Source organism: Microcebus murinus, chromosome 1 (genome assembly GCF_040939455.1).
Source record: "Microcebus murinus isolate Inina chromosome 1, M.murinus_Inina_mat1.0, whole genome shotgun sequence".
Lineage (NCBI taxonomy): Eukaryota > Metazoa > Chordata > Mammalia > Primates > Cheirogaleidae > Microcebus > Microcebus murinus.
The window spans coordinates 2968788-3108932 of record NC_134104.1 but is presented as its reverse complement, the minus strand read 5'-3'; the positions used below and the strand labels follow the sequence as shown (position 1 = coordinate 3108932).

Here is a 140145-nt window from a genome sequence, read left to right as displayed (position 1 = left end):
AGCCGGTGAGCGGAGGGAGGGCCGCCACAGTCCTCGGACGCGGCCCTGCGTGCAGCGTCGCGGGGCCAGCGCAGGGCAGGGCCGTGGAGCAGGTTGCTCCTCCCTCCTGACCAGCCTGCATGTCCACTCTGGCCTCAGCTCCGTGTGACAGCCAAGCAGGCCTGTCCCCTCCAGTCCCCTAAATTTCCCCCATCCCCGTAGTCCTCAGTCATTGGGGTTTTCTGCCAGCGCCTCCATTCTCGGCCCGTCTGAGCACCTGCAGCAAGCCCACGCCCAGCCCCACCTTGCTGGCCAGCACTCTGTGAGCGGGGAGCAGGTGTCCCTCCTGGCTGGGCAGGGTCACAAGGCAGGGCCCTTTCTCCCCCGCCACAGTGACTGTGCGTCCACGCGGTCGGCTGCTCTGTGAGCCTGGCCCGAGGGCGGCGCCGGGAGGCAGAGGCCCGGGCCCCACCCGCAACCATCGGGACAGGACTGCCTCGAGGAAGCCAGGGCAGCGCTCAAGGCAGCAGCGGCTGGCGTGGGGCCTGTCCCCTGCGGATCCGTGCGAGGCAGGACTCTCACCAGTGACAGCGCAGCTCTCGAGGATGTGGCTGGAAACCGGGTTTCGTGCACTGCGTGGGTCGCTGCTGGATTCGGTTAGACAGATATTATAGGAAAACGATGAGCTCAGGGGATAATTATGTGGTTTGTAAGCCGAGATGGAAGGGAAGAGACAGCTAACAGATTCGGGAACTTGCAGGCCGCGGCAGAAGCTTCGCTCCTCAAACACGAGCCGAGGAACCACCGTGGGAGACGCTGGCGCAGCCGCGGCCGGGAAAGCTCAGCCGCTTGGAGACCAAGGTCAGGGCAAGGCCACCCCCCTGCCCAGCCCGTCCAAATGGGCCGAGGGGACCCCGAGCATTTCGGGGGAACACGATGGCTCTGGGAAAGAGGGTGAAGGGCGTGGTTCTCCACGCGAGCGTTGGAGCCGCGGGGAACAGCAGCCATCGCTCTGCACAACCGCGGTGACAAGCCACCGCGTCCTTGAGAGGAGGTGCCGCCCGGGAAGCCATCAGCCTGGCGACGGCAGTCAACCGCCAGGTGTGCGCTCTGCGGCGGTCTGTTCCGCAAGGCCCCGTGAACGCGGAATCGCCGAGAATGAGCCGGAGCTCCGAGAGGAAGCACCACGGGGCTAGGCCTCAAATTTTCATCACTCGATAGGTGACCTTGTTTTGTCATGTATGTGTGTCATGACATGACAATAACGTGGCCCATTTCTATGAGAGACACCTTCTGCAATCTGCATGGCCGACCCACAACCGGGACGGTGCCTCTGGCAGGTGCGTGTTCTCCGTCAGGCACCCCATGGCCAGCACAGCAGCAAGGCCACCAAAAACACGTGGGAGCGTGTGGCACTGTGCAGACCACGGAGAGGACATCTGCTCACAGGACGAAGCCGGAACGAGAAGGCCGTCACCTGGCTCCCCTCAGCTGGGAACGAGCATGACTCCAGCTTCCGCCTCCCGGCACCTGTCTGAGAGTGACCCAACGCACCGCGACTATTGATTTGAGGGTCAGGGATGAATTGTCCCCAGTAGGTGAACCCGCCACACGGAATCTTCAGACGAGGAGAGACCGTCGTGAGCCAGAACCTCCATGACCCGGGCCCATCCTTCCGGGAGCGCAGGCAGGCAGGCCAAGAGCGGCGTGGCCGAGGGAGGGCGGACCTCAGGAGCCCGCACAGCCGCGGCCGAGGGGAGCACAGCAAGGGAGGGGAGCACACTGCGGGGCCCACGGGAGCAGATCGGGGCCATGTCGAGGCGGCCCCTCCGCCCCGCAGGGACCCCAGGACGGCCGCAGGCGCTGCCACACGGCCCTTTGCAACTGGGTTTGCGGGTGTCACTGTCCCACCCATATTAAAGGGGGTGGCTTGCGTGTTCATTTCGCAGGTCTCCAGGTCAAGAAAAGGCCTGTTCACACCTGCTGAGGACCACCAGACAGCTAACAGATTCGGGGACTTGCAGGCCTCGACAGAAGCTTCGCTCCTCAAACATGAGCAGCGGAACTAATGTGGGAGACGTTGGCGCAACCGCGGCCGGGAAAGCTCAGTGGCTTTTGAGACCGAGGACAGGGCGCGGCCACGCCCATGTCCAGACCGTCCGAATGGGCCGAGGGGACCCTGAACTAACCCTAACCCTAACCGAAACTGGGGAGAGCCCTGCCCCGCCCAGAGAGGCTGGAGCTTGTGCGGGACTGACAGGAACCTCCAGGTGGAGGGAGAGAACTTACTTCCCAAATGGAGAGAGACGAGGACCAGTGGGTGCTGTGCGGACGCCAGCGCTGCTCACAGCTGCTCTGGTCCCCCGCCTGGGAGCAGGGCAGGTGTCTGTCACGGGAGGGTTCCCAGGAAGAGCCTCTGGACAGAGCTGGACACAGGAAGCAGCAGGAAGCTGGCACAGCGAGAGACCGCAGCGTGGACCCCAGGGACAGAGGGAGCAGGACCGGTCACGGGTTCAGCCCATGTTGGGCCAAACAGCTGAGCCCAATCCTCCCTCCAGGGCTGTTCAGGCCTCGTCTGCAGCGGGAGCTCTCTGGGAGCGGTCACCTGTCCCATGCAGATGGCCATACCTCCTGCCTGGCCCCCTGGCCACCGATGCCCAGCCCTGGGCTCTGTCCCTGCTCTTCCCCTCCCTCCCACCCCAGGACTGTTCAGCCGGCCAAGTCGGCCACCATCGCCATGGGTGCAGATATCTTCCAGCCTGGCGGCCGCTCCCCCTCCCACACACAATGGCACAGTGGACCGCCAGGTGGGCCCCGAGCTCTGCCCGTGGGGAGGGTTTCCCTCCTCGAAGGGCCGCCCAGTGAGCTGTGGCCTGGCGTCCAGGCAGTCGGGCGGGGCCCGCAGATTCCATGGACCATTGGTGGACCAGGGCCGGGCTGCTCCCTCCCCCGAGAGCTCCCTGCCAGCCCCTCTGCTGGGCCACCATGTGTGTGAGGGCGCAGGAGCCCCGTGGAGGTGGCGGAGGTGCTGGGCGGCACAAAGCTCGCTGGGCCTCTACTCCGGCTCTGACGGACGCCTCCATCTGTGAGGGCTTATTTCTGCGCCCCCAGCCTCGCGACTTGTGGGTGTGGCAGACTCAGCGCATCCCGAGCAGGTCCAGACGCCGGCGCAGGTGTCCCTCGTCCTGGAGCCCAGGACCAGGTGCGCAGCGGTTTCACAGGAGGCACGGGACTCAGTGGCCTTGTCCCTGAGTCCCAGGGCCCACACGGGGGTTCTGACACAGGGGCTGCCACACACACGGCATTTCCTGCCACCCCCGGCACCTGATAGCACAGCCTGGCTGGTTGCACGGCCTGAGTCGCAGGGCTGCCGGCCGCTGCCTGGGCCGCTGCAGAGCCGGCTCTCACCCTGGGCTCAGGCGGAGCTGTGGCGTCTCATGTCACCAGCACAGGCTGGAGCCGGTCTCGCCCTGGGCTCAGGTGGAGCTGTGGCGTCTCATGTCACCAGCACAGGCTGGAGCCTCCTCTCGCCCTGGGCTCAGGCGGAGCTGTGGCGTCTCATGTCACCAGCACAGGCTGGAGCCGGTCTCGCCCTGGGCTCAGGCGGAGCTGTGGCGTCTCATGTCACCAGCACAGGCTGGAGCCGGTCTCGCCCTGGGCTCAGGCGGAGCTGTGGCGTCTCATGTCACCAGCACAGGCTGGAGCCGGTCTCGCCCTGGGCTCAGGCGGAGCTGTGGCGTCTCATGTCACCAGCACAGGCTGGAGCCGGCTCTCGCCCTGGGCTCAGGCGGAGCTGTGGCGTCTCATGTCACCAGCACAGGCTGGAGCCTCCTCTCGCCCTGGGCTCAGGCGGAGCTGTGGCGTCTCATGTCACCAGCACAGGCTGGAGCCGGTCTCGCCCTGGGCTCAGGCGGAGCTGTGGCGTCTCATGTCACCAGCACAGGCTGGAGCCGGTCTCGCCCTGGGCTCAGGCGGAGCTGTGGCATCTCATGTCACCAGCACAGGCTGGAGCCGGCTCCCCGGTGTGGACGCGCTGGAGGCCTGCCCGGCATTGTCCGTCTGTCTGCGTGGTGGGAGACGCGAGATGCGGCGGTTTGTCCTTTACTCCGGATGGGAGGTCCCAGAGTGCTCCGGCTCGTGGGACACCCCCAAGAATGTTATCAATGGCGATTCTCTGAATCTTCCTAGCTATAATTTGGGAACCAGGGACATGGTCACCGGGGGTCCTGGACCCACCGGGCCCACTGGGAGCCAGTCCTTGCCGCGGCTGCTGCGTGGCCCTGTGTCCCCGCCTTCAGCAGGGGGCTATGGCGACACTTGGGGTCTATAGATAATCAGTGTCAACTCTCATCTTGTGTCTCCCACCCTTAAAGTGCTCGGGTGGTTCCCTGCCCCCAGTACACAGTTACCCAGACGATTGTGGGCCTCTGTGGGGAAGGAACCGGAACAGAGTCACCAAGGTCACCGGCCACAGCGTCACGTGGTCGTTCCTCGCGAGGACCCAGCCTTCTCCTTAGCAGACAGATGCAGTCTGCAAACTGGCTCGGGTCCCAAAACTGAGCAAAGGTTGTCACTTTTTAATAGGGCACCTGCCCTCACCCCTCACATCAGCCATCCTGTTTTCTTCTGATGGCTGGCGATGAGCGGTGCCCGCGCTGCCGCCACCTGTGCTTTGTCTCCAGGACGCTGTGTTCTATCAACCATCTTCACAAACTGCCGGCGGGCCCCCCGCAGCCACTCCGACCTTTCTGCTCGCCACGCTAATTACATCTGTCGGTCTTCTGGCAGTTGAGCCCTGACACCGGCTGTCCTAGTCCATTTGGGCTGCTGTAACAAAATGCCACAGCCTGGGTGGCTCATAAACAACAGAAATTTACGCCCTGCAGTTCTGGAGGCTGGAAAGCCCAAGGCCACGGCAGAGCTGGTGAGGGCCACCGTCTGGCTCAAGGTGGTGCCTTCCTGCTGGGTCCTCAGGTGGCGGGAGGGGTGTGGGGTCTCTCTGGGGCCTCCCTATAAGGCTGAGATCCCATCCATGGGGCTGCACCCCATGGCCTAATCACCTCTCAAAGGCCCACCTCCTGGTACCGTGGAAGTTGAGATTTCAACATAGGGATTTGGGGTAGGCGGAAGAAATTACTTCCTCCCTCCACAATTCTGTGCATACAGGACTGGATTCTGAAAATGCTTACCCCAAGGGGACTGAGACACAGATAGGACAAAGGCAGATATTTAATTTATGGAACACTTAATTCCAGGCGCAAGACCCTCCCGAGCCCCCTGGCATGTGAAAATAAAGACGTATTTCTCATCTGTGGCCCTTGTCCGCTGCCGCGGTTTGGGAGCTGTTCTTCAGCTCTGAGGTCCAAGCTGACGAAACGGCCACCACTGGAAGGCTGACGGTGCCATGCGCAGGGAACAAGAGCGCTGACACACGCTGCGTGCACTCACAGCTCACGGCCACGGCAGTCACGTGGCCGCAAGGAGGCCTGGGCGCTGCGCGTGGGGGAGGGGCGCGGCCAGGGTCCGAGTCAGTCACTCAAAGGGGTTTCCTCGGAAAGAGTCAACCCAGCGTTGGTGTCACTTCTCAGGAAAAGCCGGTTCCACGTGGGACCTCAATACAATGTCATAATAGTGAGGGCAGCCGTCAGTGCCTTGTTCCCAGTCCCTAGGGGACAGCTTTCAACATTTCATGCTTAATTATGGTGTTGTCTGTAGGTGCGGGGCATGTGCTTAGTCAGATTAAGGAAGTTCCCTTATAGTCTAGTTAGCTAAGAGTCCTTTTGTGTGTTTTTTCCAAAACTTGTTTTTGGAGTTAGTGTTCTATTAAACCCGTCCATTGAGTTCCTAATTTCAAAATTATATATTGTAATTATCAAATTTGGATGTAAATTTTTTCAAACCTATATGCCTTTTTAAAATAATTTTCAATTCTCACTTGAAGGTTTACCTGGTTAATGTTGCTACCTGGAGCCCATGAAGTTCTACTTTTATTGTCCTTAGTTTCCACCGGTTCTCGTCCACGTTGTCTTTTCTCTTCCTGTGTTTGCTTATTTTAGGTTGTATACTAGACATGGCATTTGGAAAAAATGTTTCATAGAAATAATTTGGTGCTAAAATCTTTCTCTGAGAACTTTTCATGACTGACAAGCACCTGAGCGAATCAGCAACCTGGAAATCACCCTACCCTAATTTAGGAATTGAGATTGTTCTGGAACATCCAGCTATCTGAAAATTGAGCTCAAGTTCTTATAAGGGCTTATTTACTTCCCATTCATCTTTTTTCCCATAGGTGTCATTCGTAGAGGCCCTCGCCCAGAGAAGAAGGGTCGCTGAGACCCCCACACCTGGAGGGTCTTGGGCTCTCCGTTTTGCCTCTGTCCCTACAGGACGGCACAAAAGTGCCACTCCGCCTCTGAGCGTCTGCTCCGGGACTGACAGACACCCCCCAGGGAAAACCTGCCCAAATGCCGGATTGACCTTCAGCACCTGTCTTCCTGGTGTTGGCACCGTGGGTGTTTTGTTTGTTTCGTTTTGCTTTGTTTTGCTTTTGCTCTCTTACCAGCCCCTCTGGCCGGGTGCCTCCCTGGGTCCTGCTCTCCCGCCCCCTCCCTCCCTCCCTCCAACCTGAATCCTGAGCCTTTTGGTGCAGCAGCTCTGGCATCTGTCCATGGGGGGTGATGGAGCCACAGGTGACAGGGGAGGCGGGTGGGAGAGCCGGGGGCTGCCCAGGCGTCTGGGGCTGCCTGTGTCTCCCAGTGTCTATAACCAGGCATCCAGAAGCCTGGCGCTCTCTGGAGCCACATTTTTAAGATTTTTGCCTCAGATAAATCAAATGTTTAATATGCTACAATGTTGCTGCTTTTATTTTCTTTCTTTTCTTTTCTTTTCTTTTCATTTCATTTTCAAGTCATCAGTTTAAAAATAAGTCAAATTTCGTCCCTGGCAGGTGTCAGCCGCCTGCATTTGCTCCGACAGGTGGTTCCCCTGCACGGCCTCTGCAGTGACGCAGGCAGCCTTCCGGTCCCGATGCGGCCACAAGGAAAGAGGAGCAAGCGCACCTGGGAAGGTAGAGGGCGATTAAATATCCCGGGTGGTACAGTCTCGGCTGCTAGTTAAGCCCGACCTTCAAAACCGCCCGGTACAGCTGTGGCTTCCCCAGTTCACGGGTGCAGAACAGCAGGCTCGAAGCCACGCACGGCGGCCCGGCGGCTGGTCTCAAGCAGCTGGCCTGCGGCGTGACTCGCATTTCTCCGTGAGACCTGTCCGCACGGCTTGAGTCCTCTCGGCCTACAGGGCTGTCTGACCAAAGTGTCTTTGGTAGAGAGTCACACTCACCCAGGGGCTGGTTTAGGACACTCAGACTTTGGAATTCTTTTTTTCCAGAAAGGACTTCTCCGGGCTTCACAGGGACGAAGTGGCAGTGGGCGCGTCTGGCCCACTGCGGTGTGGGCAGAGTCACTCCCAGGCGTCTGGGCTGCTCAGCCCCCTTGGCGAACGCAAGAGGCGCGGCGGAGAGGACGGCGTGCACACAGGGAGCCCCTCCGGGCGGGACAAGCCTTCCCGGCCTCCCGGGGGGTCGTCCCTGAATCGGGTCCACCTGGGGAAGGCTCCAGGTGTTGAGCCCTAACAGGGGGAGGCCCTCAGGACCACGGCCTGGCGGGCTTCCAGCAAGCACCTCTCGCTATTATCGAGAAGGACAGTATTTCCCAGGAATGCTCCGGTGACCTCTCCACGTGTCTCGCTGACCAGCACTGGGTCCCCTGCTGACTTCCAGGCCGCTCTCTGGGACAGGTGGACGGGACAGGTGGACGGGACAGGTGGACGGGACAGGTGGACGGGACAGGTGGACGGGACAGGTGGACGGGACAGGTGGACGGGACAGGTGGACGGGACAGGTGGACGGGACAGGTGGACCAGACAGGTGGATGGGACAGGTGGACGGGACAGGTGGACAGGACAGGTGGACAGGACGGCCACCATTGGCTTAGACCAGAAAGCGTTCCTCCTGGGACTGGAAACATTGCTGCTGAAATGCAAGGGGGCTCGTCAGCAAGAGCACGGGTCCGGACGCCAGCAACACCTTGAGCGTCTCCAGGGGGAGGACCTGTGACGGGGCTGCGTGCACGGTCTACGTTCGAAGGCGGTAGCTTCAGTCTCTATAATAATTAATTGTTTGTTCGCTGCCCAACGTTCTAATCCACTCATTCCTTGAGCCTCTGCTAAGTGCTTGCCATGGGTTCCTCGGGCAGGACTAGAGGCACTGGTCTTTCCCCCCTCCCGACTAGAGCGGCATCACCCGTAAGAAAACTGAGGCTCAAAGGGAAGAAGCAAGCTTCAAAAGAAATGAAAACCCGAAGTGTGATTTAACACTGCTCGCTGACGGGGGTCCCTTCACCGGGTCACTCTGCGGCCCTTACGAAGAGCGCGGCGGACCGGCGGGCGGCCTCGGTTGTTTCCAAGGTTCTGTTCATTGCTCCAATGCCCGTCCTCAGGGTGGATCCCCAAAGCCCGACAGCGAGACCCGCCGGCCGCCGCACAAGCTGAAGGGGAAAGGTCAAGTTCCCTTACAGGCGGGAGCCGAGGCGAGGGGCTGTCTGGAGTGCGCACCGCAGAGAAGTGGCAAGAGGGGCGGGGGGTCCCGGAGGTGGCCAGCCCCGACGGCGGGGTTCTGCCGGCACGGACACCTGCCGCGGAGATGGGACCTGCTCATAGCAGCGAGGCTGCTGGGGGTCCCTGCCCTTCCCGCAGCCCCTCCCCCACCCGCCTGGGCGTGTGCGTGTGATGTGGGGGGCGGCGGTGTCCTACACGTGGCCGATGCCCTGCCTGGTGCTCGCTCTCCACGGCACAGCCTTGTTGCCGCGCCAGAATAATGGGCCAGCTTTCAGTTCTGGGGTTCAGACCAACCTTGAGGCCACGGTCAATTCCTGTGACCCTCACTGTTCACAGTCCAGAGAGATTCTTGTCACACGAGGACATTCGTTTGACAGATCATCGTTTCATCTGCAACCAGCAGTCTGCGTGGCTGTTAGAAAGGGGGGCCAACCAGCCTGGGCAAGAGTGAGATCCCGTCTCTACTACATACAGAAAGAAATTAGCTGGACAACTAAAAAAAAAAAATATATATATATATATATATATATATACATATATATATATACATATATATAAAAAATTAGCTGGGCATGGTGGCGCATGCCTGTAGTCCCAGCTACTCGGGAGGCTGAGGCAGGAGGATTGCTCAAGCCCAGGAGTGTGAGGTTGCTGTGAGCTAGGCTGACGCCACGGCACTCACTCTAGCCTGGGCAAGAGAGTGAGACTCTGTCTCAAAAAGAAAAAGAAAAGAAAGGGGGACGGGCTGTGTCCTGAGTGCTTTCCGCACTTCACTCCTCGCCGTTGCATAAGACGCGTTCCTCTCTAACGACTCCCTGGGAGAGAATAACGGGCACAGCGTGGCATCATGCAAAGCTCTCGTCTCTCCACAAACCAGGGAATCTTGAGAAACCTTCGCTGAGCAGACTTAAGGACTTAAGTGGCGATTTGAAGTGGGTTTCACCGCAAGAGTCCGTTTGAAAAGATCTTCAGGGGCTTCCAAACCCCTCCCTCGGGGAGCCACTCACACCCGACACCTGTGGTCCCCAGTCCCTGCTGCGGCCAGGGCCGTCTGTGGCCTGTTAGCAGACGGCCCCTTGTCACCGCCTGGGCCACGCCCCACCTCCCCCGCCCGCGACACCCCACCCCCGCTCTCAGTCCTTGGAAAAACTGTCCTCCGTGAAGCCAGCCCCTGGCGCCGGAAGGCTTGGGGCCCGCTGCTGTGTGCCAGTCACGGACAGCAGCTCTCTCTCGGTTAATTCCATCCTTGTCGTGGTGTATCCAGACAAAACAAACCTTTTCGTATTGTCAAACTGTCAGCGACTCACAAAGCTGACTGTAAACAAGAAACGGCACAGACGGGTCCTGAAGCGCCTGGTCCCTGTTACTGCGAGGTATTGCAGGTTGCTGTCTTCAAAATGACGCGCCTCACGCCCAGACAGGACCTCACGGAGGACCCGCAAGCGTGCACGTCACCAGAAATCCCAGCAGCCCTGTGCGGGCACTCCGGCCTCGGCAACAGGGAGCGTCTACTCGGCAACCCTCTGGGGGCCACCGCCCCTCTGTCCCCGTGGCCGCAGGGCACACGGTCTCTTGTCCTCTCAGGCCAGTGCTCAGACTCGACCTGCGGACACCGTGGGTGGCCTGCAGCAGAGACGCCCCGCCTGACAGTGATTCACTCAAAGTGGAAAGTCTAGAAAGCCGCCGCCTCTGTGCAGGCGGCCCCGCGGTGACGGTGGATCCCTCCGAGGCTCGCAGGAATCACCGTCCGTTTGAGCTGACATAAGATGACTCGCGGCTTCCCGGAACCGCGCCGTCACGCCCAGCTCGAGCCAGACAACCTTTTCACCCCCGGCACTTTACGCTGTGCGTAAAGCTAGTGAAAAATGTGATATTCATTCCTGCCTGAAAAAAACTGTAAGGCACCGGCTCCGGCAGCGGAAAACCGGCAGAAATAACAGATTTCAGGAATGAGCGTAAACATCCGCTCCAAGGCGTGCGGTCTTCCAGACGGAGGGGCCAGAGCATCTCCAAACACTCTCGCCATCTTCCTCTGTATCAGCAGTCTAATGCAAAGCGATTAAACGCTAAAAATAAGCAAACGTCTCCTGTTAAAACACAAAGACGTTTCCAAAGCCAGCTGTGCCTGCCTCCGCGCAGGGCGGCGTGCGCTTGGGCATTCGGCTCAGCTCTCGACTCTCAGCGACTCGCAGAGCTGACTGTAAACAAGAAATGGCACACGTTGGTCGTGCAGTGCCTGGTCTCTGTCCTGGGGCAGCAGCTCGCGCGGAAGCTGGCTGGCAGGGAGCAAGGCGAGCGCCCTGTCCCGCTACCCAGACCGGCGCCGTGGCAGCACTCTGCGTGGTTGGTGGCGGGTGGGTGTTTTACTCCCCTTCGTCCTGAACGGGGAGTCCGCACTCTCACTGGACAAAGCCGCTTGGCTCTGCACAGACGCTCCGAGAGCGTCCACTCGCCACCCCCGGCCGCCTCCCGCTTCTCCTCTGCAACCGGCACCGCGGGGCCGGCACGCCGAGTGGCCGGACGCCAGAGAGCAGGAAGGACACCCCCAGCCTCACCCCTCTGGATTGGTGGTGCCGCCACCGTCCATCTGCAGGTCTCCCCGAGTCCCGGCGCCCCTCGTGCGCCGCCCCAGGTGGAGCTGGGATCCCCGTCTCCACGCTAGACCCCGAGCTCTGCGAGGACAAGCCACAGTCACTCCAACCCAGAACAACGCTGCGACCGAGTGGGTGAGCGAGCAGACGCCGAGGCGACCCGTTTGCTGTCGTTCTACACTAGGGGGCCGCACAGAGGTCTCGGGTTCAAGACTCGGCCGTCGTAACACACCCCTCCCCGTGGAACGTGGAGACTGGACTGCCGCCACTCCGGGGCTCCTGTCTGCCTTGACAGAACTCGGGAGGGACAGGCCACCACCGTGCTGGGAAAGCTCCTCTCTCCCTGTCGGCTCGTGGGGCAGGAGGGGTCTTTCTGACTCTGGTGACAGGTGCCTCTCACGGGGGGCTGGTGTCGCCTCTGCCCCCAAGACACTGCTGACTCTATTCCCTCATTCCTTAAACAAAAATGGAATTCCTGCCATGTGTCTGGCATCAGGCGAATAGGACAGAGTCCCCGCCCTCGAGCAGTTTAGAGCCCAGTGAGGGATAAAGGACGCCGGCCTCTGCTGTACCCGCAAGGAGGGACGCGCCCAGAGGGCAGCAGAGTGACGAGTACTGCGGGTAGCCTGCTGAGCTCCGCCCATCTTCCACTCGAGGCCACTCGGCTCTTGTCCCGCACGAGCTGTCTTCAAGGCCTGGGGTCTTCTACTCTGATTGAGATTCTGTCATCTGCATTGCCATTCGGGACAAGCTGTCAGTCACCGCTTCCCGGGATGCACGTGGACATGCACAGGCTACCGCAGGGACAGCTGGGTGCATGACGAACGTCACAGCAGAACTGACGTGGCTCGTCTGCTAGGTGCCGTAGCGACGGCACCGGCCCAGTCCGGTTCTTCACTTCCTAGCCTCCCCTTACAGCAACCTCCCACCTTTCACGTGGCCGGCAAGTGGCCTGGATCTTCCTGGTCAAAGGGCAGGGGGCGTGGGGCTCCCACTGAGCCTTGCTGGGGGGCCCAGGCTGCAGGGAGCCCCTCACCAGCAGCCTGCCCCAGCCCTGCCACACTCTTGGTGCCCAGCTGTGTCCTGAAGCCAGGAGGTTCCATGCAAGCGTGAGAGCCCCGGTGGCTCTTCCACCTGCGGGCTCCAGGCCCGGCCCAGAGACGCCGGTTCACTCGCTCTGGGTGGGGTTCAGGCAGCAGCGCTTTCTAAAGCTCCCAGCAGACACCCACGGGTACCCCGAGTTGAGAACCCCTCGGTGCAAGAAGGGCTTTTCCAAGCTAAGGACGAGGAACCCTCAACAGTCTCCTTCTCCTGGGCCCAGCTTCCCTCCAGGGCCGGAGCACATTCCTAAAATCACCTTTGTTCAAATTAAAACCCTGACTGTTTCTGAAATTCTTGAAATAATTTGGCTTATTTTGCATGAGAAGCTATTATTCCTTTTCCAAAGCAATGTAGTAAAATGGCTGTTTCTCATCCCTGCCAATTTATTGAAGCAGACACTCAAGCCAGTCATCGTCATAGCAGCAACGGACGTGGGCCGCCCCTGCCCGGACGTGGGTGACAGTGACATGGAAGGGGGCGCTCCACGCTGTGCAGGGCAGGGGAGCCTGGCTGGGCACCGGCAGTCTGAGCCCCCTCAGACCCTGCAAACCTGGTTCTGGGGTTGTCCTCCCAAGTCTACAGCGAGACAAGACACAGAGCAGCTCAGCCCCGGTCACAAGGCAGGGACATGGATATGCCGTCCGTGACGGAAGCTTCCGGAACACGGAAAACACCATCATACCCTGCTGTGGGCAGGAGTGCATCCCCCAGATTCTTACGCTGCAGCCCCGAGCCCCAGAGCGGCTGTGCTTGGAGCAAGGACGTCCTCGGGTTAAACGAGGTCACACAGGTGTAGCCTCGGGGACGGGATTAACGCCCGGACGAGAGGAGACACGAGAGCTCTCTCTGTCTCTCTGCCGTGAGGGCACCTTGGAAGGTGGCATCTGGGGGGACAGGCCCTCCCAGGGACGCAAGCTGCCGACACCTTCCTCTGACGCTTCCGGACTCCGGAACCGAGAGAAGACACGCACCTGCTGTTCCAGCCGCCGGCACGCGTGCTCGTCTTAGGACACGGCTTGGCCCCCGTCCTCCCTTCCGGCCAGCGGTTCTCTCTCCGCCGCAGGGTCAGAATCGGCGGGCAGGACGTCCAGGCTTTCCCGGGCCTGGCTCCACCGCCTTTCCGGTATTATCACCCCTTCACCCATTATAGCCCGCCGTCGAAACCCAACGGGCCGGCTAACTCGTGCCGGACCGGCTCACGGATGATGGACTCACAGAGGGACCGAGGCACGTGGGGTCCTGAGCCCGGTGCGTGCACAGTGCCTTTTCCTGCGACGCTGACAGGGCCAGAGGATGGAGTGACGAGCCCGGCGAGCATCAGCCTCGGCAGTGCCCGGCCCGGCCCGGCCCGGCAGCCCTGGAGAAGAGCTGTCTGCTTCCTCGCCTAGGGCAGAGTAAGGTGAGGGTGTCAAGGGTCACCCTCTGCCCTGTGGAGCTCAGGTCTCCATCAGAGCTGCACTCTGCCTTCTCGGTCCCTGAACCATTTATTCGTTTATTCATTTTTTGTTTTATGCATTTAGTTTCCCGGCCAGCACTGGCTGAGGGGACACCGAGCGGGGTGCAGGGTACAGCCGCGAGCCGGGCAGGGCGAGCGCCGTCCCGGGCCACGAGGCCGCGCGGCAGGTGCGTGCGGCTGTGGAATGAGCAGGAGAAGGAGCCGCGAACACCCTTCGGGAGGCAGCCTCTGCCGTCGTTGTAACGCTCCGGCCAGAGCAAGCCCGGAAGTCGGCTTTGTCCCCACACCGGCGGCAGCCCTGGAGCACAGAGCTCGGGTCCGTCTGGCCTTCCCAGGGCTGCCCCCCAAGGGCCGGCAGAGCCACCTGCCCACTTAGGTCAAAGCTCCCCTCTGAGACCCGCGCTGCAGACGCCATGCTGTGGAGCCAGTGTGGCGAGCGTCGTTCAGAAAGCAAGCGTCCCAGTTCCACCTCTGCGCGCGTGACCCGGGTTTAAGGAGGACGCCGGCCGGGCCCGGGTGAGGGCATCGGCAAGGAGGTGCCACCGGGCAGGGACGTCTCCGTCTTTTCCATCTGAAAATGGTCCCTGGATGTGAGCGTTGCTTCTCTCAGCTCTGAACTCCGCTTCCCCTGCCTTTACTTCCTGGGCGCGGTGCTGTTCGACAGGTGCAGGCGGGAAGAACAGACACCTCTGCACTTCACACGGGCGCGACCCGCTTTGCCCCCGGGCCCGCTGTTCCCGGCAGCGGCGCCTGGCTCGGCACTCCCATCTGCTGCACGGCTGCGACTGGGCGCTCTCGGCTCGAGTCGGACCCCACCTGGAGCGAGGGGTGGGCACGGCCCCGCTCACCCTCTTCCCTGTCCCTGGGCCCAGGCTGGGCCAGCCAGAGGCCCCCAAAGGTTCCAGTCCACGCATCTAACTACGGGCTCTCGCCTTGGCTGTCCCTACAGCCACCTGAGGAATGTCTGCAAGCCCCAGTGCCCCAGCCCCGCCCCAGACAAGTGGATCGAAACCTCCAGGGTGGATTCAGGCATCAGGAACTTATCCCGCTCTGCAGGGACCTCCCATGACAGAGAAGGCCCAGCCCCGCATCACAGCCGGGTCCCCGCAGCTTTGCCACATTGGAGGATGTGGCCCTGTCCAGCCTGGCATCCCCTCTCACCACTAGGCCCCCTCACACGTGCACCCCTGGGGTTCCTGCTGACGCACCTGCCAGGGTCTTGCCGCCTCCTCCCACTTCCGAGGGTCTGTCCCTCCCTGTCCCTCGGGGCCCTGGCGAAGCCTAAGCCCAGCTCCTCCCGTCTCGACCTCAGCACCACTCCCCGTGCCAAGTGCCCATCAGCCGGGTCCCAGCAGGATGCAGGGCTAGAATTAGGGTCACTGGGGGGAACCCTAGAATTAGGGTCACTGGGAAGGACCGCTGCAGAGGAGTGGGCGGTGACCTGGGCTAGTCACGGGGGAGCTGTCACCACCCTGGGGTGTAGGCTACGAGGACCTGAATGAAGGGTTGTGCTGGGAGGCGGCAGAGCCAGCCAGAGGCAACCACGCAGAGAGTGGGTACCCGCTGCTGCCCACCCTCCAGCTCCCACCAGGGACCCCCTTGCTGAGCCAACCAGAAGCTACAGACCAGGTGCCCGTGGCTGTGTCCACACGGCCAGCCAGGGCAGGTGAGCTGGGGAGAGTGGACCTGCAGGGGTTCGCCACTGCTGCAGCCCCGCAGCCCCCGTGGGGTCCACCCATCACCAGCTGCTCCCGCCTCACTCTCCCCCTGCTCAGGGCTGGCTTCTTCTCACTTAGGCCCAGGCAGAGGCCACCTCCCTGGAGGCCTTCCTGGCCCTTTACCAACAGTAGTGACCTCCAACCCCTAGAGGTAAGCCTCATGCCTGCAGGGACCTCATGCTCCTAACACCTGAAACAGTGCCTGTCACAAAGTAAGTACTCGGCAAATGTGTGTCCACCACCTACTGGGCTTCTGTGATTAAATGTACTGACATTTACCTGACCCAAACCAAGCATCTTTACTTATTAATCATCCATCCACACATTTATGCATACATGTATCCATCCAAGCATGCACTGATACATACATATATACATAGATCTCAGCATTCATGAATCTATCTATCCATCTATCCATCCATCGCCCATCTATTCATCTATCATCCATCTATCCATCCATCATCCATCTATCCATCCATCACCCATCTATCCATCCATCTATACATCCATCATCCATCCATCTATACATCCATCATCCATTTATCAATCCATCCATCACCCATCTATCCATCCATCCATCACCCATCTATCCATCCATCATCCATCTATCCATCCATCCATCACCCATCTATCCATCCATCATCCATCCATCTATCCATCCATCCATCTGTCATCCATCTATCTATCCATCCATCTATCCATCCATCTATCCCATCCATCATCCATCCATCTATCAATCCATCCATCTATCTATCCATCATCCACCTATCCATCCGTCCATCCATCCATCATCCATCATCCACCCATCCATCATCCATCCATCATCCACCCATCCATCATCCATCCATCATTCATCTATCCATCCATCTATACATCCATCATCCATCTATCTATCCATCCATCATCCATCAATCTGTCAATCATTCATCTATCCATCCATCTATCCATCCATCCATCCATCTATCCATCCATCCGTCATCCATCCATCATTCATCTATCCATCCATCTATATATCCATCACCTACCTATCTATCCATCCATCCCATCCATCATCCATCTATCTATCAATCCATCCATCTATCTATCCACCAATCCATCCATCCATCCATCATCCATCCATCATCCATCATCCACCTATCCATCATCCATCCATCATTCATCTATCCATCCATCTATACATCCATCATCCATCTATCCATCCATCCATCATCCATCCACCCTTCATCCATCCATCTGTCATCCATCCATCATTCATCTATCCATCCATCTATATATCCATCACCTATCTATCCATCCATCCATCCATCATCCATCCATCATCCATCCATCCATCCATCCATCATTCATCCATCATCCATCCATCATCCATCCATCCATCCATCCATCCATCCATCATTCATCCATCATCCATCCATCATCCATCATCCATCTATCCATCCACTTAAGACAGCTTCTCCTGTTCCTTTCATGACCAACAGGATCCCATCGGGTGCCCATGGCTTATAACATTAACCTCATTTTTAACTCCTCCCCTGGCTGCTTCTCTCGGAGACTGCACGGAGAAACACTCAGAGTGACACGGGAAGAAGACACTGAGCCGGAGCCAGTCTTGTCTGTCATTAAGCTCTGCACAGACCATCCCCTCACCCGTGCAGGGGCCTCGGTGAACAGAGAAGCCCTAACTCGTTGTAGCAGTTGTCCTTATTCGACCCTCGGTTAAAGCAAAAAATAGAATGCAGAGACGGTTAGAGAACCAGTTCCTGGTTTTTGTTTTGTGTGTCTAAAGACAATTTTTTCCTTTCTCTTAGGAAGCAAAGTAGATTTAACAATGATTCATTAAAGCTCTGTCTGCAGAACATCAAATCAGTCAGTGGAAAGGTTTAAAATCAGCCAAATAACTAGGCATTTGCTCCACAGAGCAATAAATCACCACCGCGGCCGGCTTTTCCACTGAAGCGAGTGGCTGTTTCGTGTTCTGCCACTTGGTGCTGCGGCGTGCCCTACTGTGCCATGTGTCAGCTGCACTGGAACACGCCACAGCCCAGGGCAGGGGTTTCCCACAGGAGCCTTGCGTAATCTCCAAAGAGGTTTGTCTCTTGCACTTCATGCCATTTCATACGGCACTGTCTTTTCTTTTCCTTTTTTTTTTTTTTTTTTTGAGGCAGAGTCTCACTGTGCTGACCAGGCTAGAGTGCCGTGGCGTCAGTCTTGCCCACAGCAACGTCAGTCTTGCTCACAGCAACGTCTAACTCCTGGGCTCAAGCGATCCTCCTGACTCAGCCTCCCAAGTAGCTGGGACTACAGGCATGCACCACCATGCCCAGCTAATTTTTTCTATGTATTTTTAGTTGGCCAATTAATTTCTTTCTATTTTAGTAGAGACGGGGTCTCACTCTTGTTCAGGCTGGACAAGAGCTGGACAGGAGTTCAGTTTTGAACTCCTGACCTTGAGCGATCCTCCTGCCTTGGCCTCCCAGAGTGCTGGGATTACAGGCATGAGCCACCGCGCCCAGCCAGCATTGTCTTTTCTCTGTTAAACCCGGAACGTGAGCGCAGGCCAGCGTACCAAGCCTGGCAGTCAAGCAGGACAAATAACTGCACTGGCAGCGCCGGTTGGTGCCATTTTTTACCATGCACATAATCACATCAGGCCCATGTGCTGATAACCACATCTCTTAAAAGAATTGATGTGAGTTGCAAAATAAGAAAAATGAATATTTCTAAAATACTAAAGGACTGTGCATTTTCTTAAGCCACTGTTAGGAGGCTGTTAGGGAGTGGGCCTCGGAGGCCGCGTGTGCTTTGCAGGTGGGATCATGTCAGTCAGCCTGTGCCTGGAGGGATCCATGCCCATTCCCTTGGGCGCTAACTGGGCCGTGAATAGGATTTGACAGCACACACGTATGCGCGCGCACACACACACGCACACACACACGTACCAGGCCCGTGTGCCTGATAACGGCATCTCTTAAAAGAATCAATCTGAGTTGCAAAATAAGAAAAGCGAGTATCTGTAAAATATCGAAGGGCGGCGTATTTTCTTAGCTGCCTCTGCCGGGCCGCGCCCCCTTCCCAGAGCTGGCGCCGTGCTGAGCCCTGATCCCACCTGCGCGTGCAGAGGAGAAGCGACATCTCCCAGCCGGGAAAGGGCACGTGGCCCCGGGGCGGGGCTGCGTTCGCTGCACACAGGTTCTCTTCACTCTGCAGGGGACCGCTCGCGTGCCAGCAGAGAGACGCCGCCGCGGGCCGGGGGGCACGAGAGCCTCACACCCTCCCTGCCGTGTGGCCCGGGCTGCCTTTGAGCAAAGCGCTCGGCGGCTCTGCTGACCCGCAAGCCACCGGCGGCAGGCTCCTGGCCAAACAACCTCAGGCTCACACGCACAGCCCCGTCCCGAGGACAAAGTGGGCAGGGTTAGGGTGTCGGCGCCGCCCTGGTGGGGAGCCCTGTTCCAGGGCTTCCCTGGACCCACATCCAGGGCTGTAGAAACGCCATCAACGTCACCAGGTGGGCCCAGCCCTTGTGCCCCAGTCTGGCTTGGGGACTTTCGCTTGGGTTGAGGGGCAGGACCAGGGCCGCCTCGCAGCGTCTCGTGCCAAAACACCGTCTTAACCTTGGGCATCTCGTCAAGGACGGTCACTGCTTAATTCACAATTAAGTCAAGTTCTTCCCGCCCAGGGCTGGGGCGGTCTGTGTTCTTTCAGGCCGTCTCTGGGTTACGATTTCCCCCCGCTGGTCTTTACTTCTGCTCTCACGCCCGCGCTGGCCTGTCGGGCTCTTCCTGCCTGTGACAGGTGGCAATGTCCTTGGCTTATCCCCACACTGCAGCATTGGCGCCGCCCCGTGGCCTGCGCTGGGAGGGACGGGCGATCGCCGTGGGTTTCACGGGGAAGGTTCACTCTGGCCCCGTCACAGCTGGGACGCGGCCCTGCGTCAGGCAGCCACAGCCCCGGCCGGAGCAGGCCCACCCGGACTCCCCAGGGGGAACCGCCATGGCAGACGCCCCCACCCCGGACTGCTCCCCACACAGCAGCACGCACGGCGCCAGGACCCAGCCACCCCGGAGGACGGCGGAGGGTGGCGCAGGTCCTCCCCGCTGCAGTGGGAGGTGACGGGTACTCGCGGAGGGGCCAGGCGGATCCACGTGGCAATGCAGGAGGAGTAAAGGTGCCAGTAAGAACGCACGTCTGACCTGCCACGCACACAGAGGCCACGTGCGGAAACACCTGCGGGAATGTGTACACGCACACCCGCCAGAACACACGCGTGTTTTCTGCTCTGTCGGCTGAGAGGGCCAGAGGCCACGACGGCCAGTAGGCAAGCACAGCTGGCGTCCGGATCTCAGTCTCTAACACCCTCTCCAGGAAAAGGAGCCGGGGTGCTCGGGGAAGGGGCCGATGGGAGGCCGGCAGGACATCCACAGGTGAGCGGGGGCACCTGGGGGCCGGGAGTGAGGAAGTGCTCAAGGAAACAGAAACAAAAGCTGCAACGACGTGACGGGGGAGGGGTGCGTCACGGAGGCGCAGGGGCCAACTGCGGGAGCCCCCGCCGCCGAAGCTTGAGCAGTTGGAGCAGCAAAATAAACACGGTGGCGTCCAGCTATAACCCAAAGTGCCACAGAAGTACCCTGAGTCTGTTCAGATGTAAGTAAGTGACAGAAGAGACAAACCCAGCAAGAGGAATGGCAGCTCTCGGAGCAGCAGAATTCTAGGTGACTGATACGGACATGCTGCCATCGGGAAGGTGGGTGCAACCCCCCCAAGTTTGAGCTGTGCACAGAGTCTGCCTTCCACAGAGCATGGTATGGCGCCGGGCGCAGTGGCTCATGCCTGTAATCCCAGCACTGTGGAAGGCCGTGGCGGGAAGACCACTCAGGGTCAGGAGTTCGAGACCAGCCTGAGCAAGAGTGAGACCCCGTCTCTACTAAAAATAGAAAGAGATTAGCTGGACAACTAAAAATATATAGAAAAAATTAGCCAGGCATGGTGGCTCATGCCTGTAGGCCCAGCTACTCCAGAGGCTGAGGCAGGGGGATCACTTGAAGCCAGGAGTTTGAGACCAGCCTGGGCAATAATGAGACTGCATTTCTACAAAAAATGTTTAAAAAAAATTAGCCGAGCATGGTGGCGCACACCTGTATTCCCAGCTACTCGGGAGGCTGAGGCGGGAGGATCACTTGAGCCCAGGACCTTGAGGTTGTTGGGAGCTACAATGATGCCACGGCACTCTAGCCTGGGTGACAGAGCGAGACCCTGTCTCAAACAAACAAACAAACAAAGAGGGTAGTACGGAGAGAGGAAGAAAAAGAGTAACTTTCCAGTGGAGAAAGCTGGCAAACACCTCAGCCAGGTGACCAAGGTCAACACCGATGGTGACAACTGTCCCATTGATAGCATGTGCCTTTATATGACACGACTACAGTGGCACTTAGTCTCTGTGGTCTTCCTCCCTAGCACCCATCCCCCAGTCTAATCTCAAGGAAAACATCAGACAAATCCCAGTTAAGGGACATCTCACAAAACAGCCGACCAGCACTCCTCAAAACTGTGCAGTTCATCACATACAAGGAAGGACTGAGAAACTGTCACAGCCAAGCGGGGCCTCAGGATGACCAAATGCCACGTGGGATCCCGAGACAGAAAGAAAGAAATTAGGAAAAACTAAGGAAATCTGAAAAGCACACGGACTTCAGTTAATCGCAACGTACGGATACTGCCTTGTGACTTTTAGCGAGTGTACCCACTAGGGTCGGGTGGCAGTAACAGGGGAGACGGGCGTGGCGTCTGTGGGTGTACCATGTACCATCTTCTCAATTTCTCTGCGGATCTAACACAGTTCTAAAATAAAATTTTATTTTAAAAATGTGATTAGCTTATCAAACCTGGGACTCGGGGACACTCTTGCTCCGGCCGTGCCCCGGGCGGGCGGCCAGAGCACCCAGCCGCTGGGGAAGTGACTCACTCGGGGCCCAGTCCGACCCCCGGCTTCTCTCCAGAACACTCTCATCAAGTTCTCAGGAAATTATTCTTGCTGCCAGGGCTGCAGGCTGGTAGGACGTGAGCTCCGAGCAGCCAGCCGGTGGGGAAGCCCACCGGGATGACAGAAGAGAGAGAGAGTGAGCCCGAGTCCCCAGATCCACTCACACCTAGAGCCAGGTCAGCCCCGGACTTCGCAGTTATGAGTCAAAACGTTGCCTCGCCTGGGTTTATGTGAGTCGAGATCCCATCACTCGCAGCTGAGAACTTTCCGACACGCCCCACCCGAATCTAAGCGACGCCGCGGTGGTCCCGTGTTTGGGAAAGGAGGGAAATCTGGAGACCCGTGTGCTGTGTCTTCAGACAAGTCACTGAACCCTCTACTGGGAGCCTCGCAGATGAAAAGCCCGAATCTACTAGTGTCTGCTTCCAAAGCACCGGTCCCTCGGTGGGCAGCGGCCGAGCGTCCTTGCTCTGGGCGCCTTGCGTGCCGCCGCCGTGGCTGAGCAACGGCTGGCCTCGGAGGGGGAGCTTGGGGCATCTGCTCCTGCCACTGTGCCTAAAGCGGGGAGCGGTGAATTTATATCAAGACGGCAATGACAGCGCCCCGGGTGTGTTTCAGAGTTGCAGTCAGGGAGCCAGCCCCGCACGGATGTCAAGCGGGCGCGGGCTCAGGTCACCAGGAAGACAGCCTTGGGCACGCCGGGCTGCCGACTCGGCACGACCTTCTTATTCCTGGAGGTGGCAAGGAGTGGCCCGGGGGCGGGGGAGGCCACTCTGCACCGGAGCGAGTCTCCTGGAGGATTTCAGCGGCGTGGGGCCTCCCCCTCCCGACGGCCGGGCGCGGCGACTCGGAAGTGTCTCGGGGAAACCACCGCTGGTCCGCCGGCCCCCTGGCGTGGGAGCAGAATTTTCTCCACAGTGTTCGGCGTGCTCTAAAGGGGCGTCTTCGGCGATCTGTAAACCTACGCTCCCCCTGGGGGGAGGGATTGCAACTGCCATGGCAACAGGACCGGCGCTTGTTAAACAGAGAGGGAAGCTCCCAGGGCCTCCGTGTGCGATGACAGAAAGCAGGACAGAGGGGCAAGGGGCAAGCAAAGCCAGGACGGGCTAGCAGCTTCCACGCCACGTGCCAGCTCATCCCTGCAAAGGCCCTATTACCCCTTTTCCAGAGAAGAAAACTGAGGCTTAGGAAGACTGAGCAATTTACCCGGTGCGGCCCCGCAGGTAAGAGCCGGATTCAGGCCCCAGCAGGCCAGGCCCCAGGCCCCGGCCCAGCCACCGCACAGGCCTCCTTGCGCAGGGGCCACCTGCGTCTGAGCCAGCCCGCCCACTCCCCAGCCTCCTGTCCTCCGGTCACACCTGGAGCAGAACCCCGAGACCTGCAAAAGCCGGCCCACTCTGGTCCGCAGCGGCTTCGGCCTCCTCCCCACCGTCTCCCCCCGCGCCCTCCACCTCGACCGCTCTCCTTTCAGCGTCTCCTCCTTCAGTCGCTTCCCGGCTCTGCTCAGGTGTCGCCTCCTGCCCCGCCACAATATCAAAAACAGCAGCCCCAGGAAATCTCTTGCCCCTCTCTCTGCTTGGTTTTCCCCTTTATAGCTCTTATCTCTGCCCTGGCATTATATTAGACATCTGTCTTTTTTATTGTCTATCCCCTCACCAAAATATAAGCCCCCAGGTAGGCGTTTGTTGCCTGTCTCTCCACCAGAATATAAGTCCCAGGTTGGTAGAACTCTGCCTGTATTAAAAAGGCAAAGCTTTTTGCAAACCTCTGCTAGACATAGCATTTGCTACGTGGGGAGTGGGGAGCGGGAGGAAATGCTCGTTTACTTATCTCCCTCCTCCGTCTGCTCGTTCACTACTCAGGGCCAGGCCCAGATGCATATATCTTTGCCCCAACTCCTGTTCCTGACTCTCAGCTTCTGAGCCAGCACCTGCTCCTGATTCGTGTTCCACGCTCCGTGTTTTTGCCATCTTCTGAATTTGGGCCCGGCCCCGAGATCCGGCCAGACCTCCTCCTTCACGCTTGGCCTGTGTGAAGTTCCCATCAGACAGCAGCCATCATGAGCTGCAGGTGTCTGCAAATCCTTCCGATCTCCCCACCCCCACCTCCCTGAGTTCTCGGTGTAACAGATGCTTCTTTGACGCCCTCCAGCCTCTGCTGGTCTAAAGTGGTCAAAAGAGTATTTTCCCTCACCTAAGGGTGTCGAGGTGGTGGTGAGCACAGCCTGTCCCAGAGGCCACAGCCCGTTCCCCCGGGCCCGAGGAAGGGAAGGGACACTACAGCGGCATCCACGGGCTAGAAGGTGCTGAGAAGGCCACCGAGAGAGAGTGCGAGGGGACAAGGCGGGCGGGGAGGTGCTCCTGGAGGCTGTGTGTCGTGGTGACGGCCATTGCCAGGCGGCTGTGACCTCAGCGAGTTGCAGGCACGAGTGTCAGTCACCCTGAGACCTGCTCCCTAACGCCACGGGTCAGGGACGCCCAAACGAGAGCCCCGGGGCGTCACCCGCTCCACGTGGCTCTCAGACCCAAATTATTAATGTTGAAATGAGCAAATACCAGCAACGCCTCAACTTCTAAGAAAGAAAAAAAGGGAGCAGACTTTTCCTAGTTCTTCCTATTAAGATCTCGCTTTTCTATCATCCTGCAGTTTGCAAAATACAACCCTACGTGCGTGTTCGGGGACGGGCACTTCAAGCCTATTGGCTTGTTTTTCGGGGCAGCGTGGAAGAAATGGGCCGATGGGTGATCGCCCTATGATCGCCGGCTGGAGGGTCACACCTGCGTAAACGAGCCCTGTGCTTGGGGACACGTGGGGGGGGCATCCCAAGACACTGAAGAAGGCACCCAAAATAAACGGGACACAGCCCCCTTCTGCAAGAAGCTTGCTGTGAAGTCGGAACGACAGGGTCCAAGGGTCTATGCAGTCGGGGCACAGCCAAGCACAGCCTGCAGAATAGTTAGGATCTGCTCCTATTTCTGGGAGTGAGAGCATCCGTCTGCAGTTCATGCCCCATCATGAGAATGGCAGACGCAGCCCCGCCACGCCCGAGCAAGGGGGTCACTTGGCTTCTCGGACCAGCCTCAACACGGACTCAGAACCCCACAGCTGCTCACGTGCCCACCCTCGGGGCCCCTGGACGCAGGGCCACCGAGATAAGAGTCTCCAGCACTTGCCACTCTCCCAGGACCAGCCCGAGAGGCCCAAACAGGAAGACGCCAGCCTGTGGGGTCGGCTCTGCTAGAGCTCATTTCCCACGCAATGGGAGGAAGTAATTACCGCAGGCCGGGGGCTGGCTGGTGAGCCGAGCCTTCCTGTGGGGATCCAGACTGCGCTCCACCCGCCCAGCCCCCGCCGCCGCTGCCCCTCCCACTCCCAGGGCAGCTCTGCCCGCCGGCGCCATGGGACCAGAGGAACAGCCTGCCAGTGGGAGTCAGGGGCATTTTGGCCCTACAGAGCTTGGGGTCCCCAAACCAGGGTATCTGTCAGTCACACTCAGCTTGTAACGGGGGACGGCCCAGCTCAGCTGAAAGAAGTGTGGGTCCAAAACCAGAAGTCCGACACAGCCACGGTCCTCCCTGGCGGGCGAGCTCAGAGAGGGGAGACCGGGTGGGTGGCCAGGCTCCTCCTGGGCGGGCTTGGGAGTCTGAGGCATTGCCGTGAGGGTCCGGGCCTCGGAGCGTGTCCCAGCAAACAGAGGCGGCTGGCCGGGCGCTGGGCTGACGCCAGAGCCTTGGTGACCTCGGCAGGGTTGCCCGCCCAGCTGAGTGACAGCAGAGCCCAGCCCCGCTGCAGGGCCCTCTTGAGCCCCAGGGACACTGGGAACAGGAGGAACGAGGAGCGGAGGACAGGAGAGGCCTCGGTCGGAGCACTTTCCTCCCCAGAAAAGCCACTTAGCAACGACGGGGAGGGGCGGGCAGCTGGCTGGCTGCCAGCGCTGGCTGAAGTCAAGGTCGAAAATGCAACAGAGGCAGAGGAGCTTGGAGCAGAAGGAGGCGCGGCTCCTGAACCCCGCTGTCACTCGCTGGCGGGGCCTCCCGTGACGTCCACGCCACTCCAGGGGTGGGGCCGGCCCTGCACCTGCCACGAGCTACAGCCCACAGACCTCGGCATTGGCGTCACGGCTCCTCCCAACCCGGACAGCGACAGGGCCGCTCCAGTCTCCTGCGCTCCCACTGTGCGCCAGGCCTGGGCTGGGACGTCGTCCACCCAAGTAAACGCCTGAGCCGAAAAAATCTCCATGAATGGAGGTTTGCTAGCCAAAGGTGAGGGCGTGCCGGGAAAAACACGCAGGGCGCACGAGCGGCGGCTGTTCCCGAAGGAGAGGCCGGGCCTGTATTCCATGGCGACAGGGACGGGAAAGGGGCTGGCGAGGCAACCCTTGGGCCCCTGTGCGGCCGGGAACCCACATCTGACCTGGAACAAGGAGACGGCTAGGAGGGAAGGGACGGGGAAGGAAGCATGGCTCGAGGAGCTGTCCCTGGGCAGGGGGAAGGACGCCCAGCCTGTCTCCCGTTCCGCCACTGGTAGGACAAACCTGCAATTCGTTATCAGGTGGAAGGGGCGGGGTTTAGTTGTAGGCACCAGACACAGGGACCGTGTGCGTGTCCTTGCCCGTGGGGGCCAGCGGGAATTTCCTCACGGGATGATCTGGGCGGGGCCGGCTCTTTGCAGGGGCCCGAGGCCTTCACCTTCCCTTTGGCGGAGGGAGTTGGGGGGGGGTGGCCCCGAGACTTCGGTTTCCTTCCGCCAGGCACGGGCACCAGCCGGCTGTCCCGGCAGCCTGCAGAGACGCAGGCCTTGGGCCGCTGCCTCGTCCGTCTCCTAAACTCCACACGGAGCTCGGCGGGGAGCTGTCGGGGCCCGGCAAGGCGCAGGAAGGCAGGCGAGCCGGGGGTCTCGGCCCAGGGAGGAGCCGCTCGCCTGCCCCAGGGATGGGGAAGTGCAGGGGGGGAGGGTGTGACTGTCGAGGTGACTCCTTCAAGGGTCTTAAAGAATGAGGCGGCCAAGGGGAGGAGAGAGGAAGGGACATTCCTCTCGGAGGAAAGAAGCCACAAAGTCAGGGGTGTGACAGGGGAGTATCCAGTGCTTGCAGGGGCAGGGGGGACAGCGGCCAGAGCACCGGACATCCGAGGGCAGGAAAGCCACCCCGGAGGTCACGGGAAGTCCGTCCCTAGAGAGGCCAAGCAGGCCGTGACAGGCAGGTGAGCTCCAGAGGAAGCCCCAGAAGTGCACCAGGAAGGACGAGGGGACGCAAAGGCACCCGCCGTGCGTGGAGGGGAGCAAGGTGGCCGGCGGGGGCCGCCTGGCAACCTGTCCCCACCCCACAGGCAACTGCAAGTGACCTGGGCGTTTGCCCTGGCCCGCGTGGGTCTGGTCCCCCCTGGCGCCACGCCCGAGAGGGCGGAGCACGCTGCTTTGTGGGAGCTCAGTTCTCAGCGCTTCCACACCTGCCCTTTTCCTGATTCTATGGCAAAACTAACTTCAAAGCATGAGACAATTTTTTTTTTAAACTAAAAAGACGCCTGGAATCCCACCACTCTGAACACAGCCACCTCACAGTGCCACGCCCGGGCGGCGCTACTCTCTGCCGGCGCTCACACAGCCTGGCGCCAGCGAGCACGCGCTACCTGGCGGCGGCTCTGTCCCCGGGGGTCACCAGTGCCGGGCACGGGGCACCTGCAAAGCAAATCGGCCCGGGAGCGAGCGCGCAGATGGCCAGGGTGCAACAGTAGCCCACGCGGTTTCCGCGGTGCCGCCAGCCACACGTGAGCCTCTCCCTCCGGCCCCCGCACATATCACCGTCACTGTCCTCGCCGGTCCCTTCTGCAGGCGTGCCGGCGTCCTCAGCTAGGCCCGATCCTGGGGAAGTCTAGGTCACTTCTTTCTTCTCTCCTATTTTTCTTGTTAAATTTTCTAACACAAATAATGCCTCCTTCCCGAGCTGCCAAGAACTCCAGGTGCCCACGGGAAACGTGGAGCGGCCTCGGTGGCTTACACAGGGGAAGCCACGTCGTGACGGTGTCGTGAGTAAAGCTGAAAGACAAGCCGCTAGCTGACGTGGAGAAAACATCGTGAAGTGCTCGGCAGGCAAAGGGTCACCGTCCCCCACACGCGAGGAGCTGGTGACAGTCAGACTAAGGGGCAGATGGGACAAGCAGTCACAGGACAGACGCATGGCCACGCACCACGAGGGACGTCCCGTCTCAGCTTACAAACACAGAAATGGAAGTCAAAACAAGATTTTTTTTCCCCCTCATTAGATTGGAAAAAATAAGCAGGATTAAACCGACCTTATTTTGCTGCAAGTGTGGCAAACGAACAGAGTCTCTCGTTTACAAAGGTGGGGGTATGATAAATTGGCATGACCACCTCAGAGGGCAACCCGGCAAAATCAGACACTTAGCTGTGCCTTTAGGCCGGGCGCGGTGACTCACGCCTGTAATCCTAGCACTCTGGGAGGCCGAGGCGGGCGGATCGTTTGAGCTCAGGAGTTCGAGACCAGCCTGAGCAAGAGTGAGACCCCCGTCTCTACTAAAAATAGAAAGAAGTTAATTGACAAACTAAAAATACATAGAGAAAAAATTAGCCGGGCATGGTGGTGCATGCCTGTAGTCCCAGCTACTAGGGAGGCTGAGGCAGGAGGATCGCTTGAGCCCAGGAGTTTGAGGTTGCTGTGAACTAGGCTGACACCACGGCACTCTAGCCCGGGCAACAAAGTGAGACTCTGTCTCATAAAAAAACAAACAAAAAAACACTGTGCCTTTACCCAGCACACAAAAGTGCAAACAACATTCTTTTAGCCACCAATCTTACTTTCAACAATCAATCCCAAACCCTAACAGCACAGCCAACCAAGCACACGCGCTGGGGACCCAGCGCCGGCCGTGGCAGGAGCCGGCTACGCGGACCTGGCTCCGGTTCCAGGGTCCCTGCGCGGGGACCAGAAGGGCTGCTCTCGGGTTCTGACCTGGATGGGACTTTGCCTTTCCTGCTACACTGCCTGTGGTATTTACAGCCAGTCATAATTCTGTAATTACCAAAGCCATAAAGGGACGGGGGGAGGGCGTGCAAACCAGACAGCAGTGAAACTGACGCCGAAGTGAGACCTTCGTGGAGTTTCTCCTTTCTCCCTTTGACGAGAGCTGAGGGCGCCCCGGGCCAAGCAGTGCACACCCTCTCTCCGTTCTTGGGGCACCCTGCCCAGGGGCTTTCACAGAGAGCCAGAGTTCAAGTTCGTCACGTACGTACAACACAACCGGCCTTCTCCCGGAGACCCACGGCGGGCCTTTCAGAAGGTGAAGCACCCGGCCCCGGCCGGCGTGTCCGTTTCCATCCTCTCCCATCACGCTCCAGAGCCGGAGGACTCCGGCCCCCGCAGCAAGGCCCCTCCCCAGCCTCGTCTGCAGCGAGCGGGCACCGACTGTGTTTGGCTACTTGCACAAATTGATTTTGTCCCTGCCGCAAGGAGGAGAGGAGGGGGAGGCAGCAACTGGAGTCTTCTCAGAAAAGTCATGAAAAACACCTGTTAGACCTGAGCAAGAACAGGCTGGAGGGGCTGCCCCCCCGCCCCCCCATGCCCCACCCCACCCCCGGCACTGGCTCAGCAGTGCCTCCATCCCGCCAGGCCCAGGGGTAGACACTGCCTGGCCTGGCCACACCCCAGGGGCGCCTTCTTCTGCCTTTGGGCACACCCTCCAGACGTTTCCCTCCTTCCCAGTCTCCCCGTCCCATTGGAGGTGCTCACTCTTGGAGCCCAAGCCCTTCCCTTCCCCTCTGTGACGTCACCTGGCCCTTTCCCGCTGGAGACCCAGCGGCCAGCTCCTCATGCCCTGGTCCTGGCCCTGGCCCCGGGGCCGGCTCAGCAACCTCTGCTCTTCCACTGGGCTCTGATGCCTGAAGTTGAAATTCTTCTTTGGTGCGATTTTGGGGGGGAATTGAAGAGAGAGCTCTGCATACAGGAATGAGCCAGTGTGCACTCTGGAAGGTGCCAGAAGAAGCTGCAGTCCATGCAGAGGCTGGGACGGGGGCTGGGGCTGCCCTGGCTCTCGGGCGCCGGGGGCTTTGCACCTTCGGAATCTCCCACCCTGGGGGACATGGGCAGAGCCTCAGCTCTGAGGTCCTGGACAGCTGGAAACTTCCCTCCCTTGTGTCTTCCCCTGGGAGTGCGTGAACTCAGTCGCCCAGGTGGCAAAACACCCGCAGCCCGAGCTGCGGAGGAAGGTGAGCTGGCTGCTCGACTCCACCCGGGGTCCCCAGCCGCTGGCAGAGCGGGAGGTTTGCTCCATTTTTATCTCGGTTCTGAGGAACTGACTTAGCCACAATCCCGCTGGCCAGGCCAGGAGCAGGAACGCAGGGTTAGGACGCTGGGAGCGCCCGGGCTGACGTGGTGGCAGTGGGCAGGACGGGGTGGCCGGCTTCTGGAACCTACCCACAGAGGCCGTCCAGGACCAAGCAGCATGACTGTAGGCAGGGCACCGTTGCGCCCGAGGGCGGGCGGGCGGGAAGACAGTAGAAATAGCACCAACCCAGGAAATGGCCAGGAATGAAGACCTCAGCGCCCCCAACTTGGATGTGGAATGGGCCACCCCTCGGCACTGTGACATCAGGGCTGTGTGTCCCCGTGGCTGGGCCCGGGATGCCCCATAGCTGGTGAAACATTATTCCTGGGGGCATCTGTGAGGGTGGTTTCAGGAAGAGGCTAGCACTGGACTGGGGGCTGCAGCCCACCCACTAAAGGCCTGAATAGAACCAAAAGGTGGGGGAGCAGGAATCTGTGCTGCTTTCCGCCTGCCTGCTGGGGCCGGGAGCCAGGCCTCTCCTGCCCTGGACTGGGGGTCACACCATCAGCTCTCGGGCTCTCGGGCCTGCGGCCTTGGGCTGGGACCACACCGCCGCTTCCCTGGGTCTCTGGCCTGTGGGTGGCACGTGGCAGGACTCCTGTTTCCATTGCCAGGGGAGCCGACTCCTCATCCCTGGGCTGTTCCTCTAAAGAACCCCAACACCACCCTGGTTCAAACCTCCGTGACGCTCCACAAAGGTGACTGCAGCCGCCGCCCGCTGGTCTCCCTGGGAATAGAGACGCTGAATGCAAAATAGTAACAGGAGTGACCGTGACTCCGAATACACAGCCAGCCTGCCGCTGGGGGCCAGCCTGCCCCGTGCCGGACACCAGGCACAGAGCCACTCCCCCCTGCCTGCGGGAAACCGCCCTGCAGAACGACACTCGGTCTCCCTGGGGCTCTGGGAGGACGTGGTGAGAGAGGACTAGGCCAGACCTCAGCAAGGCACGGGGAACCAGCGAGCCCCCAGCCCACGGGCCATCTGCTGGTGGGACTCCCACGCCAGGTGGCACACAAAGCCCTGAGCGCAGCCTCCGGATTAGCCCAGAGAGCGTGGGAACATTCAACGACAAATTGAACTGTTAATTACAGGGCTCTCTTCATGTATTGGGGGACATGTTGTCACAATGGTCAGCCAGGTGGCCTGCTGTGACCACCCACCTGGGTCTCCCGCCCTCGACAGCCTCCAGGCTGCCCCCTTCCCATCCCCAGCCCCTGGTAAAGCAAGCCTCACGGCGCCCACACGCTGACACGGCCCCTTCCCTGCGCTGGCGGCTGGCAAGCCGGGGAGCAAGGCCATCTTTCTCTGAGCGCCTCTCCACAGGGCAGGCAGGGGACACGAACTGACCAGTGCGCTGGACTGTCAAAAGGCAGTGGAGGACCACTGACTTCACCTGACCACGAGTCACCCCCGTGGACAGCCCCTAGGACAAACGGGCAGTCCTCACCTTCCCCAGGGCTGCGCCCTGCCTGACCTCCATGTGGCCCTGGAGGGGTCTATGCCGCCAGTGCCTGTCCACCAGGTGGGGACCCCACTGGCCAGAGGGGGACAGGAAATGCCCACCGCTGTGGCGCTGGGTAAGCCTGTGGGCACCGGGCGCTCTCAAGCAGAACCCAGACACTAAACAGATGGAGAGCGCTGGCTTGGATTCGCTTCCACTGAAACAATAAGCACATTCTCGGGCTGCTTTTGACACTTGCTTCCCAAGCAGCGCTGAGAGCCACTACAGCGCTTGGGCGCTCCCCCACAACTCCTGCTGCCGGGACGGCCCCGGGAGTGCAGAGCAGCCCCTCCTGTTACCTGCAGGTCCAGAGGCTGCCCTTCCCTGCTGTCCGCTCCGCTCTCCCCGCCCCTGCAGCAATTAACAAAGGGGGCCGAGGAGACCAGAGCAGCCAGTCCGTCAAACAGGCTACCATCCGCTGGGTAATCCTCGCTGCGCTGCACAAAGGACAGAAATAAAATTGCCATTTCAGCTCCCCGCGCAGCTGGAAGCGGCTGACACCCCTTAGGATGTACAGAAAACTTAGGGGAAGGATGTGGATGAATGAAAAGGAAATTTTCCCATTCTCTCTTCAGATGGGAGAGGAAGCCAGGGGGATGTTCCTGGAGCCGAGTGGGCTTGGGTCTGGAGCAGCCATGGCAACAGCTCAGCCCGCGTTGGCTGGCGGCTGGCTGACCACGTGGGAGGTGACCGCTGGGGCGAAGGGGTAGCCATGGATATCTGTCCAGGGGGCGTCTGGAGACAGGCTGCCGACCTGGCCCTGTCCCCAAGGTGGCTGGAGTCACAGGGAAGAAGAAGGGGGCGTGCCTTAACGTGGGGAGGCGGTGCGGGGAGAGAGCGGGGAGAGGGATAGGGAGGGAGGAGGGGAGGGAGGAGGGGAGGGGGAGGGGCCGGGAAGCGGGAGGGGGCGGGCGGCGGGAGGAGGAGCGCGCCTTGCGCTCGCGGAGCCAGAGCCCGAGCTGCCGGGAGGAGGAGGAGCAGGAGGGGAGGGCGGAGAAGGCGGAGGCGGAGGCGGAGGCGGCAGAGGGGAGGCGCGGAGGGGACCTGCGGCGCAGCGGCGCTCTGGTTGGCCGCCCGCCCCCGCCGCCCCCTGCGCTGGCGCTCTCGCCCCGCCGGCGGCTGGCGTCGGGAAAGTACAGTAAAAGTCCAAGTGCGGCCGCGGCGCAAGATGGGCTCCGGCTCCTCCAGCTACCGGCCCAAGGCCATCTACCTGGACATCGATGGGCGCATTCAGAAGGTACCCCTCCCCCGTCCCCGCCGCGGCCGCGCCCCGCTATGCCGAGCCGCGCCCGCCCGGGCAGCGCGGGCCGGGGACAGCGCCGCGGACACGGGGACAGCGGGCGAAGCGGGGACGGGGGCGCTGTCCGTGCGTCCGCGCGGCCGCGGGCCGGCCGAGGCCTCCGTGCGCTCCGCTGGCTCCGCCGGCTCCGCCGGGTGGGGGGCTCTGCGGGGCGGCTCCCGCGCGCCGGCTTCCCGTGGGAAGGGGCGACTGGAAAGGGGTATTTTTTCTATCTCATGGGCAGCGCTTTCCTTTTTAAAAAGATCTGGTTAGGCTGAGTTCTACATTCAAAGGCTGGTCCATTAAGCCTTTAATTTCTGGTGGAACGACCTCCGGAGCAGACACCCCCAGACCTGCGGGGCAGCCCCTGGGTCACCTCCTGGCGGGAGGGGCAGGTGCAGAGGGCGGGCGGCAGGGCCGGGACTGCGCCCCCACGTCCTGGCCCCGCAGGTGGTCAGCCCAGACAAGGGGGGTTCCGCCCGCTGTGCTTCCCGGGGCGTAGAAACTGGGGGACCATTGGTCCAGCTCTGCAGAACACCTGCGGGCGGGTTGGGAGACAGGAAGTCCTCACGTTCCTAACCAACTTGAGTGACACAGGAGAGGGCTTTGGAACAGACCCCCTTTGTTCACGGCTCCTCCCCTTCTGAGACTCCCCCCACCCCCAGTGTCACTGGACCCCTGCTTCTGATTGGCAGACAGGGACAATGCGGGAGCTGGTTTGCAGAGGGGCTCTCCATAGCTCCCCCTAAAGTCCCTGGGGGAAAGCCATTGTGAGGAGATGGTCCCAGACCCCCCTGGACATGTCAGGAAGCCAGAATGACAGAGTGAGTCCCTGCTCCTCACCTTGCAGCTGGGGCCCCCTGGGGCGAAGGCAAAGGAGAGGTGCCCCAGCCAGGCGCAGAGCAGGTGCTGGCCAGGTTTGGGTCTCTCCTGTTCTCAGATGTGCACTTGGCCACCTTAACCAGTGGATTTAAGCCAAAGAGCCACTCCCCCCCCCAGTTTGATCCCCATGAAACGGAAAATACAGCCCCCCCCACTGCAGCCCGCTTTGGTAGACAGGTTAGCTGAGAGTGGGAAGCATCTTCCAGGACAGGCGGTCAACCCGTTTCTTCAGTGTGGGGCAGTCGGTCAGCGGCACATGCACGGCTAGACCCAGGTCCCCGGACTTCCAGGACCAGGCACCTGCAGCTACATGGAAACGTAACAGCTTCCCCTCTTCCCAAAGGAAGGAACGGCCCTCCTTCGAATATTTCCCTGCTCCGGCATGTGCACACGCACGCGCACACGCACACGCTCCAGTGCACATACATGCACTCATGAACATGCATACACATGCACACTGACAAAGGCATGCACAAATGTGTGCGCACACACACACAAGGGCACACAAACACACACGTGACACATGTGCACACACAACCATGTACACACATGCACACACATATGCATAAACATGTACTCGTGCACACAAGCATGCACCTTTTCTTCCCCAACATATGAGAATTTAGCAAAGACCTGACTTTTTAAAAAATCTTTTTGAAGAGGCAAGTTGTCGCCTGGTCAGCGTGGGCAGGCCCGTCCTTAGAACTTCCCGAAGTGTCCCAGGAACAGCCCTCCTGGAAGTGGGTGGGAACTGCAGGCCAGGCTGAGGGGGAGGAGAGCCCTGGGTGTGGTGGGTGGGGCTGGCATTGTGGGCAGGGTACTTCCTCCCGGTTGGCACGTCAAGATCGGGGTGACCTCCAGGAAAGCAGGCCCGGGAGGACGGGCCCCTGTGTTGAACGCTGACTCCGCCACTTTCTGTGACTGTGAGCAAGTCTCGGGGCTGCCGGCCGCCTGTGTGCCGAGAGGGACGATAGCATCTGCTCTGCGGGCCCCGTGAGAAGCGGAGGGGGGTGCCAGCGGCGCCCGGAACGCTGCGGAACACGCCAGGCCTTCTTCCCTCTCTGTTCCATAAACGTCCTTTCTCCGGCACAAAGAGGGAAGGGGCGACCGTGGTCGTTGCCCCTCTGCTGCCCGCGAGGTCCCCGCTTGTCCCTGCCCTGCTCGCTGCCCTCTGCTCGGTGCAGCTGACGCCCTGGGCGCTCCTCCCTGCACTTCTCCGCTCTCTGGCGGAGAGCGAGGCTTTGGGGTTTCCAAGCCTGAGCTGGAGAGTGACGACCTCCCCGTCACCTCCCGGACCACTGCGCCCTGCAGTGCTGTTGGGGCTCACTGGGAGCACCCTCTGCAGCGCTGCCATCAGCCGCCATGCCCTTCTTAAAGTCCCAGGCGCCGGGTAAAGGCGGCAGGCCCCGGCGTGAGGGTGTGTGCCGTGCCCTTCTCTTCTGTGTGGGTCATCGTGCCCACCGACGGCTGGCCACAGGCTCCTGCGCCGTCTGTGCTCTTGGTCCCTCGAGTCTCCAGCCCCGGCCACGCCAGCTTCCCCCTGCGAGGGCGGGCAAGGAGGTGACATCCAAAGGGGCGTCTGCGGGTCACCGGCCCCAGCAGCACTCAGGGTGGAAGATCTGCAGTTGTCTCGGGGAGGCCCCGGGGACGTACCTGCGCATCCTGCCTCGCCCGGCCTGTGAAGGCGACCTGCCTGCGTTCCAGAGGTTCGGAGAAACCATCGCTGCTCTTTGCAGCCAGTTCGACGAGTTTCTTTTTAACATGAAGAAGACTCCAGACACACACAGGTGCCGTGTCACCTGCCCCGGCTTATGCAGAGGGGCACCAGCCACGGGAATCGGGGGCTGCCGTCTCCGCCCCCGGAGGTTGTGCGGCAGCAGCTCGCGGGGCCGGGGCGCCCTGTCTCCCGGGTCTGAGGCAGGACTCCGAGTGGCAGAACGCTGGCACCCCAGGGGCAGATAAACTGAGTCCCGGTCTCACCGCCTCCACTCCCAGCATCAATGACGTCGCCCCTCTGTGTCGCTGCTGTCTCCGCCGTAACGTGGGGGGGCGAGGCGGTGTTGCTGTTGTGAGAATCAGATGGGGTGGCGCAGATCTCCCCGTCCGTCAGCCACACGCGTTTGTTAGCGTCTGCCACGTGCTGGGTGCTGGACTCCAGCGTGCACGTGACCGGCACGGTGCATGGTGAGCCCGCTGAGCAATGGCTACCCAGGGGCTGTGCGCCCATCCTGGGCGGGGTGCTGGGCCTGGCTCCCCTGGAGCAGCAGGTGCTGCAGGGCTGGGTAGCGGGCGCGGAGGGCCCAGGGTGCCACCAGGTGCCGGTCTGGGGAACAGGGTTCCTTGCTCCGTGGAGGTCGGCTCTGTGGGGGAGGAGCCCTTTGTGCAGACCAGGTGGCCACTAGGAAGACCCGCTTAGGAGCTGCCGATTGGCCTGGGGACGGCTTCACCTGGCCGGCAGCACCCCACACACCTGTCCCGTAGCGTGCGCCTCGACTTGCCCAGAGCGGCACTTCCTTGCAGCAGTGAAGCCCTCCCCACCGGGTCTGATCCATCTGGAGGGCTGTTGCAGGAGGAGGGGGTGGGGGCTGGGGTCCCCAAGGTCAGAGTCGAGACCTTTGCCCGGGAGGACTGCTCTTCCGGTGCCCGGTTCTCTGTCTCCACCAGGGGTTTTCTTCGCTCAGCCTCCCCCGGCCTCAGCCCGCTCCTTCCCCTGCCCGTGGGGAGGGGCGCCCAGCCAAGCCACCCACGGATGGCAAGGTCAATGCACGCGGCACGGGGGAGCTTGAGGGCTCCTGCCTGGTTGCGCTTCTGGGCCCAGGTTTGCCCACCTTCCGAATGAGGCTAGAGGGGCCTCGGGTGCCCTTGGGCCTGGCCTCGGGTTGGGTTTGGTGGGAAGCCACCTCTGGGCAAGACCGAGCACCCGGGGCCTCTGTCGGAGCCATGGCCTTGGTCTGGCGGCTCCCTCGGGACTGTCCTCGCTCTTCCCGACCCCTTGGGAACTGGGCTGCTGTGTGTATCCCAGCCCTGCTCTGCAGCAGAACCTGGGCTTAGCGGGTAAACAGCCGCTCGGGTTTGCCAAGCCGTTTCTGCTCCGACACGGGGAAACCGACGAGAAAGGCCAGAGGGTCATGAGAGTGTCCGCAGAAGGCTCCTCCTAGTTCTCAACGGTTTTGCCACGGTGGCTGCGGCTGCCTCTGCCCCACCTTGGCCTGCCAGAGCCCAGGACTCAGTTTCCCCAGCGTGGGGGTGGGTAGGGGGCCTACCCACCTCCCACCTAGCCTGGTCCTGTTGCAGGTGGGGCCCAAGGTCAGCCTTGCTGGTCCCACCGATGTTCCCCTTTGGCTCAGGCTCTCCCCTTCGCGATCGGAGACCTGGACTCTCCCCCTCCACCCCGGGGCTGTCTCTGGTTCTACCCCTGGAAGGCTCTGTCCCAGCTCCCCGCTTCTCCCCGCCCCTGCCCTGCTCCGGCCTTGCACCTGAGGGCCCTCAGGCCCCTCTGCCTTTGTTTCCTGCCCTGGCAGGCATGTGAGCTGCGGTTCCAGGCCGGCTGTCCAGGCGGTCTCGGCCTCTGTTGTCGGGCGGGTGCGCCTGCCCCGGCCCTGGCCAGCTGTCCGCACGGTGGGGCCGTGTCTCGCCCTGGCTCCCCTGGCTGCGTCTCTACCTGCCTGGACTCTGTCCTGCGCCAGCCAAGTCGCACGGGAGTCTCCTTTCACTCCAAAAGGCGGGTGCCTGCTTTGCCCACACCACGGCGCCGTCCCCGCTGCGTGGCCTCCGCTCACTCCCGCAGGGACACCCCATGGCCGCCCCCCCCACCGTCCCCAGTCTCCTGGCTCCAGTGCCGCCGCCCGCTGCTCCTCACCGCCAGGTGCACGGCTGCTGTCCTTGGCCACCGCCCCCAGGTCCACGCATACCGTTTGTCTTCCTGTTACACGTGTGTAACGCGAGATACTTAAACAGACGTGGAAATGGTCACATGCGTTCATTGGACCAAGAGGAGCTGGAGAAAGGGGGTTCCCGGCATAAGGGTGGAGGGGTGGTGGCCACGGGGAGCAGGGAGCGTGGTCACTGCCGGCCACATTTCTGTCCTGTCCCCTGGCGGGGGTGACACCTGTGTCAGTTTCCTTCCCGAAAGCGCCCGACTGCCTGGGTGCCACAGCCAGCACCCCCCGAGGAAACGAGGTCCTCCGAGCTCACCCGGGACGCTGCAGGGGCAGGGCCCTGCTGCACTGGTGCCTCTCCGGCCAGACATTTCCAGGGTCCAGAGGGCGGGGAGGGGACACCCTCAGGGCTGGCCGTGCGCAACCTGGAGACCCCTCAGACTAAATGCGCCACCTGGGCGGGGGAGGGGCTCCTCTGCTCTTGGCGCCACCCTGGGTGTGGGGGCGGGGGCTGGGACAGACGGCCTCACTGCGTCCGGCTCTGCCGCTTGCGAGCTGGGAGGCCTGGGCAAAGTCATTTGTCCTTGGTGACGTGGGCGGACGACGCTGCCCCTGTAGGGTGACCGGGCAGTGTGGGTAGAGGGCGCGGGGGGTGTAATGCCACCGGGACCCGCAGTCCTGGGCACCCCACAGCCCCCAGACCCTTCTCACGCCCCAAACTGCCAGCTTGCAGGCGTGGAAGAAGCCGTGGCGGGCACCTGCCTGTCACTTGTTTGGTTGCTGTCCTGAGTCCACTGTGAATGTGAGCCAAGGCAGCCGTGATGGGGGAGCAGTCCCTAGGGCCCCCGCCCCTGGGTGCCACAGCCCAGCAACGTCGTGTCCTCCCTGTCGTCTCCAGAGCGTGCTGCAGCCCCAGAGATGTGCAGGGGACGGCTCCGGTGACCAGCGAGGGGGAGCAGGCGCAGGGGAAGGGCATGGTGTCCCTGCAGGTGCCTCAGATGAACTGGCATGCAAATGAGAGCTGACGCGGGATGCGGCAGCCGCTGATCTCAGTGCCAGCGACGGGGACGCCTTGGGGCACAAGCCGGGCAGGGAGGCAGCAGGGACGTGGTGCCAGATAAGCTGGGGTCACTGAGCGCCTGGGCCCCACAGCCCTGTCCTGCCTGGGGATGGAGGACAGGCGCGGGGCCTCTCCTGCCACGCTGAACCCTGTCCCACCCTGTGCTCACTCCCCTGGCCGCAGGTGACCCAGCGAGCCTCACTCCTGGGGAATTGGGGAAGGTCTTCGAGCCTCGGTCGTTTCTACTCTTATTTCCTCGGTTGCAAAGGATCGGCCGGTTGCAGTGGGTTTTCACCGAGTCTCTTGGAGACCTGTGCTCCCCAAGCGGCTCCCCAGGTCCCGAGTCGCGCTGCGCGGCAGGGAGGGCCAGGTGGTGTGTCTGTGGCGCGTGGAGGTGCTGAGTGCTGCGGCAGGAGAGCTGTCCGGGGGGACAGCCACGCTCAGGTCCCGTCCCGTGGAGCTCAGTGGGCACCGTGCCGTGGTGGGGGCGTGGTGCCGTGGCAGGTGTGCAGGCCAAGGTGGGGGGCGCCCTGCCATGGCGGGGGGCGTGGTGCCGTGGCAGGTGTGCAGGCCAAGGTGGGGGGCGCCCTGCCATGGCGGGGGGCGTGGTGCCGTGGCAGGTGTGCAGGCCAAGGTGGAGGGCGCCCTGCCATGGCGGGGGGCGTGGTGCCGTGGCAGGTGTGCAGGCCAAGGTGGGGGGCGCCCTGCCATGGCGGGGGGCGTGGTGCCGTGGCAGGTGTGCAGGCCAAGGTGGGGGGCGCCCTGCCATGGCGGGGGGCGTGGTGCCGTGGCAGGTGTGCAGGCCAAGGTGGGGGGCGCCCTGCCATGGCGGGGGGCGTGGTGCCGTGGCAGGTGTGCAGGCCAAGGTGGGGGGCACCCTGCCATGGCGGGGGGCGTGGTGCCGTGGCAGGTGTGCAGGCCAAGGTGGGGGGCACCCTGCCATGGCGGGGGGCGTGGTGCCGTGGCAGGTGTGCAGGCCAAGGTGGGGGGCACCCTGCCATGGCGGGGGGCATGGTGCTGTGTGGCAGGTGTGCAGGCCAAGGTGGGGGGCGCCCTGCCATGGCGGGGGGCGCCCTGCCATGGCGGGGGGCGTGGTGCCGTGGCAGGTGTGCAGGCCAAGGTGGGGGGCGCCCTGCCATGGCGGGGGGCGTGGTGCCGTGGCAGGTGTGCAGGCCAAGGTGGGGGGCACCCTGCCATGGCGGGGGGCATGGTGCTGTGTGGCAGGTGTGCAGTGCCAACGCAGGGGGCGCAGTGCCGTGGCGGGGTGCACTGACAAGCTGGGCTGTCTGCCTGGCGGCCCAGGAGCTGTGTAGCCCTTGCCGGGCGAGTCACTCACCCTCTCTGTGCCTCGGTGTCCCCATCTGTGAAGTGGGGGGAGGGGAGCACCGGCCTCACAGATTTGGGGAAGATGAACTCGTTAGGGTGTGTCCAGTACCAAAACGGGACAGTCCAGGCCAGCTATGCGTCTGTCATTTCCTTTGTCTGTTTCATGTCACTTATCCACACCTGGGGTCCCAGGCAGCCCAGTCCCTGTGCCTGGCTGGGAAGGTCCCCAGCCCAGCACTCCCAGTTGTCACATGGCCCCTGTGCACCAGTCCCGGCCTGGGCCGTGTCCAGGCGTGCTCTGTGAAATGAAGGGCTGGGGCTTTTGGGTCTTTTCAGTTTATTGGCATTGTGTGACTTTCTCAGGTTGGCCCCAGATGTACCCCCTTCCCCTCATTTCCTCACCAAAAAAAAAAAAAAAAAACACAAATGCCCCCGATTTCTCTCCCCACCGTTGGGCGCCCTGGGGGTTGAGTGGAGGCAGCAGGGAGGGAGGCCAGGTGAAGCAGGATGGTGCTCACCTGTGTGCTCCCCTGCGCACCTCGGCCTCTGGGGTTCAGGTCATTGCCTCTGCAGTGGGGGGGGGGGTGACACCCACCGCAGGTGACCTGGGCCTTGCTGTTGAAAGGAGACACACACACGCAGCAGAAGGCAAGGGTGACAGGGGAGCCAGCAGAGCCCTTCGTTCCAGGGGCTGAGAGGTGACGGGGAGGTGGGAACAGAGCTGGCGGGGCCGGCGCAGCCCTTCGCAGAGTCACAGCGGGGCCTGCCCCCGGGTGCGCACGCGTTAAACGCCTTGTCGTGTCGCTCCCCTGGGGTCTGCACACTGGGCTCGGAGGGCGTGGGCTGAGCACGCAGCAGACACGGGCTGGTGTCGGAACCACAGGCATGGCAGGCCCGCCCCTGCACCCGGGACCCCGGATGGTGGGGACACGTGCCGGGCCTGCCCCCGAAGCCCAGGCCTCTCCAGGCAGGGTCCAGCACTCTGGGGCCTCCTGGGTGCTGGTGTCACTCCAGGTCCTCGCCGGGGTCTGGGACTTCCGGTTCAGCCTCTGTCCCCGGGCAGAGCCCGCCCTGCATCCACCCTGGGCTGGAGCCGAGCGGGTCCAGACGCCAAAGGAAGGGCCGCAGGGCCAGGCTTGGCTCTGGGGAGAGAACGCTGGGCCGCGAGGCCTCAGCAACCCGCTGTGAGCCCGAGGCGTCAACCTAAAAATAGCGAGTCCGAGAGGAGTTCTTTGTGTTCAGCGCAACGGGCAACATTGCCTTGACACGCATTGTGACATGGGCCACGTGACGTGGCGCACGTCGGTGACACAGTGCGGATCTCAGCCTCGCATGGGACACACGGCCTGCAGGTGGTGGAACATTGCAGGACACACCCCCACGTCCAGCGGCACGGAGCAGACACCTGGGCCTGTGCAGGTAGTCGCAGCAGGTACGGCCGGGAGGCCAGGCACCGCCCCGGGCTCCCCACGGGGAGGAGCAGGAAGGCTGCGGCGGAGACTCAAGCCACTGCAGCCACAGGCCGGCAGGAAAACCAGGCTTAATTTTTCTAATGAAATTTCAAGGCAATAAAAAGGAGAAGAGGAGGACAAGGAAGAGAGGGAGGAAGGACCGCTCCCGTTGATGGATGGCCCTCCAAGGACCTGGCTCTTAGGGGACCCTCCAGACTGCCCCCTGTATCTCCTCCAACCCCTCCCAGTGACGACTGAGCCCTGCCCCAGGGAGCTCGCCAAAGCCCTGCGGTCGTCTGTTCTTGTCACCTGCCAGTGCCCTCCTGGGCTCCCACGGGGCCAGCAGGACATGGGGACACCTGGCTCCAGCCCTGCTGGCCACCTCACCGCGCTCTGCGTCTCCACTCCGCCAGCTCCTGCTCGCCACCTTCTCTCCCTTCCCGGGACGCCCCTGCGTCAGCACGGGTGCCTCCCTGCACTGCGCTGGTCATCAGGCCGCACCTGTCCTCAGCGCAGCCCTGTCACCCTCCTTCCAGCCTGCGCCCGACCCGGCAAGCCTGTTGAATGATAAGCGAGTTGACTGCACTCTCCCGTGAGGAAGTGTTTTCCCGCTGGGCGAGGGTGTCCTCCTCCAGGGTGAGCCCAGTGGCGCCGGTTCCCCATGGAGGCAGCGTGTGGGGCAGGGGCGGCCCGCGGCGGAAAGAAGTCCTCAGCCAAGGGCACTCTCCTGCCCCTAGGCGGGTGCAGAAGGGCAAGCTCGCCTTCCTCAAGGCCCTAGTGCTCTGAAATCCAAAGGGATGTTCTGGAAAGGTTAAAGCAGAGAGGGCGTGGCCGCAGCAGAGGGGCGTGGCCGCAGCAGAGGGGCGTGGCCATCCGCGCCAGGGACGGGCTCACTTTTGCTGCCCTTGGGTTGGCGTCCATCCTCGTCCATGAGGATCTCAGGGGAGCAGCCAGCTACAGGGCTGGAACCAAAGTACTTCTGACCCCACCCCCAAGTGTGAGGGGCGCTGGGGGAGGAAGGCGGGCGGTGGGCTCGTTTGCGCCCCAACCCGTGGGATCATCGTTAGGGGCCCAGCAGGAGTGCAGAGCGGGTTCAGGAGGTCCCAGGGACCCGCCCCACCCTGGTGGTCCCCACTTTCCGAGGGCCGCGTTCCCGGGCGTCAGTCTGCCCGGGCTGCCTGTGCACGGCTGGGCGGCTTGCCCAACAGATACCGACCCCGCCACTGCTCTGCCGCCGGAGTTCCCAGACAGCGGTCCTCTCCCTGTCCTCGCATGGCGTCCCTCTGAGCGGGTCTGTGTCCTAATTTCCTGTTCGTCTGAGGACATCGGCCAGATTGGGTCAGGGCCACCCTAATGGCCTCATTTTAATCTAATTTCCTCATGCAGTACCCTGTTCCCACATAAGCTCACATTCTGAGGCCCTGGGGGTTAAGGCTTCAACATGTGGATTCTCGGGGTGCGGAATTCAGTCCGCAACGCCCCCTCTGAGACGTGGAAGTCACCGTCACCTTTTCCCATCCTCCGGCCTCTGGAATCCTAAAGCCGCAAAGCAGGAGGGGCCTGGAAGGATGTCAGGTGGCCACAGGCAGCATGGTGGTCCAGCAGGTTAAGTGGCGTCCCCAGGGCCCCACGCCCGGTGCTGCTGGCCCTGCCCACCCACCCCTCCGCACGTCTGGCCCTGCCTGGCCACTCAGTTCCCCTGTGGAAGCTTTCCTCCCCGTCCTCCAGCCGGGCGAAGGGCAGGGCCTGGGGACCGCCGCAGGACCTTGTCACACTCTGCAGACCGGCCACGTGGCCACTTTGTCTTGCAAGTGGGGAGTTGGGAGGGGGGCGGACCCCTGGCAGCCGCAGGGGACGAGGGTGGCTCCCAGCAGCGAGGACAGTGCCGAGGGCGCCAGCTTGGGCTCGGTTCTGAAGCTGCTCGACGTTATGGGCGGGGCACGGTTTTCTAAGGGGGACTTAGAATCATGTTATGTTTGAAGGGTGGCATGGAAAGAACTCTGAATGAGAACGTCCCCTCCCCGTGGTGGCCCCGGGTGCCTGCTCCGTCCCCTTGAAGCAAAGAAATAGGGGGTGCCGCGGGGCGCCTCCCGTCACTCAGGAGGGGGCCTGCCGGCCAGCATTCACAAGGAGGTGAGGTCCGTTAGCAAAGGAGGGAGGCAGCCAGGCCCTCTCTGCTCACAGAAGTTGCAGGTTTTAGGTTTTATGCAAGTTCAGACCCCGGCAGGTGTCTCGAAAGGGCCAGCCTCCGTCCTGTTCCCAGAGCAGGGCTGGGTTTTCCGGAGAGGGCTGAAGGCAGCACTTCCCGGAATTCCCTTGGCTGGGTCGCTGCCCCGGCACCTGCCGCTGCATCCAGGCCCCTGCTCCATCCAGGTCTCCTGCAGCCCTCACCCCCCCACCTGTCCGCACCTCCCAAGGGGACCACCTGGGACACTGTTTCTCCTGAATGCACAGCCCCTCCCCCACCGCAGTTCTGGTGGGAGCTTCTCCGCCCCGGTTCCATTCCCACTTGGAAGCCATGATGCCTGCTTGCCAAGGCGTCCAGCTCTCCCCGCATAAGCCGGACAAGGACAGAAAAGCACCCCCCCCCCCGTCCTCCTCCTGGTCCTGCTGCCCCAGGCGGTCCCCTGCACCTTTCTCCTCTGCACAGCCACACCATCCTCGCACATGGCCTTAAGACCGGGCTGGAAGGGGCTACGTGCTGGGAGAAGCTTCTCCCCAGTGTTCCCCCTCCTCCACCCCCCTTCCCCCACCTCTGGGGTGCCAAGGAGCCCAGACCCCAGGAAGGGCCACGCTCAGCCCTGACACTACAGAGACAGAGACCCAGGGAGGAGTGGCCAGAATTATGCAAAAGTTTGGGGGCCCCCGGGGGGTGGGGCAGGGAGCTAGGAGCGTCTCGGGGGGCTGCGGGTTGCCCATCGAGAGTTGCCTCCCACTTGAACCGGATCTCGAGGAGCCAAGCGATGGCGACCACAGAGAAACCTTCAGAGGAGCCCCTGAGAGCCCTCTAAATAGAGCTGTCTCTGCGCTCTTGTTCCGGCTGCCTGCTTTCTGCATGGCGGCCCCCTGTGATCCATTATTTATACCGGAGGAGATTGCCCTCAGACACCGCAAGTGAAAAAAACAAAAACAAAGCGGCCCAGAAAGATGACAAGAGCGAGGAGTGCACCAGCCGTGACAGCGGCATCCTGTGCAGGGACCCGAGCAGACGCCGGCGCGGGGAAGCGGCCCTGAAATCCCGTGTGCGGCGAGGCGGCCCGAGCCTGAGCCCAGGGGCGTTCAGACGCGCCGGCTCTCGCGGGGAGGGGTCGGCCGGAGCCCTCTGACCTGCTCCCCAACCCCAGCCGTCCTCCACCCGCCCCTCTTGAAGGCGCTCCCAACCCCGTGCACACTCGGAGACGCCCATGCCCTGCAAAAGACGTTCCAGCCGGCTCAGAACGGAGGGCAAGGCTCGTGGTGGCTCCCGGTGGCCGCTGTGACAGTGGTCTCAAATGCCTCTGCTCGAAGCAGCAGGAGTTGATTCTCCACGGCTCTGGGGGCCGGAAGTCCAAAGTCAGTGTCACTTGGGCCAAAACCGAGGTGTCCAAGGGAGAGCCCCTTCCCTGCCCCTTCCCTGCCTCTTCCGGCTTCTGCCCGCGGTTTTTGACCTGTGGCCGCCCCACTGCAGCCTTCAAGCCCAAGGTCTCCGATCTCTGTCTTCACATCACCGGCTCCTCTGCGTGCCAGTCCCCCCTGCCCCTCTCACAGGGACACCTGGGATTGCATTTGGGGCCCACCCGGGTCATTCCGGTGATCTCATTTCAGAGTCTGCAGAGATTCTGCCGCGTCAGGTAGTGGCGTTCGCGGGTCCCAGGGGCTGCAGTCGGCGTCTGGGGGGCGGGAGCACCGCTCGGCCCCTGGGAAGCCTCAGCCACTGGGCGGCAGGCACTTCTCTCGCCTGCCTCGGTCTGCTGGGCACTGTGCGCTGTGCTTCCCAGCCTCACAGTGTCACCACGGCGCCCAAAACCCAGTGTCATCACGGCGCCCTGCGGCTCCGCCCCTCGAGGTCCGTCCTACGCCTGCCGGCCTTTGCCGTCCTGTTTGTGGGGCTGCCACCGCTGCCTCCCCACCTGCGGTCTGAGACACCTCTCTCCTTCCCGTCGAGTTTCCCCGAACACTTTGATCGAATTAACTCCTGCCCCGTTGGCCACGAGCCCCTGGATCCTCCACTTAACACGTCAGGGGCGGCCCGCCGTGTGCCTGCCGGACACAGGGAAGGATATGAGAAAGACACGCATCTCGGGAGACCCTGGCGAGCTCCAGAGCGTCGGCCGCGGAGCTGCATCCCGCCCCCCGGGTGCTCCTCTGGGGCCCCAGGGTGGGCAGGCGGGGCGTGAGTCCAGCAGCGCCCCACGCCGGCCGTGTGTTCCCGGGCCTCAGTTTCCAGAGCAGTGAAGTGGGGGCAGTGTCTGCCACATCCCAGGTGTCTCTGAGTGTCGCACAGAGGCCGCTGGTATCGTGTCCCCCTTGCGGGGCTGAAGAGGTGGGGGCATCTGCCCGTCCCCGCGTGGACGGGAGGCAGAGCCGGGGTGCGAGGGGAGGCCTGGCTGCGGCTCAGGCTCCGCGGGAACGCGCCTGCCGGGAGAGTCGGCCCCACGGGACGGGGCGGTCACTCCAGCGACTCGGCCGGTGCAGGGGCCGCCCCGCGGAGCCTCGTGGCATGTGGAAGCAGGTGGACTGGTGCCGTCCCGTGGGGGGTGAGCGTGGGGAGCCTCGGGGGTGCAGAGACGTGCCCAGGGCCACACGGCTGGCGAGGGAAGAGCCCGAGCATGGTCTCCAGGCCCCAGCGCAGAACCTCGCCCGCCAGCCGGCCCGGGGGCTTGTTATTGGCTCTCTCTTCTGTCTCATGATGACCCTACAAGCTTTGTGAGGGCAGCGAGGACAGTTTCGGGGCGTCTCTTTGTACTTGCCTAAAACTAGCCCTCCCTCCATTCCAGGAGGCTCTGCACGAGCGCTGCTCTTAGTCTCATCCGTCAACAACCGGCGCGATCACCCTCCCCACGGTCTTCCTCTTCCCACCTCGGGTCTTCCGTCTCTGCCACCCGCCGCCCCTCTGCGGGCTCTGTCCCTGCCCTCCTCCCCCCACCCTCCTCACTCTCTGGGCCGCGCCTCTGCAGTGGCAGTGACGGCACCCACCTGCAAGGTGCGCGCTTAGGATGGAAGGTCACGTGTGTGCAGCGCCAAGCAGACGGCCAGGAGGGAACGTCACACACAGACACGCACACACCACACACGCTCGCACACACGTGCGTGCGTGCACACGCGCACACACACAAAGATGCTCATGTTTTCAGGTCAGGATCCTAGCGGGGCCCACGCATCACGCTTGCTCCGTGTCTCCCTGAGTCTCTCTCTGCCCGCGAGCTTCACCCCCGGGCCTCCCGCGTACTGCTGAAGCGCGTGCTGTCTCTGATCCTTGAAACACGGCCGGAGACATACACGTGACAACCCAGAAGCGCGGAGGGACCGTTGCTGACTCCTTGCTCGCGCCAGCGCGCTGCGTCTAGAGACCGCGGAGCTCCTCGCGGCGCGTGCGAAGGTGTCCCACACGAGCTTCCGCGTGACCCAGCCGGGGCGGGGGCGGGAGGGCGGCGTGGGGGCCCGGGAGGCCGGGAGGCGGGTGGCTGAGGTTTCGGTGTGGGTCCTCGCCTTCTGGACATATCTCAGCATTTCTCTAGCTCAGAGATTTTTTTTTTTTTAAGGCACCGTCTGCAGTGTGTCTGGCACATAGTAATTAATGATAATGTCTGCTATTATTTTATACTCTTTTTCAAATGAAACGACCTGAAAACTATCTCCTAAATGGGAAAGGGAAAGGAGGCTGAATAACAGATTTTATTTTAGCAAACAAACCGCAGCGGTTGCTCGCACGCTGAGCTGTTACCCGCTCGGAACGCGGCATCACTGTATTCTAAAAACAGGAGACAGAGCAGGGCGAACAATAAGTTGGATTCGTGCATGTAGTTTAGAATTGGAGATGAATTCCAGACATACAGAGAGGGGTGGATGGACGGGTGGACAGGTAGGTAGCCTGCAGTGTTTTCTTGATTTATTTCTTGGGTAATAAAACACAATGGAATGTGGAGTTTGGGGCTTGGTCTGTTCTCAGCTTGTTTGGTTTTTGGGTTTTTTTATATACTAAACGCTTGCAATTCTCAGGCCCTTCACAGCCCCGGGGGTAGAAATCTGGGAAGGCGCCTTGGGCTCGGGTTCCGAGGGCGGGTCCCCGGTCCCCACCTCCGAGCTAAAGTGCGGCCCGAGGGCCGGCGCTGGTTTGCTTCAAGGGCGGATGGAGTCTGGCGAAAGCTCACGGAAGCTCATGTGAAAGCTTGGTAGCTTATAAAAGCGATAAAAAATGAATCAGTCTGGGATGGAGACAATAAAAGGAATGTGAATTAGTTTATTTTCCTTGTGGAGGCCTGAGTCAGTATTTCTCCTGCGTGCGCGGCCAGAATTATCGGTAATTGGAAAACCGGGCTGACGGAAGACGCGTGTCCCGGGGCGTGTGGGGGGGCAAGGAGGCGGCGGGACCACCCTGCCCCCCACGCAGCCCTCAGCTGAGGTCCCATGTCAGGTACAACCTGCGCGTCTAGAGCCGTGGGCTGGCGGCGGCCGCGTGAGTCTAAGACCGTGTCCAGGACGCAGTGGTCAGGCCAGCCCTGGTCTCACGTGTCCCCGTCGGTGGGGGTGGCAGCGACACCGAGCTCAGGAGGACCCGGGTCCCTGGGCTTGCAAGCCGCTAGGCTCTGCTTCTGGCCCGGGCAGGCGCTCAGTCCCCGTTGGTGGCTGTGGCGGCGGGGGCATCATCACTTACATGACATAAAACCGGGGAACACGCAGGCGTGCCTTGGCGCCAGCGTTCCCCGAGCACAGGCCGAAGGGCAGGTCCGGCTCGGTGGCAGGGTGCCGGGGAACCGACCCAGGCCTGGCCCGCAGGACGGCACACTCCACAGCCTCTGCACGGTCGGAGGGAGAGAAAACTGACGCTGACCGGAGTGCGGTCACACTGGTCGTTTAACCTCTCAGAGTTTGATGTCCTGTGTACCCCGCGTGGCTGAGCTTATCAATGAATACGTGTTTGCGCTGCTGCGATCTCAGGCTCTCCTTGCACTTTGGACACAGCTGGACGTGGCTCACAATCAATACGGAGGTCAGTGGGTCGGTCAGAGCAACCAGAGCCTGCGCTGCGCCCGGATCCCCAGGTTCACACGGCCCTGCGCCCCGAGTGCCGCGGGAACGCCCGGAAATGCCGGCACGCTGAGGTTGAGCCTGCGTGCCCTGGTGCCCCTCGCTTGTGAAAACGGCCTTGGAAGGGGCCAGGAGGAGGAAGACCATCCACGCGTTTTCAGGGCCTCCCGCAGGCACACTGCCATTCACCGAGCACTCGCGGTGCACCGGGCCTCCGCCTGCCGCCATGCATCTTCTTAACGTCCCCGTGGGTGAGGTTGGACGAGTCTCGCTCTGCAGCAGAAGGATCGGAGCCCCAGAAAGTTTGAGAAACCTGCCCTGGGTCTAGCTGGTAGGAGGAGGGGCCAGACTGAACTCACATCTCTGACTCCTCCTTTCCCTGCCCTCTGCCCTACTTGCACCTGGAGCAGTGCACAGCATCAACGCCTGGCCGGGCCATCCTGCAGGTATCAGGTATCAGGCGGCCGACAAGCACTGACGTGGCCAACCCAAGGCCCACCCACCTGGAACGGAGCCAGCTGAGAGCACTCGTTCCTGAGGTCATTCTGCTGACCGACTGCCCTCACCACCAACCTCCTCCACCCCGATGGCCTCAGAGTTTAGGGTAGCAGTTTGCAGAATTTTGGTAACTGAACCTTTTTTTTTCCTTACAAAATTGTAAGTACCTGGCCGGGCGCGGTGGCTCACGCCTGTAATGCTAGCACTCTGGGAGGCCGAGGGGGGCGGATTGCTCGAGGTCAGGAGTTTGAAACCAGCCTGAGCAAGAGTGAGACCCCGTCTCTACTCTAAATAGAAAGAAATTAATTGGCCAACTAATATATATAGAAAAAATTAGCCGGGCATGGTGGCACATGCCTGTAGTCCCAGCTACTCGGGAGGCTGAGGCAGGAGGATCGCCTGAGCCCAGGAGTTTGAGGTTGCTGTGAGCTAGGCTGACACCACGGCACTCACTCTAGCCTGGACAACAAAGTGAGACTCTGTCTCAAAAAAAAAAAAAAAATTGTAAGTACCTAATATATAAAGCCTATATAAGCAGTTAAGCAACAAGCTTATTCATATCCATTCATTTTATAAATTCCCATTTGCAGCACCCAATAGAGAGTTAACGAGAACAAAGAAGGCTCTGGTGTGAGTGCCCCATCGTTTGGGACGGGGTTCAGGGTGACCGCTGCAGGCTCATAATAGCCTCCGAGTCACTTGGCTTCAGTTTGTCCTGCTGGTGCCCAAACGGAGAGACCCCACCGTGCTGCACGGGAAGGGGCTGCCTGCACCGTTCTGCAGATGGGGACAGGCCCAGCCCCCTGGGCAGAGCAGCCCCACCACCCGCTGGCCCTCGGGGCATCTGCAGGACACGTGGATCTCAGCAGCTCAGTGGACACCGAGTGGACTGACCCCAGCGATGATGGCCCTGCCCTCGGATGTGCTGGTGTTTGGGGTGCTACACACTGAGTGCTGCTTCGTAATTAGCTTCTAGAAGAGTTAGAATAGAAATGAAGAAATGAAATCAGAATCCATGCTGCCGATACCCGCTCCCCCAAACCCTCCCTGCAGGGCTGCGCAGGTGGGCAAGGAGCAGGTCTCGCCCCTGCCCCTGCCGGTCTGGACCCAGGGGAGCCCCTGCCCTGGCTCACCACAGCTCCCAGGAACCCCAGGCTGCAGACCCTTCCTGGTCACCGAAAACCTCACTCCACACAGTCTGGGGGGTGCGTGGATCCGAGGGCGATAGGAGGCGATGGAGCTTTCGAAATTCCTTAGCCACTTCGGTACCAGCGTCGGCTACAGTCGACAGCCACAGATGAACGTGCACAGCCCAGCGTCGACTTTAGCCGACAGCCGTGATGTGACTTTCCTAATTTTTCATTTATCAAAATAAAATTGTGAGCATTTAAACATAACGTAATGAAAACATGCATGTAAATGTTATCTATTCTGATTTACGTTGCAAGTAAAGCTGCCTGTAAAGTAAAACAAGCTTTCAGTGCTTTAAAGCTTTCCTCATCACACGAGAGCAAAACAACTGGCCGTCAATGCACAGCACAGACCGCCGTGCGGACTGTGAGTGCTGGCTGTGGGCGAGGCTTCGCGGCCGGGCGCGCCGTCCCGAAGTGGTTAACTCCCTGCCAAGTCCTGGCCCCTGGGGGTGAGGCCTGGCTGTGGGATTCAGCACGACTGTCAGGAACGAAAAGTGGGGTGGGGGCTGCTCCTCTCTCCTCTCCCTCTGTCTGCGTGCCTTGGGGTCACTAGGCGCAAGACCCCTCAAGCTCCTGGCCTTTGTCAGACTAGGGCACCTGTGGCCCCGCAGAGCCGCGGAGCCCACCCCCGCCCCCTTCCCAGCAGGACCTGGCCTGGTTCTCTGCCACGTTCTTGTTCCTTCTGTGACCCTCTGTGACCCCCACATCTCAGATTGTCTCTTGGTCCCCCCCAACCACGCACCCATCCCCATGGCTCCCAGCTCTGTGCTATTTAAATTCTGAGCTCTGTCCTCTGCTTAACCGCCATTTGGTTTTCTCTTCTACTTGGCTTCATGCCAAGAGTGCTCCTCCCAAATACAGTGGCAAAGACCGTTTCTCCCGTGGGGATTTATGTGGCGTGGCGTGCTCACGCGCTGGCGCTGTTATCGGTCTCCGCCTCGGCTTCCAGAGCCGGACAACTTTTTCCTTGGCGATAAAAACCCCGCATATGCACTGTGGGAAATCTGAGAAATGCACAACAGTATCAGGAAGGGAGAAAATCGTTCCTTCCCCTACTACCCAGAGAAGACTGCTTTTAACACTTCAGGGCCTCTCTTGCGGGCGTTTGTTCATGCGAGCGTCCATATGTGTGCATGTGTGTACATGTGTGTGCATGCGTGTGCATGCGTGTGCAGCTTTCCTTACACCACTTTGTATCTGGCTGGTTTCCACTCGGCATTGCATAAGTGGCGGTTTCCGGCGCAGCATTAAATAGTCTTCAAAACGTGATTTCACTGCCTCTGTGATGTCCTTCGTGGAGACTTACTCACGTGTCATCATTTTGTTGTGTATGAGACGTTCGGCTTCGTTCCACTTCTCTGCAATAGATGACACACACGGAACGTCCCGGCTGCGTCTGTGCCTGCAGCGAGGCAGCCCGGGGCACGGGTTCGGGGACAGACCCAGGCGGTGGCCCTCGGCTGTGAGGATTCAACAAGGGGACTCGTGGGAGGTGTCCCTATCCATGCTCTTCGTATGACGTTTGTCATTATCGTTTCCCGAAGAGCCACCCTAGAAGTGGATTCTGGGCCTGGGGGGACACGCTTGGCCACACGGCTCTCCTCTGGGCCGTGTGGACTCCCATTCCTGGGCGGGCACCCTCCGGCACCTGAGTGTTGGTGCCGTCGCTGGGTGTCAGACGGCCTCCTGGAGGTAATAGTAGACGCAAGGAAGAGTCAGAGAGACCTGTGCACCCTCCGCACAGTGGCCCGCAGTGTCACAGCCAGGGTGTGGACAGGGAGACACCCCCCACTCCACTCAGGCTCCCCCGTCTCCCTGGAACTCACCTGAGCGTGTGCATTCGGTTCTGCACGATGCGCACACCTGCGTAAGTTCTTACACCTGCCACCACAGTCTCGGTCTAGAACGTTCCACCGCCGGAGGACAGGATCGCTTTATAACCACACCCCCACCTTGCTGCACCCCCAGCCCGCACCCACGCCCGCCACCCTGTCCCTAATTCCCGGCGAAGGTTAATCTGTTCTCCGTGCCTATAAGTCTGTCATTTCGAGACCGTCACACAAATGGAATGACAAGGGCGGTGACCTTTGGAGACCGGCCCTCGCTCACTGGCGTCATTCCCTTGAGGTCCACCCAGGCTGCGGCAGGCGTGTGGCAATGGTCTGTTCCTTCCTGCTGATCAGTGTCCCTCGGCGTGGACGAGGACAGTTCCTGCAGCGTTCGCCCACTGAAGGGCACCGGGGCCGGTTCCCGTGCGGGGCCACCTACCTGCCGCTTTCCCTTCACGGCCGGCCGGACGGCCCCCGTGTCACCTTCGGCAGCGCGGAGGCCAGCGCGGCAAACAGCATCATGGAGGTACAGAGTCAGCACAGCTGTGACGCAGGGTTGATGCTGACAGGCAGGACGTGCAGAGGCTGCACGGCGCGGCCGGCGCAACCACGGCAAGGGGGGCACGGCCAACGGCGCAGCTCTCGCCCCCCGGCCCCGCCGGTGCAGGAGCTGAGCCCAGTCGCTCTCCTCGGGAAGGGCGGGGGGGGGGGGGGGAAGGAGAGGCTGCCTCCCTGTCCCTGCCCGTAGGAGCTCAGCGTCCCTCTGTCTCCGGGCCGTGGCTGCCATCTTCAGCCGTGGCCCCTTAAAATCACGGGGGTGGGGGGTGGATGGAGGGCTGGGAAAGAGACACTGGGAGAATTATAATGAGGGAAAATCTTGCTCCAGATTGGTGCCTCCAAGTTCAGAGAGGCTCTGTGAGCACCGTTGCTACGGCAGCTGAATAAAGAAGTCTCACGGTCGGTGTAAGCAGTAACAGCAAGACAACGAGCATAATTGCATGTTTTACAACAGCCAGCCCCAAAGCACAACTTGCCCGACACGGATATTCTTTAAATGATTTGGAGAGGTGGCACAGGTATCTACAGTGACTGGGAAGGAACTCACGCCATCCTGGTTTACCAGCTCGGCGAGACCATCTCCCTGGTGGGAAAGACGGCAGCCGGCCGGGGGGGTGGGGGAGGCACCTCCAGCAATGCCCCCCCCCCGGCCCCTCGGGTCCCTGACAACACTGCTCTTTTGTGACCGTGCGGGGCTTTCCCTCCCCCGCCCGCCAACCTCAGCCCAAACCTTAATTGCCATCCGGTTATCCTACTTGTCCAGCATTTGGAGCATTTCGTAACACAGCACCACAGATGTTTGCGCAGGAAACCCACAGTCGCTGGCGGTCCCTGACTCCGTGCCAGTCCAAACTGGCATCCGACAACCCGGCAAGAAACTTCCGCACGGCTGCAAGGAAGTGGCTCCCGTGGAAATAGGGGGACAGGCTGGGGTCCGCCGTCCCCTGGGGGGCCGTCCCCTGGGGGGCGGGGTGGCAGGGGGGGCCTGGGCGGGGGCCTGGGGCGAGAGGGCCCGGCTGCACCTGCTGGCTGCCGACCGCGGCTCTGCTCTCGCCCGCCCTCCTGCCTGGGCTCCTGGCTGGTCAGGAGAGGGAGTCGTTCATTCCCTCCGCAGCCACGTTCGGGCTGAGTGGCCGCTGCCGTGGACAGGAGAACGGGGCAGAGACAGCGCGGAGCCACTTTCGTATCTGGAGCCCAAACACACCCGCGCCGTGCGGGCGCCGCCCCTGCGCAGCCTGCACGCCCCCGAGAGCGCCTCGCCCGGGCCAGGCTCGGCCTCTGAGCGGGGCCAAGGAGGCCCGGCCCGGGCGGCCCTCTCCCCACCACCGACGGCAGGGCACGGGCAGTAAAGCCGGCTTTCCCTCAAACTTAGAGTTTCCGTGTGGCCGCGCACGTGTGGTTCTGGCGCAGTACGCCGAAGGGCGCACATCCGCAAACGCACGCTCCAAACCTCGGAACTGGCGCGGGAAGAACGGACTGCGACATCTACCGTGTGGCCAGCGTTCCCTCGGCACCCGCCCACCCAGATCCACAGACGAGGGAAGCGGTTGACAGTGCTGCCAGCCCATTTACGGAAGGGGAGACTGAGGCTCCAGGGGCTGCGGCGTTGCCCACCGGGTTGAAAGAGCCGGCAGACAAAAGGGGTAGCTGGTTAAGCGCGGGACTTCCGATTCCCGAATCCGATGCTCTTTCCGTAGCGTGGTGGAGGCTGGTTTGAACACGGACATTAAATGGCGGGAATGCCAGGAGGCGGTGCGTGCTGTGGCCAGGCGTGTGCAGTCCGGGGTGCAGTCCCAGTGCGTGTTCTGCTGGCTGGGCACGTGGGCGCTACACACACCTCCGTGCGCCTCGGTTTCTGGTGTGAACACCTTAGAACAGCCGTGGCTTGTGCCTGGTGCCTGAGTACCAACATCCCCCTATGCGGGCGGGACGCAGACGCCCGGACAGAGAAGCTGTCCCCCGCCCCCGACACCCACGGCGGCATGTGAAGCAGCGTCAATATCCGGCCGAGCAGCCTCCGGCCCTCGCTCGTGTCTCTTATCTCGTGTTAATATCACGGCGCTGCCCGTCAAACCGCATGAAAGACTTCGGGGTGGTTTGCCGGCCTCCTGACGGACTCCCGTCCTGATCTGCCTCCGGGCTGGACCCAACAGGCAGTCTTTGTTTTTCCATTCATCCTGCTGCCTCCGCATCTCATTTTTAAATTTCATTTTATCGACTTTTTTATTTTTTTATTTTTTTGCGCTGTTGTTTCTGGATAAAGGGTAGGAGATCTGCACAGTTATTCAGCACATGCACAGAAAGGCACAGGGTCTTCTCAGGGTCCCAAGCCACAGCGGGGCTGGTTTCCCGCACGCCAACGGGGAACGAGGCTGTCCAAGCCCCCGCCCGCCACCCCGCCTTTGGGGCTCGCGTGCTGCCCGGTGCCCGGCCTCTCCTCTGCCTCAGCCCCGCTAAGGGCTGGTGAACAGCAACACCACAGGCTAAAACCGAGGCTCCCGGTCAGATACAAAGTGAACCTGTGTCAGAGATGTTTACTTAGCTCGTTAGTCGAATGAGGAGACCGGTAAGATGTTGCAGCCAGCTCCAGGGAGAAACCAAAGGACCGTAAATGCACGCAGGGCGCAGGGCGCAGGAAGGGGTTCACGCTGGTCTCCATTGGAGACGTGCAGCGGAAACTCTTTTACTTACTCAAAATTTCCTTACAGCCCCCCCAGCTTTTGCCAAAAATAACCCCAAAGCAAGATGATTCTTCATCACAGAACAAGGCTGGCGCCACCAGGTTCGGCTTGATTATTTGCACGGGAGTGGCGGGAGTGACAATGTGCCGCGTGGGCCTTTTGGGGTCTGCTCTGCTGGAAGATGTCACGGTTAGAGTTTTAAAGCCTTCATTCTTTGCTACCCTGAGGCTAGGAAACCAGGCACAAAGCCCTCCTGCGGAGTTTGCCTGCCGTACCCACAAAGTCCGGCAAACTCCTCTCCTCTCAGGGTCCCCAGCCTGCCGGTGAGTGTGGCCGGCCCTCCCCTCTGCAAGGCTGGGGCCCTGGGAGCCTCCCGGCCTCCCTGCATCCCCCGGGACTGTGTGAGCACAGACTCTGCAGCGTCTCCCCCAGCTCAAGGCACGCCGTCACACGGGGTGAGGAGCACACGCGGCTCCCAGGAGAGGCCTTGGCTGCACAAGGCATCCGGATTATATCCTGGAGAAGGCACGGCAGGTCCTCATGGGGACTTTGCAATAGCTGTCCTGCCACCGGGAGTGACGGCTCCGTCGGGGTGTCTGGATTGAGGAGTGGGAGAGCAGGCAGTGAGGATCAGATACTACTGACTCGTTTCCGTTTACCAGGACTCCGCCGGGTTTTCAGGGTTACGGTGGCTTGAGAAGAAAGAGAAAGGGCTTTCTTGCAGAGCTCGAAAGCCAAACCCTAGAACACCAGCAATGCCACAAGCAAGCCCCGTAGTGTCTCCTGTTACCTCACTCTCCTTCCGGTGGGCCTTGGGTTGGCAGCCTCAGGAAGCTGTTTCTCAACCAGGGAAGGTTCTGGAAGCCCTAGGCCAGCCCCCTGGACGGGCCCAGAGCATGGTCTGAGCGAAGCCGTCGGAACTTGTCCTCAGGCCTGTTCCTTGGGGGTCGGCATTGGAGGTGCCTGGGGCAGCCCTTGCCTATGGGACTCTAGGCTGCGTCATCCAAGTCCCCGACGGCACAGCCTTGAGGCCAGGTCAGAGTAAAGCCAACCATCTGCAGAGGGCAGCTGCCCGCTCTTGGGCCCGTTTCACAGAAGGTACAAAGGGGTTGAGTGGCTTGCCCAGGGTCCTGGAGGTTAGAGCAGCTGAGGATGCCCCTGGCCCCCTGCCCCTGCCCTGGCCCCACACTCCTGCACGGAGGAGCCCTGGGCTGGGCGCCCTCGACAAGTCGCGTCCCTTCCCGGTGTGAAGGGGCTGAGACTCCACAGTCGACACCTGGGCCTCTCGAGGTGCCTCCGGCAGGCACGTCCGGGCCAGCCCCGAGAAGCCGTGGTTTGAGCTGGTCTTGGCAGGCGTTGCTGGAGAGGACCGAACCCTGAGATCACCCCGTGGAGTCTGGGGGCTGGGCAGGACCCCTGCAGGCCGGGGGTGCGCTTCGTGCACAAGGGGAAAAGCAGGGGAGAGGGTGTCTTTATGGAGGGGCCCCCTGCCGCGGCCACACAAGATGGAGCGTGGGGACCGCAGGACCTCCACCTCTTGCAGGACCAGAGACCCCCAGAAACGCATCTTGGAGTGGCGGCTCCTAATCTGTGGAGCCCACTAAAGATAAAACGCAGGTTCCTGGGCCCAGCCCAGCCCCACGGCATGAGAATCCCTGAGCTGGGGCCCAGAAACCTGCGCTTTCTGTCGGGACTTGCACTCTGAGGGGCACCTGCCTCCTCAGCAGGGCCCCAGGGCCCTCTGCAGCCCCTGCCGGCTTTCCGAAGTCCCCGGGCGCATGGAGAGTGTTCTTGCCTTCCTCCCCCGGCACCCCGCCTTCTGCACCCACCTGCGAGCCCGCCCCAGGCCCGGTGAGCCTCACAGGTTTGCAGCGGGAAGGTCAGACCCTCCCCTGCCGCCGTGGGCACAGCCAGAGTGGCTGTGGGGTGGACTGTGGCTCGAGCTGAGGACGGCGCCATGGTGGGAGCCAGGGCCTGGCTCCCGGCTAGACGAAGGCAAGATGCCCCTGGCAGGGGATGGGGGGGTGGCCACTGCACTGAGGCCGGGAATTAGAGGCGGGAGGGGGAGGGCACCCCAGCGGAGGGAGGTCGGAGCAGCGGGCAGGGCTTGGGGGTGTCTGCGAGACTGGAGTGAATGCCGGGGCGGGGGGAGCTTGGAGAGGACGCTGGCTAGGACCCCAGAACCCCCGTGCACAGCAGGGAGGGGGGCTTGCCCGCGGGGTGGGGGTGTGCGGGGCAGCGGGGCAAGGCCCGAGTGGGGCCGGCGAGAGACTACTGCACCAGTCCAAGCGTGACGAGGGTCGAGCCGTGTCAGCAGCCTCAGGATGGAGCGCATGCTGCAGACGCAGGGGCCGTGCAGACAGACCACACGGACCACACGCGGCCGGCCGGCTGACACCCGGCACGGATTCCCGGGGGAGGGATCGGCAGGGTGAGAACAAAGCGGCCGCCTTTGTCTTATCTCCGCCGGTGCAGCCGCACGCAGGAAACGGCATTAGTCACGGAGAGGCTAAGTCTACGGGGGAAGAAATCTGCTTTCTGTGTTTCACTGTTTCCAAGTGGAGAAAAAAGCAAACTACTCTTTAGCTAAAAATAAAAAAACAAAAAAACGATGCACTGGGCACCAAAAACTAGCCGTCTTCTCGGGCTTGCGGCTCTCCCGCCAGGACCGCGCCGGCGAGCAGAGAAGCCGTCGGCCGCGGGCAGCCGCGCTGCGGAGGGAAGCATCTACTGCCATGGAAATGGGGGCGAGGTGTGGCCTGGGGGGCCGTCCCCGCTGGGCCAACACCCCCGCCCTGGAGGGGTTTGGGCCGAGGCACGCAGTCAGGACGCGGAGAGCAAAAGACGCAGGTGCCCCGGGCGCGGCCTTGCCGCGGCCGGCCCGCGGGCCACGCGCACCGTGGTCAGAGCAGTTGTGTCTCTCCCTGGCGCCCGCCGCCCGCGGCCGGCTTGTGGTCATTTTGATGTCCCCTCTTTGATGGCGTCCTTCAACCTCAAGCCCTCAGGACCCAAAGACGAGAAGGCAGTCTTTCTGTTTAAGTTAATGAACTTGCATTTGTTTTTTGCCTTTCACATAATGAGACCACGGGGGACTCACTGCCACGCTGCTGCCGACGGTGTCAGCGCCGGCGGTCAGTCCCGCTTCGCCCGCGGCGAACGCTGCAGTGTCACCCACCCACCGGCGAGTGCCCGCGGGGCGAGGGGGCTACTTTGGTTTTCACAGCTCTTTGCGCTGAACAGAAGAATAGAGTTTTCCACGACCTGTATAAATCAGCCGACAGAAAGACGTGCGCGTGACATTCCCGCACCCGGGGTTATAGTCTTGCTTTTTAAGGCAAACGTTCAGGTGGGAGCGAGAGAGGAAGCAGGTGGGATGGAAACCTGCCGTCTCCATGGAAACCTGCTGTCGCTTGTGTCTTGCAGGTGATCTTCAGCAAGTACTGCAACTCCAGCGACATCATGGACTTGTTCTGCATCGCCACGGGCCTGCCCAGGTGAGCGCCCGCCGCCGCGGCCCCGCGCCCCTCGGCGCACCCGGAGAGGGCCGAGCCGGGAAGGGTGCGGGGAGGGCAGAGGCCCTCTGGGCTCACCGGCTCCACACGGGCACCGTCGGGTCAGTGGACAAAATCCCACGGGAAGTCTCACCGCCCACTGCCCGCCACGGGTGTCGGCTGAGTCCACGCGGGGGAGCCGCTGGGCTGAACCAAGCAGAGCTTCCCTCTTCCGAGTCTGGGTTTCTCCTCTCGTTCCTTCTCTCGCGTTTGGGGAGGAGGATGTTTAGGTTTGGGTTGGTCCTCAGGCCCAAATCATCCAGCAGGTGCCTTTTCTGTGTCCCGGGGCTTGTCCCAGGTCTACGTTTGGCAAAAGACCGACGTCAGGAGTGAGTTGAGAAGACCGGTAGTCTGCCCTGTAGAGTCATCAGAATTCCCTAAGAGTTATTTTTCCTAAATCAACAGTTTGTTCAAACAAGTGAATTTTCTAATTATTAGCATTCTAACTTTCCCATCATAGGGGGTGACCAGGAGTAGCTTTGGCATGGGAGTAGCTTTGGCATGGGGTAGCTTTGCCATTGTGAGTAGCTTCAACACAGGGAGTAGCTTTGGCATGGCCAGTAGCTTTGGCATGGTGAGTAGCTTTGGCGTGGTGAGTAGCTTTGGCGTGGGAGTAGCTTTGGCATGGGAGTAGCTTTGGCGTGGCCAGTAGCTTTGGCGTGGCCAGTAGCTTTGGCATGGGAGTAGCTTTGGCACAGGGAGTAGCTTCAGCATGTCCAGTAGCTTTGGAGTGGCGAGTAGCTTTGGCGTGGCAAGTGGCTTTGGCGTGGCCAGTAGCTTTGGCGTGGCCAGTAGCTTTGGCGTGGCGAGTAGCTTTGGCATGGGAGTAGCTTTGGCACCGGGAGTAGCTTCAGCATGTCCAGTAGCTTTGGCGTGGCAATTAACTTTAAAGTTAGGGCTGAGGGAGAGAGAGCAATAGAAGCCATTCATAGACAGGCAAGAAAAGAGAGACCCGGGAGATGAAACTGCAGCAGATAGTTTGTGGCAGCAAAAGTAGCCCACAGTTCGAGGCATCTTTGGGTGTGTACATTAAGCACCGCGCTAAGAAATATATGTACGTTGTGTTTTATAACAACCCCAGGACTCAGGTGTCACCTCCATTGCATGGATTTTTAAGACTCACAACTGAGAATCGGAGAGCTTAAGTAACTTGGTGGGAGAACGCAGCTCGTAGGAGCCCCCAAAAGAGGAGGGGCTGGAGGAAGACGCGCCTTAACCATGTACAGCCGGCTCGTAGGAGAGGCGTGCGGTCTAGATGGGTGCCCAAGGGAACTGGAAGCAAAAAGGCAAACTGCAGATTCATCATCTGCTGATACAAATGTTAGTTCCTATTTTACCACAGTTTTTTTTTTAATCTCCCAACTCAGTAAATTCGACTTGCTCCAATTCCTGTTTCAAATTATTTAAAAACCTGCAAGCACTTAGCATTACACATGGCCGTTTAATTTCATTTGCAAACGGGCTGTCAGGGCCGGAGGCCGACCTCCCACCTCCCTGCCCACCCCGTGCGGGACGGCGGGGCCCCGAGACCCGTTCCTGCTCTTTCGGGCTCGGGCCTCAGGTGAGGCCCAGGTTCAAGTGTGCACCCAGAGCACGTTTCGGGTGAGAGCACAGACCTGGGTGTGCTTTTCAGGAACACGACCATCTCCCTGCTGACCACGGACGACGCCATGGTCTCCATCGACCCCACCATGCCGGCCAATTCCGAACGGTAAGGGCCCGCCGGCGCCGGCGCCTTGCTCTCTGCGTGACGTGAGAGGGTTTCTGTGATGTCCTTTAAGTTTCCTCCTGCAGGAAAGTCTGCCACCCAAGCAGAGACTCGGGCGGGGGAGGAGGGAGCATGCGGGAGGCTTGGCTGGGCTCCTCCTTGACGGGGGAGCTAGCCACTCTCCAAGACGGCAGTCACGGAAGGCACGGCTCTACGCTCACACCAGGAGCCCTCTGAGGAGGTGTCGTACAGAAGGGGAAACTGAGGCAGGGGGGCAAGAAGAGCAGCAGCGCCAGGCCCCGGGACCCCCGTCTCAGCCTCAGGAACGGCTGCGGGAGACACCCTGGCCACGGCCCCTGTGGACAGTTAGCACTTACCCATTTAGAGCCGGTCCCCATGTTCCTAAAGTGCGTGTGCAGGAGGATGCCGTGCACAGAAGGCGGGAGAAGCCAGGGACCCGGGCTGGAGTGGGGCAGGCCCAGAAAGTCCAGCGGGGCTGGCCGCAGATGCACCTGTGAGTGTGCGTGATGCAGGACAGGGAGGGGAGGACACCACCCAGGGCCCTCCGGTCGGTGGCCTGCCCTGTGCCAGCCGGCCCGGAGAGTCCCCAGCCGTCTCCACTTCTGTTCGCGGTTGGGAGAGGCAGGGTTTAAATTGCGTTCTTGGCCAGGCGCGGTGGCTCACGCCTGTAATCCTAGCACTCTGGGAGGCCGAGGCGGGTGGATCGCTCAAAGTCAGGAGTTTGAGACCAGCCTGAGCAAGAGCGAGACCCGTCTCTACTAAAAATAGAAAGAAATTAATTGACCAACTAAAAATATATAGAAAAAATTAGCCGCGCCTGGTGGTGCATGCCTGTAGTCCCAGCTACTCGGGAGGCCGAGGCAGGAGGCTGGCTTGAGCCCAGGAGTTTTAGGTTGCTGTGAACCAGGCTGACGCCACGGCACTCTAGCTCGGGCAACAGAATGAGACCGTGTCTCAAAAATAAGTAAATTGCATTCTTGTGAGGCAGTGAGCAGGTGGGTCATCAGGCATGGGGTGCACTCAGGGGCACCCTCTCTGTTGTCGTCTGCTGGTTACCCCCTGAGGGACTCAGTAGATGCTTGGCGACCTTTGTTAATCCGGTCACCAGGGTGTTCTGCCCAACCGCCCGCTCTGCACCCGCAGCAAGAAGCACGTGCCGGGCAGACCTTCACGTGTCCCCTGGCTGCTCACTATTTGGGCTCCACTGATGGCGTGGCCTGCGACCCCCACTTTGGCTCCCAGGGTGTCCCCCCACCCAAGGTGTGTGCACACCTGAGCACCCAGGGTGCACCTTCTCTGCTTCCACCTGCCCCCAGAACTCCTCTGTCCCGGTCAGCAAGGTCCTAGTGGGCTGTGGCTGGCACCGTCCAGGTCAGTTGTCTTCCCCGTCCCCTCGAGGCCCTAACCAGGCCTCCTCCCCCGGTAGCTGTGCCCATCGGCCTCCCCTCCTGTCCTCAGCTGGGGGCCATCTCCCACCCCACACCCCCCCCCCCGCTCCGATTCTCAGCTCCCCCGAAGGCGCTGAGCTAATTGGCTCCCCAGAGACTCCACGAGGATCTTTGTAAATCTCAGTGCCAGCCACGGCACCGCTGCATCTCGCTTCAGAGGGCCAGTCCCCGGGTGGCCTGTCACCCCTGACACCCACAGACTAAAGTGGCCTGGGCTGAGGGGACTTCACACAGACCCGTGCCTGGCAGTGCAAGCCAGGAGTCTCTGACTGAGAGACGCTGCATTGTTTTCCCTGAACTCGATCAAAATGGTCTATCTGCAGAGGTGTCAGACGGGTCAGGGTAGGGGGGCAGCTCACCTTGGCCCCAGGTGCACAGGTAACAAGGGGAAGCATCAGACACACCAGACAGAAGCCCTCGGAGCCCAGAGAGCCCATGTGTCTGAAATGCTGTCTCGTGAGATAAAATAAATGCCCGTCTGGGACAGAGACAGACAGGTGGAGACACTGTGGGCACAGCCGTGCCATCGGGCGTGGGCAGGGACAGGGTGGCTGTGGGTGCAGGTGTTACGGGTGGAGACACAGGTACGGTGGGACAAGAGAATAAACTCACTGCAAACCCGATGGTGACAGAGGGCAGCATGTGCCGAGACGTGGATCCGGTCCCCACGCCCCCCTGCGCCACTGTCATCTGTCCCCTCCTCCATTTCCTCTGCCACCCCTGCGTCCAGCCTGCCCCTCCCACCCGGCTGCCGGGTTCACCTTGGTCAGACAGCGCCTTCTCCATGATGGCCTCGTGACCTCTGCCCTGCCGACTTCTCCAGCTTGTCCCATGCGCCCCCTGCTCCACCACCAGGCTCAGCCCTCACCCCCCCCCGGGGGTCCTGCTTCCTCCACTCCACCTGTCCCTCAGGTGCCAGCCCCACCCGCCCTTCACCCGTCACCCAGCTCCCTCCCTCGGTGCACACCTCAGTCTGCAACGGCCTAGTTTGCCCATTTGCTATTGTCACTGCTGTCTGCCCCCCGGACTGGAATCCCTGTCGGGGAAATCCGGCCGTGTCCGCTGCTCCTTGCTCTGCTGCCCAGAGCGAGCAGCGTCTAGACCCATTCATGGTGTGACACGTCATCACGTCTGGCTTGGTGCTTTACTCTCTGCCAGTGGTTCTCAGCCGGGGGCAGTCTTATTCCTCAGGGGACACTGGACAGTGTCCAGAGATAATTCTGGTTACAACAAAGGGAAGGGGTGCTGCTGGCATCTGCTGGGTGGAGACCAATGTGCTGCTCAGTCCACGGGATGCCCCCACAAACTCACTGGCCCAGGGTGTCAGTAGTTCACCTGGCCCGGGGTGCCAGTGGTTCACCTGGCCCAGGGTGTCAGTAGTTCACCTGGCCGGGGGCATCGGCAGTTTACCTGGCCCTGGATGTCAAGGGCCCCAGTGGCCCCAGTGACTCACCTGGCCCAAGTGTCAGTGGTGCTGCCGATGAGAACCCACCTTCCGTGGTCTTCTCCCACGTTCTCTTTGGCCGTGGACAACCAGTCTGGGCAACATAAAGAGACCCCATGTCTACAAAAGAATAGAAAAATTAGCCGGGCATGGTGGTGCATGCCTGTAGTCCCAGCTACTCAGGAGGCTGAGGCAGGAGGATCACCGAGCCCAGGAGTTAGAGCCGCAGTGAGCTGTGTTGACATCACTGTACTCCAGCCTGAGATAGAGCAACACCCTGTCTAAAGGAAAAAACATAAGAAAGAACTTTTAGAGGAAGACGAACACGATGAAAAGTCAAGGCCAGCTTATCCCTTCCAGAGAGGGATGGCTTATGTCAGTCCTATGGCTGAGGAGGATGACGAAGATGCGACTTGATTTAGACCGAGTGCTCACACAGGCTCGGTGTCCAGTCCCGCAGCCGCCTGGCCTCGGTCGGTGGCTCACCTGGCGGCTCCCGTCCTGGCCCAGCCGCCCGTGGAGAGGCCGCCTCCGGGTGCTGCCGGGCAGAAGGGCAGGGCTCCGTCCCCGTGCACGGGCAGGCCCAGGAGCCTGGTGGCAATGGAGGGCTCTTGCTGCCCCTGTCGCGTGTCACGTCCACAGGGCGTCTCCCCCGGCGTCCCTTACGTGGGGGGAGTTGCCGGACACCCCTCCCCCGCTCTGTGCCCGCCCGCAGCGGGGTGGGGTCCAACCTGAGCTGGGACGTGGACGTCAGCTCCACGAGGGCAGGGGCGTTTCGGTCTTGCTCACGCTTGCATCCCCAGCCCCTGGCCAGGGGGGGCACGCGGTGAAACACGGGTAGGATGGAGGAGCAGACGAACGAACACGCGAACGACTCGAGCCTGTATTTCATTTTGCTGCCTTTGTTCCCAGTCCATTGGCTGAGACAGAGGGAATTTCTTTGGAATTGTAACGGGGTTGCCGGGCTGCCCTCCCCGGGGTGGCAGCAGCCCAAGCCCCCCACCCCCAGCAGCGCCTGTGAGCCTTTCCCCGTGTCCTTGTGGCACTCCTGTTGCCAGGTTTCGGGACCCGGCTGCACCGCTGGGCAGGAGAACAACCCGTCTCTCGAGGTTAGCTCCCCTTGCGCTGCCCGCCAAGTCCTGCCCTCCAGCACCCTCCCATCCACCTGGGGTCTTGGGGTTACTGGGGGTGACATCACCGAGACTCTGGTGCCCTTCTGACTTGTTGATCCGGGGGTGCAGGGCGGGGAGACGCAGGCAGCTCCGTGGGCTCTGCCCTGCCCGGCTGCGGGCTGCACTTTGACTGGCAGCAGCACCAGTGACGACATTGGTTCGCTGCCCAGATACGCACGTTATAGGGGAGCTTATCGTTTAAACGATGTATTTAAAATTCATCTGAAGGAAGAAACTCAGAGCAGCCGAAGAAACTAATTTCAAAACAAACCAAAAAAAAAAGCCTAATCCGCTGCATTCTAACTCGCGTGGGGACCTAGCTCCCCCGACAGCCGGCAGTGTCCACGGCATCTCACCGCGGCCGTCTTCTCTCTTGCAGCACTCCCTACAAAGTGAGACCCGTGGCCATCAAGCAACTCTCTGGTAAGGTGCTGCGGTCGATATTTAAATTAAAAAGAAAAAAAAAAAAAGAGTGATTGAGCCTGCCCCTGTGATTGAATATGTATTAGTCAAGCGTTTGGATCTACAGCCCGATGCTGTTACCGAGCCTGAAACCTTGTACACACCACTGCAGAGGTTCTGCCCACGACAGCCCTCTGGGACCCCCCCCAGTCCCTGAGGACTTAGCAGGTGCCAGGCGACACCCCACTCTGTCTTCCCGGCCCCACGCCGCCCCCCCTTCCCCCCGTGGCTGCCAGCCCGGGGCCATCTGCAGCCCGTGCAGCCGGTGGTGGTGTTGTGTTAGGATTCCTTTCCTTGTGGGTTTTATATCACTTTTATTTATGTATGATTTGTGCACAACCAAATGATCCCATTTAAGTGCCTTATTTTGATGAGTTTTGAGACGTTTCCTTCCACACCCTTGTAACCATCTCCAAAATCAAGACACGGCATTTACACCACCTGGAAAGTTCTCTGGTGCCTCCCCGTTCTTCTCTGTCCACGGCCGACCTGCTTTCTGACACCCCCCACCGGATTAGCCTCTCTGAGAGTTTCATAGGAAAGAAATTACGTAGTATGTGTGGTCTTTTTTGACTCGGCGTAATGTTTCTGAGATCCACCCATGTTGTGTGTGTACGTCGTTCAGTCCTTTTTATCGTAGTTCAGTTTTTGTTGAAATTACCGCAGTGAGTTTTCCATTCGCTCGTGGGTGGACGTTCGGGTTGATTCCAGTTTGGGGGCTTTTATAAATCCGGCTGCTGTCTCTGGGCATTAAAGTACAAGAGTTTGTGGGGGTGACCATGGTTTCATATATTTTATTTTTCTTGGATAAATACCTATACACCTAAGACACCTAAGACCTTGCCAAGTTTTTTTATGAAGTTGAACATATACTTAACCATCTTCCCTAAGAAAGGAACCATCAACCCCTAAGAGTGGGTTGGAAAAGCCTATAGGATGTTCCTCCAATCTGAGTGTGTCTGACATTGTTCTCACGATCAGCCTGGGCATGGGGTTTTGGAAGGAGCCTGTGTGTGATGTCCACGTGGCATTGCTGGCTTGTTCATGGTAGAGTTCATGGAGTGCCGTTCATCCCCTAACTTGCTCTTCTCTGGAGCGAGTCACTGAGTCTAGCCCACCTAAGGGGAGGAGAAAGAATTGAGGTTCTTTTCTCTCAAATATCCATTTGCTCCAGCACCATTTGTTGGAAAGCTGGTCCTCTCCTCCCGCTGCATTACCATGACGCCCTGGTCCAACATCCATGGGCCATTTAGGTGTGAGTCCTTTTCTGGGCTTCATGTCCTGTTCCATTAATACACATGTCTGTCCTTAAGCCGGCAGCACCTGTCAGGATTATGGTAGGTTGATAGCAGGTCAATCAGGTAGTGTAAGTCCTCTGGTTTCTTTCTTTTTTTTTCAAAAATGTTATTGCTTTTATTTTCGAATAAATTTTAGAATCAGTCTGTCAGCTGATACCAATTAAAAAAGTCTGTTATGATTTCGATTGAAGTTACAGTAAATACACAGAAAAATGTGGGAAGAATTAATATCTTCATAATGTTGAGTCTTCTCATTCATGAATATGGTATACCTCTCCATATGTTTGGGTCTCTTTGAATGTCTCTCAGTGATGTCTAATAGCTGTCAGTGTAAAGGTCTTGAATATATGTTGACAAATTCATCGCTAAGTATTTCACATTTTTAATGCTATCATCAGTGAATTTTGAAAAATTTCAATTTCCAGTATTTTTTAGTTCATAGAAATTGTATTTTGTGTATTGAGCTTACTAGACTCATTTAGTGGGTCTAGTACCTTTTTGTAGATTTCCCATGATTCTGCAGATAGTTTTCTACATCTGCCAATAAAGAATTACTTCTTCCATCTCTATCCTAATGCCTTTTCTTTCTTTTAGTTCCTTTTCTTGCCTGTTGTTCTGGCTAGGATGCTCACTAGGATGCAATAGAGGAGTAGGTATGAGGTGGAGATTATTGCTTTGCTCTTAATTGTGGGAGACACATGAGAAGTCTTTTCGCCATCAATTATGATATTAGCTGTAGCTTTTTCAGTGGATGCTCTTAACCAGGTCGAGGGAGTTTTGTTTGCTTTTCTATTCTGCAGTTTATATAGTTTGTTGGGAGTTTTAATCATAAATTAGTGTTGAATTTTGTCAAGTGCTTTTTCTGCCTCTGTTGAGATGGTCATTTTTCTCTATTCTGTTAATAGTATATTATACTGATTGATTTTAAACCATTAAACTAACCTTGCATTCCTGTTATAAACTCCATTTAGTCATGGCATATCATTTTATCTTTTTGTTTGGGATTTAATTTGCAAATAATTTTGCACCTGCATTAATGAGGGAGTATATTCCATAGTTTCCATTTCTTATAATATGTTCAGCTGGTTTTGATATTAGGGTAATGGTGGCCTCACAAAATGAGTTGAGAAATGTTCCCTCCTCCTTTATTTTCTGGGACATTTTGAGTAGGATTGGCATTATTTCTTCCTTAAATGTTTGATGGAATTTGCCACTGAATCCATCTGGGCCTGAAGCTTCTTTGTAGGCAGATTTTTAATTATGAATTTAGTTTCTTTACTAGATAAGAATACTCAGGTTGTATATTTCCTTGAGGTAAATTTCAGGAAATGGTGTCCATTGCATCCAACTTTCACCCAAGAACTTATTGGAGTGGTGTAGTCTGAAATATGTCTTTGCTATCCTTTTTGTCTGTAGAGTTTAGGGAAATCCCCTCTTTCATTCGAGATGTTAGTAATTCGAATCTTCTGCCTTTTAAGTTAATCTAATTAGAGATTTATAGATTTTATTGATCGCCTTTGGGTTTCTTTGGTTTCCTCCCTTGTCTGTTTCCTGTTTCATTGATTTCTCCTCTGTTTTGGTTCTCCCTCCTCCTCTCTCCAGGTTTAATTTACTCTTCTGGTTTCTAAAGGTGGAAGCTTATATCACTGATTTTAGGCCTTTTTTATATATAACAATTTAAAGATTTCCCTGTAAGAAAACTTGTATCCCATAATTTTTCACATGTTGTATTCTCATTTTCCTTCTGCTCAAAATATTTTCTAATTTACCTTGTGGTTCCTTCCCGGACCCAGTTTTTATTTAGAAGTGTATGATTTAATTCCCCAATATTTGGGTTGTTTCCAGGTATCTTTCTCTGTTATTGATTTCTAAGTTAATTCCATTAGGATCAAAAACAGGCTGTATTATTACAGTCTTTAGATTTATCGAGATACCTGGTTCATCTTGGGGACTGTTCCGTGAGCACGTGAAAGAATGTGTATTCTGCTATTACTGAGTGGAATATTCTGTAATTGTTGTTTAGGTCAAGTTAGTTGACAGTGTAGTTCAAGTTTTTTGTATGTTATTTTTTTGTCTACTTGTTCTAGCACTTACTGAGAAATGAATATTAAAATATCCAACTATCATCGCGGATTTGTTGATTTCTTTTCTCGATTCTGTCAGTTTTTGCTCCACGCGTTTTCAGTTTCTGTTGTTAAGCGCATACTTATCTAGGCTCGCTAAACCTTCTTGATGGATTAGCCTCTTTATTCTTATGAAAATTTATCTTTGATGCTATTCCTTGTTTTGACGTCTTCTTTCTACATCTCATATTAACTCCAGCTTTCTCAGCCTTGGTGCTCAAGTGTCATGTCCCTTTTCCTTCTGTAAACATATGTACGGGTTTATAGTTGAAGCACATTTCTTATAGGCGGCAACTATCAATGTGGGCCAGTTCAGCCTTGTAATTGACATTTTTAAACCACTTACATTAAATGCAAATATAGATGTGGTTGGGTTTTAATCTGCTATCTTGTCATTCATTTTCCATGTATCCTTTTTAGATTTTTTTTTCTCTTTTCCTACCTCTTTTGGATACTGAGCATTTTTCAATTTAGTATTTTTTTGTCCACTCTTGGTTTATGAGCTATACTCCTTTGCTTTACTTCTTTGTGGTTGTTCTTGGTTTTACAGTACGTATCATTAACTTAGCATGATCTGCCTTTAATCATGTCTCAGCACGTGACTGAGACGTGAGACCCAGCGTGCACTTGCGTTTCTCCTGTCCTGTGCTCGGTGCTTTATGTCGCACGTTTTGCTTCTACGCCTGTTTGAAACCTCACAGTGAACGCGCTGTTGCTGCATTTTTGCTTTCAACAATTATATTTTTCGTTTCATTTCTTTGTGTGGATCCAGGTTTGCACCTGGTGCCATTTCCTTTCTTCCTTTTGAACTTCTCTTAACATCCCTCATGTTGCTGGTCCTCTGACAACAAATTTGCCTTAAAAAGTTTTCATTTCACCTTCGTCTTGGAGGGGCGTTTTCTTGCCATATAGACTTTTAGTTCGACGGTTGTTCGGTAGGTCTTCTCGTTGTCTTCTGGCCGGAACATCATGTGGTGAGCATCAGTCTGCGCTGGGACGCGTCCTGTCTCTGTCTGTGATGTGTCCCTTTCCCACATGCTTAGGTGTTCCCTTTGTCACTGGTTCTCAGGGACTGGTCGCAGTGGCCTAGGTGTGGTATTCTCTCTATTTAGCCTGCTCGGGGTTCCTGGACCTTCTTGGACCTTTAGGTTCACATTTTTCATCAAATTCGGAAGTTTCCATGCCCTACTCTCTTCCTTCTCCTTGGGACCCTAATTTTACCTGAGTGGTGTCCCCAGACTCGCTCGGGCTCTGTTCATTTTTTTTTCTCTGTTGTTTAATTTTCCTTAGACGTTTTTGTTCCATCTTCAGGGTCGCTGGTCTTCTCTTCCGCATTGCGTGGTCTGCGTTGATCTCACTCGGTGGAATTTTCGTTTTGGGCATTGCATTTTTCATCCCTAGGAATTCCATTTTGCTCTTTTTTTTTTTTTCTTATCTTCCATTTTTATATCTTCCGTTTATCTCCCCATCGCATTCAGACAGCGGCTTCGAAGGTCGTTGTAAGGACTCCAGCTCTGGTGCCCAGTGAGGCGGGAGCTGTGAGCAGGCCCTGAGCAGAGAAGTGACGTCCCCGGGTTATATTTGTGGACCTCGCTCAGCCTGCCGTGCCGAGATCACGCAGGGGCAGCCGCAAAGGTGGAGGCAGAGGGACCCTGGAGGGGCTATGGCAGCGATTCTGGCGGGAGGAGAGGGAGGCCCAGGCTGGGTGGGGGGAGTGGTCAGATTCCGGAATGTTCCGAAGGAAGAGACAAGCCTCGTTCCTGGCCGAGTGGGAGTGGGATGTTAGGGCAAAAGGAGTCAGAGAAGCCTCCGGGCTGTGTATTAAGCCACTGAGCCCCACCGTCCAGGGTGGCACAGGGCATTGGGAAGAAGGGCACTGGCGCCTGGATGTCCCCCAGAGCAGGGGAGGGGGGCGAGTGACAAAGCCTCGGGAGCAAGAAACAAAAAGCAGGCCGAGCACAGGGGCCCAGGCGGGGGTCGGCACAGGCAGCCCGGACCAGGCCAGCCATGCTCAGAGATCATTGGAAGAAGGAAGATGGATCTTTGGGTAACTTTGGGCCCCACCTAGCACGAATGTGCTAGGATTTGGGCTCATTAAGGGACAGAACTGAACAAAGGTCAGAGCCAGCTGTAAGTCATATCCTCAGCCTTAGGGACAGAACGCAGGGGTCTGGCAGAGGGCTGGTGGCCGCGGGCTGTGCACTGTCCCCAGCGGGCAGAGTTAGTGTCCTCTGAGGCCCTCCTGGAGCCCGGGTCCCAGGAGCCCCCAAAACCAAACTGCAATGCACAAAGGCTCGTACTGATCTTAGCATCGTAACACTCTGAGTCACGGAACAACAGGGGCATTTCTCCTGACTGTGGCAGGATGAGAAAAAATAGAAAACCCCTCGAGGCTTTCTCTTACCGTCTTCACACAGGCTCAGAAGCATCCAGCCGTGCAAGCAAACGGGGTGTGACCACCCCAAGACTGTCAGTGGGGCCCAGGCTCCGGCCAGCCGTACCCACCCGAGGCCCGGCAGGCGGCAGGTGCTTGCTGTATTTGCTGGGCGGCACGAGGTGCATCTGGAGGGGGCCGGAGCCGCATGTGCTTCTGCTGGACGGGCCAGGGCGTCCCTCTGCAGAGGCGGCAGCAGCCCCTTGAAGGGCCCCGGCCAGCCGCGGATCTGCTCTGTCCCTGAGCACCACCCTGGCAGCGCCACGCTCACTCTCCAGGGAGGAGTGGCCGGTTTCCAAGGGCTGCGCCGTCCCCGGCATCGTCAGCCCAGTCGCATCCCCGGCCAGGCCGGCTCGGCCTCTCCCCGGCCTGGGGTGCGTGGGGCCCCCCGCTCTTCACGAGGGCTGGAATTCCAGGGTTTTCTTCTGGGGACAGAGGTGGCATCAGGCAGACCCTCGTGGCTTCCCTGAGACAAGCGGGAACAGGGGGCTCTGTGAGAAATACTTTTTTTTATTTTTTATTTCAGCATATTGTGGGGGTACAAATGTTAAGGTGACGTATATTGCCCCCCTCCCCCCTCGAGTCAGAGCTTCAAGCGTGCCCATCCCCCAGTCGGTGCACATCGCACTCATTATGTGTGTACATACCCGTCCCGTCCTCCCCCTCCCACCCGCCCGACACCCGATAAATGTGATTCCTATGTGTCCACTTAGGTGCTGATCGTTAGTACCAATTTGCTGGTGAGTGCATGCGGTGCTTGTTTTTCCATTCTTTTTTTTTTTTTTTTTTTTTTTTTGAGACAGAGTCTCACTTTGTTGCCCAGGCTAGAGTGCTGTGGTGTCAGCCTAGCTCACAGCAACCTCAAACTCCTGGGCTTGAGTGATCCTCCTGCCTCAGCCTCCCGAGTAGCTGGGACTACAGGCATGCGCCACCATGCCCGGCTAATTTTTTATATATATATCAGTTGGCCAATTAATTTCTTTCTATTTATAGTAGAGACGGGGTCTCGCTCTTGCTCAGGCTGGTTTTGAACTCCTGACCTTGAGCAATCCGCCCGCCTCGGCCTCCCAAGAGCTAGGATTACAGGCGTGAGCCACAGCGCCCGGCCTTGTTTTTCCATTCTTGAGATACTTCACCTAGTAGAATGGGTTCCAGCTCTACCCAGGAAAATACACGAGGTGCTGCATCACCGCTGTTTCTTATAGCTGAACAGTACTCCATGGTGTACATAGACCACATTTGATTAATCCATTTCGAGACCGTCTTTTCCCTTCAGAACTTGTTCTTGAGAATCTTTAGTCTCCCTGTGGCGACAGCCGTCCCTCTGCCGTTGCCGGCCTCGCTGCCCAGAGCCTCTGCCCTCCGCCCGGCTCCGCCTTCGGGCCTGGCGCTGCGGCGCGGACAGGCCTACACGGCTGCGGCGGTTACACGGCAATCACAGACCCTCATCAGGAAAGCAGAGGGGCCCGGTTCCCGGCCGGCCGCGGCTGCCGGGGCCCCACACCCTCCTCCCGCGGCCCCGGCCCCTCCGGATTCTCGGTGTGTTTTTCGGCAAATGCCCCGACGGGTCCTGGGGGGCCGTGCGGTGCGCAGGTGCCACAGCGTTTTGCTGCTCTGCTGCCTAAATACTCAGGGAACAGTAAAGAGAACAGCACCATCAAACACGCGACTTTCATAGAGAGGAAACACAGGCGCGGCCATTGCACCGCCGCGAGCCGCGAGACTGTTCTCGGGGCGTCCCCGCCCCACAGGGCAGAGCGGCCACCGCGGCTCCCGCTGCAGCTCAGAGCTGACGCTGTGTTCACCAGGCACCTGTCTTAGAAAAACATTCTCTTTGCCTAATTGCAGGAGATAATCGTGTGGACGGACTGTTTTTCCCTTTCATGAGTAAAATACAGTCAGTAGCGACTACGAAAACGGTGAGCTCCTGTGTCTTTCTACGACAACAGTGCTGATTGCCCCCAAAATCTTGACCCATCAGTCACTTTTACTTGATTTAAGCAGCTCACATTCAAATAGCGGTGTTTTCCAGATTGCAAAGTGCATCATTCAGCCTGCAGCCGGTTGCGTGTGCCTACGCGGTGCCTCTGCCTGCCAGGAGCCAGGAGCAGGTGCATGCTAGAACGATAGTCACCTCCACAAGGACAGGACAGGTGGGCACCGCCTGGCCCGAGTTCCCCGGGCCCGTGACAGGCAGCGGGAGTCCATGTGTTCAGGACCCTATGCCAGGGGCCTCATGCCTCTTATTGAGCAGGGTGTGCTGTGCTCCTTGCTGGGCACTCTCACGGTTTCTTGGGGTGTAGCTGCTATCAAGCCATTGAGGGGTACTTCACCTAAGGGACAGCATCTTCAACTTCGGAGCTAAGAATAGGACCCTGAAGTATGGGTGTGGTTCCCCTCCATGTCCCTGCCTGCCCTGGGGCCCAGGACGGGCTCTCTCGTGGCCCCACACCTGACCAGCCTCTGCAGGGAGGCCCCGTGAGTCCCCCCCTATCCCCGACTGCCAGCTCTGGCTGAGGGAGGCTCTCAGTTCTGCCTCCCTGGCCAGAGACTGTGGGCGACTCAGAGCCTTCCTGTTTGCAGGAGTGTCATTGTCATTGCCATCTCCAAAGGACAGTAAAAGGGGAGCCTTGAAGACACCAGGGCATCCACCACAGAGCACTGTTGTGCTGCACTTATTTTTTAAGAGACAGGGTCTCGCTCTGTTACCCAGGCTGAAGTGCAATGGCATCATCGTAGCTCACTGCAGCCTCGAACTCCTCAGCCTCCCGAGTAGCTGGGCCTAAAGGGTGTACCACCATGCCCAGCTAACTTCTAAATTTTTTGTAGAGATGGGGCCTCCCTATGTTACCCAGGCTGGTCTCAAACTCCTGGCTCAAGTGATCCTCCTGCCTCAGCCTCCCAAAGTGCTGGGATTATAAGCCAGGGCCACCGCACCCCGCCATGTATTGTGCTTCTGCAAGCCAGAGGTGACAGGTGGGAGGGCAGGCTGGCTGGCCATTTATGGACAGTGCTGAGAATTCCAACGAGGGACAGGCAGCCCTGCCTCTGGCTCACGCCTGCTTCTCTTCCTCGGGGAGGGAGCTCCCGCTGCTCTTTGCAGATGCCCGTGCTAGTGTAGAGCTGGCCCTTTTTGCCCCAAGACCCAGGGAGGCCAGGCCTAAAGGACCCAGCCTTGTCTTGGCAGGTGAGCTGCTGGCGTCGGCAGGCAGCGAACACTCCCTGCAAACCTGCCCCCGACAGCTTAAGAAGCGGAAGTCATGGTCAGTGCTTGAGTGGCAGCTCTCTGAAGTCTCGGCGGCCCAGAACGCTGCATCTGAGCAGGTTTCGGGGACAGCCGTGGAACCCCAAGACTGCCCCCTGTGAGACGTCCCCCAGGTGACCGAATGCATCAGAAGTCCAGCCACAGTGCAAGTGACGATGAACTGTGTGCATAAAGTGCACACTGAACGTGGAAGACTCAGCGTGAAAAAAAAAAGATATCTCAATGATTTTATATTGATTTAATGTTTTCTTATTGAGCTATAATTCACATAACATACAGCCCACCACTTTAAAGCATTCAGAGTGAGTCGTTTTTGGTGTGTATTCACTTTGTTGTGCGGGCATCAGCACTATCTAACTCCAGAACCTGTCCGTCACCCCCAAAAGAAACCCCAGACCTATCAGCGGTCTGTCCCAGTCCCTGCACCCGACAGCCCCTCAGCCACTTCCGTCTGTGGCTTTGCCTGCTCTGGACGGCATGTGCAGCTTCTGTGTCTGGCTTCCCTCGCGTAGCTTAAGGTTCTCCAGGGTCACGCGTGTGGGAGCGTGTAACGGCACTGCGTTACTTTCCGCGTCTGAACGAGGTCCCGTCGTGTGGCTGGGTCACAGTCTGTGTGTTGCTCATCAGCTGATGGACGTTTGGGTCGTTTCCACTTCTTGGCTGCTGTGAAGGATACTGCTGTGAGCATCCGTGTGCAAATTTTTGTGTGAATGATGCATGTTGAAATGAGATATTTTGAGCTATGTTGGGTTAAATGAAATATTAATTTTTTTTAAATTCTAGCCACTGTGTAGGGAAGGGATCTGTTGAACATTCACGGCAGATGCTGTCGGTGCCCTAGGTTGGCCCGTCCCAGAGGTCCCTGCAGCCGGATGGACGGGTCCCTTGCCCAATCCCTGAGCCCCGCTGTGTGAGGACCTGCCCTGTGCAGGGCGCCCCAGAAGTGCTGGGGAGTCAGCACCCCAAGACCAGCCCTCCGCTGGCGGACAGGGTCTCAGCTTCCTTGCTCTGCGGTGGGACAGTTCTCTGGTGTCATCTACACGGTTGCTCAGAGGCACCCCGCAGTGGCCACCTGCTCGTCAACTCACCCCGCCTGAGCCTTCTTCCCCTCCTTGCCTCCGTCTCCCTCCCGGGGCTTCCTAGGGTCCCTCCAAATACAGCAGCAGCACCCAGCCCCGTGTTGCCGGGCCAGCTTTCAGGATCTCAGACTGAGAGCCGCAGACTTGGAAAGGGGAGTGAGAGAACACAGGGCCCTCATCTGCCAGTGGGGTGAAATAGCCTTAGGAAAGCCGCTTAACCGCACTGGGCTCCAATTTCCCTTGCAAAATAGGAATTATGATGCCTACCTTGCCTGGTTCTTAGGAGGATAAATGAAGTAATTTATGCAAAATGCTTATTAGCACAGTGCCTGCCACTTGGTGAGTGCTCCATAAATGGTTGCTATCATTTAAAGTGACCTCGAGGGCGTTTTTGAGTGGCTAAAGTTATGTCTCTCTGGAATTGCTGGATTTTAATGGAACGGGAACGTTTCCTGAGGTCGAAAGCAGCACACGCAGTGCTGGCTGGGTTTTCTCTTGAAAGTCAAGTTAATGCTTCAAATTTGAGCACAAACATGGTGCTTATGAGAATTAATAATGCTTCTTAATAATATTTTCTATTTTTAGTGCCATTTCATTCCAAAGAGCTTTAAAAGCATAGTCTTAGTCATCCTTACTTGCACTAGTTTTTTTTTTTTTTTTAAACAAAAAGGGTGCACTGTATAAAATGAAAAATAACCACTTCCGGAACTGTGTGTTCATGCTCCCCTTGGGGTGGGCTAGCCCACAGAGACAGCAGCCCTTAGCACCCCGCAGTCAAAGATGTGGGTGGCGAAAAAACAATACGGAGGCCTTGGGAATTCGTGTATCCTGACTGCAGATCTCAGCATAATGCAGATGACGACAGCAGAACATTTCTGCAAGGACCTCAAGGCCGCAAAGCTCAGGCTGTTCTCTCTGCCCCCCGGGCATTTGCGAGAAGCAGGCAGACCATACCCACGCCCGCGCCCTGCAACCGGGCAGGGCAATGCATGGATCCCAAGTGAGCTTTTATAGACATGCACATGCATGTGACACCACCCCAGTCGAGGCAGAGAACATTCCCGTCTCCCCAGAAAAGTTCCTTTGTGCCTCCTTCACGCCAGTCCCCACGCACGGTAAGAAACCGTCGTCCTACCCTCCACCACCACGGATTGCCGTCCCGGTCCTTGGGTTTCACTGAGCTGGAATCCCGCACTACGTGCGCCTTGCTGTCCCGGCTCTTGCGCTCAACATCACGTTTCTAAGGTCCACTCCTGCGGGGTGTTTGCTTTTGTATTGTCGAGCAGCGCACACTGTGTTCACTAATTCCCCTGTGGATGGATGGGCATTTGGGTCGTTTCCAGTTTGGGGCTCAGCTACTGTAATTATTGTCCAAGTTCTTATTGTGGACATGATTGTCCGTTATCTTGGGTACTACCTAGGGAGTCAAGTTGCTGGTTCCTCTGGTAAGTGCATGCTTCACTTTACAAGAAACTGCCCAATTCTTGTCCCGAGAGGTTGTCCCATTTTACACTCCCGCCAGCAATACATGAGTGATGCAGTTTCCAGTCCCCCTGACTAGGTGGTCTCACTTTTATGAAATCGTAGACATTCAAGTAGGTGTAAGATCAATCACATTTCATTATGGTTTTAATTTGCATTTCCCAGATGACTGGATGTGGAGCATGTTTTTATGTGCTTATCGGGTATCCGAACATCTTATTTTGCGAAGCTCTAAGTATTCTGCTCGTTTTTTAAAATCCGTTCGCATTCTTTTTATCACCGGTTTGCAGCAAACTCTTTATAAGCTCGGAATTAATTCATTTGTCAGGTACATGGATGGCGGATATTTTTCCCAGTTGGTGACTTGCCTTTTTCATTTTCTTAATGAGGTCACTTGTTGAGCACAAGTTTTTAATTTGATGAAGTCTATCTAATGAAACAGGTTTTTCTTTTATGTTTAGTACCTTTTGTGTGTTCTCTAAGAACCCTTTTCTAACCCCGAGATCACAAACATGCATTTTAAGAAGATTTAGAGTTATAGCCATTGTGTTCAATCTATGATCCGTTTGAAAGTAACACTGTGCGTGGTGACATGGGGGTCGCCACTCGTTCTCCAACGCACACGCCCAGTTGTCACAGCCCCACTTGCTGGAAAGACTCTCCTTTTCCCTCTGAGTCCCTTCAGTGCCCCTGTTGAAGGTTAATTGTCTCACGCATGGGTCTCTCGCCAGACTCCGTTCTGTCCCATTGAGCTACTCGCCCGTCCTCATGCAGATACCACCCCGGCTGAGCTGCTGTGCTGGACCTTGAAATCGAGTCCTGCACACCTGTCCTTCCTTCTCAGTGGTGTTGGCTACGTGGGTCCTTCTCCCTGTAAATTTTAGAATCAACTTGTCAATTTGTAAAAAAAAAAAAAAAAAAAAAAAAAAAAAGGCCTCTGTGATGACTTTGATGACAGTCACACTTAATACAGAGATTAATTTGGGGACAATGGCTTCTCAACCCTGTTGAGCCTTCCAATCCATGAACATACAACCTTCCACTTATTTAGGTCTCATTTAACTTCTCTCAGCAAAGTTTTAGGATTTTTCAGGGTAGAGGTCCTGCATATCTTTTGCTAAATTTGCTCCTAAGTATTCTCTGTTTCCTGGTTTTACCGTAAATGATACTTTGTTAATTTTCCAATTGTTTGCTGCTAGTTTTGTAAACGTACAATAGACTTTTTTGTATGTTGGCACGGTATCCTGTGAGTGTTGCTTAATTCATCTGTTAGTTCTAGTAGTCGTTTTATAGATTCCTACGATTTTCCATAGAGACAGTCGCATCTCCTTAGAATATAGTTTTAATTCTTGCATTCCAATTCTTTCGGCTTCTGTTTCTCTTACTTGTCTCGTTGCGCTAGTTGAGACTGCAGCGCGGTTAGATGCGAGTGGGAGCAGACACCCCGGCCGGCGCACGTTCTTAGGGGAATTTCACACGGTGTCGACGGCAGATTGTCCGTGGACGCCCTCCTTCAGGCCGAAGTCTTCATCTGCTCCTCGCTTTCTAAGAATTGTTTTGTCAAATGTTCTTTGACAAAATTCTTTGTTAAATTTTATCAAATGTTCTCTCTGCCTCTATAGTGATGACTTGAAAGAGCCCTTTATTCCTAGTTTGCTAGTGGTTTTTATCCTAAAGAGCTGTTGGATTTTCGTGCATATTCTTTCTGGATCTCCGGGAATGATCAGATGGCTTTTCTCCTCTGTTTCTTTTTTTTTTTTTTTATTTTTTTCTGAGATAGAGTCTCACTGTGTTGCCCAGGCTAGAGTGCCGTGGCGTCAGCCCAGCTCACAGCAACCTCACACTCCTGGGCTTAAGCAATCCTTCTGCCTCAGCCTCCCAAGTAACTGGGACTACAGGCAGGTGCCACCATGCCCTGCTAATTTTTTCTATATGTTTGCAGTTGGCCAATTAATTTCTTTCTATTTTTAGTAGAGACGGGGTCTCGCTCTTGCTCAGGCTGGTCTCGAACTCCTGACCTCGAGCGATCCGCCCACCTCGGCCTCCCAGAGTGCTAGGATTACAGGCGTGAGCCACTGCGCCTGGCCCTCCTCTGTTTTTTAATACAGTGAATGATACTGACTGATTTTTCAGATGTTAAAACCACTTTGCTTTCCTGGGACAAACCCACTTGTATTCCCAGGAAATATTCCTAGGAAAGCACTTAGGAATGAGTGTAACGAAGGACACCCAGGCCCTTTACCCTGACGTGTGGACGTGGCCTCTCTTTATAGATTGCTGGATTTGATTGCCTAGAAATGTGTCAGTGATTTGCGCGTCTGTGTTTAAGTAGGATGTTGGTTTGCGACCTTGTTTTCCTTGCCATGTCTTTGTCGTGCTTGGATACCGGGGCGATGGTGGGCTCGCACAGCGTGGGAGGTTGTGGGAGGTTGCCTTTCTTCTCTGTCTTCTGCAAGATCTCAAGCAGCTCTGGTGTTATTTTTCCTATGTCTGTTTACATTTAATGCGTTTGTTGATAGGGCTGGGAGTCGGTCTCCCGCATTGCTCGCGGGGTTTCTTATTGATCTCGGGTTTTGTTTCTCTGCTGCTCCCTTTCTGCCTCCTGTTCGGTTAATTGAACAAATTTTTGTGTCCTGTTTTATTCCTTCTGTCAGCTCCTCAGCCAGACCTTTCAGTGTCAGTTTCGTCGGCCGTTATATCGCAATACGCACCTTTAACTTTTTTTTCAACTGATAGATTTTGTTTTTCTAGATTCACGGCAAAACCGAGCGACTGGTACGGCGCTCCCGCGCGTTCTCCCCACACGCGAACCCGCCCCTGCCCGTCCCCGCCCAGCGCCAGGGGTGCGTGTGTCGTGATCCCTGGGCCAGACTGGCCTGTGGTCACCGGCCAGAGCCCGCCGCTCACGTTAGAGCTCACGCTCGGTGCTGCACATTCTCTGTGCGTGGGCACACGCGTGACATCACGTGTGCACCGTCAGAGTGTCACAGAACAGCTCCACCGCCCTGCACGTGCCCACCTGTGCATCCCCCTCCCCCACCCGGGCCCTTCCTGTCTCCGTGGCTTCGCCTTTCCCAGAACGTCCCACAGTTGGACTCCTGCAAGACGTAGCCTTTTTAGGTTTTCTTTCACTTACTAACATGTGTTTAAGATTCTCCTGTGCCTTTCCATAGCTTTTCTTTTCTTTTTTTGAGACAGAGTCTCGCTTTGTTGCCCAGGCTAGAGTGAGTGCCGTGGCGTCAGCCTAGCTCACAGCAACCTCAGACTCCTGGGCTCGAGTGATCCTCCTGCCTCAGCCTCCCGAGTAGCTGGGACTACAGGTGTGCGCCACCATGCCCGGCTAATTTTTTCTATATATATTAGTCGGCCAATTAATTTCTTTCTATTTATAGTAGAGATGGGGTCTCGCTCTTGCTCAGGCTGGTTTCGAACTCCTGACCTCGAAGGATCCGCCCACCTCGGCCTCCCAGAGTGCTGGGATGACAGGCGTGAGCCACCGCGCCCGGCCTCCATAGCTTTCTTAGTGTTGGATAATAGTCCACTGTCTGGAGGCACCGCTGTTTATTCATCCACTCCGCCCTGGGAGGGCATCTTGGCTGCCCCCAGGCTCCGGTTCATTCAGTTCTGAGCGGAGCTGCCGTCGACATTCACGCGCAAGGTTCTGCGTGCACACAGGCTTCCGGTTCGTTGGGTAAATACCGAGAAGCACAATTGCTGGATCTCGAGTGAGAATGTGCTTCGCCTTGTAAGGAGCTGCCGAGCAGTTTCCCAGCGTGACCGGGCCGCTTTGCGCCCGCCAGCAGTGAACGAGAGCTGCTGCCGCTCGTGTCCTCACTAGCATGTGGTGTCTAGAGTTTTTGCCCTCCTGAGAGGTGCAGTATCTTATTGTCGTTTTAATTTGTGGTTTCCTAACGACTCGCAATGTTGAGCATCTTTAAATCTGCTTATTTGCCCTCCGTATGTCTTCTCTGTTTGAGGTGTCTGGTCGGATCTTTCGCCCAGTTTCTAACCATCCTTACTATTTTACAGTCTACTTAGAGTTACTGTTGTGCCACCTCACATTGGGACAGTACCCTTCTACTGATCTCTGAGCTGTGGCTGCCATGCATTTTTCTGCTACGTACATTTTAAATCCCATAATACAGTATTACAACTTTTGCTTTAAACAGCCAGTTGTCTTTGGAAGAAATTATGAAAATAAACGTAAAGAAAAATGTTTTAATAGTTGCCTACATGTTTACTGTTTCTTTTTTCTTTTTTTTTTTTTTTTTAGACAGGGTCTCACTCTGTCGCCTGGGCTGGAGTGCCGTGGCATCAGCCTAGCTCACAGCAACCTCAAACTCCTGGGCTCAAACGATCCTCCTGCCTCAGCCTCCTGAGTAGCTGAAACTACAGGCATGCACCACCATGCCCGGCTAATTTTTTCTATACATATATATATATTTTTGTTTGTTTGTTTTGAGACAGAGTCTCACTTTGTTGCCCAGGCTAGAGTGAGTGCCGTGGCGTCAGCCTAGCTCACAGCAACCTCAATCTCCTGGGCTCAAGTGATCCTCCTGCCTCAGCCTCCCAAGTAGCTGGGACTATAGGCATGCGCCACCATGCCCGGCTAATTTTTTGTATATATATTTTTAGTCGGTCAATTAATTTCTTTCTATTTTTAGTAGAGACGGGGTCTCGCTCAGGGTGGTTTCGAACTCCTGACCTCGAGCAATCCGCCCGCATCGGCCTCCCACAGTGCTAGGATTACAGGTTATATATTTTTAGTTGGCCAATTAATTTCTTTCTACTTTTAGTAGAGACAGCTTTTCGCTCTTGTTCAGGCTGATTTTGAACTCCTGACCTTATCGATCCTCCCACCTCAGCCTCCCAGAAAGCTAGGAGCACAGGTGTGAGCCACCGCACCTGGCCTCATTTCTGATGCTTTTATTTCTTCCTGCCTGTCCCATCTCCCAACTTGTATTCTATGCCTTAAGCCTGGAGAATTTCTTTTCTGTTTTAACATTTTTTGCATTGCAGATCTGTTAGTGACTGATTCGCTCGTCTTTTGCTTAGTGGAACGTGTCTTTCTTTTGCCTTCATTTTGAATGATCGTTTTTCAGGCTATAGAATTCTTCATTCACAAGGATTTTTTGTTTTCTTTAAGAAATTTAAAAATGTTGATTCATTTTTTTCCCCAGCTTCTATTGTTTCGATGAGAAGTCAGGTTTATTTTACCATCATTCCCCTGTATGGAATGTGTCCTTTCTCTAGCTGCTTTTAAGGCGTTTTTCTTTTTCCCTGTATCTTTGGGTTTCAGCAATGTGGCTACGATCTGATTTCGTCTGATTTTCTTTTTGTTTATCCTTCTTTGTGTTCATTGAGTTTCCATGGACTATAAATGTGTGTTTTAACCATATTTGTAAAATTTTTAGCCATATTTCTTTAAGTGTATTATATGCACCAATATTTCTCACTAATTACATGTGTCTTAGAAAGTTTGCTGTTACGTCTCAGGTGACTGGGGCTCTGTTCGTTCTTTTAAAAAAAAAATCTTTTTCTCTCTGCTCTTCAGAGTGAGTTATTTTTATTCATCTGCCCTAACTCTTTCTTCTGCTGATTCTAAACTGCTATAAGCACATCTATAATATAATCCAGACATTATATTTTTTAAATTCTAAAATTTTCACTTGATTCTATATATATATATATATATATATATATATATATATATTTTTTTTTTTTTTTTTTTTTTTTGAGACAGAGTCTCGCTTTGTTGCCCAGGCTAGAGTGGGTGCCGTGGCGTCAGCCTAGCTCACAGCAACCTCAAACTCCTGGGCTCAAGCGATCCTCCTGCCTCAGCCTCCCGAGTAGCTGGGACTACAGGCATGCACCACCATGCCCGGCTAATTTTTTCTATATATATTAGTTGACCAATTAATTTCTTTCTATGTATAGTAGAGACGGGGTCTCGCCCTTGCTCAGGCTGGTTTCAAACTCCTGATCTTGAGCAATCTGCCCGCCTTGGTCTCCCAGAGTGCTAGGATTACAGGCGTGAGCCACCGCGCCCGGCCTTCACTTGATTCTTATTCATAGATTTTTCTCTTGAGATTCCCCACCTGTTTACTATTTACTAACATCTTTTTTGTTTAGGTTATGGGACATACTTATAATTGCAGAGTTGTAGTCTGTGTCTGCTAATTCAACATCTGAATTAGCCAGGATGTCTCTTGGGTGATTTTTCTCTTGACAGTAGGTCACATTTTCCTGTTTCATTGCATGCTAACATTGTGAACAACACGTTGCAGCGACTCTGGATTTGGTTATCTTTCTCTGAGGAGTGTCGATTCTGTTCTGGCAGTTAGTTACATTACTGACGGATGACCTCAAACTTGTGGAGGCTTGGTTTTATGCCTTGTTGGGAGAGATCTCTAGAGCGACCCTTCTGGGATGTTAGCAGGAAGCCCGAGGTGTTTATTAAGCCCCTCAAACTGGGCTAAACCCAGGCTCCAAACTTTGTCTCCCCTGCATTTGGAGCTGAAATCCCTGCTAAGCTCTTTCATCCTCCTAGACCCACACACAAGCGCAAGTCGGGTCAACCAAGAAGCAGTTTACACGGTAAACTGAGTTTGCACAGAAGAATGTGCAGCCCCCCAAGGTTCCTACTTTGGGGATTCCCCTTTTCATGTCCATCTTCTCTGACAACCTAAAACTCTGTCCTCTGATGCTTCAGCCAGATAAACCTGCAACTTTCTGCTTAGGTCCTTACCGCCTACAACGTAAGGTCGCGCCTTAGCAGGACATAGAAATCTTCCTTTTTTTTCCAGCAGCATAGTTCTTCACTTTGTTTATGCGATTGATGGGTATTTGTGTTGCTTCCCGCCTTTTTGTTATTACAGCAATCAGTTGGCTATTTTTTATTTCTCTTGCTACAAGCTTGACAGCCCTGCGCCACCTGTTACAGTCCACAGATGTAGTGAAACCTTCAGTTTGCAAAAAGACTAAGTCTTTGCTAGATTTTTTGCAAACATCCTGTCATTTGCATCATAGTTGGTTCATTCATTGGATCGGACTTTATCCTGACAGCCTTTTTCCTGGAACTAGTCTTGGGGGTCAGAGCCCCAGACACGATGAACCCGAGCCGGTTCCCTTCGGCTTCACCATAATTCACCTTTCCCATGGGACTGTCGGGTCACAGTGACGCATGCAGGGCTCCATGTAATGAAGCCCCCCCAGCACGTGCCACCGGCTGCTGGCCCCCCATCCAAATTCCCCGGAGGACATCCAGGTGGGCGTGCACACCCCTCTTCCCCAAAAGTTTATCCGGCCAGCGGGGAGGGGTCCCCCAGAAGAAAGGGGAGACACTGGTGCAGATCATCTTCCCCCCACGCCACCCCCGTGGGTGAGTGCAGCCCCACCCGTCTCTGCAGCCCCGAACAACAGCGTGATGAGGGCGGGGCGGCCCAGGGGTGACGGGGCCGTGGCCGTGGCCCCTCCCGAAGTCATGCAGCCGCCACAGGGTACCAGGAGAATTAAAGTGAGATAACGTGCTCAGGCCGCCCAGAACAACAGCTGGAGCACAGCAGGTGCTCAGTAAAGATGCCACGGGGCCACGGTCCATAAAGCAGGGGAGGGAATCGAGTGTTAGCCGTGCCGGAGGCTTGCAGCTTTGCTAGGGAAGGGAGGAGGGCGTGGAAATTATACCCAGATACCTGCAGTCAAGCGCACGCTGCACCCGACATGAAATCGCCCCTCTCCAACAATGGAAGGGAGGAAATTCGGCCCAGGGCCTGCCCTGGGGTGCCGTGAATCTGAAACGACAGGGCAGGGGCACGCCACTCTCCACGGTTCCCCGTGTGGTCGCCGGGGTCTCCCGCACACTGTGCTGTCCCTGTTACACCGAGTATCGGCTGAGGCACCAGTTGTCCGGGGTGTCCCTCTGGCTGCTGGTGAACATGTGCCAGTCCCCGGCAGGGGGACCAGCCACAGAGAGGGCTGCTGCGCCTTTAAGAAGCAAGGCAAGGTCACCGTTAATCATATAACTTTATTGTCCTCCTGGGCTATAAAGGAAATGTCCTCCTCATTCCGAACATCTTTTTTATGGTGTCCATAAACAGTGAATTGCCAGTGACTGTTCCCTGCGTTAGAACATCCTTGGTCAGTTGGGAGGTGCGAGGGCAGCTGCCGGGGTCGGGAGAGAGCAAAAGTGGAACAAGAGGTGAGTTGGCTTCCCGGGAAGAGGGCCGGTGACCCTCCCCACCCCCGCCAGCCAGCGGGAAGCCGCGGGCCCTTCCCTGGCAGAGCCTGGGCGCTCAGGAAATAAGCGCACCTCCCCCACCCTCAGGACCTTTGGGGCCAAGTAATGTAGGTTGTTGTCCCTAAAGCAAAAGTAAGCTACCCCTTTCTAAAGGAACAGCAGAGTGTAAAAAAAATAAAAGTTTGTTAGGCAGTATCTGATAAGGAGAACCGTGGCTGGCTGCACCATGTTAATGGCGTGTGGCCGTGAGCCCAGCGCGCTGTGCAGCGGGTGCCCGCCGACAGGAGAGACTGGGGCAGACGGGGCCGGCGTGGGCTCCGCGTGAGCCCACACTCACGCGTGCCTGTGCTATTGCGCGCCCCACCGTTGCAGGTCAGAGGTTCGGGATGCAAATTCCTTGCTGCTGTTCCAGGTCCCCTCCCTGGTTGCACAGGTTTGGGGGCCAGCGTGTCGCTGGGGCTGAGTTTGCAACCATGAGCCAGGGAGAAGAGAGTGCGTGCCCAAACCCGCTCGGTGTCTGGGGACAGAAGAATTGCTATTGCTGTTATTGCTCTCCCCAGAACAAGATTTAAAAAAAAAAAAAAGAGAGAGATGCAGATCAGCTCGCTGGCCGATCTAATTAGTGTGTTGAGTTAAAGTAATCTTCGGAGGTGGAATTGTAGCTTGGGCCGTGGTGTGGATCAGCCAAACCAAATTTCACGTCCTTCTGCGCTGGGCAGACTCGGGATTTATCTGAAACAAGTAAGCAGTTCCTGGAGGAGGTGAGCAAGGCCGGGGCAGGTTCCTTGAACTGTCCACTGCAGCCTAAGGTGGGGCCAGGTGACGGCTTCTGGGCACGGGACGGGGGCAGGGGGCAGACTCTGCCCCGGTCACTCGTGAGAGGAGCCGTGTGAGCACCTGGGGGCCGGGCACCTGCTGCCGCCCCCGAGGCCGAGTGCCACCAAGGAACCTGGAGTGGGCAGCCCCACAGGGTCACCTCCGCGCCTCCTGGGTTTTGCTTCATCCCAGCCCCTTGGTTCTGCTCGAGTGGGCGGGTCCGGGGCCGCCTCTTGCAAATCCATGGCCCAGAGCTGGACGGACTCGGCAGCGTCTTAAAAGCAGGACCCAGACCCTGCCGGATTCCCAGGTAGCCTTGGAACGAAACTCAACTCCCCTGTGACATGTGAGAGACCCGGTGCTTGTCACGTGAGGAGGCAGGCGGGGCCCGGCTCCCCGATGAGCCACCTTCGCCAGTCCAGAGCACGCAGAGAGCAGCCGGACTCGGCGAGGCCGGGAGGGGCCGGCTCAAACCCCTACGCTGACACCTGTGCATTTCCATGGCCGGCGCTTTCGTGTCTGTTAAGGTCACTGGTGTGCGGGAGCAAATTTAGGGAGCTTGGAGCAACACCCTGGAACCCCACTCTAGTGCCCCAGACTTGGGCACACTTAGGCATTGCGTTGGCTGTCGGTGGGACGGTTTCCTTTGGACAACAGGTGCCTTCTGCACGCACATCCGCACGCTGTCCCTCGGTCCCGCCTGCGTGGCCAACAATCGTTCCCGCGGGCTCCTCCGCTCCGGGCCTCGCTCCCGCTCCCCCAGGTGCTCGGAGACCTTGCGGGTTCTGTCCAACTGCAAATCACCAGCATCCTGGGCTATTGCTGGTTATTCTTCACTTTTTAAAAACTCTTGAAGCAAAACTACTTGAATATGCTTTAATTTTCAGAATTCAGTGTATATACCGTGCGGCATTTAAGGAAGACAGGCAGGGGCCATGCATTACACCAGATGTTGCTGATACGATGTGGTTCTGCCACAAAGGCTGGGAATGACTAACATGCGCAGTTGGAACTGCTTGTTGCCTCCAAATCCAGCGGTATCAGGCTTGGTGAAGATTCTGGAGGCGCCGGGGGTGGGGGGGTGAAGACCATATTCAGGATGTCACAGGTAGGAACCACTGCTTCTCGGCCTGGAGGTGGTGCCCAGAGCTCACCTGTCACCCTGGGGACGGTGACGTCCCAGAGAAGGCAGTGGAAGCAAGAAAGGAAGTCAGGGCACCTGCGCCTGTCGTCGGCCCCGAGACACAGTAATCGCTGAGACGGGCAGCTCCCCCGGGCAGGCGCTGTCCTGGGCACTGTCCACGCGTGCAACCCGGCACAGCTAGTCAAGAAATCCACTGGGAGGAAGCGGCAGCTGCTGCGGGAATTCCAGCCATTCCAGGTGGGGAGGGGAGGCGCCCGCTTCCTGACCGGGCTTTGTTTGTGGGCGTGTGGGTGTGGCCGGCCTTTGCGCACACTGGCGGTGCCAGCGCTGGGCCTCTCCCCTGCGGGAGGGCGCCTCCACATGACCTGGGGAGACAGCTGGGCGAGTTCCTGGTGCCGAGCTACCTGCGTCCCTTCGGCGTGAGTGCCGTGACCTGGGCGTCTGTTGCAGGAAGCGCCGCTGGGAATCCGTGCCCTTTCTGGGAACAGCTCAGATTCGTGGGCGTGCTGGCCCGGGTGGCCCGGGGCCTGAGGTGTGGCTGCAACTGGGACAGGAACACAAACGTGCACCCCTAGCGCTGGGCTGGGCGGGGAAGGAGGGGGTAAAGAAACAAAGCATTGCCACTGCTCGCTCCCGGATTAAATTCAGGCGTAAAACTACCGCAGCGCGTGGGGGAGCCCATCTCGAGAGTGCCAAGCAAGACTCCTCTGTAACTTCCTGATTCCATCCCGTCTAGAAACGTCTTATTCTGAGGGCATTGCAGGTTGGCGTGCAGTCGTGAGAACAAATGTAGAGACAGCCAGGCGGTCTTGGCGACGCCTCCCTCAAGGGTGACACATTGCACAACTGCAGTGTAATAATGTCACCGCCGGGGACTGACGCTGACTCAGTCCAGATCCAGGACGTTCTGTCCCCACCGGGGTCCCTCCCGCCTGCCGGCCTTCCGTGGCCACACCATGTCCCTTCTGTTCCCCACACAGTGCTGAGCCCCAGCCACCACTGGTCTGGTCTCCACGTGTCTACTTCTGTCGTTCCTGTGATGCTCTGTACATGTGACTGCGCAGAGGCAACTTGGGGGCAGCCGGATTGCACTCAGAGTCATTGTCCTCTGGGAGCCTCTGAGCTGTCTGTGGCCATGGTTCCTTCCTTTCCGCTGCTGAGTGGCATCCGTGGCGTGGGTGGCCCACAGCTTGTTCATGCACTCGCCCTGGGGAGAGCATCTGGTTGTCCCCAGTTTGGGGCCGTCACGGAGAAAGCTGCTAGGAGAACTATGTGCAGGTTTTGTGTGAGCACACTGTGTTTCCCCGAAAATAAGACAGGGTCTTATATTTATTTTTCCTCAAGAAGACACCCTAGGGCTTATTTTCAGGGGATGTGTTATTTCTTTTAAGTACGATACAACAATCTACATTTACTCAAATAGAGTGAAGTCGTCTTCTTCTGGAACATCATCATAACTCTCCAAATCCTGAATTCCACCCTGAATTTCTTGCAACTCTATTTCCTTTAGAACCATCAGCCCCGATCTCTCCTGTCGAGCACTAGAGCTCTCACGGGGCAGATGAGAAGGGATGCTCGTCTTCTTTCCCGCTCCGAGACGACATGCATGGGTTGTGCAGACGCGCTGTGTAGCCACGCCCGTCACTGGGGCTTATTTTCAGGGTAGGTCTTCTATTGCACAAATGCTTAGAAATCCTGCTAGGGCTTATTTTATGGGTAGGTCTTATTTTCGGGGAAACACGGTAGTTTTCATTTCTTGGCCCAGGAATGCAAAGGGGGGTCGAACAGTACTGCATGGCCGTTGCATTTTTGTCTCAGCCCTTTTGACAAACGTGCAGCCGGTCTCGCTGCGGTTTGTGTCTGCACTTCCTAATGCCTGATAGTGCATCTTCTCACAAGCTGCGTCCGTCTGTAGACCTGCTTCAGAAACACGTCTGCCATCTCTCGCCCGTTTTCAAACTGCATGGTTTTGTTTTTCTGTGTTGAGTTCTGACAGTTCTATGCATAGTCTACGCTCATGTCTTTGTCAGATGTGTGGTTTGCAGGTATTTTCTCCCAGATGGTAGCTTGTCTTTTTCTCCTCTAAACAGGATCTTTCTCAGAGCAAAAAAAAATTTAATTTCCATGAAGTCCAGTTTATCAATTTTCCCTTTTCTGGCTTGTATTTTTGGGGTCAAGTCCTAAAACCTCCCTGCCTCTCACCCAAGATCCTGAAGATTTTCTCTGTCTTTTTTTCTAAATGTTTTATAGCTTTACATTTTACATCCATGGTCCATTTGCATTGACTTTTATTTAAACTGGGAGTTTTAGGTTGAGGCTCTTTTTTCTCTGCCTGTGGGTGTCCAATGGCTCCACACCATCGTTGGAACCCTTTCACTTCCTTCCTTTGCTCTTGCACCCTGGAAGCATCAGGCACATCATGTGGGTGTGGCCGGGGTCCCCTGTTCCGTCCCCTCGCTGTCCCCATCTATCCTCTGGCAATACCTCACAGTGTTGATTGCCGTAGCTGTATGGTAAATCTCAAAATCAGATAGACTGAGTCCTCCCGTTGTGTCTTGGTCTTCAAAATTGTTTTAGCTCTTCTAATTACTTTGGATTTCTCTACAAATGTTAGCGTAAACTTTATTTCTCAAAAAAATATCTTGCTGGATTTAGATAGAAATTGCATTAAACCTGTTTACCAATTTGGGGAGAATTGGCATCTTTACCATGTGGAGACTTCCAACCCATTACCATTGTCAGTCTTGCCGTTATATTTATAATCTTCTTCGATTTCCTTCATTGGCGTTTTATAGTTTTCAGCATACGACATCTGCACATGCTTTGTTAGTCTACACCCAAGTTGGTTTTTCCTTTTTTAGTTGTAAATGGTACTCTATTTTTAATTTTAGTGTCTGCATGGTCATTGCTAATATACACACATACAGTTGAATTTTATATGTTTTTCTATCCTTTGACCTTGCCACACTCACATGTCAGTTCCAGGAGAGGTTTGTTGTAGATTCCTTGTGATTGTCTATGTAGGCAGTCATATCAACAACCAAAAGGGATAGTTCTTTTTTTTTTTTTTTTTCCTTTTTGGTCTGTATGGCTTTTGTTTCTTTTTCTTGTCTTATTGCGCTGGCCAGAACTTCTGGCACCATGCTGAATAACAGCAGTGGGCACAGGCGCCCTTGCCTTGCACGATCTTAGGCGGAAAGCATTCAGCCTTTCGTTACCATGTTTCCTCGAAAATAAGCCCTACCCATACAATAAGCCCCAGCAGGATTTCTAAGCATGTGCGCAATAGAAGCCCTACCCCAAAAATAAGCCCTAGTGATGGGCGAGGCTACGCAGCGCATCTGCACAACCCATGCATGTCGTCGAGGAGCGGCAAAGAAGACGAGCAGCCCTTCTCATTCGCCCCGTGAGAGCTCTAGTGCTCGACAGGAGAGATCGGGGCTGATGGTTCTAAAGGAAATAGAGTCACAAGAAATTCAGGATGGAATTTGGGGTTTGGAGATTGATGATGATGTTCCAGAAGAAGACAACTTAACTATATTTGAATAAATGTAGATTGTTGGACCATACTTAAAAAAATAACACATCCCCTGAAATAAGCCCTAGGGTGTCCTCTTGAGGAAAAATGAATATAAGACCCTGTCTTATTTACAGGGAAACATGGTATTAAGTACAGTGGGCTCCACATCTGTGGGTTCAACCAACCACAGATGAACACACTACAGCAATAAAAAGTATGACACATTTTAAAAAGACAGTGTAAGAACTGTTTGGACAGCATTTATATTTGCATTAGGTATTGTAAGTAATCTAGGGACGGATGGTTTCCAAATATAGAACCAGCCCTGCACTCCTGGTACCAACCCCACTTCACCATCATGTACAATTATTTGTATATGTTGCTGAATTCCATTTGCTAGTATTTTGTTAGTGATTTTTTTTGTCTGTACTCATGAGGGGCTATCGGTCTGTAGTTTCTGTTGTTATCTCTGTCTGGATTTGGTACCGGGGTAATACTAACTTTGCAAAATAAACTGGAATGTGTTCCCTCCTCCTCTGCTTTTGGAAGAGATTGTTTTGAATTGTGTTTACTCTTTGAATGTTCGGTAGGATTCTCCAGTGGGACCGTCTGGGCCTGGAAATGTCTTTTCAGGAAGTTTTTAACATTACAAATTGAATTTCCTTAGTAGTTAGTTACAAGGTATTCAAGCGACCTGTTTCCTATGGAGTGAGTTGCGATAGCTCCTGCCTTTCTGGGAATCGGTGCGTCCTGTCTCAGATGTAAAATGAGTGCGCGTAAAGTTGTTTGTGGCGTCCCTTATCACCCCTTTGTGCCTGCAGGTCACAGTGACGCCCCCTTTCATCCCTGGTACCCATAATCTGCATCTTCTCTCTTGGTTTCTTTGTCAGTCATGCCAGAAGTTTGTCAACTTATTGATATTTTCAAATAGCTTTTTGTAGCTGTTTGCTTCACTGATTTTCTGCATTGCTTTGCTGTCTTCTAGTTCCTTTCTACTCTTTTCTCCATTATTCCCTCCATTCCTTCTGCTGTTGTTGTGGGTTTATTTTACTCTTCTTTTCCTAGGTTGCTCAGGTGGGATCTTTGATTAAGGGGTTGAGGGTTTCCCTCTCTTCTGATATGAGCATTTGGTGCCATAAACTTCCTGCCGGCGTTACTCTTGCCAAAATGTGATGTGTCGTATTTTCATTTCCTTTGAGTTCCGTGTCTTTTTAAATTCCACTTGAGACTTCTCCTTTGACACACCAATCGCTTAGACGTGTGCTGCTTAGTTGCCACATGTTTGAAGCTTTTTCTGCCGTCTTCCTGCTATCGATTCCTAGTTTGATTCTCTTACGGTCAGAAAATACACTCTGTATGGTTTCAGTTCTTCTAAATGGGTTGAGGTTTTCTCTGTGGCCCAGGACGCGGGCTGTGTTGGCGCCTGCTCGTAGGCACCCGCTGTTGCCAGGTAAAATGGTCCGTGGCCGCTAATTGCTCGACGGACTTTGACATTTACCTCAAGACCCCGAGAGCATTAACTCTTCAAGTTTATGTCATACATTATATGTTATCCAAAGATTTCATAACAAGTGACCTAAAACCCTGTCGAGTTCACCAAAGAGGCCTGTGAAACTTCCTGGTCACCCTAACTGATGGAGGACACTTCTCTCACCTGGCAGGTGGGGGCCTTTCTGAGGGCTGTGGCCTTGGGCCAGCCCTCGGCCCAGCCCGTGGCTCTGTGACAGTTTCCCGGCTGACACTTTTATTCTTATAATTTGAAGAGATACAATAAAACATCATTTTTCTTCTTATCAAGTCATTGAATGCTAAAGTCCAAGGGAACCTTAGATCACCTGGTCTATCCTCTCTGTTGGTGGGTAAAGCTATGAGGTCTTGGGAGATTAATTTAAATTGATTAGCTTTTTAAATGGTTTTTCATTTTATGAAACTAATATAGGTTCATTATTTAAAAAATGCATAAGATACAGAGAAACAAAAATAAGAAAAAAAATTCATATATTATCTTATAACCAAAGGATAACTACTATTGTTCTGGAGTGTACCCTCCCAATTTTCAAGATGTTATTTCTAATAGCAGAGTATGATTTCACAGCTCAGATACATTATCAGTTATTTAACAAGTCCACATTCGTCAGACACGTAGGCTGTTACAGTTTCACTATTAAATAACCTTGTGACTTTTGTGTACGCACCTATTTCCTAGAAATGGGATGCTGAGTCAGAGGATATGAGCATTTTTAGCTTTCGAGCCCCATCGACACATTGGATTATTGGAATTTTTTGTTTGTTTGGGCTGGTTTTGTTTTGTTTTTTATTTACTTTGTTTACAGCGGAGGGTTAGGCATCAGGGCAGCATAGAAAACGGGAACTCGAGACTCAGCCCGGCGAGGGTCCGGCGTTGGGCCCGGCCGGGACACAGGGAACCAGGCAGGGTGCACTCGGCCCTGGTAGACCTTATAAAACCAGCCGCCCAGCCCACTTTTACGGGCCAGGCAACAAAGGGACAAACCCGCTTGACCCGGCCAGCTTCCTCTCCGCAGACCGGCATGAGAACACCGTGTTTTGCACTTGAACTCACTCTGTCACGGTAATTGCCCCTATAAAATAGACCCAGGCAACGGGGAAAACTTCCCGTGTTTAGAGACCCGGTCCTGCCTGCTTTTTATAGCTGCTGCCAAGGACGGGAGACCGGGAGCCCCGGACACTCTCCGCGGGGCCGGGGAGGGAAAGAGCGTGGCAGGCGGGGGGCCCAGGCTGCTCGAGGGAGGCCAGCGCGCCCCTCCAGGTCACCCGGGTGGCTCCTCGGCCACACCTGCGCGCACGCCCGGTGGGGTCGGGGCCCGCGGTGCCCGCACGCCCTTCCCTGTCTCCCGTGCTCCATCCTGTCCGCTTCGTTTCCAGAGAGAGAAGAGCTCGTGCAGGCGGCGCTGGCCCAGGTGGCGGAGCAGTTCTCAAGGTACGGGCTCCTCCGAGCAGGCGGTGCGGGACGGGCTGTTTCTCTCCACCGCAAAGGCGGCCCCGCTACTCCGTGAGGCGGGCTGGCGGCCGCTGGGACGCGTCTCCCACCCCGAGAAGCTGCCCTGGGAGTGGAACCCTTTTGTGGCTTCTGTACCTGAGCCAGCCCGGGTGGGGCCGGGGAAGGCTCACCTTGTGCCAAAGACCCTGTCGAGTAGGCACTTCTAGAATGAGGGTTTTCTCCCCCCTCCCCGGCTCTTCTGGGACCAGGAGAATAATCTGCCAGAACTGTGACAGCGCTTTAAAAACACGCTTTCTCACTGGGGCGCTGAGCAGTCGGGCTGCTTCCCTTCCATCCTGAGTCACCCCACCAGGTCTAGCGTAAATACTGTGTTTCCACTTCGCCAAACCGAGCTCTCCCTCCGGCATCTTACTGCCCCAGAGTAATTAAAACGGGGGAAAGGGCAAGTGGAGACCATTTTTTTAAAAGCCGGTGCGCCGTCTAACTGAGTGGGTTGGAGCCCCCAGGGAGGAGACCAGGTCCCCTGAGGGTGTCTGTGCCCAGCGGGGCAGGCCGTGGGGACGGGGCCGTCCCCACTTCACGGGCAGAGCCCCTGTGTCCACTGCCCAGGTCTGAGGCCATGAGTACACCTGCCCGCGTGGTGCGGCAGGTGTCTCCGTGTTAGAAAGCACTCCTCGCGGTAGTTGGGAGCGCTCCCCTGCCCGCGGGACCGCGAGTTCTGCAAACCACTCCCGGCTCTCGGCCCCCGGCCCCTCCCCAGCCCCGGTAGCCGTCTGCCGAACCGGTGTTAGCTCTGGGAATTCACAGGGTTATGTTTCCTCTCTCTCTCTCTTTTTTCATCCCTAGAGCGTTCAAAATCAACGAACTGAAAGCCGAAGTCGCGAACCACTTGGCAGTGCTGGAGAAGAGGGTCGAACGTGAGTGGGTTTGCTTCCTTTCCCCGAGTCCGCCCTTTAACCTCGACTCCAGGCAGCCACCTGGAACGGGGAGGAGCCGAGCGCGGAGGCACCGGCTTCAGGTTTCCCTCTGAAGTCAGCAGAGGCTAGAGCAGTCCCCGACTGGGCGTTTTCTTTTCTGTGTTAAAAGCAGCGTGTGGCATGCGTGTTCTTTCCGTGGCAGGGACGCGCTCAGCCCCTCCCGGAGCCTCCCCTCAGGGTCTCGGGTCCCCTTTTGCATAAAGGAGGACCGTGTCCCCACACTGGCCCGCGCTGTGGTCCCAGTGCACGTGTCTGCTGCACGGCCACCCCTGGGTTTCCGGCCATGCAAAAGCACAGCAGAGAGCTAGTGAGTAGCCGAGCCGGTTCGAGTCTTGATTCAGCTACCAGAAAGCCCACATTCTGCGAGGAAAACAGCGTCAAGCCACCCGTCCTTTGTGTCCTCAGCCGTAATGTAAGGACCGGTGCCAGAAGGCCACGGGCCTCGCGGTTCTGGGCTCAAGCGCAGCTCGGCGGCGCGGAGAGCTCTGCCGGTGCCGAGGCAAGGCTGGGCCGCGGGCACCCCGGTCACTCGCCCAGACGCTGAGCAAGCAGCATCCAAGCACGAGGCCGTTAGGGGTCACAGAGCCACCAAAACGTCTGGCTGGTTGGGATCTGTTAAGACCGACCGAATGACGCTTTTCGTGTCTTGTCTGTATCGCTTGTGATGTTTTCGAGAAAAAGAAAATTCTGGATGGTGCAACACCTGATTCATCCAAATAAGTTGGAACGTGGTTTCCATAGTCGTACTGATGCTTTTCAAGTTGTGTCGGCATTTTAAGAGTTCTTTGATCATTGGATCTTCAAGGTGGTTTTATTGTCCCTGTTGATGTTGGGGGGCCACGCAGGCTGTGGGCTCGCCCTCTCGGGGTGCCCCCAGCTGACCGCTTTCCAGACTCCAGTGACCTCTGTGTGAGCAGGAGGTGGCCAGGTGCTGTGCCGGGCTGAGCCCCAGGGAGCTTGAGCTCCAGAGGGACCCCAGAGACGACACAGCCTGGCCCCAAGGCCGTGGGTAGCCAGACACTCCAGGAACTGCGGAGGGCAGAAGGGGGTCCTTCCCAGGAGAAGGGGCCTGCGGCTGCACCCCTCGTGCCGCCCCTGGGGCCCTGCTCAGCCAGATTCTCAGAGTGCAGCCCTGACCCTGCGTAGCTGCTGGGAACTAGCTGTTTGGGGAGGTGGCCAGGAGCCCCGTGGACACGCTGCCGCTCTGGGCCCAGGCCAGAGGGGTACGTTCACATACATGCTCACGGTACACACGTGTGTAAATGCACAGAGAAACATGCAGATGACACTCACATATACACACACATGCACACACATATAAATGCACCGGCACACAGATAACACTGACACATAGACATACCCACACGCACACACGTGCAAACACACAGAGACCCATGCGGATGCACTCACGTGCACACAAGTGTAAACACAGACACATGCAGATACACTCACACACACACTCCCATAGGTGCTCACACATAAACACAGGGATGCACCGATGCACTCACGTGCACACAAGTGTAAACACAGACACATGCAGATACACTCACACACACACTCCCATAGGTGCTCACACATAAACACAGGGATGCACCGATGCACTCACATACATGGCTACATGCACGCACACACACACACACAGACAGACGCGTATGTATGCCCATACACGTGTACACCCTCACGGAGACACATGTGTATATGCGTGTGCTCACACACACAGCTTCATCTAGTATATATGAGCTGTCACCAGCTGTTTTCTGCTTGTTAAGTTAAAGGACTCATCTAGCTAGAATTGGCCGTCTTTAAACTACATTCATATTACATGGCTATGGACTTGCCTTAAAGGAATTTTTTACTTATTCTTTGACATTTTTTTTTTTTTTGAGACAGAGCCTCACTCTGTTGCCTGGGCTAGAGTGCCTCAGTGTCAGCCTCGCTCACAGCAACCTCAAACTCTTGGGCTCAAGTAATCCTCCTGCCTCAGCCTCCCGAGTAGCTGGGACTACGTAGGCATGCGCCACCATGCCCGGCTAATTTTTTCTATATATTTTTAGTTGGTCAATTAATTTCTTTCTATTTTTAGTAGAGACGGGATCTCACACTTGCTCAGGCTGGTTTCAAACTCCTGACCGTAAGCAATCCGCCCGCCTCAGCCTCCCAGAGTGCTAGGATTACAGGCGTGAGCCACCGTGCCCGGCCTTCTTTGACATTATTAAATATATAATTCCTCTGACTCAAATACAGATTTCTCCATTTCTCTGAATTGACTTTCACAGTGTTTCTTCCCTTTTATATAAAATGCTCAGCCTTCTTCCAGGAATCTGGGATCCCTCTTAGGTTGAAGATGATTTCAGGAACGCAGCGCCAGGCTCTCGCCCCGCGAGGCTGGGGACTGCACCAAGGGGCTCCCTGCTCTGTCCCCCCTGGTCTGCCTCACCGCACGGGGCGGCCCTGCTCCACCCACCCTTTGTCCCCAGGCCCTGGGCTTGGGCCAGAACCTAAACACAGTGTGGGCCACGCTAGAGTTGACCCCAGGGACAAAGTCTGATACAAGTCACGCAAAAACCCCAGCAAGGGCTGGACGCCAAAGCCCAGCCTTGCTTCTGCCGTTGCCGCTCAGGAGTGCGCTTTGGGCAGATCCTCAGCCGGGCCGGAGGAAGCGCCGGAACACGGCCCTTCCCACGCTTGTCTTTAAACACTTTCATTAGCTCTGCAGCCACAGGGCTGGCCTGCCAGGTCCCCGCAGCCCCGCCCGCTGGGACAGCTGAAGAAGGACAGAGCCTCCGTAGCGCCCTCTCAGCTCCCCTGCCCGCCAGGCCCCTTCCCGCAACCAGCGTCTCTCCTAGAAAGTCGCTGTGAAGCTCCTACTCCGGGTGGGCTGTGTCGCTGAGAAGCCCATGGACTCTCTCCGAAAGCCCGAGAGGACAGCCCAGGGCTCACCCTGCAAGTCAGCGTGTCCAAGGCCCAAGCCTCGTCCGGGAAACAGGAGGGGCGGGCGTGGGCTGGACTGCAAGGGCCCCGGCAGTGCTGAGTGGGCTGGGGGGGGGCTCTGCTCTAGTTTGGGGTGCTTGGTCTGCACCCACCTATCCTTAAAGTCTGACGGTGGACAGATGAGCGGGCCAGGACGAGGGACCCTGTGGCCTGTCGTTCGTTCTGCCATTGTCCCTGTAGGCCTCTCGGCGTGAGCCCCACGTCCCATCGGACGGGCCTGCTCCTCCCTCTTGGATGGCGTGGAGGGGGCTGGGATGGGTCAGTGAGTGGGCTGTGGAATCCCCCCGAAGGCAGCCTGGTGTCCCAGAAGGGCAGGGAGGCAGGAGCCCCAGGACGCGGCACTGCTCTGTCCGGGCCACCTCCTCCTCCAGGCATTCCCTTCCAGCCCTGTCATTCCGAGACATGTTGTTTTTCTCTTCCACTGATTAATGCTCGACTTTTGCCATCTTGTTACTATCAGTTTCCTTGGCAAACGGTCTCGCCATAAACTTAATTGTTGTAAATTCCGATTCTCTGGAATTCAAACTGGTGACATTGTGCTGTGTTGCCTAAGAGACCTAATTTTAACGTCAGCCCAGTAAAAGGCCAGGGAGGCTGGTCTCAGTGAACCCCAGCTCCAGTCCAGACGTGGTGCACCCGTCGAAAACCATGAGCTGTTTAAACAGCGCCTTGTGTTGAAAAATGAAAATAAAAAAGTTGTAGGTTTGTTGCATAATCTTTTAGCAGCAAAATTTGATCTGAACTGACATGAAACCATTGGTGTTTCTTTATCCCGCTTAATTTGATAAATAAGCATTTTAGGTGGGGCGGGAGGTGAGTAGCCGGAAACCATAAGCTGGGAGGCCGGCCGGTAACACAGGGAAGGCCCGTGGCTGTTGATTAGTAAAAATAGCAAGTTGGAAAACAAAACAAATGGCCTGATCCCAGTTTTGCCTTTTAAAATTAGGAATAGATATATACATACATGGACAGGATGCAGGGATGGATGGATGGAGGATGGATGGATGGATGGATAGACAGATAGGATGCAGGGATGGATGGATGGACGGACAGATAGGATGCAGGGATGGATGGATGGATAGAAAGATAGGATGCAGGGGTGGATGGATGGGTAGACAGAATGCAGGAATGGATGGATGGATGGATGGATCGATGGATAGGATGCAGGGGTGGATGGATGGATGGATGGATGGATGGATGGATGGATGGATGGATGGACAGATAGGATGCAGGGGTGGATGGATGGATGGATAGGCAGATAGGATGCAGGGGTGGATGGGTGGATGGATGGATGGATAGATAGGATGCAGGGGTGGATGGATGGATGGATGGATGGATGGACAGACAGGATGCAGGGATGGATGGATGGACAGATAGGATGCAGGGATGGATGGATGGATAGACAGGATGCAGGGATGGATGGATGGATAGACAGATAGGATGCAGGGATGGATGGATGGATAGACAGATAGGATGCAGGGATGGATGAATGGATGGATAGGCAGATAGGATGCAGGGATGGATGAATGGATGGATAGACAGATAGGATGCAGGGATGGATGGATGGATAGACAGGTAGGATGCAGGGATGGATGGATGGATAGGCAGATAGGATGCAGGGATGGATGGATGGATAGGCAGATAGGATGCAGGGATGGATGGATGGATAGGCAGATAGGATGCAGGGATGGATGGATGGATAGACAGATAGGATGCAGCGATGGATGAATGGATGGATGGATAGGCAGATAGGATGCAGGGATGGATGAATGGATGGATGGGTAGGCAGATAGGATGCAGGGATGGATGGATGGATGGATGGATGGATGGATGGATGGATGGGCAGAAAGGATGCAGGGATGGATGGATGGATGGATAGGCAGATAGGATGCAGGGATGGATGGATGGATAGGCAGGTAGGATGCAGGGATGGATGGATGGATGGATGGATGGATGGATGGATGGATGGACAGGATGCAGGGATGGATGAATGGATGGATAGGCAGATAGGATACAGGGATGGATGAATGGATGGATGGATAGGCAGATAGGATGCAGGGATGGATGGATGGATAGGCAGATAGGATGCAGGGATGGATGAATGGATGGATAGGCAGATAGGATGCAGGGATGGATGAATGGATGGATAGACAGATAGGATACAGGAATGGATGAATGGATGGATGGATAGGCAGATAGGATGCAGGGATGGATGGATGGATAGACAGGTAGGATACAGGGGTGGATGGATGAACAGATAGGATGCAGGGATGGATGAATGGATGGATAGACAGATAGGATACAGGAATGGATGAATGGATGGATGGATAGGCAGATAGGATGCAGGGATGGATGAATGGATGGATGGGTAGGCAGATAGGATGCAGGGATGGATAGATGGATAGACAGATAGGATACAGGGGTGGATGGATGGACGGACTGGACAGCGCTGGTATTGTGGATGCACAGGCATACGAGGATTACCAATGCATACTATTAAATAAGTAAGTTGTTTTCTGGGCCCATACGACCATAGATAAACTGTAAAACATTCTTCTTTGAGGTGCTGTGTATTTCCTACACTTCCTGCGACGATCACATTCAGATAGATGACATTTAAAACGTGGTGAATGTAACCCTGGACCGCGGGGCGCAGCGTCCCCGTTTGCAGGCTACACCGCATGCTCTTTTTTCCCCAGATCTGTTCACTTTCAGAATTCGCTGCCTTTCTCGTGTCACCAAGGCTGAGCCCCTTCTTCCCTCTTGTGTCGACGCGACCCCTTTCTCGTGCCAGTGTCCTAGTGGCAGGTCCTCAGCCCTCGGGGAGGGACCCCCTGCAGCCGGGCAGGCCTGGGGATGTCCTGGGGGGCTGCGCTGGGCTTCCCAGTCCGTGTGCAGACCTGCATGGTGAGCTGGGCGCCTTTGCTCAGGGGACAACCCGTGGCAGCCATCAGGGTCCTCCCGGGGCCCGTGGTGCCGTGGCACTGAGACCCCCACTCCAGACGGAGGTGTGGACTCCTGCTGGTGGAAGGAAAATGCAGCAGCCCCTGGGTGCCCCAGGTCCCCCCCAGCCCTCGGGTGCCCCACGTCCCCCCCAGCCCTCGGGTGCCCCACGTCCCCCCCAGCCCTCGGGTGCCTCATGTCCCCCCCCAGCCCTCGGGTGCCCCAAGTTCCCCCAGCCCTCGGGTGCCCCATGTCCCCCCCCAGCCCTCGGGTGCCCCATGTCCCCTCCCAGCCCTCGGGTGCCCCATGTCCCCCCCCAGCCCTCGGGTGCCCCATGTCCTCCCCAGCCCTCAGGTACCCCATGTCCCCCCAGCCCTCGGGTGCCCCATGTCCCCTCCCAGCCCTCGGGTGCCCCATGTCCCCCCCCAGCCCTCTGGTGCCCCATGTCCTCCCCAGCCCTCAGGTACCCCATGTCCCCCCAGCCCTCGGGTGCCCCACTTCCCCCCAGCCCTCGGGTGCCCCACTTCCCCCCCAGCCCCATGTCCTCCCTGGCAGCATGCCCAGACCCAGCCATCAGGATGGTGACCTCGCTGGCTCCAGCCACAGGCACTTCAGGCCCTGCGTGTTGGTCCCCGAGGCCCCCTCCCTGCGAGGGAGGGGCGCAGAAGGTTTCCTTGGCACGGAGCCAGCCGGCACAGCCAGACCCAAACACCAGACCCTCCGGGTGCTCGTCCCTTTGGGCAGAAAGAAGCACTGTCCTCCAGAAGTGAGGGACACGCTTGGCCTCCGGCCCCAGAAGTGCCTGGGAGACCCACCCGGGAGGCTGCCCTGGGAGACCCACCCTGCCTGGCTCTCTAGAGCAGGGGCGCTTCCTCCTGGGGAGCGGGGAAGGGGGGTGTTGTCAGAAACCAGCTGAAGTCTCCCAGTCGCTTTGTTTTTCCTTTAGGAATCACTCGTGTATTATTTTTAGCGTTTTTCAGAGCCACGCTGGATGAAAAGGGGAATACGGTGACATTGTGGGCTGGATCTTTTTGCATAAGAATGGAGGTGTGATTGCCAAGTAGCCGAGCTCTTTTCTGTCTCCTGAGCCGATTGTGATCTAAAAGCCTTTGCAAAAGCTGCTTGCCTTGCCTCCTGGCAGCGTTCTGGGCTCAGTGTGCAGCCTGCCAAGATCCAGCGTCCTGAAGTTTGGCGCTCGCCTGGCAGCCTGAGCTCCAGGCCGTTTTCCCGATGAAAAATAGCGCCCGACTGCCTTTGCCTCCGGGCTCCGGGAATGCGGCGGCCAAGCCCCGGTTCTGCTAATCCTTAACTGCGCCTGTTTATTTCTCATCTGCTTTGAGTCAACAGTTTCTCCTGGCGAACTGCTCCGCTGGGGACTTTAAAATGGAAAGCTTTTATCTTAATGAGATCTTAATCCTCGAGGAGAAAGGGGTGCCTTTCGCTGCATTGTAATGCATGGGGACACGTTTCTGCCCTTTTCTCTCTTTTATTTTTTATTTTTTTGGAATAGAAGACTTGTTTGTCCTCAGCTGGTGCTTAGGGGTATGGAGCAAGAAGGGGGTGAGGGGAGATGTAGGGAAGGGGGAGGGGGTCCCCTGGAAACTGAGCAGCTGGAAGGATGCCGTGGTTCCCCGTGGCCGCGTCCGTGCCCGTGGCGTGAGAGTCTGTCGTGGCTGAGCTGGTCGGGGGCGGAGGGGGGAGGGGCAGCAGTGGGAACCCCCCTCCCCCCACGGCCGTAGCGCCAGCCTTGCGAGAGGCTCCGCGTTTGCCCCGGTAACCCCTTGCTGTGTCTCTTTGCCCAGTGGAAGGACTGAAAGTGGTGGAGATCGAGAAATGCAAGAGCGACATCAAGAAGATGAGGGAGGAGCTGGCGGCCAGGAGCAGCAGGTAAGGTGTGGCCGGCCACTGCGGAGGTCGGCGGGGGCCGCGGGCTTGGTGCGACTCCGTCGGGTCTGGCCTGGGGAGCACGGTGTGGAGGCGCCGCTCCGCCTGGGGCCTGCTGCTCAGTGGCCAGGTGCCGGAAGAGCACCCGCGGCTCGGGGCGGGGTAGGCGCCCACCCTCCTGCGGATCGAGGGGTAGCGGCACTGCATCCAGCTCCAAAAAAAGAACAGTGAGAAAAAGGCCTTTGTATCCTCCCTGTCCCGGGGGCGGGAAGTCCAACGTCAAGGTGTCCAGGCCCTGCCACTTCTGGAGGCTCCGGGGTCCCCCTCCTGGCTTCTCCTTCCTGCGCCTCGTGGTTGCTGGCGTGGCCTTTGCACCCCTCGCCCCTCTTCGCCTGGCGCTCTCCCTGTGTCCGTCTGTCTCTGGGTCCAAATGCCCCTTTTTACAAGGACACCAGTCACCCTGGCGTAGGGGGTCGCCTTGACCTCGGCTCGCTCGACTCATTGCATCTGCAGCGGCCCTGTCTCCTAACGCGGCCGTGCCCACGGCACTGAGGGTCAGGACTCCCGCATGAGACTTTAGGGGGGCCTGGTCCAGCCGCGCCCCGCCCCGTGGGGAAGCAGAACATGGGAGGAAGCCAGGCGCCGTCGGGGGCAAGCGCGGGCCCATGGGCTCCTCCGAGCAGCGTGCTTGTCCACGCTCCCCCCGGAAGCGCGTGTTCTTGGCGCCGGCAGAAGGGGAGATTCTCCAGTCCCGGCCAGGCGGGTGGAGCGACATTCTCGGCAGACGGCGCCGGCAGCAGCCGCGTAGGTGAGAGACAGAAACACGGGACGCCTCCACCTGAAACGGAAGGGGGCGGGAGTTTCCAGGCTGCCCACACGTCTAGAGAAAACAGACGCAGGGCTCCGGTCTCGCGCACAGCAACTCACCCGCCCAGGCCCCTTCCCCACCCCGCCCAAAACCCTTCCCGTTTCTTTATATGGAAAGAAACTCAGAGTAGAGACGACAGGCTGTTTGCGTTACCCCCCTGCCGTTGGCGGCGGGTTCCGTTCTAACCACGCGTGAGTGCCGTGTAGCGGTCGAGGTCCCTGGGACCAGGCGTGTTAAAATGTCCCTTCGCCTGCACTGCAGGGAGAGAAATCACACTTGCGAGGTGTCGGCCCAGCCAGGGGCGGGCGCGCTTGCCTCCTCGGGGAGCAGAGAGGAGAGGACACAGCCGGCGGTCGGCCCAGCCCTGTGCCGCGCAGCTGGCGTGAGCCTGGGCCGTGACCTGCCTTCACACGCACACAGCGCGCCCCGCGCCCGGCGGCACCCCGGAGCAGGCTGCCCGTCCGGAGGGCAGAGGCCCAGCCGCCGGCTCCCAGGTAGGGCAGGGCAGGACTCTGGCCCCCGCACCCGCCGGCAGTGCGGAAGGTGCCGGTCCTCCGGGCTGGGCAGGCGGCAGGAGCAGCGGGGGCAACACAGGGCTCCGGGACTCTGTGACCTCCACTGTCACCAGGAGCACACGGCCTTGACCCCTGCACTGGGCTGCAGGGCAGGGGAGGATGGGGAGCCCAGGAAGTGTCAGCCCCAAACAGAATGACAAGGGGAGGCTCTGTGCACTGAGGATGCTTGTTCCCGTGGCAACAAACGCAGAGCGAGGGGCTGCCTGGCCAGGCGGGCTCGGACCCTCACTGCTCCCAGCGCTGGGATCTGCCGGGAAACCGCTGGATTCCAGCTGTCAAACCGCCCTGCTGGGTGAAGACTTCCATGACCCTCCCGGGGGCCGCAGACGACACACAGAGATGGCTCGTGCGCAAATGTTTACGCCCGAGACGTCAGGGCGGGGAAGGATTAACCACCCCAGGAAGGCAGAGGACTTTCTTTATGCAGTGGATCCACCAGGGAAGAGAGAGCAGCATGCCGCGAAAACAATACCGAGGGCTCGTTCTTGGAAGAGGAAGTAGATTTATCATCCTAAGTTTGAGAATGGCGCCGTCTCCTTGCGACACTCCCGGTCTGTGCTGAGGGATGGGGGTGGTCCCGGCAAGACCCCCAGTTACACCCGGGCACAATCCTGCTCTGAGTCTTGACAACTAGTTTTGAAAAGCAACTAAAAAATAGGGTTTTTTGTAACCGCTTTCTCACTGACAGTGTTGTGAACAATAAATAGATTAAACTGTAACCAACATGCAGCTCATGGATTTTTCCAGAAGACCACAATGGAGTGCTCTTTGTTAACCCACCAAATGTATTCTTTTTTCCTCATAGCTCTGTAAATCTTTGTTTTTTGAGACACAGTCTCATTCTGTTGCCCAGGCTAGAGTGAGTGCCGTGGCGTTTGAGCAACCTCAAACTCTGGGCTCAGGCAATCCTCCTGCCTCAGCCTCCCGAGTAGCTGGGACTACAGGCATGCGCCACCATGCCCGGCTCATTTTTTCTATATATGTATTAGTTGGCCAATTAATTTCTTTCTATTTATAGTAGAGACAGGGGTCTCACTCTTGCTCAAGCTGGTTTCGAACTCCTGACCTTGAGTGATCCTCCCACCTCAGCCACCCAGAGTGCTAGGATTACAGGCGTGAGCCACCCCACTCAGCCAATTTCTTTCTATTTTTAGTAGAGACGGGGTCTCACTCTTGCTTAGGCTGGTTTCAAACTCCTGACCTCGAGCAATCCTCCCGCCTCGGCCTCCCAGAGTGCTGGGATTACAGGCGTGAGCCACCGCGCCCGGCCTCGGTAAATGTTTCGGGATTATCTTTCCTTGCACGCCGCACGTAACAGTTTTATCTTCCCTTTTCACCTGCAGTCCGCTCACTTCAAATAACACCCATAACCATCTTCACGACGGCAGCGTAGTCCATCAGGGTGGCTTAAATGGCTTCCCATTTGGGGACGCTCGGCGTCTTCTAGTTTGGATTTTCGTTTCTGTAACAACAGATACCCCTGCGATGCATGTCTTTGTTCGTAGAGCCGTCGGCTCCTGCTTGATTCGTTTCCTCAGAATTCCCCAGAGCAGACGTGTAGGCTCTTTACCGCTCTCGCTCTGCTGTATTAAGCCGCTCTCCCAGAAGAGGTAGCTTTGTTAACACACTGCACAATCTCTGCTGCTCGGCTGACGCCGTGCGTGCCCCAGCCTGGGGGATCCCAAATGACCTGGGTGTGCCCGCCCCCACCATGCTCCACCTGAACGGGCGTGTTCACTCACGTCCAAGCAGGTGAACGTCCAAGGTGGTCCCCAGATCTGCCCAGCCTCCCTCCCCCGGCGTACCCCGCTGCCGGGGGCCAGGCCTTGCGGGGGCAGGCCCTCCACGGTCAGCCGCCGTGCCGTCAGCAGGTGGCTTTCCCCGCCGCACACACCTGGCTCCTTTTGTCCTGCTCTTGTGTGGGGTGTCCTGATGTCCAGTGGTGAAGGGAAACAGAGTCACGCGGAAGATTCGTCTGCCAACACTGTAGCACAGACAGTTGGAAGCACTGGGGCTGGACTGATGACGGGGTGCCACAGCCACGCCCTGGGGACCGCGCCGTGGGGACCAGGCAGACACTCGGCCTCATCCGGAAACGGAGGTAGCTCTGTGCAGCAGCACGGAATGAGCTCGGCACATCAGGCGGCAAAAGCAAAGTGCAAGAGAGTAAATCTGTGCAATTCCACCTTCGTTTAAAAGTCCAGGCGGCTGTCCGTGCCCAGGAACACTCTGGAAGGGTAACACCAAACCGTTTGAAGTTATTTTCAGGGTGTGGGATTCGGGGGAAAGAAGCGGATAAAGTGACGGCTTGGATACTTTTTACTGTCTGTATTCCTGTGTCGTTTGGATTCCTTGGAACAAGGGCGTCTTGCTGCGTCATTACGAAAAGCTTTTTCAGAAGCGTGTCAAAGGGTGAAGGGAGCCATCTGCCCTGTGTGTTTTCCACCAGCCCGGTGAGGTCAGAGGTCGGGCGGCGTCCCCGCTGCCTGCTCGACTGATTCTCCCAGCACAAATAAGGCCGCAGGGGTCTGCGGGGTTCAGGGATGTGGATTGGGGTTTGGGTTTTTTTCTTTGCTTTTGCTCTGATGAGGGCCCCGCCGTGGGGTGCACAGGTGAACCCCCAGACTGAAGCTAATCTCTGCTTCCTCTCCGTAGGACCAACTGCCCCTGTAAGTACAGCTTTTTGGATAACAACAAGAAGTTGACACCTCGCCGAGACGTCCCCACTTACCCCAAGGTAAGGCGACATTCTGGCCCCGAAGACACTCAAGCTCCGTGCGCACCGCTCCCCCCACCCCCCACGCAGGCTCCTGGTGCCGGAGCCCCGCCCTGGGCACGTTTGCAGAGACGGCCCCTCCCCCTGCCTGGGCTTTGGGAGGTGTGGGTTATTCTTAGGCACAGTATTTTGTCCTCTTCGACATTTGTTTAGCAAAAGTGATCCCAGACCACACTTTAGTTTGCAAGGAGACACTAGCCCCTTGCTGCTGTCGGGGCTCAGGGCCCTGTGCCAACGTGGTGAGTGGCCTCTGCACTCAAACGCCACTTTAACGTTTAGCTGACTTTTTAAAGATCCGTTTCATGGGCTCTCCTGTCCCTGAGCAACACGTAGTCGTGATGGGAAGTTTCACTCTTTTGCACAAAAGCTTTCTCAGCTACGAGAGAAGCCGGGCCCTGGGAGAGTAGCCGTGCCCCGTTTTTTCTGTAACTACAAACGCAGGGTCTGGTGATGTCGGTCACCGTCTCGCCAACGCTTGCAGCCCCTGAGCAGCGAGACCCCAGCCCCCTGGTATTTAACACGCCCTCGTGCCGAGGTGCGGACGCTCGGCACCATGGCAGAGGCGGCCCGGGCTGTGCAGCAGGCGTGCCCCGTGCCCTGCCCCCGCCCGCGCCCCAGCGCCGGCTACCAGCCTCCGCGCAGACCGCCGGCGTCCGCTCCGGTGCCCACTGCTCGGTGAGGCCCCCCACTGGGTTCCGAACGGCGATGAATAGTATCCGAGGCTTTGGAACGGAGACTGGCGCTTCTTTCCGTAGGGAAAGGGGACACCCACGCCTCTCACAGTCCCACCCCAGGGAAGCGCAGGCACAGCGTGGATCCAAAATAAAACGCGCCGGTGCTCACATCAGTGCTTTCTTAAAAAACAAACAAAAAGAGAGACCTAGGAGACCGTGTGTGACACCAAAACAGTGCCCCTGCCTGACGTCTCAGACCGCAGCCCTCTGTTCCCTGCGACAGTTCACCCCGCGCTGGCGCTCCAAACCGCCCCGGGCACCACAGCAAGTGTGCTGTCCCCACGCGGCTAGGACCAGGCCGTCCCCGACGAGAGAGACTCAGAATAGCTCCTTGGCCGGTGTTAGAATGTAGGCCAGTGAATTTTTCTCCCCTTGACTTCACTTTACTGTATTTTTATTGTCAGGCTTGTCGAGGCCTGATTTACATGCAGGGAGGTTCTTTAGGTGCAGAGCACTGGGAGCTTGAGACTCACTTAGTCATGGGCCCTCCACAACGATCAAGATACAGAACGTCCCCATCACCCTAGCGCTCCCTCCTCCCCCTGCCCCTGCCCCAGGCAACCACGGGTGGGGTTTCTGTCCCCCGAGCCTGCCCAGCCACGGGTGGGGTTTCTGTCCCCCGAGCCTGCCCAGCCACGGGTGGGGTTTCTGTCCCCTACCCCTGCCCAGCCACGGGTGGGGTTTCTGTCCCCTGAGCCTGCCCAGCCACGGGTGGGGTTTCTGTCCCCTGAGCCTGCCCAGCCACGGGTGGGGTTTCTGTCTCCCGAGCCTGCCCAGCCACGGATAGGGTTTCTGTCTCCCGAGCCTGCCCAGCCACGGGTGGGGTTTCTGTCCCCTGAGCCTGCCCAGCCACGGGTGGGGTTTCTGTCCCCTGAGCCTGCCCAGCCACGGGTGGGGTTTCTGTCTCCCGAGCCTGCCCAGCCACGGGTGGGGTTTCTGTCCCCTGAGCCTGCCCAGCCACGGGTGGGGTTTCTGTCCCCTGAGCCTGCCCAGCCACGGGTGGGGTTTCTGTCCCCTGAGCCTGCCCAGCCACGGGTGGGGTTTCTGTCCCCCGAGCCTGCCCAGCCACGGGTGGGGTTTCTGTCCCCCGAGCCTGCCCAGCCACGGGTGGGGTTTCTGTCCCCTACCCCTGCCCAGCCACGGGTGGGGTTTCTGTCCCCTGAGCCTGCCCAGCCACGGGTGGGGTTTCTGTCCCCTGAGCCTGCCCAGCCACGGGTGGGGTTTCTGTCTCCCGAGCCTGCCCAGCCACGGATAGGGTTTCTGTCTCCCGAGCCTGCCCAGCCACGGGTGGGGTTTCTGTCCCCTGAGCCTGCCCAGCCACGGGTGGGGTTTCTGTCCCCTGAGCCTGCCCAGCCACGGGTGGGGTTTCTGTCCCCTACCCCTGCCCAGCCACGGGTGGGGTTTCTGTCCCCTGAGCCTGCCCAGCCACGGGTGGGGTTTCTGTCCCCTGAGCCTGCCCAGCCACGGGTGGGGTTTCTGTCTCCCGAGCCTGCCCAGCCACGGATAGGGTTTCTGTCTCCCGAGCCTGCCCAGCCACGGGTGGGGTTTCTGTCCCCTGAGCCTGCCCAGCCACGGGTGGGGTTTCTGTCCCCTGAGCCTGCCCAGCCACGGGTGGGGTTTCTGTCCCCTGAGCCTGCCCAGCCACGGGTGGGGTTTCTGTCTCCCGAGCCTGCCCAGCCACGGGTGGGGTTTCTGTCCCCTGAGCCTGCCCAGCCACGGGTGGGGTTTCTGTCCCCTGAGCCTGCCCAGCCACGGGTGGGGTTTCTGTCCCCTGAGCCTGCCCAGCCACGGGTGGGGTTTCTGTCCCCTGAGCCTGCCCAGCCACGGGTGGGGTTTCTGTCCCCTGCCCCTGCCCAGCCACGGGTGGGGTTTCTGTCCCCTGCCCCTGCCCAGCCACAGGTGGGGTTTCTGTCCCCTGCCCCTGCCCAGCCACGGGTGGGGTTTCTGTCCCCTGCCCCTGCCCAGCCACGGGTGGGGTTTCTGTCCCCTGCCCCTGCCCAGCCACGGGTGGGGTTTCTGTCCCCTACCCCTGCCCAGCCACGGGTGGGGTTTCTGTCCCCTGCCCCTGCCCAGCCACGGGTGGGGTTTCCCTCCCCGACCTGCCCTTTCCCGAAGGCAGCCTGAGTCTGTGCACAAGCGTCTTAGAAAGGAAACAGGAGCAGGAGGAGAAGTGCCCGCCGCACACGTGCAGGGTCACAGACCCTGTGTCCACGGGGGTCCTCGGTGCCCGGCTAACACTGAGCTCCTGTCCTTCCAGTACCTGCTCTCCCCCGAGACCATCGAGGCCCTGCGGAAGCCGACCTTCGACGTCTGGCTCTGGGAGCCCAACGAGGTACGTGCGGGCGTCTCGGGCACCAGCACCCTGGGAGCCGGCAGCTCGGGTCGTGGAGCCCTGCTGGGGACCCTCCCACTGCTCCCTGCCCTGTGCCCGATGCTCCAGGTTTTAGTCCGAGCTGACATTTTATAGGAGGGCCCAGGAGACAGACCCCAAGGCGGGGACTCTGCAAAGAGAGGAGCCGGCTGGACGGTGTGTGGCCTCCACCTGGTGCTGAGCTCCCAGGGGCCGTCGGGGGCTCTGCACGCCCTGCCAGCCGCGTGCCCACGGCAGAGCTGCACGCTGGAGGCGGAGCCCCCTGCCTGGAGCAGATATTCCCCGAGAAAGGGGTGCCCACGGGGGCGCAGTGCTGAGAGGGAGCTGTCAGCGGGGCACAGGAGCCGGGTGGCACCCGGGCCAGTGGAAACGTGGCTTTCAGGCGACTGTGAGCAATCTTCGCACAGCAAGATCTTTCTTAGAAATTTCCCATTTGCTGAGAAACACAAAAGTGGAGATTTTTTTTGGTTTAGTATCATTAGCCATAATCAGACCGCTCTCTCTCTGCACCCCAAGAAAAGAAGATGTTCCCTCATCGTGGACACTGGGCCAAGCTATTTGTAACCCGCTGAAATCTAAGGACACTTTCCAGCAGCTCAGAAATGCAGAAGCTCCCCCAGCCCACGCGAGCAGCAGCCATGTGTCCACAAAGGGCAGGGCTGGGGTCTTGCGCCTTAACGTGCGTCGTGCCCAGTGGCCACTGCTTGGGCACTGGAATCTCCTAAGTGGCCCGCTTCCGAGATCACAGCCCCCAGCACAAGGACAAACTCGGCAGCACTGGCCAGAGAAAGAAAAGCGGAGACCGGCCTCCACTCCCGGCCGCGGGGTCAGGGCTGCCTGCTCAGAGCTCCATGCGGGTGGGCGGCTCCCCGGCTCTGAGGGCGCAGGACGGTGCAAGACTGGGGGAGAAGGGGCCCCCCGTCCTGGCTGGGTCAGCGTGCGATCGGAAAGGGCGAGGGAGGCGCACGGAGCTGGGGGAGCCGGGCAGGGAAGCACTGAGCCGCCCCGCCGGGGAGCTGGGCTGGGCTGGGCAAGCGCAGGGCAAGCCGGACACTCGGGATGCTGAGGACGCGGGACACCCGCGCCCGGCCGGTGGGCAAGCACCCTCTCCGGAGCATCACCCGGGTTACTCACCGTCCCCAAGGTCACCGTGACTTCAGCCTGCCGGCAGGAAGAGCAAAACCAGGGGCCACTGATGGCCAAACACATGTGTGGAGACCGGCACCTGCTGTCGTTTCTGCCGCCTGCCCCAGGGCGACCTGGCCGGGAGGCGGAGGCTGCCCCACGCGGTTGAAGGGTCTGTGCATCCATCGTAGAAAGGCCACCTCTTTGTCCTCGACTCCTGGAGTGCATTGACAGCCACCGTCAGGGCTGGCAGGCGGGCCAGGCGGCCGGCTCCCTGCAGCCAGACTTGGCCCCTGCGTGGCGGCCATTGCGGCCCACGGCCTCTGCCCCGCAGGTCTCAAGGGCACCCCAGAGACTGCCGAGGGTTCCGGAGCTCTAGGGAAGTGTGCGGCTGCCTGCCGGTGGTGAACCAGAGGTGCCCAAAGACCGGAGCCTCGGCCTCGGGCAAACCTGGAGGTGCCAGGAATCTGGGAGTGTGAGTGGCAAAAAGGAACTGAAGGGACACACCTGAGAACTTCAGCACCCTGCCCGCCCCGAAAAACTGCAGTCGGCACCCAGAGAACGCCAGGGCCCCCGTCCACCGGTGATCACCCGCTCCCTGCCAGTGGGTCCATGCTGCCCTTCACCCATTGCCGGGGCCCGGCTTCCTGCCCACGGCAAAGCAGACTGAGGACGTGACTTCCCGCTGCCACGTCCCGCTGCTCTGCTGGGGCCTCCGCCCAGGGCTGTCCTACCAAGCGCGGAGCTTGAAGGCTGCGGGAGCCCCCGAGGCTCTCCTCGGTCCCCCGCACTCAGGATCACTCGGCCCACGCAGCCCAGGACCGGCTGCCGCCTCCAGCAGCTGCCCGCTCACTCGCTCGCCTGCCCGGGGCTCGGGGCTGCAAACGCCGCGGCAGACGCATCCGTCACTCTTGCTCTGAAGCTGCCACAGAAGTGGCACCAGATGGCTCTGTCTGCCGACCGCCCTCGCCTGTGACTGATTTCACGGCAAACGTGTCTGCTCTTCGGGGCTGCCTCGAGTGGCGTCTGGGCTGGCGGGGCAGAGCGAGGGGTGGCTCGGGGGTTCCGGGCTGCCGCCCCTCTGCTCCGACACCCAGGACAGGGGAGGACCAGCCTGGGAGCGGGCCTCCCGTCCTCACGCCGGCCCGATGCCGCGCCACTCGGAAGGGGCCCCTTCAAAGCCACCGTCTCCAAAACCTGGAGCCCCGCACATGATTTAACCCACGCCTGTACCGTCTCCCCAGGGAAGCGTGTGGTCAGCGTGCATCAAGCATGTTCCCTGTGTGACCCTCCCACATGTGCCCTGGGGTGGTCTCTAGCTTTCCAGCCGGATTCTCTGCTCCGTTCAGAAAGTATCCATGGATGCTGGGGTTATAGAATGAGGGTTACGAGACTGCCTCACTTGCAGTGGGTCTAGGTCTCACATCTGACATAACAAGGAAAAGAGGGATTTTGGTGGCATGCTCTGTCCTGGCTTGCTCGGGCTGCCGTAACAAAGTTATGGGGTCCTGTAAACGACAGAAGTTTGTTTCTCGAGTTCTAGAGGCTGGAAGTCCAAGATCCAGGTGCTGCCAGGGCTGGTTGCCTTTGGCTTTGGCTTCTCCCGGGGTGCTTAGGTGACCTTTACTTTCTGCACGTGCACACCTGCTATCTCCTCTTCGTACAAAGACACCAATTCTGTCAGACTAGGTCCCTATGTTATGATCTCAGTTGATCTTAATTACCTCCTTAAACGCCCTGTCTCCAAACACAAGCACATTTGGGTTAAGGCTTCAATATATTGATTTCAGAGGCACAATTCAGTCCATAACACGCCCTTCTGGGGAGAGAAGTTCCTACGGTGAGCAGAGGCGGGGGGGAAGCAGGGCCAGGCTTCAGCAGGTCAGCCCCTGCCCTCTGCAGGCGTCGGGAGGCTGCCGGTGGGTTGGAGGGTCCTGGGTGTGTGTTGCCCCGGCCAGAGGACGCCTCCTAGGGGTGTCTGACCCGTCCCCGTTTTGCAGACCTTCCGCCTCGCTGGGCTCTGCGGCTGAGACCTGCTTTTCCCAGACGGCCAGGCCCACTTTTGTCAAACTCCTGTTTTTAAAAATCGTTTTGTCTTTTCCTGCCAAACTTAATTAGCTCCAAAGCACTGAGCTGTATTTAAATAGATCTCAACAATGGCAATAAATCCTCTTTGGGACTAAGAACAAAATCTATTTCAACCTGAGCAGGGATGTCTGTAGAAGACAGAGTTCAGTGAAATAAGGTTTGGGAGGGGCAGCTCACCCAGGGCAGAGACCACCGTGCGGACACCACGATTGAGGCATTAAAAAGTGTCCCTGGTCCCAAATGGGGCCGCAGAGGAGCCTAATTCAGCATTTTTTGGATGTGAATCATCAAAGCTCCTGCAATCCCAGCCTCAGGCAAGTAAAGGACCTTTCTCCGTGTAAAGGCACCCGGTTCTCAGGTGTGCGTGGATGGAACTGCGTCCTGGAACCTCAAACTGTGGCAGTGATCCACTGAGATTGTTTTCCACGTGTAGGAATAGTACAACCCTTTTCGGGGGGTCACTGAGAGTGGGGCCACCCCCCACCCACCCCCTCGCTGTCCCTCACTGCATGGAATTCTCATGACTTCTGAACCGGCCCCTCTGCCCCCAGGAGACCCCAGACACTCTCCAGCCGCCCCCACCTGGGTGTCGTGGCAGCGCCGTGCAGAGGCCTGTCCGCACACACCCGCCCGGGCCGGCTCCGTGGCCTGGTGGGGGGGCGCTCACCCGGCCTGTGCCCGCAGATGCTGAGCTGCCTGGAGCACATGTTCCACGACCTCGGCCTGGCCAGGGACTTCAGCATCAACCCCATCACGCTCAAGCGGTGGCTGGTGAGTGCAGGCCTGCCCGGCCTCCTTGGGCACCTGGTGTCACCCTGTCACGTGGGGACAGATTATCTGGGCACTGTCCTGACAAGGGCCAGCGGTGGCAGTGTGTCCTCCGAGTTCTGGGAGGACACCGAGCCGCTCTCTGCCTGTCCTCACACCAGAGCGCTCTTCTCCCCCAGCTCCTGCTCGGACAAGCGAGGAGTAAGGGTGTCGTCAGGTGAGGCGACACATGCCCCAGCAGCAGCTGTGGGAGTGTGTGTGGGGTGTGTGTCTGGGAGTGTGTGTGTGCATGTGAGTGTATGTATGAGTGTGTGTGTGAGCGTGTGTGCATGTGAACATTGTGCATGTGAGCATGTGTGCATGTGAGCATGTGTGCACGTGAGCATTGTGCATGTGAGCGTGTATGCATGTGAGCGTTGTGCATGTGAGCGTGTGTGCACGTGAGCGTGTGCATGTCAGCATTGTGCATGTGAGCATGTGTGCACGTGAGCGTTGTGCATGTAAGCGTGTGTGCACGTGAGCATTGTGCATGTAAGCGTGTGTGCACATGAGCGTTGTGCATGTGAGCGTTGTGCATGTGAGCGTATGTGCATGTAAGCATTGTGCGTGGGAGTGTGTGCATGGGAGCGTGTGGGGTGTGAGTGTGTGCGGGGTGTGTGTGTGCATGTGAGCGTGTGTACTCGTGAGAGTGTGTTTAGCAACAGAGTTTTAAAAAAAATAAAGCACTGCTGGGGACAGAATATGAAAAGCCTCCTGAGGTTTCATGCTGCCCAGGGGCCCCGAGCCCCTTCTGGGGTCCCCTTGCCTCACGCCCTAGCTTCGTGCCCTAGTGTGGCTTGTCAGACATCTCCGGGGACACCCCGGTCCCCGACCCCGGGTGAAACCCTAGTGGGAGCTGCACCCCCACACCTGCCCCAGGAGCTGTGGGCACCCTCAGCTCTCAGCTGCCCGTCCAGACCTGGTGAACTTGGGGTGCACGAGGGCTTGGCGGGAGCACCCAAAGCCGTCGGCGGCCCCCGGGCAGCGTGGGGAGCAGGTGTGCAGCCCTCGCCTCTCCCGCAGCTCTGCGTGCACGACAACTACAGGAACAACCCGTTCCACAACTTCCGGCACTGCTTCTGCGTGGCGCAGATGATGTACAGCATGGTCTGGCTCTGCCGCCTCCAGGTGGGCCCTGCCGCCCTCACCCACCTCCGCTCTTGGGGGCGGCTTCCAGCCAGTGGCGGCTTCTGTCCCCCAAAAAAAGCATCAGCTGCCCCTCCCCATCCTGGGAAACACCCCATGCATTGCCATCGGCTGCCCCGGGGGGCGGGGCCGCGCCTGGGATGACATGAGCCAATGTCCTCACCTGCTCTCCCACCCCGCGGTGCGGCGGGCCCTTCCCACCGGGCCGGGAGGCTCCCGGGAGCCGGAGGGGCTTCGTCCCACCCGCATCACTCGTCTCCCCCCTGACTCCAGCCCCCCCCCACCCCATCCCACCTTTGGAGGGAAGAGGGCAAAACCCGTATTTTCCGATCCAGGAGAAGTTTTCCCAGATGGACATCTTGATCCTGATGACGGCGGCCATCTGCCACGACTTGGACCATCCAGGCTACAACAACACGTATGTGCGCGATTGTCTCTCTGTTTTCTCCTAAAATGCACCTGCCCGTCAGGGGAGAGCCCGCCAGCCCCAGACCAGTCTGCAGATGAGCTGTCGATAAAGGGCTCCCAGCCCCTAGCTCTGCCTCCATGGGACCCAGCTCCTGCTGGCTTGGGGACTTTGTCCAGGGCCTTGGGCCTCCCTGAGCAGGAACCTTCAGGGCAGTTAAACGCCAGGGACCACCACACCAGGGAGGTTATGGCTCCGTGCTCAGCACGAGCACCGCAGAGCCCTGGCGGTGCCGCCACCGCCACCCCGAGCAGAGAATGGGGCCACCCCCCAGCGATGGCTCTACAGCACGGGGACCCAGAGCACGCTGCTCCCGGGCAGCCTCGGCCTGCCGCCAGCAGGGCCGAGGCAGCATCAGGGCCGGAGCAGGGGGAGGAAGGAGCTGCAGAGGAACGGGGGCGAGGCCCATCCTGGGGAGAGGTCAGGGGAACAGGCCAACAGGCCAAGCTCTACGCGGTGTCGCTCTGCGACTGCCTCTGTCCACACAGCTGCAGGTCCTGGCCACGTGCACGGGTTTGGGTTCTCAGTGATGCATCCATCCTTTCTGTGGATTTGCATGTGTTTGTGGGGTGACGTCAAACATCCCTGAGAGCCCTGCCACCCTGTGCCAGCGTGGATTCCAAGGCGTGGCCGTGCACAGAGGCCTAGCCCACGGCCTCTGACGTGAAAGTGCAGCCTGGTTCTTCCCCTGGTGCCCGCCTTTGGCAGATATTAAAAATGGGACAGTTTTTTGCAAGAGGCTCAGGGCACCGTCCAGGGAGAACCCTGGGTTCCCAGCTGGTGTCTGTCTGGTAGGACTACACACACTTGGAGACCTCTGGTTACCCGGGCGGCAGAGGCCACGCACAGTTCCTCCCAGCCTCCCCGCCATGCAGGTGCCTGGGGAGGGCGCCTGAGCCTGCCCTTGCTCCCTCCGGCCCCCCAGGTACCAGATCAACGCCCGCACGGAGCTGGCGGTCCGCTACAATGACATCTCGCCGCTGGAGAACCACCACTGCGCCGTGGCCTTCCAGATCCTCTCCCAGCCCGAGTGCAACATCTTCTCCAACGTGCCGCCAGACGGGTTCAAGCAGATCCGACAGGTGCACCAACTGGGGTTGGGGACATTCGAAGTGGGGGGCAGAGCAGGAGCCCTCTCTCCAGTGGCTGGGGCTGCCACAAGCTCCTGGCACAGCAGAGCCCACCAGGGCCCTGGGGGACACACCCTCCTTCCCCACCCCCTTCAGGGCCCAGAGGGGAGCCCCGAGAGGAGGGCACTGTTGCCACGCACACGTGGCCGTCCACGGACCTGCACGTCCCAGCCACCATCTCATTCCACCTTCACCCCTCCCTGCAAGATGAGTCCTTAGTCCACTTTTCAGCCAGGAAGCTGAGGCTCAGAGAGGTTGGCTGGGTCACCTGCCTGGACGGACAGGTCTGCTGCACCCGGCCTGGTAGAGCTGGCCACTTCCCCGTAACCCCTAGCTGCTGTCACCTGCCACCCACAGCCCCATCAGCCCTGCCGCCACCTCAGATAAGGGACCTGTCCAATTCTTAGGACACAGTGGGAGGAGGGCGAGAGGGCACCTGCACAAGAGGAAGACTACCCAACCTCCCAAAAATAACACCCCCCTCCTCACGGGGCATCCCCATGGAACCCTAACTCTGTGCCCCACCCCCCAACGTTGACAGGGAGGAGAGGCCTTGCAGTGAGCTCTGGGAGAAGTGTAGTGGGTTGCCCTGTAGCCACCACTGTCCCCAAAAAAGATACATCCACCTCCTGCGAACATGATCTTATTTAGAGAAAGGGTCCTTCCATCTGTCCTTAAGATCTCTGGATCAGATTGGCATGGACTGCCCGGGTGGGCCCTAAGTCCAGTGACAAGTGTCCTTCTAAGACACAGAAGAGAAGACATGGGCACAGAGGCAAAGTCCCCGTGACAAGAGACGCAGAGATTGGAGCGATTCGGCCACAAGCCAGGAAACACCTGTGGCCACCAGGAGCTGGAGGAGATGAGGAAGGATCCACCCTCCTCTGGAGCCTTTGCCAGCACCTTGCCCTAGACCGCTGGCCTCCAGAACTGTGACCGGCCGGATCCCTGCTGCTTTGAGCCCCAGTCTGGGCCTGTGTGGCAGCCCCAGGAAGCCCACACAGGGAGCCGCCTTCTGCCACGCCACGGGTGCAGACCGCACCTGTTCCGAGTCCACACGGCCTTCCTTCCAGGCGCAGCTGGTAGACTTTAGAATCCAGTGCTGGGAAGACACTCCCCTCCCCCCGGAGAGCCGATAAGCTTCACTTTATCAGAGAGCGACAGCCCCACAGGCCATTGTCTCCCAGGAAGTTCGAAGCTGAGCGTAGTGCTTGCTTCGGTCATTATTGAATCTCCGATTCCTGGGACAGCTATCTCCTCTTTATCTGTGGGCTCTCTGGCCTCCTCCACGTTCATGCACCCCTGTCCGCATGTGCCACGAGTGGTTAGGATAAGCTCTCGCAGGTCTTCCTCTGCAGCAGGTAAAGGAGCAAAAGCGAAGACAGAATGCCACGGTCGCCGCTGCCACCCTGGCCGCTGCCCAGTGGGAGCCCCTCCGAAAACAGGACGTGGAGAACCCAAGCAAGCGAACACCCTCTTAGTGCAGGACTCGCCCCAGCGCAGGGTGTCAGAAGAGCACCCCAAAAAAGAAGGGGGGTGCCAGATCCGAGGAGTGGTCACTACATACAGCACCATCCCTACTATCCCCAGTCCCAGCCTCCGTGGGGACTCAAGGGTTGTCCTGCTGTAAATCCTTTCCCGACTTTAAGCACTGACTTTTTTCTAGAGGCAAAATCAGTTGTCCCAATTTTTAAAAATATTTTTGTCATTGAAGATTTGAGGTATAACTGGAAATTCACTAAAAATATAATTAAATCTTTACAGAAAAATTACCTAGTTCAAAATGCAAGCAGTGCCCCTCCCCCTTAAAATATACATTTGGGGCCGGGCAGGGTGGCTCACGCCTGTAATCCTAGCTCTCTGGGAGGCCGAGGTGGGTGGATTGCTCAAGGTCAGGAGTTCAAAACCAGCCTGAGCAAGAGCGAGACCCCCGTTTCTACTATAAATAGAAAGAAATTAATTGGCCAACTGATATATATATATAAAATTAGCTGGGCATGGTGGCGCATGCCTGTAGTCCCAGCTACTCGGGAGGCTGAGGCAGGAGGATCGCTTGAGCCCAGGAGTTTGAGGTTGCTGTGAGCTAGGCTGACGCCATGGCACTCACTCTAGCCTGGACAACAAAGCGAGACTCTGTCTCAAATATATATATATATACATTTGGGTTTACCTATATGGATTGATTTTGGTTTTGTATTTGATGCTTGTGGTTTTATTTTCTTGGAAAAGTAGAACACCATACTCTAGCTCAGAGATGTGTTCTGTAAATGTTTGTGGGATGGATAGGTGGGTGGGTGGATGGCTATTAACAGATGGGTGGATGAATGGATGGATGGACAAGTGAAAGGATGGATGGATGTGTGGAAGGATGGATGGATGGACAAGTGGATGGGTGGATGTGTGGATGGTTGGATGGATGGATGGTTGGGTGTGTGGATGGTTGGATGGGTGGATTCGTGGACAAGTGGGTGGATGGTTGGATGGGTGGATTCGTGGACAAGTGGATGGATGGATGGACAAGTGGATGGATAGGTGGACAAGTGGATGGATGGGTGGACAAGTGGATGGATGGGTGGGCAAGTGGATGGATGGGTGGATGGATGGGTGCGGATGGATGCATGGGCAAGTGGATGGATGGGTAGATGGATGGGTGTGGATGGATGCATGGGCAAGTGGATGGATGGGTAGATGGATGGGTGTGGATGGATGCATGGGCAAGTGGATGGATGGGTGGATGGATGGGTGTGGATGGATGCATGGGCAAGTGGATGGATGGGTGGATGGATGGGTGTGGATGGATGCATGGGCAAGTGGATGGATGGGTGGATGGATGGGTGTGGATGGATGCATGGGCAAGTGGATGGATGGGTGGATGGATGGGTGTGGATGGATGCATGGGCAAGTGGATGGATGGGTGGATGGATGGGTGTGGATGGATGCATGGGCAAGTGGATGGATGGGTAGATGGATGGGTGTGGATGGATGCATGGGCAAGTGGATGGATGGGTGGATGGATGGGTGCGGATGGATGGGTGGACAAGTGGATGGATGGGTGGATGGATGGGTGCGGATGGATGGGTGGACAAGTGGATGGATGGGTGGATGGACAAGTGGATAGATGGGTGCGGATGGATGCATGGGCAAGTGGATGGATGGGTGGACAAATGGATGGATGGGTGGATGGATGGGTGCGGATGGATGCATGGACAAGTGGATAGATGGGTGGACAAGTGGATGGATGGGTGGGTGGATGGATAGACGATGGATACATGCCGAGTTGGCATGAGGCTAAATGAAACGACATGTCGGGGCTCACCACACTGTAGGTACCTGTGGAATAATTGCTGAGATCGCGCCCTGTGTTGACGCTTTACCCTCTTCCTACGCAGGGAATGATCACATTAATCTTGGCCACCGACATGGCAAGGCATGCAGAAATCATGGATTCTTTCAAAGAAAAAATGGAGAATTTTGACTACAGCAATGAGGAGCACCTGACCCTGGTAGGTAGGCTGCTCTGCCTCCCGCGGGGCCGGCTGGCTGGGAGTCCCACCCCCAGCCCCGACGCAGACCAGCAAGCCTTGGAGTGAGGTGTCTGGGGACCTGGTTTTCAAGGTCAAGGCCTTCGCTAGGAGAGCCTGAGCGGGGCCTCGCCTGCTGGGGAGCTCTCCTTTGAGGCTGGGGCAGCACTCTCCGTTCCTCCATCTTTTTGACTGGAAGAACACACGAAGCCGACTGTGGCTCCTGGCCCTGGCTCCGCCGTGACGGCACCAAACACAGGGCCTCTCTGCGAGGACGGCTCGAGCCGGCCGGACCCCGCACTGCCCGATTCCTGCCCCCACCCCGGCGTCCCCTACAGCCAGGGCGGGGCCTCCCAAGGAGAAGGGCGCACTGAGTCCACCAGTGTCTGCCCGCTGCAAAGAGAAACGCACACGAGAACGCCCTGCCTGGCCTCCAGCGAGAAAGCGAATCTCGCGGGGTCTGGCCTGAGCAGCACGTGCACCTGCTGGCCTCCCCGTCCCAAAGTCCGTCCATCTTGCCACTTTCCGCGGCCAGAGAGGCTGCTTGACAGGGACACTCCTGTAGAGCAGGCTGAACGTCCCGCCACCCGGGCCCGGCGGGTCCAGTCTCTGGGGACCACGTCCCTGGGGAGCGGAAGGGCAGCTGATTCCCAAAGTCTGCACGAGAGGAGAGGCGCCCTGGGGGGATTCTGGAACTGGGCAGGGGGCCAAAGCACCCCCACGCCGGCCTGCCGAAGCCCCTTCCCTGAGAGGGAGCCAGGGACAGAGGCGTCGGGGTGGCCCCCAGCAAGCAGGGTGTCCTTGTCCTGACAGTCGCGTGGAGTGCAGAGGCCACGCCTTGTCCTCGGAGGTGTGGGAAGGGCTGGAGGGGCGATCATGGGGGGGGGGCGGTTTCCAGAGATGGTCATGGTGTCACCGGGGGCTCCGTCCTCCCTCCGGGATGCCAAGAGAGGCCAGGGAAGAGGTGGGCCGCAGCCGGGTGCGAGGGGCTCGGTCTGGCAATGCACCAAACCGGAAGCTGCCACGAGCCTCCAGGAGCCCAGGCAGGTGCACAGGCCGGAGCAGACGCTGCCTCCTCCCAGGGTTCCGTCTTGTCCCACAGAACGGGCCCCGGGCCACGGTCCGGCGACAGGCGGCACAGACCGGGCTCGCCCTGCCTCGGGGAGCCCGGACGGAGGCACATGCCTCTGTGGACACGAGGGCAGCTGGCAGGGATAGTCCTGAGTGACAAGAGGTCCCCAAGGGGGCAGTGGGGGCAGGATGGGGTGTGCGTGGGAGTGCGGCCGGCGGAACCTGGGGCCTTAGCTCCCCGAGACTGCGATGCCCTGGCGTGCACCCGGTCTGGGGGGCAGCTCCCCCAGCCCACCCGACGAAGGCTGTAACTGCCTCTGGTCCACCCCGGCCTCCCCCGGAGGAGACAAAGAAAGGCCTGGGTCGCCACCCGGGCCCAGCAAGGAAGGGCGGTGAGGGGACGGGTAACGGGGCAGCTGGTCCTCTGAGGTCCTGCTGAGGCTGGTGGCGTGGATCTGCTGTGCCTCGTGCAGACGCCGAGCTGAACTGAGCTGTCCCTCGCCAAATCACGTTCCCCAAGCCAACAGGCAGATTCGGGGCCCCAGGCTCAAGGCCATGTGCCTCGCAGAGCCCGAGCAGCAGCCAGCACTCTGCTCTGGAAGGCCGGTGATTCCAGGTGGCAGTCATTTGTGCCTGGCACAAGGCAAGGCCGAGGGACACCAGCCCCGGAGGCGGGGCCTGGCTGGTTCAGGTGGAAACGCCTTGGCTGGATCCTCTGGCCTATCTCCCACTCAAGTGCCCACCGTGTGCCCCGTCCTCAGGCTCGGCAGGAGCCTGGTCTCCTCCACCTGCTCAGGACGCGAGAAACGTGCCCATCTGGGAGGAGCACTAGGCAGGGTGCGCCGGGCACGGGGCAGGGCCTGGGGACGCAGTCTGGGCTGGGGCGCCAGGAGAGCTGGAGGGAGGGGACCCGAGCGGGACCTGGAAGGTCCATGTGCATTGGAGGGAGGGAGCACGTCCTGCCTCAGTTACCCTCAGCCCAGCCCCCCACCCCTCCGCCTGCCTGTGACTGCCGGTCCAGACCTGACGGGCAGCCTGAGGTTGTCCCGCCCTCCTGTGCCTAAATGCCAGTCTCTTTTTCCAGCTGAAGATGATTTTGATAAAATGCTGCGACATCTCTAACGAGGTCCGGCCCATGGAAGTCGCGGAGCCGTGGGTGGACTGTTTATTGGAAGAGTATTTTATGCAGGTAAGAGTCTTGCAAAGGGCCGTGAGTGGTGGCTCACACCTGTAATCCTAGCACTCTGGGAGGCCAAGGTGGGAGGATCGCTCAAGGTCAGGAGTTCGAAATCAGCCTGAGCAAGAAGGAGACCCCCGTCTCTACTAAAAATAGAAAGAAATTAGCCGGACAACTAAAATATATATAGAAAAAATTAGCCGGGCGCATGGTAGCGCATGCCTGTAGTCCCAGCTACCCGGGAGGCTGAGGCAGGAGGATCGCTTGAGTCCAGGAGTTGCAGGTTGCTGTGAGCTAGGCTGACGCCACAGCACTCACTCTAGCCCAGGCAAGAGAGTGAGACTGTCTCAAAAAATAAAAATAAAAAAGGAGTCTTGCAAAGCAGTCAAACCCATGGTCACCCCTCAGCCCCATTTAGCAAGGCCGTGTTTGGAGGGCGCCAGCGTGGGTGGGGGAGGGGACGGCCTGCTCGCTCCCACCCAGCGGCGTCACCAGCCGCCGGAAAGCCTCTGGAAACGGAATAGGTCGTAACTCGAGACCCGAAAGGCAGCGACAGCCCAGAACAGCGAATGTTGCCAAGTTGCCACCCGTCACCACTAAGCGAGCCGCCTTCGGGGATGGGCTCGTCAGCACACGGCCTGGAAGTCAAGAAGCAGGACCGGGGGCGGGCGGCGGCAGCGCGGGTGGTGGCACTGAGGCTGGCTCTCCCTGTCATGCCGGCACGCCCTGGCGCGGCGTGGTTGGCTGTCGGCGAATCAGCTCGCTTGGCCTTTCCCTAAGAAGGGCGAGCGCACCGCGGCCCCCGTTCGTGGGATCTCTGTCCCTAACGTCGCCGCCTGCTGCGCTCCCCGCAGAGCGACCGCGAGAAGTCGGAGGGCCTCCCGGTGGCCCCGTTCATGGACCGGGACAAAGTGACCAAAGCGACGGCCCAGATTGGGTTCATCAAGTTTGTGCTGATCCCCATGTTCGAGACAGTGACCAAGGTGAGTAGCTGTCGTCGCACGCCAAGGCCCGACCCCGACAAATACACACAGGCGTGTGCTCATACACATGCACAGGCACAGCACACACGTGTGCACACATACACGCGAGCCCTGAGACGCCTCCTCGCCCTGCTCTCACGGTCGCCGCTCTCCAGGCCATTTCCCTGGCTCCCCTGCAGCCCGGCCCCACCCCCAGCCGCCTCGCTGGGCCATCAGGGCTCTCCCCCCTCCCCTGAGTCACCCCTGCTGACCTCAGGGCCCAGCGGGCAGCACGGCTGCGTCCGTTGACCTCCTGGGCTCCATCCGCGTCCCACCATCAGGCCGTGTTGTCACCCCTCGAGGAACCAGCCGGGATCAGTGACCTCAGGTTGTTCGCCCCAGAGCCCAGGTCCCTGCCTTCCCCCACCCGGCGGTGGCCCTGTCTGCCCACTGTGCCGTCCCGTCCAGCTCCCTGCAGGGCCCCCGGGCTGCCTGTGACCGCTTGCCGAGGCCCCCACCTCGACCCCCGAACACGTCTAAAACTCACCCTCTCGTCCCCGACTCTCCTCACCCAGCACGACTGGGACCGAGGCTGCGGGGAGCTCAGACCTGCACCCCCTCCCTTCCCAGGACCCCCAGCCCCGTGGCCTCTGCAGACTCCTCTTCCCTGCACCTTCATAAGAACTTCCGAACCTGCCCCCGGCCCTTGGGGGCCCAGAAGGCAGGCCCACTCCCAGGGCAGCAGTGCTAGACATAGATCGGGAGCCTGGAGCCGGGGACAGTGGCTGGCACAAGGGTCCCGGGAGGCAGGAATGGCCAGTGCCTCCGCACCCCGGCCAGTTGGGTTTCCCCAGAGGCCCCAACCCCGGAGGCCACCAAAAGTGCCATGGGGAGGGCGTGCATGTCCCGTGGGCTCCGCTGCACGCAGAACACCCAACACCTGCTTTCCCAAGCGTCCGTCGCCCTCGGGCCGGCGCGCCGTCTGAGCGAGCGGTCTGTCCCCAGCTCTTCCCCGCAGTCGAGGAGCTCATGCTGCGGCCGCTGTGGGAGTCCCGGGACCACTACGAGGAGTTGAAGCGGGCCGACGACGCCATGAAAGAGGTCAGACGGGGGTCGCCGGGCAGTCCTCCTCCTCCAGGCAGGCCGCCGGGCCCCTCCTCCAGACCCTGGGCGTTGCCCGCAGGGCTGTGCTGACCGTGGCCCCGCAGCCGGGAGCACCTCTGCTCCACCAAAAGCCGGGCCCAATAAAACCGGGGAACCCGTGAGCTCCCAGAAACCCTGGCCGCATCTGCCAGGAGGGGCCGTGCGTGCTCCGTGCTCCTTCCGGGGAGTTTGCTCGCACCCCACTCGCACCCAGGCATGCTCGGGTCTCCGCACGGCCGTGAGGGCCCCTCCCAGCAGGCCCGCCCCTCCCCCGGGCCCAGGCCTGATGTGGTCGGAGGAGGACATGGCGTGAGAAGGGACGCTGCCCTCGGCCACCCACGTCTGGCTCCCGGGCACCTCTCAGGCGTCAGGGAGGCCGGGCCTGGCTGTGGGCTGCCGTGGGGTGGACGCCATCCTTTGAGACAGGCTCAGGTGTGCAGGTCAGAGCAGGGGAGGCCTCCGCAGCCCCCACCTGTCCCCGAGTGCCCCGCCCACCCTCCTGCCCGCCTCTCCCTGGGGCCGACGCGGCTAGAACAGCGTCCCCAGCCGCCCACACCTTGTCCCGACCCCTGTCTATGCCCTGACCCCTGCCAGGCCACCCTCAGGCAGGGCGTCCCCAGCCAGGGCCCCCACGAGGGCCGAGGGTGACGGGGAAGGGGGAGAGGGGCCGTCCCGCAGAGCCCTGTGGTGCGTCTGGGCGCGGGGGGCCACAGGCAGAAGCCGCCACTGTCGCTCGCCCCGGGTCCCGGCGCTGACCGGCCTTCTCCGCGCTCTGTCCAGCTACAGAAACGGACGGAGAGCCTGACGTCCGGGGGCCCCGAGACGTCCAGAGAGGACAGCAGAGATGTGAGCAGAGGCGAAGGTGAGGCTGCGCGGAGCTGTCCCGCTGGGCACGGCAGTTCAGACCCAGGCGGGAGGGCCAAGAACCCCAGAAGGAAGGGCGGGAGCAGAGCGGGAATGGACGGAGGGGGGAGAACATCTGAATTCCGGGATTCTTTGAACGAGCGAGACTTTTACCCCTCGCACGTAATGGTTAGAATTAGGCTCTGAAAGGAGAACATACTTTAGTTAGTAGAAAAGCAAATAATCAGCATATGCACTTTTAAAAAGTGCATACGGGCCGGGCGCGGTGGCTCACGCCTGTGATCCTAGCACGCTGGGAGGCCGAGGTGGGCGGATTGTTTGAGCTCAGGAATTAGAGACCAGCCTGAGCAAGAGCAAGACCCCGTCTCTACTATAAATAGAAACAAATTAATTGGCCAACTAATATATATATAGAAAAAATTAGCCGGGCATGGTGGCGCATGCCTGTAGTCCCAGCTACTGGGGAGGCTGAGGCAGGAGGATCACTTGAGCCCAGGAGTCTGAGGTTGCCATGAGCTAGGCTGATGCCACAGCACTCTAGCCTGGGGGGCAACAGAGTGAGACTCTGTCTCAAAAAAAATTGAATTAATTAATTAAAAATAAATAAATAAATGCAAACTAGGTTCTGATAGGACAACATACTTCAGTTAATAGAGAAGCATCAACAATCATCATATGCAGTTTTTAAAAGTGCATTCGAAGCACTTAAGCTTTAAAGCTTTTCAAGAATAAAGTACTTGCGTCGCGCTGCGTGCTCTCCTCTGCACTTGTCGACACCGGCCACTCCTCCTGTCCACGCGGGACTCGGAAGTGGCCCCCTCGGCCCCCTCGTAATCAGCTCGCACCATCCACAAGTGCAGCGGGCGATTCCAGAGCCTCTCGGCTTGCCAGGCGCAAGGCCCAGGGCCCGAGAAGGCGGGCTCGGTTTGCGAGGGGAGCAGGGCCGGGCGTTGGCGTCCGGCACGCCCTGCGGTGGGGCCGAGCTCTGCCGCCTGCAAGCTGAGCCACATGCACGGTGTCTCGGCCTCTCTGAACCCCAGAGCCCCGAGCTCCAGGCGAGCGGCAGTGACCCCCTTCCCGCTGCCGTCTCGGCAATCCGACGAGCAGAGCGCGGGGCCGTGGGAAGTGCTCGCGAAATGCTGGCATCTGATTTGTAAGCCCGATTATGCTGAGGGACCCGTGTTGTTTTATTTTGCCTAAACGTGTGCGGCAGTGTGTCTGCTGGCCTCGTTCTTTTAAGTGCTCTGAGTGTGATCCTGTGACGTGTGTGATGCTGCCTGCGCGTGCTCGGTGCCCGCAAAAACAAACCCGCAGTCGTCTTCCTTCCCCCGCAGCCCGCTCCTGAGGACAGCAGAGGCCGCGGCCGCCACTCCCGTGCCCCGTGGGGAACGCCGCTCTCCGCGCCCGGCGCCGGCACCACGCTTCCTGGGGACCGTTTTGTTCACCGAAACACAAAGGAATCCATGACACTGTACAGAATTTTTATTTTTAAACTGGCTTTTAAATAATATATTCTTATACAGAAACGGGTACTGTGCTTTTTTCTCCTTTGGTGGAGTCGTGTATCCCGGAGGTGCAAGTTCTCCGTGGCGGCGAAGGATTCTGTGCTTGTCCGCGGGTGCGAGTCAGAGCAGGCCCCCGGCGTGCCACGACACGTACACGCGTGTAGATCCACATTAAATGTCACCACGGTGCCCTGCGCGCGGGGACCTGCCGTGTCCCGGGTTTCTGAACGGGAGACGTGGCTGCCGTGGGTGTCACAGCAGAGGCACGCCCCACGGGGGACAGGCGTCACCGGGGCCCTTTGCAGGGAGGTGGGACTTACGTTTAAGTCCTCAGGCAGGGAAAGGCATGGGGGGCTCTCGGGGAGGAGAGCTGCCCCTTCCTTCTCGTCCTTGCATGGGGACATCCCGGTGGCACCGTGCCCACACGGGGGCCGCCCTCTGCGTGTCCGTGCTCCAGCTTCTGCTCCCGCCCGCGATGGCAGCACACGCCTGCACTCTATTCGCGACCACTGTGCACGCTTGGACTGCTGGAGCCTCGATTTGTAAAAAGCCGGGAAACACCTGCCGAGTGTCTTCCCGGGCCACGGCTCCTTCCCTGGTCCCCACCCCATCCCCCGCCCCTCCGGGACACAGTCACCTCCCAACAGCCCCCGCCCTGAAGAGCTGGTCTTTGTAGGCCACTTGCACAGCCCGAGCTCTGTAGACCTGTCACGGGTGTTGGGGTTCTGTTTCCTCCCAGCATGTGCTCCCTTTGGGTGAATTCCAGAATATTTCTTCCCGTCTTGGAATAATTCTTTTTATTTATTTTTTTTGTGAGACAGAGTCTCGCTTTGTTGCCCAGGCTACAGTGAGTGACGTGGCGTCAGCCTAGCTCACAGCAACCTCAAATTCCTGGGCTCAAGCGATCCTCCTGCCTCAGCCTCCCGAGTAGCTGGGACTACAGGCATGCGCCACCACGCCCGGCTAATTTTTTCTATATATATTAGTTGGCCAATTAATTTCTTTCTATTTATAGTAGAGACAGGGTCTCACTCTTGCTCAGGCTGGTTTCGAATTCCTGGCCTCGAGCAATCCGCCCGCCTCGGCTTCCCAGAGTGCCAGGATTACAGGTGTGAGCCACCACACCCGGCCAGAATAATTCATTTTGACCTATAAAAATTCTCATCTCTTCTTGAATCCAGCTCGGTGTAGATGGGAACTGTGAGTTCTACACCTCTTCTTGTTTCCGCTGCTATTTTTCATTTCAATCCTGCTAAAGCCTATATATATATATCTATAGATGTATATATATGGCAACCTTGGTGCAAATACAGCCGGAATGAGGGCGTGCAGACGCGGACGCCCTTGGCCTCCACGTCATCCTAGGTGGAAGGTTCGCTGCCTGCTGCCTTCGTCGGTGAGCGGGCTCTGCAATGTGCTCATGTACCGTGAACGCCCGCCCCCCCCCCCGCCAAGCTGGCCCCTGCAATGCGTCCTGGAACCTTACGCTGGCAAACACACACGCCTACAGACACGTAACCCCGGCAGCACACCTGTACCAACAGGTGATACACATCCGCGCACACGCTCTGCACTTCAGCACCTCGCCCGTTTGGGGCTGTACCGTGTCCTGGAGCAACACGAACAACCGCTCACATGGTGCAAGAGAAGGCGTAGGTGCTGAGAAGGTGCGGCAGCGCCTACAACAGGCCCCGGCTCCCGCGAGGCCAGCCTGGTGTCCGTTAGTGGGTCCCTCGGAAACTGGCACGGGAGCACCCGGCTGCCCAGGACATGCTTCCTGAGCCGTCTGCTCTGAAAATGCTTCCGTGCTGCAGGCACCTCCTTCCTGCAGGCTGAGCCGGGCGATGAGCCCCAGCCTGAGTCGCTTTGCACGGGGGCGGGTCCCCTCCCTTCAGGCTGCAGAGAAATCCCACCAGCCAGCCCCCGTTGCACAGAGCAGCCCCCAGAGCGCCATGGTCTGAGGCCTTGTCCACCCTGGTCAGCCTGGACGCTCAGAGCCTGTCCCCAAAGCACCCACACTGGCCAGCTGAGTCGGTGGCTGCACGTGGCCCTGGGGGCACAAGGGAGTCAGGTGTGCCCACGGCCCCAGGTGGCACCCATGCCGCAGCACCCAGCCCTGGGGGTGGGCCAGCGAGAGGAACGAGCCTGAAGACAGAAAGGCACCCGGAAGACGGAGCCCAACCTGACCAAGACTCTGGGGTGGGCCGACTCCACCACGGTTCAGGACAGGGCACTTCCTAGGGAACTTTCTTCCTGCCCGACGGTCGGTGTTCACTCAGCATAAAGGATAAGAATGTTTGGCCGGGCGCGGTGGCTCACGCCTGTAATCCTAGCACTCCGGGAGGCCGAGGCGGGAGGATCACTCAAGGTCAGGAGTTCGAAACCAGCCTGAGCAAGAGCGAGACCCCGTCTCTACTAAAAGTAGAAAGAAATTAATTGGCCAGCTAAAAATATATAGAAAAAATTAGCCGGGCATGGTGGCGCATGCCTGTAGTCCCAGCTACTCGGGAGGCTGAGGCAGGAGGATTGCTTGAGCCCAAGAGTTTGAGGTTGCTGTGAGCTAGGCTGACGCCACGGCACTCACTCTAGCCCGGGCAACAGAGTGAGACTCTGTATCAAAAATAAAAAGAGGCTTGAGGACACAGACAGCCGGCTCCTGAAGCCGCCCCGCCTGTGAACCTTGTGACGGGCCCCTCAGGCCTGCATCCCCCCTGGCTGCCCCCCCGGGTGGAGGCCCGGGACCCGGCATGCAGTGGGTGCTCAGGACAGAGTGAATGTCGGTGGCTCTGGCTGGCACCTGGTCGGCCCGTGGGCCCCACGGCCGCCCTCCTCTCCCTGGGGAAGGCGGGCCTGTCCGCCGGGCCCGCAGCCTCACAGCCCAGACCCGAGGCTGCCCGGGCGCCTGGTGCCCTCCTGCTCCGAAGGCTCATGCAGCTGGGACAGGCGGCCCCAGGAAAGGTCCGGAACCTTCATCTCTCCCCAGGCGTGGCCGGGCCTTGGTTGCATTGCTCAGGAAACTCCCGCGTCCCCCTCCACAGGGCCTCTCCGCCGGGGGCGGGCAGACGGCACCGAGGCAAGCCGGGAGCCTGGTCGCCAAGCCTGAAGCCACACCTGCTGCCCGCCACTGCTCGGCTGCCCAGGTGGAGCTGGGATTCAGGCCAAATCGCACCTGGGCCGGGGGAGAGGGGAGAGAGGGCATTTCTTATCATTTTTCCTGTAGTTTCCAAATTTCCTACAATTAATGGCTTTCCTTTTTATCAATAAAATAAATCAATTATATTTTCACTGTAAAAACGGGGTGTGGAAATGGCGGTGCTCAGCCACAGGGACCAGCCTGGGGTGTGAAGATGAAGTCTGAGATCGGCGTGTCCGGGAGCCCCCACCGCCAGGCACTGCGGTGCCGTCTGCCCAGGCCGCCGAGACAGAGCACCGGAGGCTGGCGGCTGACAAATGGCAGAGACTCAACATAGTTCGGGGGCGGCAGGTGCGAGGCCCGGGTGCGGCGGATTCAGCGTCCAGCGAGGGCTCTTCCCGGTCGCGGCCGGCGCCTGCCCACCGTGGTCTCTGTGGTGCAAGGGCCAGGGAGCTCTGGGGGACCTGGTCCCGTCCATGAGGCTCCCCAAGACCCAATCCCCAACCCCACCCCCACCCCCAACACCATCACCTTGGCGGTGAGATTCCAACACGGCAGACAGAAACATTCAGGCCACAGCCGCAGCCGCTGAAAGAAAGGCAGGAAGGACCCTCCCTGGAGCCTTTGCCAGGAGCGTGGCCCTGCCGACACCTGACCCACTGTTTTGAGCCACCGGGTTTGTATTACTCGGTCCCAGCGTCCCTAGGAAACGTGTGCAAGTCTTTACTGCACGAGCAATCCCAGCGCTCATCCCAGCCCCGCGCGTCCGCAGTAGGGGCTGCACCCGGAGCCCCACACGTGGCAGCTCCGTCGGCCCTGGCTGCCAGCCTCCAGGTGCACAGCTGTCAGTAGCAACCCTGAGTGCCCCCATTTTGCAGGCAGGGACACTGAGGCACAGAGAGGGGTCTGAGAGCTGCTGAGGCTCAGAGCAGGCTGGTGGCAAGGACCCCTCCCGGATGCCTTTCTTGGGGGCCACGTGCCCAGGCGTGGGTGCAGAGCCCAGCAATGGGGACAGGGAGACAGGATGATGGACAGGCCTGCAGCGGGTCAGGGTTGAGGCCCAAGAGGCCCCCGGCAAATGCACAGCAGAGAGGAGTGGGCCATCTGGAGAGTCCCCACGCTGTGGTACAGCCAGAGGCTGGGCTGGGCCCCGCAGTGAGCAGACAGGCGTCCCCACGCAAGGGTGGAGATGAACGAATGGGCCATAGTTAATTTACGTGCCAGCTCGGCTGGGCCGCAGTGCCCACAGCTGATTCTGGGTGTTTCTGTAAGGGAGTCCTGCGAGCATGAGATCCGCATTTACACAGGTGGAATCCAGCAGACTGCCCTCCCTGCTTGGGGTGGGCCTCGCCCAATCAGGCGAAGCCCTGGGTAGATCAAAGTCTGCCGACTCGACCCAGCAAGGACCCGCTAGCGGGCGCCTGCGGAGGAGGCAGCAGCTCCTCTCCCGGCTCCAGCTGCCGGCCTCACCCGTCAGATTTCCGACCTGCCCGGCTCCATAATCACATTCCCTAACATCAGTCTCTCTCTCTGTGCACACGCACACACACACACACACACACACACACATGCGCACACACACACACATGCACACGTCCTGTTGGTATGTTTCTCTGCAGAAGCCCAGCGAGAGCAGCCGGGGCCCCAGAGGGTGGGGACAGAGCAGGGTGGGGCAGCCAGGGACTCGCACAGGGTCCAGGCCACCCTCCTTCTCTCAGAGGCTGTTTCTGAAGTGCCTCCCTGCACCACAGGAGGGTGACAAGGAGGGCGCCCTACCGTCTGAGTCACGCAGGGGACGGGAGAGGGTGTGGGAGAAGGGCTGGTCTGCAGGCTCGGGCCCGGGGGCCACCAGAGGAGTCCCTGGTGCGTCGTCCCAGCCCCTGTGAGGCTGTGGAGGGGACTCCTTGCCTAAGCAGCTTAAGAGGAAGAGACAGAGGGGGTCCGCTGGCTCTACGCTCAGATGCACCTTCCTCCGGGAAGCCTCCCCTGACTGCCTGGGTGGAGCTCAGTGCCCTTCCCGAATCCCGGTGCGTGGGCTCAGCCCTAGCCCGGGGTTACAGTGCCAACTGTAGGAGTGTCAGCTTTCTGGTCACAGGCAAGCCCCCGGCCAGCAGGGTCTGTTCGCTGCTGTATAACTAGGGCCAGCACCAGACTGGCATCGGGCTGGGGCCAAATGACCAGGAGAGGCCAGGGGCGCTCCCCAGCCCCTTGCACTGACTTGACAATCAACAATCAGAGGCCCATTCCTTCCCCACCCCCCCGGAAAACAATTTCCCTCCCCAGCTGCCCAGGAGCCACCCAGGGCAGTCAGTGCCTGCCTCCTGACACTTGCGGGGGGCCCAGGAGCTCTAGGCTGGGGGAGAGCCCTGGGTTCCCAGCATTGGCTCTGTCTGCCTTGTCCTCACCTGTCCCCACCTGCCCCCACCTGGCTCCATGACCTTGAGCTTGTCCTCCCGACCTCCCCTCTTGGCGGCCTCATCCATCTCATGAGCAGCTGCGCTGGGCCAGCGCTCTCCGGCCCCGGCTGCCCCTGAGGCCATCTGCGGGCGCTGAGCCTCGCCGCCCCCCAGGGCCCGACTCCTGAGGTCTGCGAGGGCTGCAGTCTCTGCTCTCCGAGCTTCGAGAGTGTTCCGGGGCCAGGCCTAGGGGAACTGCTGCACTGGGGTGTCTCCTGGATTCCGTCTTTTCTGACCCTCTGCGGTCACAGTTGCCCCCGGTGTCTATGACGTGGGATGAAAGGGTGCAAGAGGAAGAAGGAGGGAGGGAGGGAGGACCTAACTGTTTTCGGGGAGCATCCTGGTTTGGCAGTGGGTCTTCTCAGGGGCTCTGCTCTGGTAGGGAACAAGTAGAAAGCGGTGTTGTCCCTGGGGGCATCTCGTGGGGACAGAGCCAGCCTGTCCCCCCTCCCCCTTCCTGTCCTTCTCTGGGCATAAGGACATTGAAGTGCGGCCCGTACCACAGAGTCCAGGCGTCTCCCCACACCAGCATCTGAGGAGTTAAGCTGAAAAGACAAAACCGCCCCGGCTCTCTGCCCGCCGTACCTGAAGGACAAGGGCCCACAGACGACTGCTAACCGGCTTTGCTGCAGCAATTTCTTTCTTGGCATCGGGGACAGCTTAAACCATCAAATTAACAACCTCACTGGAGGAACAAGCTGTTCGCCACAACCAGGTGACCCTAATTAGCTACCGGTTAACTTTCGACCCTCCCATCATCTCAGCTCCGGGGCTGCCAGATCGCTGTCGGATGCGGCCACGTCCCTCGCACCCGCAGCCGTGAGGACCCCTGTCCCCCCGCACCCCCCGTGATCTATTCCGTCCTCCCCAGCGGGTGGTCTGGGAGCCGCACGGACCGAGTGTCTGTGTCCCCCCCATCAAATTCCCGTGTTGTCATAGGAACTACAGTAATAGGGTACTGGGCAGGTGGGAGGGGGGAGGGGGTGGGTATATACATACATAATGAGTGAGATGTGCACCATCTGGGGGATGGTCATGCTGGAGACTCAGACTTGTGGGGGGAGGGGGGCAAGGGCATTTATTGAAACCTTAAAATCTGTACCCCCATAATATGCCGAAATAAATAAATAAATAAATAAAGACAAAAAAAAATCCCGTGTTGTCAACCTCACCCCCAAGGTGCTGGCGTTAGGATGTGGGGCCGGGGGGTGGCGAGGTCTCTGGGGTGGTGCCTTATAAAAGGGACCCCACGGAGCTCCCTCGCCCCTTCCCCACGCGAGGACACACAGGAAGGAGCCCTCACGGGACCCGGCCCCGCCGGCACCCAGATCTCCGGCTCCAGACTCTCCGACAGGGAGGGGTAACACCTGTTGCGGGTGAGCCGCCGGCTGTGGCCTCTGCGGGCGCCCGAGCTGTGCAGGCCGCACGCTCCGCCGCCTTCCCGCCTCTTTCTGCTGGCGTCAGGTCATCTACGGCTGCCGTGACCAGTTACCTTGCGGAAAACAACGCAGGTCTATTCTCCTGCAGCTCTGGAAGATAGAAGCCCCAAGTCAGTCTCGCTGGACTGCAGCCAAGCCGTCAGCTGCTTTCCGGAGGCTCCAGAGGAAAACTCTGCCCTTTCTGGCTTCCAGAGGCCACCACGTCCTCGGCTGGTGGCTGCTTCCTCCCCTGGAAAGCACATCATTTTCGGTCCGTCTCTCCTGTCTCCCCCTCCCTGCTCTCCCCCTCCCGCCCCTGCCTCCCTCCTCTGAGGCCCTGCGAGGACAGACGCCCACAGCCCTGTCTTAAATGCAGAGCTTGGTGCACCTGCAAAGCCCCCTGTGCCGTGTAAACACGCATTCCCAGGCTCCAGGGACGAGGGTGTGCACAGCGTGGGGGGCGGCCTTGCTCTGTCCACCACCTTGCTCAGGTAGCATGTTGCGGGGGATCTTTCCTGGCCTCAGCCCTGCCCCCACCTCCAGGCCTCTCTCTCCCCTTCGGGCTTTACTGTCCCTCGTCGCACTCCAGGGTGACCAACCATCCCCTGTGCCCAGGGCTCAGGGGCTTTCTCTGTACAAGAACTTTCAATACAAAACCCATGGTTTTCAGGAAAGTCCCAGGCAAACTGGCCCGAGGTGGCCGTTCTGTCACCAGCTCTCATGCTACTGATTTTACCGACCGTCTTGTCTGTGACCAGTCTCCCTACCCCTTGTTTTGCTTCGTGTTTATCCAGCCCGAGACCTTCCCGTGCCTGAGACGCTGCCCTCGGACAGCGCAAGGCCGGGCGCCGTGTGCCCCTACAATCCCACTCTGGGGCCGAGACCCGCCAGGCGGCCTCATTCCACCTGTGCAGCCGTTCTCTAACCTCCTACCTGGCCCCGTGTACACAGGGTCAGCCGATGCGCCCACAGCTCCCGGGCCCGCCTGGGGCTGGTTGCAGGGTATGTCCGCCGGCCGGTGCAGCTGTTGCTTTGTAGAATTGCAGGACACTGGCCACCAGAATGGTGCTGACATGCTGGTTTGGGGCGGTTCAAATTGCTTGTGTAGACAGACAAAATGTAATTTCCTGGGACCCTGCACACACCAGGGACCTGCAGCCAGAACCAGTTGGGGCTCAATGGTCACTTGCTGGACCGATGCATGCACTGAGTTTGTGATTGCTCACCGAAAGAATCCCGTGAAAAAAAGGAACCATCGTGCAATTGTGCTGGGGGAGGAGGTGGAGAGCTGCTGGGGTGGGCAGGTATGTTTGTGCAATGAGTGTACATGTGTGTGCTCTTACATGCGTGCATCTGCCCACGCACTACCCAGCTAGCCCTGCTCCCCGAGAACAGAGGGAAGGAGAGCTGAAAAGATGCAAAGACGCCAAGCCTGCTTCCTTGGCAGGGTTCTCAGCCCTGGCAGAGAACAGAGTAAACACAAGGAACATGTGGGCCCCATTAAGGAACAAAGAGACAGGTGTGCCAGGGAGGCGGCAGGGGTGGCCAGCTGGTCCCTCCCAGAGCAGCAGGACGGGGCGCAAAGACCCAGGCAACAGCTGACGATAACGGTGGCAATGAGAATTCTGGACTAATTTCCTGCTGGTTTTATTAAAAGCCATTTTATCCAAAAATCCAAAATGCACGGGGCATGCTGATCAGAATGTAACAGAAGGAAACATGAAGCGGCCGTGCATGCGGACCCCTCTGCCATTCTCCCTGCGCGGCTGGGTGACAACCAGAGAGCCCTGTTAATAGCTGCCATGTGTCCCGCCAGTGCCGAGGCAGCCCCCGCCCGGGACACACAGGTCCCCACTGCCCAGCACGCAGTCGCCCCGCTGACTCCGCGGCTGTCTCTGCAGGCCACAGCCGCCAGGGGCATGCGGTGGCCCATGTGCTGACCACAGCCCGCCGACCGGGAAGGAACCACACGGAACAGTGCCCTGGGACAGGCCTTGCTCCCGTGGGAGCCGCCACTCTGCAAGGAGCCGGCAGGACCCAGTCTGAACCGTGCCGCCCTGCTCTGCTCTTGGGTCCAGGACTGCTCGCCTCCCGTGTCCATTTCCGGGGGCCACTGTAAGAAACCGCCGCAAGCTCGGCGCTTAGACAACAGAGGTTGAGCATGCTTAGACAACAGGATTCTCACGGTCCCGCGGCAGGAGTCAGAGGTCAGAGGTCAGGGTGTCAGCGGGGCTGTCCTCCCCCAGAGGGGGCAGGGCAAGGTGCTCCCCTGTACCCCACGGCTTCCAGGGGGGACCCAGCAACCTCTGGAGTTGGTTGGCTTGTGGCCGCGTCACGCCCGTCCCTGCCTCTGACTCCACTCGGCCTTCTCCTCTGCGTGCTGTGTCCAAATTCCCCTCTTCTTACAAGGACACGAGTCGTGGGGTTAGGGCCCAGCCGGCTGCGGAACAACCTCATCTCAACTGGACCACATCGGCAAGGATCCTGTTTCCAAATGAGGTCACAGTCACCAGAGCTGGTGGCCGGCACCTGGACACACCATTTTAGGGGGACAGGATTCAACTCACCACGCCCGTGGTCTCAGCTTTCCTGCTGCCAGCGTCCACCTCTCGGGCTGTTGTGGGGTTTCGATAAAACCCAGTAATGCCAGGCGAGTGCTGTGTGCCGTGTCCGGCCGCCACCCCCGGCCTCCCTCCGGGGCCTGCCGCGGCCTCTCCTTCCCGGGCAGAGGTGGGCTTGCTGGTGTGGCCTGTTTCCTCTCGCCCGGGCTTCCCCAAGCAAGCCAGGACCCGAGGCAGGCGGAAGGCGGGTGCCTGGGACAGGCAGAGAGCGGCGGACACAGGTGCGCGGAGATCCGGGACAGCCAGCAAGGCCTCTCCGCGAGGACGAGGGTATCTCGGGGCGCTGGCTCCAGGGTGACACAAAAGGGGGACTGATGGAAATGGGGCAGAAGGAAGAGGTGACAGGGTGGTGAGAACCCAGGAAAACAAATGATGACCACGGCATCCTCTGCTCGGACAAACCAACCGGAGAGTTCGCTGTCGGCCCCTGGACGTGCATGGAGAGTCTATGAGTCAGCACTCGGCCCAGACCCCGTGGCTTGAGCGCAACGTTTTTATTTATCAGGGCTCTGTGGGCCGACTGGGCAGAGCTCCGGTCTGGCCCAGCACGGCTGGAGCTGGCTGGTCCACGGCGGCCTCACCCACGCGCCTGGCAGTTGGTTCCATGGCAGCTGGAGATCCAACCATGCGTGGTCTGTGACAGTGTGGCTGGCAAACGTGGTTCATTCTCCCAGTGACAAGTGGTTGCCAGCAGCCAGGGAACATAAGCACTTTTCCTGCCTCGACATACACATTTTCTTACGTCCCAGGGGCCAGAGCCGGTCGCATGGCCAAGCCCACATTTAAGGGGCGGGACGGACTCCACTCCGGGACAGAGGTGCTGCGGGAGTTTATGGCCATGTTTGCAACCTGCCGGGGCGAGACAGCTGGGGCCGGAAAGCTCAGCTGGAGGCCTGGCTTCCACTGTCACCTGTTCCCGCCTCCTCTCCTACCAAGCCGAGGCCCCCACCCCACCCCACCCCACCCCACACACTTTTTCTAACACTCCCCAGAGTTACCGACACAGGTGTCAGGGCAGGCCACAGACCCGGGGAAGAGCGGCTGAAAAGTTGACCTGACTTTCTGATGCCGTTATCCTAGAACTCCCACAGAGCGATTTCAACCTCTAAGACTCTTGAACCCTTCTGTGTGCTCTTTGGAGAGATCACCTGAGACCCGCTGTGACTCCAGGTCAGCTCTCCCCAGAGCCCAGGGCTCTGTGGTCCCACCTGGTAGAAGCCTCAGCACCTGCCAAGACTGGAGAGCAGGCAGCAGGTGAATATCTTGTATCTGGTAGCACTTTGCCCCACAGCTTTACACATACCGTGTTTCCCCAAAAATAAGACCCACCCATACAATAAGCCCTAGCAGGATTTCTAAGCATTTGTGCAATAGAAGCCCTACCCGGAAAATAAGCCCTAGTTGTCGCGCCCGCCTCGCCAGCAAGGAAGACGCGGCAACCGGAGTTCTTCTGACCGTGCTTTAATGGGGTTCCCTTTAGGCTTACATGATACGGAAGACGCCGAGGCGTTCTCGGCGGCTGCTTATAAAGGCAGTAAGTACACTGGGCATTGTCTGATTGGATAAGGCACTTGGAAGGGAGGAGACAAACTCTGCACATGCGCTGAGCACTTGTTTGTCAGACTAACAACAGGGTTTGACCAAGAAGCGGGCGCCATCTTGGAATGGCGTTGCCACCGCGCCCCACACCTAGTGACGGGCGTGGCTACGTAGCGCGTCTGCACAACCCGTGCATGTCGTCGCAGAGTGGTAAATCAGATGGGCAGCCCTTGTCATCTGCCCCATGAGAGCTCTATTGCTTGACATGAGAGATTGGGGCCAAGGGTTCTAAAGGAAATAGAGTCACAAGAAATTCAGGATGGAACTCAGAGTTTAGAGAGTTCTGATGATGTTCCAGAAGAAGACCACTTAACTATATTTGAATAAATGTAGATTGTTGTACCATACTTAAAAAAAATAACACATCCCCCTGAAAATAAGCCCTAGGGTGTCTTCCTGAGGAAAAATAAACATAAGACCCTGTCTTATTCTGGGGGAAGCACGGTACTTATTGCAACAAGACATCAGAGGGACGGGATTCCTACCCACTGGCCTTGCAGCAAAGGCTACAATGGATCTTTTCCAAGAAGCAGCTCTTTGTTTAATTGATTTTATGTGTTGTTTTTCGGTTTTTAATTTCATTGATTCCTTCTCTTATCTTTATTATTTCTTTCCTGCAGCTTGTTTTGGGTTTATTTTGCTCTTTTTTTTATTGAGATTGAAGCCTAGATTTATTAATTTGAGAGTTTTTCCTCACTTCTAATGTCAACCTTTTAATGCTATAAATTTTCCTCTCAACTCTGCTTTAGCTGGGCCCCAACAGCTAAATTTGATGTGTTGCATTTTCATTTTGACTCAGTTCAAAGTCTTTTTTTAAATTTCCCTTGAGACTTCCTCTTTGAACCATGGACCATTTAAAGGTGTGGTGCGTAGTACTAACTGTTTGGAGACTTTCCTGTTATCTTTTTGTTAGTAATAGCTAGTTTGATTCCACTGCGGTCAAAGAACACGCTCTGTATGATGTCAATCCCTGTAAATTTGTTGGGGTTTGTTTTATGGTTCATGGTGCGATCTATCTTGGTATAGATTCCACAGACATTTGGAATGAGTGTGCCTTGTGCTGCTGTGGGATTCAGTGTTCTGTGAACGTTGAGTGGGGCGTGCAGGTTGGTAGTGTGTTGAGCTCTTCTACGTCCTTGCTTGTTTTGTGTCTAGCCACATGGACGGCGATCTTTTACGAAGGGCCACAGCTCCTGCCAGACATTCCTCCCCACGCAGCCACCCACTCGGGACCCCAGGGTTTCTTCCCTTGCCCTTTGGGACCTGCTGTCCCCAGCCCCGAAATGCTAGGTCCTCCCTCCCCTTTCCACAGCTCTGTGAACAGTCTCATCATTAAACTTTCCTCAGTGACCCAGTTTTCTGTGCCATCTGTTTCCTGCTGCGGCCTGATCTTATCACATATATGTGTCCCAGGGGGCTACTGCCATTACCTCGACTCCCACAGAGGAAATTCCCACCGAAAACGAGCTCACAGGGCAAACCAGTGAAGGCTCTGGCTGCAATAAAATGCACAACAGAGACGGCCATTTCCTCTCAGCGTGTAGAAAGCTGCAGAGAGCATTGTTCCCACACCGTCCATGAAAAAAAGTTGAAGAATGCTCAGAACCGTCAGAGAGGGAGGCCCAAGGGAGCAAAGTGAACTCAACTCCCACGGCACCTTCGAGGAGAGCGAGGCACAAGCTGTTTCATTCGGATGGGTGTTAGGGAAAACATAATCCGGCGATATTTATCAAAGCGCAGCGAGGCAGACTTTATTGCAGACCCTCAGGGAGGCGCGGGGACCACTGCGTGCGATTTTGCAGCGGGGCAGAGTGGGTGGGCTCCTCTCCCAAAGCAGCAGGCAAGCGGGAAGGTACAGCCCAGGAGCAGGGCGGGGGCGGTGGATGGAAAATTACTAAGAGGAAGCGTCGAGGGCTGGGGGATTCTGGCTCAACTGTCCTAACAGGACCTTTGCTGAAGGCAGGCGGGGTGACCAAACAGCACCTGGGGGCTGCGGGGGATGAGAAGTTTGCTGGCTGCAGGTGGTCATCAGACTCCAAGGGCGGGGCGTTCTTGCTACATGGACTACGTACAGGGTTTGCTGCTGACGCTGGATTTCATGAGGACGTGCACAGATGGGCCCAAGACAAGGTGAAGAGCTGGACTAAACTGTGGTCAAGCAGAGAATCTTGTCCCGGGGTTCAGAAGACAGAGGTGGCCACCATATGGATGGACACGGAAGATTCAGAGTTCTTAAAGGCCAATTTCAACGGCGGTTGGGAAGGGCTGGGGTCCCTGACTTGCGGGGAGCTGGCAAGCATTTGTAAACTCTGCGGCACGGTCCTCCGAGAAGGGTTAGAACAGGGCGGGAGACCAGCGCGAGCACAGGTGTGCAGGAGGTGAGCGTGCCGGGCAGGTATGAGCCCCACCTGCTGCCTGGACTCTTCTACAAGCGAAGACTTAAGCTGCTGCTGCTGCTGCTGGTGCTGGTGGAGAA

General features: G+C 58.3%; 1 protein-coding gene across 1 annotated transcript; it reads left to right on the top strand.

The window, feature by feature from the left end:
* The first annotated feature begins 32352 nt into the window (after positions 1–32352).
* PDE9A (phosphodiesterase 9A) lies at positions 32353–126454 on the top strand. Its single transcript, XM_075999951.1, has 19 exons — positions 32353–32510; positions 58559–58629; positions 60320–60397; positions 64859–64902; positions 93243–93297; positions 94165–94235; positions 102032–102116; positions 106212–106293; positions 109324–109398; positions 113335–113421; positions 114481–114585; positions 114939–115021; positions 115995–116151; positions 119589–119702; positions 121876–121980; positions 122823–122951; positions 123936–124031; positions 124854–124935; positions 126272–126454. Exons 1-19 carry the CDS (start codon positions 32442–32444, stop codon positions 126280–126282), a joined length of 1599 nt encoding a protein of 532 aa, XP_075856066.1. The 5' UTR covers positions 32353–32441; the 3' UTR covers positions 126283–126454.
* The last annotated feature ends 13691 nt before the right edge of the window (positions 126455–140145 follow it).

Bases quoted from the DNA above. Each gene is read 5' to 3' on its own strand.
- PDE9A (XM_075999951.1), top strand. From the start codon at position 32,442: ATGGGCTCCGGCTCCTCCAGCTACCGGCCCAAGGCCATCTACCTGGAC. The intron at 93,298-94,164 runs GTACGGGCTCCT...TTTCATCCCTAG, and splicing joins GTGGCGGAGCAGTTCTCAAG to AGCGTTCAAAATCAACGAAC. The intron at 121,981-122,822 runs GTAAGAGTCTTG...CGCTCCCCGCAG, and splicing joins TGGAAGAGTATTTTATGCAG to AGCGACCGCGAGAAGTCGGA.